Source organism: Ascaphus truei, chromosome 5 (assembly GCF_040206685.1).
Source record: "Ascaphus truei isolate aAscTru1 chromosome 5, aAscTru1.hap1, whole genome shotgun sequence".
NCBI lineage: Eukaryota > Metazoa > Chordata > Amphibia > Anura > Ascaphidae > Ascaphus > Ascaphus truei.
In genome coordinates, this window is record NC_134487.1 from 286,149,203 (window position 1) to 286,290,287 (window position 141,085).

The 141,085-nt window shown below is 47.3% G+C and overlaps 3 protein-coding genes and 1 pseudogene across 6 annotated transcripts in view; 3 read left to right on the forward strand and 1 right to left on the reverse strand.

The window, feature by feature from the left end:
- The first annotated feature begins 8,940 nt into the window (after nucleotides 1–8,940).
- LOC142496091 (protein mono-ADP-ribosyltransferase PARP12-like) lies at nucleotides 8,941–28,405 on the forward strand. 2 transcript variants are annotated; one of them, XM_075602482.1, is made up of 13 exons: nucleotides 8,941–9,184; nucleotides 9,255–10,374; nucleotides 13,201–13,336; nucleotides 14,264–14,555; nucleotides 15,859–15,945; nucleotides 16,948–17,074; nucleotides 20,738–20,906; nucleotides 21,484–21,601; nucleotides 22,904–23,000; nucleotides 23,678–23,759; nucleotides 25,102–25,232; nucleotides 25,435–25,586; nucleotides 26,184–28,405. In XM_075602482.1, the coding sequence occupies exons 2-13, from the start codon at nucleotides 10,064–10,066 to the stop codon at nucleotides 26,453–26,455; spliced, it is 1,974 nt and encodes a 657-aa protein (XP_075458597.1). In that variant the 5' UTR covers nucleotides 8,941–9,184; nucleotides 9,255–10,063; the 3' UTR covers nucleotides 26,456–28,405. The 2 variants fall into 2 exon arrangements, with proteins under 2 accessions (XP_075458597.1, XP_075458598.1); XM_075602483.1 differs by having other exon boundaries at nucleotides 8,964–9,050; nucleotides 9,117–10,374.
- Nucleotides 28,406–37,611: 9,206 nt separating this feature from the next.
- LOC142496092 (thromboxane-A synthase-like) lies at nucleotides 37,612–121,173 on the reverse strand. The gene is given in 16 exon segments (XM_075602486.1): nucleotides 37,612–37,986; nucleotides 40,078–40,240; nucleotides 41,613–41,750; nucleotides 43,210–43,298; nucleotides 45,033–45,244; nucleotides 45,247–45,358; nucleotides 57,587–57,717; nucleotides 59,481–59,632; nucleotides 63,925–64,013; nucleotides 65,922–66,038; nucleotides 66,589–66,685; nucleotides 68,190–68,242; nucleotides 69,339–69,432; nucleotides 78,172–78,300; nucleotides 79,825–80,036; nucleotides 121,109–121,173. Coding segments are annotated over 14 exon segments (1,605 nt in total). The 5' UTR covers nucleotides 78,255–78,300; nucleotides 79,825–80,036; nucleotides 121,109–121,173; the 3' UTR covers nucleotides 37,612–37,911.
- Nucleotides 78,994–79,106, forward strand: LOC142496357 (U2 spliceosomal RNA; annotated as a pseudogene).
- Nucleotides 121,174–139,879: 18,706 nt separating the features above from the next.
- LOC142496093 (homeodomain-interacting protein kinase 2-like) overlaps nucleotides 139,880–141,085 on the forward strand; it is a 57,326-nt gene continuing 56,120 nt past the window's right edge. For all 3 annotated transcript variants that reach the window (XM_075602487.1, XM_075602489.1, XM_075602488.1), the window contains exon 1: nucleotides 139,880–140,464. The gene's annotated coding sequence lies outside the window, so the exon portion shown is untranslated. The remainder of the gene's footprint in view (nucleotides 140,465–141,085) is intronic.

Genomic DNA, 141,085 nt, shown 5'->3' on the forward strand with positions numbered 1-141,085 from the left:
CTTAGCAAACCGACCTATCATGTCTAGGCGGTTTCTAAGGTCTATGACATACTGAAGGATATTCTTGGAGGGGGAAGGCTCCTCCTCCCAGGATTCCTTCAGTAGGTCGAGAATACCCCGAGGTTGGCGTCCATATAGGAGCTCAAATGGGGAGAAGCCTGTGGATGATTGGGGAACTTCTCGTACCGCAAACAACAGGAAAGGGAGAAGTTCATCCCAAGCTCGCTTTTCAGTGTCCACAAACTTCCTAAGCATGGTTTTTAAAGTACGGTTAAACCTCTCTACCAATCCATCAGTCTGAGGATGGTAGACTGAGGTCCGGACGGATTTTACCTCCAATAACTTCAGGACATCCTGCATTAACTTTGCCATGAAATTTGTTCCCTGGTCAGTTAACATTACTTGGGAAGTCCTACCCTAGAGAACAGTTCTAACAGCCTGTGAGCAACCTGTTTAGCAGTGGCTGATCTCAGAGGGAAGGCCTCAGGATATCTGGTGGCATAATCTACAACAACGAGTATAAATTTATGTCCCTTCGCAGAGGGTTCTAAAGGTCCGACCAGATCTACCCCAATTCTCTCGAATGGGACGGCTACCAAGGGCAGAGGAACCAAGGGAGCCAGCTTCTGTCCTTTTTGGCTAGTTAACTGGCATTCAGGACATGTCTCACATAGTTTCATGATATCACCATGTATGCCTGGCCAGTAAAACCGGGACGAGATGTGGTCCATGGTTTTATCTCTGCCCAAATGACCACCCCATGGGAGAGTATGGGCTAGGGTGAACACCGTTTTAATCAACCCTTTAAGGACTAGCATCTGTCGAATGACCTCCCCTGTTTGTGTAACCTTATTCACACGATATAGAATGTCATTTAACAGTTCAAAATGTGGAAACACTCTTACACCTTGTTCGTCCATTATCTTGTTGTTGACCTGTACCACCTTCTCATATTGTCTAGCCAGAGCTGGGTCCTCCCTCTGCCTCTGACGGAAGTCAGGAAGATCCAGGTCTGGCAAAATTCCCGTATCTATCTGTTCCCCACCCTGGTCACCCCCGGCCATGACCGGCAGTCCTTTGGGCTGACTAATGTTACCAAGAGTCCCAGCCTTTCTTAACCAGTCCTCTTTTTCCGCACGTCTCTGTTTACGTGTCTTTGGGACATGGTGTCTACGGGGAAAAATCTCTGGGGAAAAAGGGAACAAGTCTCCGGGCTTCTCCGGTACCAGAGAAGTAGGCTCCGTAGGAGTAGGGGCCAACAATGTTTCGAGGTAGGGCCAGTCTCGGCCAAGTAGAACAGGAGCAGGTAGCCAGGGAGCAACTCCCACTAGTAGGCTAGCCTCTTGATCCTGGATACGCAGTAGAACGTTCGCCGTTGGGTATCTCTTTGTGTCCCCATGGATACACTCGATATTCCAAGGAGAGTCATAAGATAGTCTATTGCTTGGAATTAGGCCCTCTTGGATCAGGGTTTTTCCAGAGCCCGAGTCCAGCATGGCGTTTAATTTTGTCCCCTCCAGAGATGCTGGGACTAACCACGGATTGTGGTCCCCTCGGAGACAAGCTGTGGCAGTGGTTCTGCCATATGAACAGTCCATCTCATCATCTCCTGAATCCGCAACCTCAGTCGTCAGCGGAAGCTCTCGACGGGGCTCGGTGTTTGGACCTCTCCGCTGTTGGATGGGGTCCTCCCTTCTGGTTGGTGGGGTTATCCTCTCCACCGGGTGGGTGATAGGAGTCCAGGTTCTCGGGGAATACTGTGGGTGGCGGCCTCCCTTGAGTGATCCAATGGCCTCGGACCCAGGATGGGCGTCTCTGCGGGAGTTTGTACCAGGAACCCTCCGAGATGGGAAAGGGTCTTCCGATCGGGTTGACTGGATCTCCCGAGCTGGCGGGTTGTAGACCCCTCGATTGTCTGCTCTCCTGCCTCTAGCATCACCGGAAGCAACTAGTGTTTGCACCGGCCGTTCCCAGCTATCCTGTTGAGTGTCGTCGCCCAGGAAGTTTTCCACCAAGCGGACAGCTGAATTCAGGGAAAATGCAGCGTGTCTTTTTACCCAGGAGTGAGAGGAGGGGGGCAGTATCTGTATGAACTGCTCGAGCACAAACTGTTCAAGGATCTCTGCCTTGTCATGTTTTTCAGGTTGTATCCACCTGGTACATAAGTCTACTAAGCGGTGGGCTACGACCCGGGGTCTGTCTCTGTTTGTATATTTGACTGTCCGGAACTGCTGTCGGTAGGTCTCTGGAGTGAGGCCTAGGCGATCCAGAATAGCAGCCTTTAGTTGCTGATAGTCCATGGCCTCGTCTGCTGGAAGAGCCTGGTAGGCTGCCTGAGCTTCCCCTATGAGGAGTGGAGCCAGAGTCGTTACCCAGCGATCAACTGTCCAGCCGTGGGCCGTGGCTACCCTTTCAAAAGTGAGGAGAAATGCCTCTGGGTCTTCGTTTGGCTTCATTTTATGCAGCATCACCGGTGGGTTATTTGGAATCCCTGTGTAAGGAATCCGCTCCTCGGTTTACTGTTTGCCTTACCTTGCAGACAAGTGCAGTCCTGGAACATTCCCCTGATATTTACTGCAGCCTGGATTCACTCACCAAAGCAATACTGCCACACGCCCCTTCTGCCATTGGTACTCTGACCTTTAAGTACTGCTTTCCCACAATGCTCCCTGCCGAGCATAGTCCTTCCTGGATGTCTCTGTGTTCTGCCATAAGCCTTGTCTTGTCTGTCGCCTAGGTTCCTGAGACCGGCTGCTAGTGTCACGCAGCGGTCTGTTCCTGTGCTGAAGCTGAGTACTCTCCTTGTTACTTCAGCTCCTTGTTTCCTGTGACCGGCTGCTATATTCACGCAGCGGTCTGTTCCTGTCGCCTGTGCTGAAGCGGAGGTTTCCCCTGTGTCTTCAGCCTCCTGGTTTCCTGCACTGAAGCGGAGGTTTCCCTGTGTATCTTCAGCTTCCTGGTTCCTGGGGCCTACTCTTTCCCTAATCTAGAGAGGCCGTGTCCTGGTTCCTGCGCTGAAACGGAGGATTCCCCAGCCCGCTCAGGACTCTTGCGCTGAAGCACTGGTTTACCAGTGCAGATAGGCGGTGTGCTACTCTGGTCTGTCTACCACCTCCTGAGACCAGTACCATGGGCCATGGTCGCCGCATGCGCAGAAGCCACTCCCGCGCTCCTAAGCTGAAGCGGGGCTCTCCTGACTACCTGTTGCCGAACTCCTGCTTGAACAACGTTTACCCTGATATCTCCAGTCCTGACCCTGGCGTGTCCACCGACGATGCTGTCTTCTCCTATCCTGATCCTGCTACGTACGACTACGAACTGCGCAATCCGGATCAGCCTGCGCGGTCTAAGGTCGGTGCTTTTACAACCCCACTTCAGCCACGCGGTCCGACCCAGGTTTGTGGCGAGCACAGCCGTGACACCCTGGTCTGCCTGGGGCTGGGCCTTCGGCCAGGAATTGGAGTAGCTTTTCCTCTCGCCGGGCCTGTAGCTCATCTTGCTGGGCATGTCGCTCATCTTGCTGGGCCTGTTGCTCAGCTTGCTGGGCCTGTTGCTCAGCTTGTTTCTCTGCTAGCTGGAGCTGTTGCTCAAGGAACTGAGAAAAAATTGTCCCCATTTTTTTTATTTTTTTTCCGTCTGTGTGTGTGTGTGGCCCTTCAGATACAGGGCCCGTCCAACATCCCACTTCTGACACCACCTGTGGCAGGACGGCCTGTAGCCGAGGTCAGGGAACAGTCCACACGTGTAGTTTCAGGATAAATGAAAACGTTCAGTGGCTTTATTTCTCCACAGCAACATAACATGCGGGTACACTGTCCCTTTAAGCAAATAAATCCTGCTCCACGTTGGGAGAAAACTGACTAACACAGCAGTCCTAGCTAGCAGGCTGGCTGGCTAAACCATACCCAAACCGTAAGAGTCTTTTTAAGCAGTCATGCAAACAAATGAAAGAAATCTTACTTTGGCTGTAGTAAGTAGTGTATTGTATCCTTCTGGCTAGCAGCACATCTATCCATGTGCTCTCATCTGACACAGGCAGCTACTGCTGGTAACAAGATCCTTTATGTACCTTGCTGGCTCTCAGGTGTCAGCTTACATCATGATTAGCCTGCTTCCACCTGAGTTAACCCTTATGAGTGCTGGATGAAGCACTCAGACATATGTTTCCCAGGCATAACTGATAGGGGTTGACTTCACCCTGTCACAGTCGGGATACCCATTGTCACTACACATACAGACAAGCCAAGTTGACACAGCTCCAGTCTCCATACTCGTCACTTCCACAAAAAGGGTTACAGGATTGATTTTTTGCCTTGTGTGGGAATCAGACTTTAGGTCACTTAAAGTCCTGTAGACTGAAAGTAGCAGATCCACAGCATCTGCGGCTTCTGGGTTGGAATATCAATGTAACAGCAATTGGAAGTTTTCCTATCCTGGTCATGTAATCTGGGGGCCCAATAATGTTGGTGCACCAGTATCCCTGTTCTTTACCAACTGCCAAAACCAGTCAGGAGATGCAAAGACATCTGCAGTGAGATGTCGCAATCCATGGGGTCCACGGTCCTCACCAACACATTCCAGTACTGAGGTGTACTCAGACCGATGGTCAGGAACCCAGATACAGTTGAGCTTGTACCGGGTTTGACTTCAGGTTCACTGGAATGTATGCAAATAGCATGCAGCCGCCTCCAGCTCCATGCTGCCCTCCTGGGGGTCGCCATCGTACTGCCTGCAGTCACATCACGTGGTCTTCTGTAGCCAAAAATGGTTTGTAGCACGTTTGTGTATTTCTTTTGTTTTGCAAACAAATAGGCAAATCAAATAACATTGGCATAACAGTACAATAGATTACACATGCCAATAAACCCGTTGATTGTTACTGTGGTAAATCATGCCCACAATATGGGCATGGATTGCCACAATGGCAATGAATGGACAACCTAAAAAACACAAGCACCAAATAAAATACATCACAATGAAATAAAAACAAGCATTTGACATTAAATCCATTAATTGTCACTGTGGCAAACCATGCCCACAATATGGGCATGGATTGCCACAATGGCATTGTTGGCAACCTAAAAAAAACACACAAAAAATACAACACATTACAATGAAATAAAAACAAGCATTTGCCAAAAAACGCATTGCTTGTCACTGTGCGTATCTATACCCTGAAATGGGAATAGATAAGAACAATGGCAGTCAATGGGGATCCTAAAACAAAAATACACAATTAAATAAAATACAATCAATGTGTTTCTTACCTTCACCTTTGTATCAAAAAGGGAAGAAATATAGCCAATCAGGTAGCATGCCTCCCTTTTTGATGATGTCACTCCACAAAAGGAAAGGCATCACATGCTTTATCTACAAATCCGATTGGTGGGTATACAATGTGATGGCTTCCATTTTGTTTTTTTGTTTTTTTTGCTGAAGTGACGTCATCTTAAAGGAAGAGATGCATATGCTACCTGATTGGCTCCCTTTAAGATGACGTCACATCCTTAAAAAAAATGGAAGCTGTCACATGGTACACCAACCAATACTGTAGGATTGGGGTGTACCATGTGGCATTCAAATGTGACATCATAGAACTTATATAAGGCCTGTCTGGTCTCAATTGAGCCCTAGAAGCCATCGGAGTAACATCTCCGGGACCTTTTGGATTATACAGAAGAAGAAAGAAGAAAAGAAGGAAGAACTCAATGGAGACTCCGCTTCAATCAACAGAGGATCATGGGCTTCTGCACATTGGCTGTTGAGGAGAATTGCGTCATTGACCAAGGGTTGGTTCCGGAGTACGATGGAGGGGAATACTGCAAAGGTAAGAAACACATTGATTGTATGTTATTTAATTGTTTGTTTGTTTTGTAAGGTTGCCGATTGACTGCCAGTGTGCTTATCTATGCCCCATTCTGGGTATGGATAAGCACAGTGACAAGCAATGCATTTTTAGACAAATGTTTGTTTTTATTTCATTCTAATGTATTGTATTTTTTGTTATGTGTTTTTTTTAGTGATGTACCGGGTACCTGGAAATTACCCGGACCTGGCACCAGGGGGCTGGGACCAGGTGCCGGGTAATTTCCATTCTGCTCTGCTCCCTCGGTCCTCATCTTGGAGAATGGCAGGAGCAGAGCAGCAGCAGATTTACCTGCAGCCGGCGGTGGAGGCTGAGGCGGACCGCTAGGGTGGGGAAGGAGGACCATGGCGACATCGTGGGAGCAGCGGCAGACATCCTAGTGGTGGCTGTGCCAGCAGAGGACGTCATTGTTGAGTCAGTGGGAGCAGCGCAACACATCCTATCACAGCTGATGCCGATGGGAGCCGGGGAGCATGTGACCAGAGCAGGAGCGTTACTATTGGACAGCCAGGGAGGAGCTGGCTGTCCAATAGTAATGCTCCTGCTCCAGTCACATGTTCCCTGGCTCCCACAGGCGTCAGCTGTGATAGAATGTGTTCTATCCCACCGGCTCAACAATGACATCCTCTGCACCACCAGGATGTCTGCCACTGCTCCCACGATGTTGCTGGTCCTCCTCACCCTCCGCAGCGGTCCTCCTCACCATCCGCCAGCGGCTGCATGCAATTGAATGCAGCCCGGCTTGCTCCCCATCCTGGCAAAATTTCTATTATTCCTCTGGTACCCGGTAATTCAGAAGACTCGGTACAATACAATTTTTTTTGAGGTTGCTCATTCTTTGCCATTGTGGCAATCCATGCCCATATTGTTATCATGGTTTACCACAGTCACAACCAATGGCTTTATTGTGAAATGCTTGTATTTATTTAAATGTCATGCATTTTATTTTGTGGCTCTTTTTTTTAGCTTGCCCATTCCTTGCCATAGTGGCAATCCATGCCCATATTGGGGATATGGTTTACCACTGTGACAATCAATTGGTAGAGGGGGTGCGGGTAGTTGCCCCAGAGAGGGTTGTTAGGACTCCCAGGTGGGAAGTGGGGGAGGGGGGTTAACCCCTTAATTACTATAGCGGTTACTAACCGCTAAGGTTATTAAGGGGTTAGTGGCCAGTAGCATGTTTTTTTATTGTAATGTTTCTGCCCACAGAGGGCGAGGAGGATGGAGATGAGGATGAGGTTGACCCTGACACCTTTAATTTACTTTATGCTGGCTGGGTAATGTTTTATTTTTCATGAGCAAATGCGCTATTATTCAGATCTGGAGAATAGGGATTTGGCCCATTACTGTAATTTATGTATTGGGGGGAGGGGGGTGTTAGGACAGGCAGTGGCAGAGTTAGGAAAGGCAGTGGCAAAGTTAGGACAGGCAGTGGCAAAGTTAGGACAGGCAGTGGCAGAGTTAGGACAGGCAATGGTACACACTTGGTCCTCTGGCCTGGTCGAGAAGTGGGATGGAGAGCCCGAGATTTTATTGTGTTCCATGCACCCCCAGCTGGCAAACCAGTGGTACTGGTGCTTACCGTGAAGAGTACCAGGGGGGCAGGTAAAGCCCCCAGCTCTGCGACACACTGGCACCCCAAAACACTCCCAGCATGGACACGTTTAATCCACGGTTTTTATTTCACACACACTCGTCTCTCCCTGGGCCTTCCGGCTAGGAGGGGCACGAAAATTTTTAACCCACCGGCCAATTTTTTGGTTGGGGTGCTTAACTGCACATGACATTCAGCACTTAGTGCCCTACTATGGTTACTGTATCAGGGTGCCCCTTTCTACACAAGCACTTATTTTGTTTTGAATGGGTTGTGTGCGATGTTTTATGATTTTGTGGCACGTTTTGGTGGTTAGTCGCTGTCTCTCCCGGAGAGCAAAAGACCATGGGTGATTAGAATTCGTCCGAAAGCCAAAAGTCTTGGACTTTGTTTTGCCTGGACTTCTGGCCGAAGAGAGGATAAAAGGTGGACGTCCGGATTTTTCGGATGAAGGCGTCAAAGACCCTGAGAACCTTCCTGGCCTTTTGGCTGAAGAGAATCGTGGGAGAGTAACAGGACTTGCCGGACTCCGGAAAGGCGGTCGTGAGAACAGGAGCACACTCAGGCTCTCAAAATAAAATAAATCTAAGACTTTTTTTAGCCATGTGAAATATCTCACAAATATTCCTCTGGGAGATTACGCTATTACAGGTATGTGCTGGTTATCTGCTGGTTCACAGAAGCTCTGAGGTTCCGACGTTGTTAGTGGGGAAGACAAGACAGGCTTTTGGGGTGATGGTTGTTCATTTCTCACTGGTGCGGTGCCTCCATCTCTTGCAGGCTCCAGGAGTGCTGAAGACAATCCCTGCAGGAGAACCCTCTGATACTCCCCCTGATAGATTGCAGTCTCAGGCAGGAGTATATAAAAGAACTGGAACTTTATTTCCAACAGCACACAGAATACAGTCTTGAACTGATTCCCTGGTCTCTTCCTTCCGGGGAATCAACCCAGGGGCTTGAGGCCTCCAGAGCTTATCCTCTATTTTTCCCTCACCCCCTGGTGGGTTGAGGGGTAGCTGTCCCACTCCCCTAAGGGAGGGGGTGGAATGTCATCAGAGCCCTGATTCCACACTCCCAGCAATCACTCTCTCTCATGGGACAGAACTCACTACATTTGGCTGTGCAGCCCCTTAAGTACCCCGGGGGAGGGTCCCAGGTTTGATTCCCCTGATTGGGCAGAACACAGACCCTAGGCCCACCTCTCCCCGTCACTCAAGGGAGCTGCTTACTGCAGGGGAAAACCCGGATTGGGCCTAACACTGCCTGCACTGTTGCCAGGATTTAAATGTTAGGGAGGGTAGATTAGCTAAAACAAATACCTGGCTACGTATATATAAATAATCACAAAGAATGTGCACACAGTTAGGACGGTGGGACACGTCTGTAACAGTGACACAGGGCAGGGCATGTAGCGGAGATCTCTCTCTCCTCCCCCACCTCTCTCATCCCTTCCTTATTATCCCTTTCAGTTTCGTTTCTCTGGCTCTTTAACTTTCTGGGGAAGGGAGACAAAGAGGAAGAAATAAATCATTTCCTGGAGGTAGGAGAGAGTGCAGGTTATACAGAGAGAGACAGGAGGATAGAGGGCAGGTTATATAGAGAGAGAGAAAGAGGGAGAGTGCAGGTTATACAGAGAGAGACGGGGATAGAGGGCAGGTTATATATAGAGAGAGAAAGAGGGAGAGTGCGGGTTATACAGAGAGAGACAGGGGGATAGAGGGCAGGTTATATATATAGAGAGAGAGAAAGAGGGAGAGTGCAGGTTATACAGAGAGACAGGGGGATAGAGTGCAGGTTATACAGAGAGGGGCAGGAGGATAGAGTGCAGGTTATATATAGAGAAAGAAAGAGGGAGAGTGCAGGTTATACAGAGAGAGAGACAGAGGAAGAGAGCGCAGGGTATACAGAGGGAAACAGAGGGAGAGAGTGCAGGTTATATATAGAGAGAGAAAGAGGGAGCGTGCAGGTTATATATATAGAGAGAGAAAGAGGGAGAGAGTGCAGGTTATACAGAGAGACAGGTAGAGAGTGCAGGTTATACAGAGAGACAGGTAGAGAGTGCAGGCTATACAGAGAGACAGGGAGAGAGTGCAGGCTATACAGAGAGAGACATAGGGGGGAGAGAGTGCAGGGTATACCAAGAGAAAGGGAGAGAGAGAGTGCAAGGTATACAGAAAGAGAAAGAGGGAGATAGGGAGTGCAGGGTATACCGAGAGAGACATAGGGGGAGAGAGTGCAGGGTATACAGAGAGAGACATAGGGGCAGAGAGTGCAGGGTATACCGAGAGAGACATAGGGGGAGAGAGTGCAGGGTATACAGAGAGACATAGGGGCAGAGAGTGCAGGGTATACAGAGAGAGACATAGGGGCAGAGAGTGCAGGGTATACACAGAGAAATAAACAGAAAGAAGACGGATTAAAAGAGAGAGAATTAGGGGGAGAAAAAGGGTAAACAAATGGTGAGAGAGACCAAGAGATACAGCCCGAGAGACAACTAAAAACAATACAGGGAGAAGAAAAAGAGAGGGCGAGAACAGGAGGAAGAGAAAAAGTCAGAGAGTGCAGAGCCTAAACACCATTCCAGAGACAGGCGCATCATTTACATGGGGTCGGAGCTTGGGGTCATGTCCGACAACTCAGCACTCTCTCTGCGGGCGAGGCGGCTGCTCTGCTCCTCCGGGGGCAGCATGGAGCTGGGGCAGCTGGGCCGCTCCCTGGGGCTGAATGCGCAGCAGGTGGAGCAGTTGGTGGAGGAGGAGAATGGCCGCAGCCTGATGCTCCATGTACAGGAGGAGGCGCGTGTGGCCGTGTCCCGCAGCGCTGTGCGCGTGTGCACTGACCGGGAACAGAAGTGCGGGGGAACCTGCGAGAAACTCCACCTGTGCCGCTACCACGTGCTGGGGAGCTGCAGCAGGTAACTGGGGGGATGTGATGCAGTGCGGGCCCCGCTGGCAGCGGAGAGGGTTAAAAGGGCTGCCTATCAGTCTCCCGGCTGCAAAAACCGCACAGGATTTTATTTCATTTGATCAATCTGGTGGTGTTTTTTGCCGCCATTTTATGGCAGGATGGATAAAGGGCTTCAATGCTCAGAAAAAAACGGCACCAGAGTTATCAACGACAAAAAAAAATGCTTTTAATTGGAGTGTTAATAAAGATATGTCTATTTACCCAACTCTATAACCTCCTCCCTTTCCCTTATTTATCTCTCAGATCATTAGGGTCAGGCGGTATTCTCTAACCCGGCGGGGCGCGACCTCCAGGGGGGGCATGAGACTGACTGCGGGGGGGGGGGGCGCGGGGTTCACAGAGGCCCTGCGCGCTTCCCAAAAGCATTTAAATGAAGTGCCGGGGGTGCGGCGAAGGCGTCTATAAACCTCACTTACCTTGGCTCCGGCGGCTTCTTAGATGCGTCGCCATGGCAACGCAGCGTCAAATGACGCCGCGAGGTCATGCGACATCACGTTGCTATGGCAACGTGATGCCATGACGCTGGAGCAGACGCCGGAACCGACGTAAGCGGGGGGGGGGGGGAGGGGTGGTTGGGGGGAGGGGCATGGAGAGAGGGGAACATTCCGGCAGGGGGGCGCAGGGAAAAAAGTTTGCGCCCCCCTGCTCTAACTCAGGAGCGCTCCACTCCAGTCCTCAAGACCCCCCAACAATTCAGGTTTTAAGGATATCCCTGCTTCAGCACAGGTGGCTCAGTCTTTGACACTTGTCCCGGCTTTTACCCCCTATTGACAGTCCTGCCAACAGGAGCCCCATAAACGTGGGGGCCCCCAGGCCCTTGCTCTCTGGTGCAGGGACTCCCTTTCCAATTGTCTTACTTTGTTATACTCGTTTTATAATTCCCTGTACTGTTTTTTTGTCTCTTTTGTAAAGTACTGAGTACACTGTGTGCGCTATATAAATAAAGATACACAGGCAGTCCTCGTTTTACAACGCTTCGCTTTACAACGAATGGCTTATCCAACGCTATGCAATGCATACCTATGTTCATTTTTACAACGCCAAAACGGCTTATGCAACACTCTTACAACGCTTGGCAAAATTGTTTATATGTATATAATATATATATTATATAATATTAAAATATAATATATTATATAGTATATGTTATATTATATATATAATACAGTATATACACTATATAATTTATGTGTGTGCTGCATATCTTATTGCCTGCATGAAATATTTGGTGTATTTTAGTGTTAAAAATGCCTTCAGGAACGGAACCTTTCATTTAAACAGTGTTCCTATGGGTAAACGTGTTTCGCTTTAAGACGTTTCGCTTTACAACGCCATTTTGAGTAACGCATTGTGTCGGATAACCGAGGACTGCCTGTACATATAACTGTTGGCAGCAAAGGGTTTAAACTGAGTGCCTTCTGTTTATCACAAGTCCAGCTTGTGGAGCTAAGTGGTACTGCACCGTTATATGGCTCCTCCCAGTTAATATAGGTTTAGTGCAGGAGTGACAAACTTCATTCCTCAAAGGCCACCAACAGGACAGGTTTTAAGTATATCCCAGCTTCAGCACAGGAGGCTCGATTAGTCTCTGCTTCAGCACAGGTGGCTCAATCGACTGAGCCACTGATTGAGCCACCTGTGCTGAAGCATATCCTTAAAACCTGACCTGTTGGTGGCCCTTGAGCACTGGAGTTGGCCACCACTGGCATAGTGTGTTTGGTTACAAAGGAGCCGGTGGCACGGCGTCTGCAGGAGCAAAGGTAACGTAGACACGCTCCCCAAACACACGATCCCGGGAAAACCACTCAAAGCTGCCCCATAGCACCAGAAATTCCCCTCCGCTGCCTGGTAGATGGATCTGCCTGTGGCACATACAGGGGAGTGACTGTTTGCCAGCATTGTAAGGATCTGCAGCTTGGATACTGCCAACTTATTTCTCACAGGCTCCAGGGCAAAAACAGACAAACAAACGCCTTGTTTTCTTAAAGAGAAGGTATCCCATTAAAAGCAGTGGGGGGTTTTTCTGTGTTAAATCTGGTGCCAGTTTTTTTTTGCACTGATTTCCCCCCTGGTTTGAAGCAGGGAGACTGTGATAAGTAGCCACCGAGAGTCCAACATCACCACATATTCAAAAGTATATTGATGTTTTAATGATGAAGAACATATGATCACAGTCACATGTCTCAGACAGGTCCCCACACTTGCTTTACCCCATAATCAGTCAGCATATATAATGCTTCTGCTGCAGCCAGGGATTCTGGGTAATGATATGTAAATGAGCAACCCCTCAAAGTGTGTCACTTTTTGCTTCTTATCCATTTTAACATGGATCCCTATAAACTTATGAGCGGTTACATGGAGCAAAATGGTGAGTTATAGGGAGGGGTTATATGGGGTAATAGGAGGAGTTGTGTGGGGTAATAGGAGGAGTTTAGGGAGCGGATATATATGGGGTAATAGGAGGAGTTATAGGGAGCGGTTATATTGGGCAATAGGAGGAGTTATAGGGAGCGGAATAGGGGGCAATAGGAGTGTTATAGGGTGAGGTTATATGGGACAATAGGAGGTGTTATAGGGTGAGGTTATATGGGACAATAGGAGGTGTTATAGGGAGGGATATATGGGACAATAGGAGGTGTTATATGGAGCTGGTGTAAGAACTCATTTAAACGTGAGACATGTCTAAGTACGGGAATCAGTCCGATTTATCGGTGGAATGTCACTATCGCGGCAGGTTCTGTGTAGAGTTACTTTGCCGTTATTTGACCCCCAGGTCGCCGTGTAAATTTAATCACGAGATCAGCACGCCTCAGAACGTCCGTGTGTTACGGGAGCAGCAGCTGGACGGGCTCAGTATCGGGGAGCTGCGGCAGCTGCTGCTGCAGAACAACCCCGGATTCCTGCCCGAGGTGAGACATGTGGGGCGATAACGCCGCTCTGCGCCCCCAGGAAGGTGGGGGCGTCCCGCACACAGACGGCAAAACTCAGGCAAATGGGTTGCGATTTGGCTCTTCGCTCTCAGAAGATTTTCCTGTCATCGTTAAGATCAGATTGTGCGCATCTGCGGCATATTAATTGTATGCAAATTAGGCAAAAGGGGCGAGTTTTATGTAAGTTTGATGATCCTCCCCCGGCACAACAATGAGGAGCAAAGTGTAATAAAAACATTTGGCACAACAGAATAGTTACAAATTGCGATAACATATTTAATAATACTTACCGTATTTATCTGATCTTTTATTTAAAAAGGCAATCCAAGTGGCACGTAAAAAAAAATCTTTTTTTTGTTTTAATATATGCAGCCTTTGATTACCTTTATGGAAAACTAATTACCTAAGTTCCCGATCGATTAGTTCTCCTGTGAACGATCAGCAAAATCCTGCTTCCCTGGGTTCACCTAATGGCCGCCTTTCAATCAATCCTTCAGCCAGTGTAACTCAGCAGCTACAATGTATCTTTGTAACATTATCTATTGTTACAGTTTGCAGCTCACACTGCTGGGAACATTTGGGCAAATTTGCAAGTGTTGCAAAGATCTTGCACTGCTGGGAAAGTGTGCTAACCCTGCTATAGAAATCAAAGGATGCTCAGTCTATTAAAAATGTCAGTAAGAGTTGAATAATAATAAAAACGAAAATGCAGTAAGTATTATCTAATAATACAGAACTGATTTATTAAAAAAAAAACACATGTAGGATATTGCTTGGATTGCTCCTTTAAATGGTGCCAATCATCTTTACCTTCAATACATTTAACTGTTGAACATGCAAAGGCCATTGGTTCATTTTGATCCTAGGTGGAACTGCATCTTTAATATTTGCTCTCCCCCTTGCAAGGTTTGTCTGCATTATAACCGGGGGGACGGTCCCCATGGATCCTGCACCTTTAAGAACAGCTGCAGCAAGCTGCACATCTGCCAGCATTTCCTGCAGGGGGACTGCAGGTTTGGGAGCAAGTGCAAGAGGTCGCATGACCTCAATGACGGGGAGACCGTGAAGAAGCTGAAGAAGTGGGGACTAAGTGACACCCTCTTGCCCCAGCTGCTGGGCACCTACATTAATGCCAGTGTCCTCAGGGACAACAAGGTCCCCTCCCCCAGGAAAGAGGAACATCCTCCCTTAAAGCAGGGCAAGTATAAGCAGGGAGATAGAAGAGGAACGGTCAGGGAGTGTGCCCCTGCCACGGCCGACACAGTGACGGGCGCCTAGAGTCCCTTACGCTGCAGGGTGACAGTGGCACGTGCTGACGGTCCCTAGAGCCGTGTCCACAACAAAGTGACGTGGTCGAAACCAATGAGTCATTGAGTGTGCCCCTCCCTGGCCAGCGTGACAATGTGACACAAAGACAAATAGTATCCAGTAAACAGAGGAACCAGGGCACTTCGGATTTGTATTTGTGCCACAATAAAGCTTAAAGCTGCAGCTCAAGTTCCCGCTTTTTATTTTTTTACTTCAATAGTTTTATTTGGGCAATCTCTAATTACCTAAAGAACTGTACAGCTGCCGGTCAATTCGTTCTCCGTCTATTGATAGGCGAAGTTTGGCGACATCTTTAAATATGGGGAATGTAAATGGTTGCTATAGGAACAAGCATCCTTGTTATAATAGAATACAAGAAAATTGGTTTTTCAAAGTTTGTTTGTTTTTTAAAACAGAAAATGCTAAAATTATTTATTCTTACTTAAAAAACACACATGCAGGATATTGACTGAACTGCAGCTTTAAATTTGTTTAAAACTCTGAAGTGCCCGGGTTCATCAGTTTGCGGGATACATTTAATTATTTACAGGTCACATTGGATTATTTACAGGTCTTCCCCGGGAGCAGGAGCTGTATATGTAGCTGTATCTTCTTTTTCTACTCTTTGTTCCTGTGCAGCATATATCCTCAATTTACAAAGACAAATAGGACACAATGTTTCTAACTGCTCAACCGTATGGTAATAAGACACTGAGTTTGCCTGTCCCATTGCACGGTGATACAGGGAGAGATTCATTAAGTGCAGCTAAACCGGCGTTAACGGCCATTTAGGGCAATAAAACAAAATGTTTTAAACAAGTTATTGGGGTCATCGACTTCCTAAAACAGATTCAATCCCTCTTAAAGTGGCTGGTTCTACTATTTGTGTTTTGCTGGGGGAATACTGTATTCAAGTGTGCCGCTACGTCCCTTTATCTGTTTGACTAATGGCAGCTTGATAATTAACAGAGGACAAAACCAAAATAATAGTTTACCTGTGGCTTTGAGGGCTGCCAAACAGTGTTATCATTGGAAGATAGTGGATCAAGCTCTTGTCAGTCTGAGGACATTTGTTTCAGGGAGATAATGCTGTATTTAGAATACTGTGTGTTTGTGGTTGCAGACTAACAAGGATTGCACCGTACAGTCCCATCCAGTGTGAGCAAACTCTGACCTCTGCTCTTCCCTCACAGGGCCGTCCCAAAGTCAGAGACCCAGCTCCTCGGAGCACACGGAGGAGATCTGCTTGTACTTTATACGCAACAGCTGCAGCTTCAAAGGTGTGCACAGGGTGTGGGACCTCTCTGCGGTTGTATGTGTCTGTAGGATGCGCCCTTCACTGGGCCCTTCCTGTATCAGAGCGTATATATGTCACCGATAAAGAATAAGCCATTTTCATAGTACATACTGGGTCATATTTACTAAGTGGCCTTAGGCCGACCCTGAGTCATAAGACAACCTCCCAGCACTGCCTTTATATCTTATTCACGGCCATGGGCTTCCTGCATGGAAGGTGTGTTATAATAGAAGATTGCTAGGTAAATATGGGAATGTGTGTTTTGCATAATGCTCATTGTGTATACAGTATGTGGAAACAGCACATACTTTTTGATGATACAATTGTAATTTGACCAAAATCAACTGAGAATCCAGGGAGAAATCTGATGGCCATTATTTGGGTCAAGGAATTTATTTAACTCTTATGAGACATCATTTTCTGATGATATTTCACTGGGGTTTTTTTGTTTGCCTTCCTCTGGATCAATATACTGTAAATATAATTACAGGCCAAGTATCTGTCGTCTAAATTTAGCATAGGTTGAACTTGATGGACTTTGTGTCTTTTTTCAACCTCATCTACTATGTCAGGGTGCGGAAAAAGGGGGGTGCGGCTGTTACAGCGGCCCCCACGCTTCCCCAAAAGGCATTTCAAATAAATGCTGGGGATCGCGCGAGGCCTCTGTAACTTTTTACTTACGTTGGTTCCAGCGATGCGTCTCCATGGCAACCGGCGTCAAATGATGTTGCCATGGCAGCGTGATGTCACATGACCCCACAACGTCATTTGACACCGGAGCTGTGCAGGGGGGGGGGGCGGCGCGAGCCGGAGGGGAGAGGAGACATGGGGGTGCATTAAGGTAAATTTGCGCACCCCTGTACTATATAACGGAACAAGGTTCCCCCACAAGGTTCCCCACTCCCAGAAGCCTTTTCAGTAGTTGAATGTATGTTGTTCATTTCAGGGTTAATAGCGATGATATTTCCTATCCTTGCTTCTGTAGATCGGTGCGTGCGAAATCATTACCATCTCCCCTACAAATGGCAGATGTATGTCAGTAACAACTGGAAGGACTTTAGCGACATACAGGTAGAAGCTATTGAACAGGCATACTGCGACCCCAACAGCAGGTACAGTAACAGCACTGCTAACCGTATACACAGGCATGTTAGCGCATGCATGCCCATCCTTCTGCTATATGGGGAACGGTGAACTCTACAGCAGGGGCGCTCAACCCTAGTCCTCAAGCCCCCCCAACAGGTCAGGTTTTCAGGATATCCCTGCTTCAGGGGGTTTGGGGACTGGAGTTGCGCACCCCTGCTCTACAGAGTGTTTATCTTAAATCTTAATTCTTGTCGAAAAAGGTGAGCGCATGGAAAAAGAGATAAATAAAATGTATGAACACTAAGTGAACCCACTAAGTGAAACGAGCATACACACAGGGAATAGGTGGTGAGAATATAAAAAGGCTGAAGCCAGATCTTACTCACGCGGACAAGTGTGAGCCGGTCTTGTCAAAGTTTCTTTCAAGTGATCCACTTCAAAGGGTAGTACCCAGGGTGATGTGGGGGCTTCCGATATGAGCGGTTCGCTCCCTGTGATGGGCTCCAAACAGGGGCAGAAACGCTCAGTGAGTTTAAAAGTGATTTTATTAAACAACAGGTAAGTATAGGAACTTACAGGTAAATAATACACATCCGGCGTCCGTCTCCTTAGTCTTGGTCCGGGGTGGGAAGGGAGCGATGATTTCAGGAACACACCAAAAAAATAGAAAATAAAAACAATAATAGTGCAGTATATCAATACAATCAGAGTATATTAGATATCTTGGCTCTGTAGAAATTCCTACTTACAACAAGTGGAATATAAACGGGCAATGGTCTGACTCTGTCAGTGTAGGTGAAGTTGTATCTCCAGCAGGGGAATAGATTCAGGATCAAGGAAACTTCAAAACGGAGATCATGCAGGTGTCATGTACTCGAATCCAGATAGGATGTGGTGTGTATGGAAGATAAAAACGGACCAATGGTATAGATCGCAAAAACTCAGGTGCTCCTGAGGAAGCTGTCTATGTACAGCGAAACGCGTAGCGCTTGCTAAGTTAGTCTGCTGCAGCTGCCCACGAAGTGAAGACGACTGAGTTTGCTGCCGATCCACCGCTGTCCGTCTCCATTGCCTTCAACCGGATGTCGTCACCCGTTTACCGGAAGTGACGTCAGACGCCATCCATCGGCGGAGAGGTTGGAGCTGTGGGAGGACGGGAGTACTCTTACCATCCAGGATCAGCACTCTACTGTCTCACGATACCCTTATGTGTACAGATATATTGTACTTATTGTAAGTACATTTCCAACTTTCCTTTTCATGTGATAAATAGTGTTTTTGCGATCTATACCATTGGTCCATTTTTATCTTCCATACACACCACATCCTATCTGGATTCGAGTACATGACACCTGCATGATCTCCGTTTTGAAGTTTCCTTGATCCTGAATCTATTCCCCTGCTGGAGATACAACTTCACCTACACTGACAGAGTCAGACCATTGCCCGTTTATATTCCACTTGTTGTAAGTAGGAATTTCTACAGAGCCAAGATATCTAATATACTCTGATTGTATTGATATACTGCACTATTATTGTTTTTATTTTCTATTTTTTTGGTGTGTTCCTGAAATCATCGCTCCCTTCCCACCCCGGACCAAGACTGCTTTTGTAGTGAATCCTTGCATATTCCTTGGAAGGTTGAGAAGTATTGTTTTGGGTTACACATCATCCTATGTAATATTTTTGTTGCATCTTTCATTTGTGTTTTGGGGATTTTAGCGCCGCTTCAAATCACTTGGGTTCGTCCGTCTCCTTAGTGCCAGCTCATGCGGGGGTCTCCCTGGCTGTCGCGTCCGGTCGCAGGGCCTGCAAATGAGCTTCTCCTTCAAAAGATACGGTGGCCTTCAGTGGTCAAAAACAGAGCAGCTATGCCGACACAGGGCTATGCGTTTCGCGAGTATCTCTCGCTTCATCAGGACCTGATGAACCGGACGCGGCAGCCAGGGAGACCCCCGCATGAGCTGGCACTAAGGAGACGGACGCCGGATGTGTATTATTTACATGTAAGTTCCTATACTTACCTGTTGTTTAATAAAATCACTTTTAAACTAACTGGGCGTTTCTGCCCCTGTTTGGAGCCCATCACAGGGAGCGAACCGCTCATATCGGAAGCCCCCACATCACCCTGGGTACTACCCTTTGAAGTGGATCTCTTGAAAGAAACTTTGACAAGACCGGCTCACACTTGTCCGTGTGAGTAAGATCTGGCTTCAGCCTTTTTATATTCTCACCACCTATTCCCTGTGTGTATGCTCGTTTCACTTAGTGTTCATACATTTTATTTATCTCTTTTTTCCATGCTCTCACCTTTTCGACAAGAATTACCACTGGTGGAGATCATGGGAGGATCTCATCAAGGTTGAGCTGCAATTTGAAGGGCCAGTATACCACTTTTTGTGTTTTTTAGGCTCCCACGTGTGTTTATATATGTTCATTCACATTTGTCTCTTGAAGTGTTAAAGGGGAGCGCCGTAGTTTTTCTCCACTTATCTTAAATCTTAAGGCAGCAAAACTGGGCAATATCATCTCTAATAAAAAGCCCCCAATTTATTAAGGGGAAAATTCCTCCGCTTTCAACTGGATTTCTATCTTTGTCGCATCCAATGAGGTGTCCCGGAATTGCGCTGGTTTTGCAGCTGGGAGACTCTGATCAGTAACTTCCATTGTGGGCTATTAATCAAACGGCATTGGTAATGCCGATTTCCGGGTGAGCAGTATTTTAAACATGCTTCGGTGTATTAGAACTACCAAGCCACAAAAAAAACCTTCTCTGTGGAATCGGCTCATTCAGAGATTCACACCCCCCCCCCATAAATTAACAGTTTGTTTGCATGAAAATGTTCCCTTGTCTGGAAGTCTGCTGACTTGACGTATATCAGCTATTTAACGTTTATCTGTAGGACTGATGATGGCTTCGTCATTACTATACAAACAATAACGAAGACAAAGTCCACAATGGTCCTTATCACCATTACATAAAGACTGCAAAGACCCTTCAGCGCTTATGTTTACCATAGAAATATTCACAGTAAAAAAAAAAAAAAAAATACTTAATTGTCGGTTTTTTTTTTTTGGTTTTTTTTAAGTGTCAGTCAGCTTGATATAACCTAATAAAGAGGAAATCCAAGCGGGCGATTGTTTTTGGCAATTTTTTTTTAACATGGGATTGAAGCAGGCGGTCTTTGGCGCTGAACCCATTAATTTCAGCTCCGGGGACCTCCTGCTTCCAGATACCTCGGTAGGGGATGCCGGTAGCCGCTCGGTTCATGCTGGCCGATAGGAAGCCGTGATGTCATCAGGTTCAGCTTCCTATTGGCCTGCGTGACGCGGGCCCTTTAAACTTTGCAGAGATATCGGCGCCCCCCTTTTGAAGGTCCCCAGGGCTGAAATGAATGGGGGTTCTGTTCCGGAGCCCCCCTGCTTCAAACCTGTGTTAAAAAAAAACAATTTAAACAAAAAGCACAAATTGCTCCTTTTATTCTACGAGGGACTGGCTCTTTAAAGCACGCGCTGCTGGTTGTTCTTGGCGTGGGTGTAAGCTTTGTCTAATAAAAATCTTTCCGAAACTGTTCCACACGTACAATTTGTGGCATCTGACACTGGGTTGTACGGGATACTTCCTTTATTGAGTCTGTTTGATAGATCAGTTCTTCCCCCTCCCCCCCCCCTGGGGTTTGTCCCCACAGATCAGACCTGGACTTTGACACCATGACCTACAAATCCAACGCATCCAGCAAGGTCAGGCGTTTCTCCACCCCATCCTCGGCATCCAAACCCCCGCACTTCATCCTCACCACCGACTGGTTGTGGTACTGGAGGGATGAATGTAACAAGTGGATTGAGTATGGGAAGGAGGTAAGAAGAGGCGCCTGGGGAAAAAAGGCAAACCAGCGAAGGCGTCACTGTTGCAGGAAGGGGCTCAAGGTCGGATTTCTTGGTACCTGAAGCATAGCGATGAAAGGGCCCGGGCCATATTTACTAAGCAGTGCTACTCCATACGACACCTTCCACAGTAGCATGGCTTAGAAATATGACCCTTTACAGACCATTTACTTGAACGGAGCTGTAAGGTGTCTTCCAGCATGATAGGTGTCTTGTGGAATAACACTGCTTAGATAATATGCCCCTTTCGGGTATGGCGTCTTACAGTAGCGCGTCTTAGTAAAGATGGGCCTTTAGATCAGTCTCGTCACTCCCCAAGAGGGTGTCAGCCAATATGTAGAGCAGGACTAGCATTGGCTTTAGAAGTGACCTTGATTTGGACCCAAGGGTCGCTGCATGTACCTCCACTGCAAATAACTTTGGGGGGGTCACATAGCAGAGTCTCGCGGCTGCAAGACCGGAAGAAGAAAACCGCTCGATCAGGGACTAGTTCATTGCCACTGACTTGGAAGGGACCCCAAGACTAATCTCCTCCTTTCTTTCCACACAGAACGACTCTCACGTTCCTGCCACAATCAGCAGTGGGGACTTGGAGAACATGTATCTTTCTGACACTACAACAATACAATTTAAGGCAGGGAAACAGGAGTATGAGCTGAATTTTAAAGGTAACTGACAGTGAGGAGCAGAGGGGGGGGGAGGGATTTTTTGATTCCTATATTTGGGTCTTTTATAGGCAGTTTAGATTAAAGTTCAAAGGGGCGGATTTTTTTTGCGAATGTAATTTTTTTAAATACAGGGTTGAAGCAGGGGGGGGGGGGGGGGGGTCTCCGGAGTTGAACCCTGTTAATTTCAGCTCCAGGGACCCCGTGTTTCTGGAGATACTTATCTGAAATTAATGGGGTTCAGCTCCAGAGATCCCCCCCCCTGGTATTGCTCCTATAAATGTGATCTTTCCTTGGGTAGTTACAGTAGATGATCGTACCACAAAGCAATGTAGATATACCATTATTTCTTGGCGTGCGCATTATTTGTACGGGATTGCGTTCTCTATCGCTACTTTGCAGGTGCATTGGCATGTCAGGCACGGTAGTTTTGTATTTTAGATAATTCGGAGATCCGGATGTATAAGTAGTTATACGTGTTGGTAATACCCTCTGTTGCTCTACTGCTAAAACTCTGACACCTCATTTTCTTATTCCCATTATGTGTTATATTATGTCACATGTATTACTGCTGTAAAGATGCAAATACGTGCATACCTAAATCTTATAGCATCATACAGAATCTCACTTATCAGGACTCGCGCTGCCCTCCTTGATTCTAGGAATCTCTTTCCACCTGTGAGATACACTACTATTGTTTCTATTTCTACTGGCTGCCCTGGCTCACAGTGCCCACGAAGAAGAGACCTGTGAGGTTTGGAAAGCTCTATTCCAGGGGTTCTCAATTGCAATCCTCAAAACACCCCAACAGGTCAGATTGTCAGGATATCCCTGCTTTAGCACAGGGGGCCAATCAGTAGCTCAGTCTTCAACAGCCACCTGTGCTGAAGCAGGCTCTTCGACTGAGCCACTGATTGAGCCACCTGTGCTGAAGCAGGGATATCCTGAAAACCTGACCTGTTTGGTGGGGGTGGGGGGGGGGTTGTCTTGAGGACTGGAGAACCCCTGCTCTATACACTTATCTATGAGAATGATCATGTTGGTACCTTAATTGGTATTTACAACCAGAGGTAAACATACGAATAATACACATAATGTTTTATGTCATAATTCTTTAATGTATTCAGTGCTCTCAGAGAGGAACTACCTGCACAGTGAGTGACTTCCTGGCCCAAAGAGCTTGTAATCTAACGTATGCTTGGTATCTGAGGCACAGGGAGAGTTCCATAAGGTCGCAAGAAGCTGACCCAGAGATTCGAAGCCGATTCACTGTAACAGATCGCACTCTGCTCCTTGTTATTGCAGATATGGTCCAGAAAAACCTGCGCTATGGCACAGAGAGGAAGGTGTGCAGGAGACCCAAGTTTGTGTCTGCCAAAGATGTGGGGAAGAGGAAATCCAGGTGAGATGAGAGGAACAGAGAGCAGAGAGAGAGAGCAGAGAGAGGGCAGAAAAGAAGACGAGAAAACATGAAGGAAAAGGAGAGAGTGAAAAATAAAGGGGAATGATAAAGGATGAAATGAAATAGAAAAAGGAGGGAGAGAGGGAGAGGGGGTGGGAGAGGGAGAGAGAGACAGAGATGATGGGTGAGCATGAGTGATAGAGAGGGAAGACGGGATCAGAGATTTGGCTGCGTGGCCATTTTGCTGCGACCAAGTTGACCGTGGCGTTTGGCCACCGAGGGACCCTTCGCCGCAGCCGCTTCGCCACTGGACACTTAGCTGCCGGACGGTTTGCCAGTAAGGTAAGTTAACTTCTAGGGAATGGGTTAGCTTTTTAGGGTAGGGGCTTAGATAAGGGGTTAAGGTTTTTAGGGTAGGGGATAGCATTGGTATTAGGGTTACGATTAGGGTTTTTTAGCTTAAGGGGTAAGGTTACCGGCTTAACTTGGCAGCGAGATGTCCCTGTGGCGAGGTAAGTGGCACTAAAACGCGGGCAGCAAAATGGCTGAGATCAAATTTCCTAGAATGGAGGCGGTAACAAAAGACTGTAAGAGAGAAGGTGAGTTATTGAGGGAGAACGAAAGAGAAATATCCAGATAGAGGAACAGAAATTAATCCAGAATTTTCGATATTTCAGGAAGTCAGAGACATCAAAGGAGGAGGACAAATCCACCCCCACGTATTGGGACAAAGGGCAGATACCAGAGACGGGATACAAGGTACGGGGAGACGGGATACAAGGTACGGGGAGACGGGATACAAGGTACGGGGAGACGGGATACAAGGTTCGGGGAGACGGGATATAAGGTACGGGGAGACGGGATACAAGGTACGGGGAGACGGGACACAAGGTACGGGGAGACGGGACACAAGGTACGGGGAGACGGGACACAAGGTACGGGGAGACGGGATACAAGGTACGGGGAGACGGGATACAAGGTACGGGGAGACGGGATACAAGGTACGGGGAGACGGGATACAAGGTACGGGGAGATGGGATACAAGGTACGGGGAGACGGGATACAAGGTGTGGGGAGACGGGATACAAGGTACGGAGAGACGGGATACAAGGTACGGGGAGACGGGATACAAGGTACGGAGAGACGGGATACAAGGTATGGGGAGACGGGAGACGGGATACAAGGTACGGGGAGACGGGATACAAGGTACGGGGAGACGGGATACAAGGTACGGGGAGACGGGATACAAGGTACGGGGAGACGGGATACAAGGTACGGGGAGACGGGATACAAGGTACGGGGAGACGGGATACAAGGTACGGGGAGACGGGATACAAGGTACGGGGAGACGGGATACAAGGTACGGGGAGACGGGATACAAGGTACGGGGAGACGGGATACAAGGTACGGGGAGACCGGATACAAGGTGTGGGGAGACGGGATACAAGGTGTGGGGAGATGTATATAGAAGTGACAATCGTGGTTACATATATTAACTTGTAACATGTGCTATGGTAAACACTCACCCGATATAAACAGTACTGTACTTACAATTTTCATTTATTGTTCGTAAAAAAAATATCATTAAAAATAGTTGTGGATGTGCGGGCCTTTATGACATAAGAAATGATTAATGCTGATGAAATGTTGGGTTTTAGTGAATTTTGAGTGTGCATCGATCTCGTCTTTTTTGCTAGAATACTGTATTAACTTGAACATAATAAACATTTTACTGTAGTAACCCGGACACAATGTAACAAAGTGACACACAGTTACTGTATAATGTTGACATTATGATGAGTAGAAGCTCATTTACAACCAGCTCCTACCTGTCTGTAAAAGACAAAGATACGAAAGTCTTGGCACTACCTGTGCATTCTTTCGTCTTCTCTCCATTTCATTATCACACCGGGGTAAGATCTCAAACATTTGCCTTATTCACGCTTATTGTGTATAATGTACATACATATTACATGCCTGCAGAGCCGTGTCTCACTGTACATGCAGTTGCTTGTGATGTCCTGCTAATCACCCTACTTTTTCTGCCAGTGCCTTTGTCTCTATCTAGCTGCTCATTGTGTGTCTGCTGGATATTTTGCAGCTGGTACCCGTGGCCGCGTCATCGGAGGAGTATAAGAAAGTGGAGGCCTTATTCCAACGCACGCTACCCTCTAACCGCATCCACAGCCTCCAGCGCATTCAGAACCCGGCTCTGTGGGAGGTGTACCAGTGGTAAGAGGGAGTCGGGGTTCCCCTAGGAGTGGCACATGCCAGGGGTGTTGGTAATGAATCTCTACGTGCTGCAGCCTTCCCATGACATAAATGACATCATAAATCCATGATGTCAGCCTCCAGAAACAAAATACAGATTGTAAATGTATAGAACTGCTGCTCCTGTGGAGGAGAGGACTTAGGGTACGAGACCTCTCCACAGGCAGAAGGAGCAGATGAAGAAGCAGAATGGGGGGAAAGAGGTGGATGAGCGTCAGCTTTTCCATGGCACCAATGACCAACTGACCGATGCCATCTGTCAGCAGAACTTTGACTGGCGCATCTGTGGAGCCCACGGTACCGCATATGGGAAAGGTGAGGTGTCTGTATGTATGAGATGGGGAGATATAGGTGTCTGTATGTATGAGATGGGGAGATATAGGTGTCTGTATGGGAAAGGAAAATGAAACAAATCAATGGTTTGATACCTTTTTATTGGACCAACAATGGGTTACAGCAGGGTTTCCCAACTCCAGTCTTCTACTACCCCTAACAGTCCATGTTTTGAGAATAGCCTCACATTAGCACAGGTGGCTCAATAGTTTTGACCAAACCACATGTGCTCAAGCAGTATGGGCATCATCTCTCTGCTGCAGCCATCTTGTGAAAGTTGGTTGGAATAGAGTGGACAAGCTACAGTTTGGGTGTCTGAGCCCAGCTCCGCTGTAATAGTGACTGGAATTAGAGAGAATATTACTAGGAAGGTTGTTGTGAACAGTTGTCTAGTTAAACAGTTAAGAAATTACCCTGCCTGTTATGGGGCATATTATGAATGAGTCCAATAGAACCTGTTAACCTTACACGGAGTATTAACCACCAAGGGTGACACTAACTCATGCTGATCAGACTGCATGTCTTCTTCTCCCCTCTCCTTTCATCCTCTCTCATTGCCATGTTCTTCCCATCCTGCAGGCAGCTACTTTGCCAGAGACTCGTCTTATTCCCACAACTACAGCTCCCGCACAGTCTCTCGCACCCGCATCATGTTCGTGGCACGTGTGCTGGTGGGCGATTTCACAAATGGTAGTTCTTCCTACCTGCGCCCGCCTGCCAAAACGGCCTTGTCATCATCCTCCACCAACTTCTATGACAGCTGTGTAGACCGCATGTCCAAGCCATCAATATTTGTTGTCTTCGAGAAGCACCAGATCTACCCAGAATACCTGATCAAGTACTCAAGTTAGCACTAAACCTGGATGACAGGCGGTTTGTGTTACGGAGGGGCAGAATCTGAGGAGTGTGGTGTAGTAGTTAAGGTGTTGACCTTGAGTATACAAACTTGTGGATTCAGTTCCACACCTGGCCACTTATACTCAGTGTGTGTATATTGGAGACATTCAGACCAGAACATCAGGGATTTCACCACAAGGAATGGCTTCATGAACAAAGTGCTGCCTTAATACAATACATTTTTATGGGGGGTGGTCATGTTTACCAGCCACACAGAATGATTGCAAATTTTTTCCAGACTTTACTGAAAAATAGTCATTTTACAAGTGCACCTTAATTGTGAATCATGTTTACCTTTTAATTTGCAGGGTTACTGCTGTGATTCCCAATAGGGGGTTCATTAGGTGTCTCCAAGGGGTTCACCCTGCCCCCCCCCCCAGTTTATTCTTACAATGTTACTTACAGATGAAAGTTCAATCAATGATGAAAACATGTGCTCGGATGGTAATGCTAGGACAAAGAAACCATTATCTCTCACATGCTGCTGGTCGTACATGCAGAGAGTGTTCTTGTAGAGAGGTCCAGGAGAAAGAGAGTGACCCAAACGCAACTGTAGTTATTGATCACCAACTCTGCCCCTTTCTCCTCGTGGCTGCTTTAGACAAAGAAAGATTCCAAACTACTTCAGGCTCACATTCCATACAAGGCCTTGAAATCCTATCCTAAGCCAACCTCTAGCATCTGGTATGCATTAAAGCTTCACTAGAATTCAGAATCCTTTTGGCTACACATGAATTCTAAATCCTACACCTTATATTAAGACAATGGTATGAGAATACGTTCTCATTCATACATTTTAATATAATAAATGCAAGTCTAACAGGCCCCAAACTGGACCTTAATGTGAGGGGTATAGCTGTCAATTACTAGAGCTTCCACAGTTGCTCCCCCAATTAGGGTGACCATATTTGTCCCGGCAAAAAACAGGAGAAATGTCGCACATGCACGGCCAGCAGCAAATAAAACCGGGACAGCACCCCAAAAATTCGGGACAGAGGCCTAAAAACCGGGACGTCTGGTCACTCTACCGCCAATGCCTTGCTTCCACAGCGGCACAGCATTGTGGGGTGTGGCTTTGGAAGCTCTTGCAGTGATTGACAGCAATATCCCTCCCTGACATGTGGGCAGGCCGTTTGGGGGCTTATTAAGTGTGTGTTCCCCCCTGAGGACACTATACTACCTGGGATCGGTCACATGTTAGCAATAGTCTGATGAGCCAGCAATAAGATTTATTAATTAGGGGTTTGCGGAACAAGTAATATCTAACATGGGGGTGCACAGTGCAAAAAGGGTTGGGAACCGCTGGGTTAGTGAAACTGGACTTGTGTCATAATATCTCAGCTTCACTCCACCCTCCATGCTTCCTGGAATCCCATTACTGGTACGGCTTGCTGCTTGTACTGGCTTGTGTGACTGCAATTGTAATATGGCCCATAGGCAATTATCTGGTCTGCAAGAATGTCAATGATCAGAGCAGCTCAGTGGTTGTAGTGCGCTGGTGCAGGGGGTACAGGGTACCACGGCTTTATTTACACACCCATAGTACCACTGCTTCCTTATTTATACTTTAGTTCCACTGGTTTTTTTTTCTATTTACAAACTCACAATTCCACATTTTATTTAAAGGGGGAAAAAATGTAGGTGTCTTAGAAAATCTCTCCCCCTTTTTAATTTTTACAGCATAATATTTGCTTACCTCTTTCTAAAATACAGCTCAAATAGCTCTGCCCAATCAGCATTAAAAAGGTAGTGTTTTGGTAAATCAGGGACAGTGTCACTGAAAGCACCTCTCCTATTACTTCCCTGTAAATGAGCTTCCTGGTTAGAGAGGGTAATTAGACAATAATAATTCAGTGCTATGTTTAGTGTTTTTAAATTCTGTTAATAAATGCAATTTAAAATATTCACTTTGTCTTGTAATTTAATGTATTATCTGCCTTTTAAAAATGAAATGATTGAATTCTTATTTGTAACGCCCCCCCTGGTGCCGGTGGGGCCTGCAACGCATTGTGGAGCAAATGGTTTAAAGAGACAAGCACAATGAAAAAAAGTTTGGGGAAAAAAACAAAAAAAATATTGAATTTTTTTTCTCTCACCAGAAATCAACAAATAATAAGCTCTCCATATACACATTAAAGAAAGAAAGGGGGGAAAAGACATTGATCAGAAAACATCAAACTGTACAAAAGTCCTCAGAATACAACTGATATAAAGTCTTTATTAAAGAGAGACTGATATTTAAGGCTTTCTTTACTCGAGTCCTGCGCGCTGCATACAGCATGACTCAGAATATCATGACATGAAGCCTGAGGTCACTTAACCCGAGCGACTACATTAAATATATTTCCTCCTATCCAAGGCCGCGTTTACAGGCATACCCCGCATTAACGTACGCAATGGGACCGGAGCATGTATGTAAAGCGAAAATGTACCTAAAGTGAAGCACTACCTTTTCCCCACTTATCGATGCATGTACTGTACGGCAATCGTCATGTACGTGCATAACTGATGTAAATAACGCATGTGTAACAGGCTCTATAGTCTCCCCGCTTGCGCACAGCTTCGGTACAGGTAGGGAGCCGGTATTGCTGTTCAGGACGTGCTGACAGGCGCATGCGCGAGCTGCCGTTTGCCTCTTGGGCGATATGTCCTTACTTGCGAGTGTACTTAAAGTGAGTGTCCTTAAACCGGGGTATGCCTGTATAGTGCCGGCGACGCGACCGATGACGTCACCCGTCGCCACTGGCGAAAGTTGCACTTCAGTTCGGAGCGACGTCGCTGGTAACAAGGCCAGTGACGTCACGAAGGGGGGCGGGCAGAGTGCAGTAGGCGCTCTGTGATTGGTGTAGAGACAGTCACATGTGGCGACTGTCTCTCCCAAAATCAAATTTCAATGGCTTAAAAATTGTTCGTAGGTCCGTCGCCGCCGCGCTTACTATAAGCGCATGCAACAGATCCAATGTATTTGTTTTGGCGCGACGTCGCATCGCCGGGCACTATATGCGCAGCCTTAGGAAGGCAAGTAATACAGCTGTGAAAACTCGCTCATAAGGGGGTTCTCCCTTCATGCTGGCTATTAAAAAAAAATCTTCACCACCGACAAAGGCCCCAGTTCCGTAAAATCAGGGCTCATACCGTGATGTTCCCTAAAATAGCAATGGACAGCAGGGTCGCCAACAGATTTCCTGGGGCCCAGGAGTAGAGCTTTCTCCCCTCCTCCCCCCGCGTTGGAGCCACGTGCTCTCCCCTTCTTTCACACCAGAAGCAACGGCGGATTCAAGATCCTCCACCCCTAGTCGCTTACACGTGGCGCCCACCTCCTTACTGCCGTCCCACCCCCCTTCCTCCTTCCGAAGCGCAGCGTCAAATGATGCCGCGGACCAACGTGATGCGGCGTCGCGTTGCAAGGGTAACGCGAAGTCATGGCGCCATTTGACGGCCCAATGTCACGTTGCCACGACCAGACGCCGTTGGTGACGTCCGGCGTGTCATTTGACTCTGCGATTCGGAAGGAGGAGGGCGGTAGGAAGGATGCGGCCGCCCCGTGCCCTGTGCCTTCCCATCAGGCCCGAGAGCGCAGCTTCTGTATATGGGGGCGACCTATCGGGCCTAATGGGACATCCGCCACTTCACACCAGTATTTCTCCCCTCCCCCCCCGCTGTCTCTTCCCCCACCTTGCCCTAAGGCTCTGATGTGTATAGCAAAGAAGGGTTGTGTTGGTCCTTTCTTCCATGCAGTAACAAAGGAGGGAGAGTACGTAGGGGGTATGATACCTTTTATTGGACCAACAAGTAGTTGAATTGTTACAAGCTTTCCAACCTCTCGGGGTTCTTCATCAGAAATGGAGTCGGGACCCTCCCAACCCGTGATGAACCCGCCAAGCGGTTGCAGAGACCCCGCGCTCTTCCACATCGCAATTAAACTGGTTGCCGGGGTACAGAGCAGGGTCTCTAAGAGAGCGGCCCTCCTCCATCAACGTCGCCATGACAATGCTCCATCACGCAACGCAGTGACGTCACATGACAAACCGCCGTCACGTGACGCAGCGCCGTCATGATGAAGAGGGCCGGCAGGTAATTTAAACGCCCCGGGGGGGCCCTTTACCATCGTCATCGTGTAACTGTATAATGAGATACGAGAAACACATTTCCCCCTTGAGGAGTTACATTAGAAAACAATGTTACAGGTAGGAAAACAGTTTGTGAACATTTGGCATTGAAAGTCAAAAGCATTAGAAAAGAGAGGGGAAAAAGGGGCGACAAGTAGAACAGACCCCTTCCAACGACAGCCTATATAGAGCATGTACAGGACATATAGGCAGATGACATATGTTGCAGATTGTGGAAGCGGTGCCTGTTACTATCCATCAGGGTGAAGAAGTAAGAGTAACCGGAGGCTGTTACTGTACAATGTGACACTCGGGAGCTAGGCTACAGCCCCGGTGCATGCCAAATTTTCCCGGTCTGCAGTGAGCTGCAGGGGGAAAGACGGGGGGAAAAGACGGGGGGGGGGGGCGTGACGGGGGCACGGCCATGACATCACCTGGCAGCTTCGCCCTCATTGACTGAACCACGCGGGGGGTGTGGCCTAGCGCTCCGTCGCTAGGTCTAATCACAATTTTAATGCGAGTCTAAAAACGCACCGCGCAGTGCGGCGACCGCCCCTCGCAGCGGGCCCAGCCCCATTGAGGGGCAGCTCTTGACCCCACAGCGCCCGGTAGCCAGTGGTGACCAAGCCTTATATGTCACCTCGGAGAGGACATCTGGGATTATAATAGATGACTACGCGCCCAATTTCTGAGTGCCTCATTACTTTACAATAAGCCCTTAACAGATGTCAAATATATAAACTAGACCAGGGGTGGCGGACTCCAGTTCTCAAGGGCTGGCAACAGGGGAGGTTTTAAGGATATCCCTGCTTCAGCACAGGTGGTTCAATTAGAGGCTCAGTCAACAATGACTGAGCCACCTGTGCTGAAGCAGGGATATCCTTAAAACCTCACCTGTTGGTCCTCCTAGAGAACTGGAGTTCACCACCCCTGGTCTAGACCCTAGACCCGTACCAGGGCTGCCATGTTGGCTGAGGGGTCACTTTCCATGCTGCCCTCTTCCACACAAGAAAAAAAATGTCCTGACCCCACAGAACAGGTGGGTGGTGACAGACCTGTAATTATTGAAGTTTTTAATATGGTTTCTGATACAAGGCCTGATCGGGTTTAACCTCCTCACTGCCAGACACATCAGCACATTGACTTTGCCTCATACGGGTTAATGCTGCTTAATATGGCAGCATGCTCATTTTAATGGATAAAAAGCTGTTTCGCAAACACCTCCCTTCCCCCGACACCTCCCACGCTGCCCCAGCTATTTCAGGGTTTTAGGCCATAACAAACATCACAGCGAACAGGCGGCCCATTCTCATACAGCACACTGGGCTGTACTTACAGGTGGCACGCCCATTCTCATACAGCACACCGGGATGTACTTACAGGCGGCACGCCCATTCTCATACAGCATGCTGGGCTGTACTTACAGGCGGCACGCCCATTCTCATACAGCACACCGGGCTGTACTTACAGGCGGCACGCCCATTCTCATACAGCACACTGGGCTGTACATACAGGCGGCACGCCCATTCTCATACAGCATGCTGGGCTGTACTTACAGGCGGCACGCCCATTCTCATACAGCATGCTGGGCTGTACTTACAGGCGGCACGCCCATTCTCATACAGCACACTGGGCTGTACATACAGGCCCATTCTCATACAGCACACCGGGCTGTACTTACAGGTGGCACGCCTATTCTCATACAGCACACCGGGCTGTACTTACAGGCGGCACGCCCATTCTCATACAGCACACAGGGCTGTACTTACAGGCGGCACAACCATTCTCATACAGCACACTGGGCTGTACTTACAGGCGGCACGCCCATTCTCATACAGCATGCTGGGCTGTACTTACAGGTGGCACACCCATTCTCATACACACACTGGGCTGTACTTACAGGCGGCACACCCATTCTCATACATCACACAGGGCTGTACTTACAGGCGGCACGCCCATTCTCATACAGCACACCGGGCTGTACTTACAGGCGGCACGCCCATTCTCATACAGCACACCGGGCTGCACTTACAGGCGGCACGCCCATTCTCATACAGCACACTGGGCTGTACTTACAGGCGGCATGCCCATTCTCATACAGCACACTGGGCTGTACTTACAGGCGGCACGCCCATTCTCATACAGCACACAGGGCTGTACTTACAGGCGGCACGCCCATTCTCATACAGCACACAGGGCTGTACTTACAGGCAGCACGCCCATTCTCATACAGCACACAGGGCTGTACTTACAGGCGGCACGCCCATTCTCATACAGCACACTGGGCTGTACTTACAGGCGGCATGCCCATTCTCATACACACACTGGGCTGTACTTACAGGCGGCACACCCATTCTCATACACACACTGGGCTGTACTTACAGGCGGCACACCCATTCTCATACATCACACAGGGCTGTACTTACAGGCGGCACACCCATTCTCATACAGCACACCGGGCTGTACTTACAGGCGGCACGCCCATTCTCATACAGCACACCGGGCTGTACTTACAGGCGGCACGCCCATTCTCATACAGCACACCGGGCTGTACTTACAGGCGGCACGCCCATTCTCATACAGCACACCGGGCTGTACTTACAGGCGGCACGCCCATTCTCATACAGCACACTGGGCTGTACTTGCAGGCGGCACGCCCATTCTCATACAGCATGCTGGGCTGTACTTACAGGCGGCACGCCCATTCTCATACAGCACACCGGGCTGTACTTGCAGGCGGCACGCCCATTCTCATACAGCACACCAGGCTGTACTTACAGGCGGCACGCCCATTCTCATACAGCACACCGGGCTGTACTTACAGGCGGCACGCCCATTCTCATACAGCACACTGGGCTGTACTTACAGGCGGCATGCCCATTCTCATACAGCACACCGGGCTGTACTTACAGGCGGCACGCCCATTCTCATACAGCACACTGGGTGTACTTGCAGGCGGCACGCCCATTCTCATACAGCACACTGGGCTGTACTTACAGGCGGCACGCCCATTCTCATACAGCACACCGGGCTGTACTTACAGGCGGCACGCCCATTCTCATACAGCACACCGGGCTGTACTTACAGGCGGCACGCCCATTCTCATACAGCACACTGGGCTGTACTTACAGGCGGCACGCCCATTCTCATACAGCACACTGGGCTGTACTTGCAGGCGGCACGCCCATTCTCATACAGCACACTGGGCTGTACTTACAGGCGGCATGCCCATTCTCATACAGCACACTGGGCTGTATTTACAGGCGGCACGCCCATTCTCATACAGCACACTGGGCTGTACTTACAGGCAGCACGCCCATTCTCATACAGCACACCGGGCTGTACTTACAGGCACCACACCCATTCTCATACAGCACACTGGGCTGTACTTACAGGCACCACACCCATCTCATACAGCACACCGGGCTGTACTTACAGGCGGCACGCCCATTCTCATACAGCATGCTGGGCTGTACTTACAGGCGGCACGCCCATTCTCATACAGCACACTGGGCTGAACTTACAGGCGGCATGCCCATTCTCATACAGCACACCGGGCTGTACTTGCAGGCAGCACGCCCATTCTCATACAGCACACTGGGCTGTACTTACAGGCAGCACGCCCATTCTCATACAGCACACCGGGCTGTACTTGCAGGCGGCATGCCCATTCTCATACAGCACACCGGGCTGTACTTACAGGCGGCACGCCCATTCTCATACAGCACACCGGGCTGTACTTACAGGCGGCACGCCCATTCTCATACAGCACACTGGGCTGTACTTACAGGCGGCATGCCCATTCTCATATAGCACACCGGGCTGTACTTACAGGCGGCACGCCCATTCTCATACAGCACACTGGGTGTACTTGCAGGCGGCACGCCCATTCTCATACAGCACACTGGGCTGTACTTACAGGCGGCACGCCCATTCTCATACAGCACACCGGGCTGTACTTACAGGCGGCACGCCCATTCTCATACAGCACACTGGGCTGTACTTACAGGTGGCACACCCATTCTCATACAGCACACCGGGCTGTACTTACAGGCAGCACGCCCATTCTCATACAGCACACCGGGCTGTACTTACAGGCAGCACGCCCATTCTCATACAGCACACCGGGCTGTACTTACAGGCGGCACGCCCATTCTCATACAGCACACCGGGCTGTACTTACAGGCGGCACGCCCATTCTCATACAGCACACCGGGCTGTACTTACAGGCACCACACCCATTCTCATACAGCACACTGGGCTGTACTTACAGGCACCACACCCATTCTCATACAGCACACTGGGCTGTACTTACAGGCAGCACGCCCATTCTCATACAGCACACCGGGCTGTACTTACAGGCGGCACGCCCATTCTCATACAGCATGCTGGGCTGTACTTACAGGCGGCACGCCCATTCTCATACAGCATGCTGGGCTGTACTTACAGGCGGCACGCCCATTCTCATACAGCATGCTGGGCTGTACTTACAGGCGGCACGCCCATTCTCATACAGCATGCTGGGCTGTACTTGCAGGCGGCACGCCCATTCTCATACAGCACACTGGGCTGTACTTACAGGCGGCACGCCCATTCTCATACAGCACACTGGGCTGTACTTACAGGCGGCACGCCCATTCTCATACAGCACACTGGGCTGTACTGACATGCGACACGCCCATTCTCATACAGCACACCGGGCTGTACTTACAGGCGGCACGCCCATTCTCATACAGCACACCGGGCTGTACTTGCAGGCGGCACGCCCATTCTCATACAGCATGCTGGGCTGTACTTACAGGCGGCACGCCCATTCTCATACAGCATGCTGGGCTGTACTTACAGGCGGCACGCCCATTCTCATACAGCATGCTGGGCTGTACTTACAGGCGGCACGCCCATTCTCATACAGCATGCTGGGCTGTACTTACAGGCGGCACGCCCATTCTCATACAGCATGCTGGGCTGTACTTGCAGGCGGCACGCCCATTCTCATACAGCACACCGGGCTGTACTTACAGGCGGCATGCCCATTCTCATACAGCACACCGGGCTGTACTTACAGGTGGCACGCCCATTCTCATACAGCACACCGGGCTGTACTTACAGGCGGCACACCCATTCTCATACAGCACGCTGGGCTGTACTTACAGGCGGCACGCCCATTCTCATACAGCACACAGGGCTGTACTTACAGGCGGCACGCCCATTCTCATACAGCACACAGGGCTGTACTTACAGGCGGCACACCCATTCTCATACAGCACACTGGGCTGTACTTACAGGCGGCATGCCCATTCTCATACAGCACACTGGGCTGTACTTACAGGCACCACACCCATTCTCATACACACACTGGGCTGTACTTACAGGCGGCACGCCCATTCTCATACAGCACACTGGGTGTACTTACAGGCGGCACACCCATTCTCATACAGCACACTGGGCTGTACTTACAGGCACCACACCCATTCTCATACAGCACACTGGGTGTACTTACAGGCGGCATGCCCATTCTCATACATCACACAGGGCTGTACTTACAGGCGGCATGCCCATTCTCATACAGCACACTGGGCTATACTTGCAGGCGGCACGCCTATTCTCATACAGCACACTGGGCTGTACTTACAGGCGGCACATTCTCACACAGCACACTGGGCTGTACTTACAGGCGGCACATTCTCATACACACTGGGCTGTACTTACAGGCGGCACATCCATTCTCATACACACACTGGGCTGTACTTACAGGCGGCACATTCCCATACACACACTGGGCTGTACTTACAGACGGAACCGGACATTTGGTCGTGGCCATCTCGCGGTGACCAAGTCTCTGCCGGCATTTGGCCACAGAGTGACCCTCTGCCGCAGCTGCTGGACGCTCAGCCACTGCCAACTTCACAGAGAGTTAATTTACGGGTTAATTTAGCAGTTAGGGTAGGGAGTTAAGGACAGGGGTTTAGGGTAAGGGGCTAAGGCTTTTAGAGGGTAAGAGGGTTAGGCTTTTAGGGTAAGGGGGTTAGGCTTTTAGGGTAAAGCTTTTAGGGTAAGGCTTTTAGGCTAAAGCTTTTAGGGTAAGGGGGTTAGGCTTTTAGAGAAAAGCTCCTAGGGTAAGGGGGTAAGGCTTTTAGGGTAAAGCTTTTAGGGTAAGGGGGTCAGGCTTTTAGGGTAAAGCTTTTAGTGTAAGGGGGTCAGGCTTTTAGGGCTAAGATTATGGGGTTTTAGGATAATGGGTACGGTTAGGGACTGCCCCTGCCAGCGAGGTGACAAGCGGATAAACGCTGGCGGAGATTTGGTCGCGGCAAAACGGCAGCAACCAGATGTCCCTGACCGCTTCCGGGGGCTATTTGTTTGGGGAAACTCCCTGACACCAGCTGCGCGACTTTCTTCCGCCTGGGAGCGTAGAAATGCGCAAACACATTTCTTTAACCCTTTGATTGCCGGAGGGACGGCAGTACCCGCGCGTTCCCCCGGTCTCTTGGCACTCGCCCACGTGATGGCGTGGTGTAGAGATGGCGTGGCCGCGTGCGGTCTTTTTATGAGACGTTAACAGATTCATCATCACTAAACATGCAGCGTCACTTAGCAACACGCGGGTTCTGTAAACGCACTCACGGGTTCTGTAAACGCACTCGCGGGTTCTGTAAACGCACTCGCGCTTTAAGGTTTAATAGGCTGCCAGGTTTAGTCAAAAAGAAAAAAAAATTACATCTAAAAAAACACCACAGCAAATTGTGTTCGTTAGAGGCCAGGATTAGTGCTAAACTGGGTAAGAACGCTGCAGGGATTCTAATGTTGCAGTGATTTGGGCTGAGTTATAAGGCATTGCTTGGGAAACTCACAAGGCAGCCATATTTAAGAACCCCTGGAACAAAAAAAAAATACTTATTTGACATTAATAGTTTCTAGATGTTGGAATCAAGTGGATCTGGCAGTGGAAGGGGTGATTAGGGTGAAAAGAAAAATTGAAAGAATAATAAACAAAAACAATTAAATATATGTATATATTTATATATATATACAGTTCAAATATATATAAAAAATGTTTTAAATATTTTTATGTGCATATGTTGCTGGGCTTTAAAGATGTGGGTTTAGAAGGTGTTCTCAGACAACATTATAAAAAGAAATGATTTCAGTACGGATTATTATCGGCATGTACAGTGCTATGCAAACCAATCACTGCCTCTGAGTACCATGTATATCATTACTGTCCCGGATAACTCTGGGGTTTTTGATGCATATAAGCTGCATTGTTGTCAGCACCGTGGTTTCCTTGTGACCCGCAGGAAGTGCTAGCGAGATATTATGTTTACATACACGCCGTCTTTAGCCCTCAGTGTGGACATTGCGTTGACCTGGAGCGGGATCTGGAATGGAAACAAGACGCATTAGAGTTCCCAGCCCCTTCTGCGTAGCCGTAATATTAATGAACGGCCATGGCCTGATCTGTTATCACTATGAAGTCACATCACAAGCCTTTGTTGCAGGGGTGGCCTAGAAGTAAAGCCATGGTCGTTGAAGTGGGGGAATTAGAAATACGCAATCTTAGGCAGAGTCCATGGCCAGCGCTTAGGAGCTGACCCGTGCTGAGGTGCGCTGACGCTTGTCAGTGAGCCCCTGCAGCCGCAATGAGAGCGGCTTTAGCAGGGGCTCGCGCACGCGTCCGCAGGCGTGCGAAGGCTTTGCACTTCATTTTTTTACGTTTTGGCGCTCACGGGAGCGCTGGGCCGGTCACGTGTGCGGTTCGCCCAATGAGGACGAACCAGCTTTGTGACGTCACTGACCCGCCCCCCCCAACAAGCCCCCGGACGGTGCGCTAACCAAGGCCAGGGAAAGCACCCGCTTTCACTCAGCCTCAGAGCGTCTCCGCACGGCTGCAGTCACCATGGACTCAGCCTTAGCGAGCTCAAAACCCAAGCCCACGGTGTTATTTATTAAATATATTTCATTGTGCAAATCGGAGTGCTACTGGGAAAGTGACCAAGTATATGATGAGAAACAAAGAAGCCCCAATGCTCGTCCAATATGACAATTTATTTAGTTTGTTTCTATATGTGTCTTCTTCTCATACAGTCAGTATAGGTCAATTAGTGTTATGCCACAGTCACCCAATCTCACCACTATTTAATCAGTACAAGTACACATGTAATTTTTGTTAAGAGATTCTTCATCTAGGAGGAAGCTGGTGATCACCTTTCCTGCAGCAATAAGGTGTGTGTGTGTGTGTATGCGTGTGTATGTGTATTTATATGTGTGTGTATTTATATGTGTGTGTATGTATATATATATCATTTTTTGTTCTTGCACTTTTTTTTGTAGATTTCTTTCACTATTTCTTGGGCATTTCTGGCTTTTTAGCTAGTTTGAACTGCACTATGGCTCACCCTTCGCACATATAGTGCGCCTAAATTGTAACTGCATACATGTCACGCATCCCATGCTAATGACCACATCATTGTTATGTCGCCCTTTCTCCGTGCAGCGGAGGAAATACACAGGACACAGTAAAACACTGGCACTGTAGGAACCGGCTGAAAAGGTCCAACCTTAACATGGCTGCAGCTTAACAGGTCTTGGCCAAAACAAATTGAACTAAATGACAAGAAGAAACATATAGGAATTAACGCAATAATTGGTCATATTGGATGTGCAATATGGATTGCATGGGGGCTTCTTTGTTTACTTTTTTGAAGTGGAGAAGCCAGTGCAAGTCCTATTGCCATCTTCCTGTCCCACCTCGCGAGTCCTGGAGCAGGTATTCATGAGAACCCATCCGACCCCCCACAGGGACACAATCAGGCATAAACTATGGTCTACACCGGGGGTGCGCAAACTGGGGGGGGGGGCGTGCAAGATTTTTCAGGGGGGCGTGGCGGTTGCAGAGGCCCCACGCTCTTCCACCAAGGCATTTAAATTAATGCCGGGGGATCGTGTGAGGCCTCTGCAACTTCACTTACCTTGTCTCCGGCGACTCTTCGCCATGGCAACGCGACGTCAAGTGACGGCGCAGGGTCACGTGACCCCCGGAGACAAGGTAAGGGGGTGGGGGGTGAGAGCAGGGAGGGAAAGCAGGCAGTTGGGGGGGGGGGGGGAGCAGCTGGGAAAGATAGTGCAACTCTGGTCTACACTGCAGTGTCTGTCCTTTCCACCTCTAGGTAACACAGTGACAAGAAGAAGAAGGGAACGGTGGCCAATCGAGTGACATAATGCGATGCACAGAAGGAACCTCAGCCCATCCGTACACTGTCTGGGTCACTACAATGTAACAGTGATAGAAGGAATCTTTGGCCCAATTGCAGGGTAACACTGTAACTGGGACTTTATAGCCCTTTCAATCTTTACACTGCACAGTAACCCATCATGACTGTCCCTCAAACAGCAAGGTGACATTGACAAAGACAGGAGGGGGCCTATGGCTATCTGTATACAAACGCAGGGCAGTGATCTGTAGGTCTCACCTGAGTAAGGGGACAGGTCTGGAAGCTGAACTTCTGCAGCACACGATACATGGTTATCTTGGTTTCCAGGAGCGCAAGTCTCATCCCGATGCAGCTACGAGGTCCGGCCCCGAACGGGAGGTACACGAAGGGATGACGCTTATGCTTCTCCTCCGGCGTGAACCTGCAGGGGGCAAAGCCGATCGTAGTCACTTCGTGGGCAACCAAGTGGTCACGTGCGCACTATTTACACAGGTCAGGGAGAAGCAGCAGTAACCCTAAAGGTAATTCATTGCCCTGGTAATGGGAGAGCCGGGGTTTTAAGGGAGCCGTTCCGCCTAGGTATTTGTTTGCTTTTTAAAGCATGGGTTGGAAGTAAAGGGTCTCCAGAAATGAACCTAGTTAATTTCAGTTCCAGGGGACCCCCTGCTTCCCAAGACACTTACCACCGAAGGTACCCCCAGTACTGTCTCCTTCAGGGTAAACAATATGAAGGTTTAAAGGCCCCGCGTCACATGGGCCAATGTAATCCGTGGAAGCTTCCTCTTCTCCAGCATGATGCAGGAGTTTTATACCTCCATGACATATAGGCAGCACCTTCGGAGGTAAGTATTTCAGGAAGCAGGGGGTCCCCAGAGCTGAAATCAACGTGGTTCAGCTCAAGAGACCCCCTGCTTACCACCTTGAGGGGACATTTTTTGGGAATGCTCCTTTAATCCCAGTACCCGCTCTTTGTTCCCCTCACTTTAAGATGCATATACCGGTCAGTGCTTGCTCAGAGTACATACAGTATTTAGACAGGTTTATTTTAGTATATTGCCTCATGTTGGGTAATTACAGTATAATACGGGGAGATTAAAATGTAAAATTATGGTATTAATAAGCAGGTAAGGTAGATGTCCCATAGGGTCCAAAAAACGGAGCACAGCAGTGTCAGAGATGGGGGCCACAAACCAGCAAAAACTGTATTTTTGGACCCTATGGGACATCTACCTTACCTGCTATGCTGGCGTGATGCACGCACCACCTAAGGATGAGCTGCTACATTAGTGAGTACTTACCTGTTTACTCCAATGTGTCATGTTATTTATGCAGGTTGTTTCAATGAGAGGGTAGGCATGACCGTTATGATATATATATATAGGTCTGTCACCACCTCGGAGATACTTATGTACTGCCTTACTTACATATTGACAGGAGTTAAAGACATACAGGTGTTCATTAAGTCTCACGTAGCTTTGATTATAGCTCAGTTCCATCATGTGTGATTTCTATCAATGGATCACATATTTATACATTTCATGGTTGTGACTGAGCCCTGATTTTGGGACTAGTTCCCTTGAACTTTATTAGTATTAATAAGCAGGATCAGGAGAATAGAGACATTGGTATTACGAGTAGAAGTAGAGAGCTGGGAGTCTGGGACACCAGTTAATAGAAGGTTACAGTAGTCACGGCGGGAGAGGATAGGGGAATGCTTAGAGTGACAAGAGAGACACAGGAAAAAGGTTGACTCTAGCAATGAACATTTAGGGCTACGGTATGTTTCCCTTTACCTCTCAGGTTTGAATTTCTCTGGCTCGGGCCAGAACCGGGGGTCATTCTGCAGACACCCAACGGGGATTTCCAGCACAGCACCAGCCGGGATCCGCTGACCCATCACTGTGCAATCCTGTGCCACCTCCCGTGCAAACCTGTGCATCATACAGGGGATGACAAACATGGGGTATATAATGTGCTGTGCATAGCCCTGGGATATTCATGCTTTACACTGTAACAAGGCTGTGCTGTGTATACACTGCCCTGCTATGAGGTGAGGCGATTTAGAATGTACATTATTATAACAGAGTAGTGAATACACAACATTCTTAAATGTGCTTCAGTGGTTGAAGTGTGATGGTGCTGGAAGGTAACACTACTTTTGCATTTATTGACCTTAAGTATCACTATTTTTTTTAAATTATTATTATTATATTATTAAAGAATTAAAGAAATGAATGTATTTATTTTGGAAATATTCTCCCCCTTTATGGTTTTATAGCAAATTATATAATTTTTTTCTATAAAATAAGATCCAAAACTGTTTTGCCCCAATATTTAGCAGATTGTTTTTTTTTTTAATTAGACAAATTACCACAACTATTTTAGAAAAAGAAACACATATAAGACTGAAAACCTCCAGGATTAGCTGCAACTAATCTGCAATCAAATCTCCACTTTCTCCAGGATCAAAACGTCTACTAGAACTAAGGAACTATACTGCCTTATATACAGCGGGCACCTGGGGGCAGTGCCCGGTTATACAGTGGGCACCTGGGCACAGTGCCCAGTTATACAGCGGGCACCTGGGCACAGTGCCCGGTTATACAGCAGGCACCTGGGTTATACAGCGGGGATTTGGGTACAGTGCCCGGTTATACAGCAGGCACCTGGTTGCAGTGCCTGGTTATACAGCGGGCACCTGGGTGCAGTGTCCGGTTACACAGCGGGCACCTGGGCGCAGTGCCCGGTTATACAGCAGGCACCTGGGCGCTGTGCCCGGTTACACAGCGGGCACCTGGGCGCAGTGCCCGGTTACACAGCGGGCACCTGGGCGCAGCGCCCGGTTATACAGCGGGCACCTGGGTTATACAGCGGGGATTTGGGTGCAGTGCCCGGTTACACAGCGGACACCTGGGCGCAGTGTCCGGTTACACAGCGGGCACCTGGGCGCAGTGCCCGGTTACACAGCGGGCACCTGGGCGCTGTGCCCGGTTACACAGCGGGCACCTGGGCGCAGTGCCCGGTTACACAGCGGGCACCTGGGCGCAGTGCCCGGTTACACAGCGGGCACCTGGGCGCAGTGCCCGGTTACACAGCGGGCACCTGGGCGCTGTGCCCGGTTACACAGCGGGCACCTGGGCGCAGTGCCCGGTTACACAGCGGGCACCTGGGCGCAGTGCCCGGTTACACAGCGGGCACCTGGGCGCAGTGCCTGGTTACACAGCGGGCACCTGGGCGCAGTGTCCGGTTACACAGCGGGCACCTGGGCGCAGTGCCCGGGTATACAGCGGGCACCTGGGTTATACAGCGGGGATTTGGGTGCAGTGCCCGGTTATACAACTGTACTCTGCACATTACCCTGTAATAAGGCTGTGCTCTATATACTGATACCTGAATGCAGGGGGATACATGCGCAGGGTCTCAGATATCACCAGGTCCATATAGGGCAGGTCGTGCACTGTGTTATAGTCTGCTACACCCTGAAGGGGAAAAAACACCAGGGTTGTTATGTTACTGACCTGCCAGTAACCAGTGGGATGCAGTGAACTGTTCTGAAATGGGTTTAAACTGCTATACATTGTTATGAATACATTTTTATCTGAACTACAAAGACACACACACACACACACCTACACACACACAGACTGACACACCATCTGTACTCACTGCAGGCAGCAGGGGCAGCAAACCCACATAAATACACTGTTTTCTGCCTTTTCTAATCGCCAGTTACCAACATAGACTGGATTTCCAACACAGTAAAAGCTTGCAGGCTCGCGACACCCGCATTCCCGATATCCGCTACAACAAGCACAAATATACCCAATGGCATTTAAAATATACAACACTAGTTAGGGGGTGAACTCCATAAGACACATCCCATCGGCAGGAGATACCTTACGTCCCTTTCACCCCGATGGGTCGTAAAGGTGACTTCCGCAACCGGAATGTGCCTAGTGGAATATACCCCCTCAGTGAATATGGGCCTATATCCGCAGAAGGGAAGAGTGCTGTAGATCAGGGGTACTCAACTGCAGTTCTCCAGCCCCCCCCCCCCCCAACAGGTCAGGTTTTCAGGATATCCCAGCTTCAGCACAGGTGGCTCAATCAGAGGCTCAGTCGAAGGGACTGATTGAGCCACCTGTGCTGAAGCTGGGATATCCTGAAAACCTGACCTGTTGGGGAGGGGGGGGGGGGGGCTTGAGGACTAAAGTTGAGTCCCCCTGCTGTAGATAATTGTAAAGATGATGTGATTTGAGCTGATAAGACTTTTCCTAGAAATGTTGTCAGGAACAGGTTCTTGAAAAAAGCAGCAAGGCCCCGTGCCATTTTTGCTCCCGATTTCTAGGCGAGATCATTCTCACCGCACTCCAGGAGCAATAAACGCTACCTGCCCCATCCTCTTCCAATCGCTCCATCAACGGACTCATCCCGACCACATGCTCACAGCCCAGCTGGTCCTGCGGTGGTGATCATGGAAGACCAGTGCCTCCGTGCCACCGCCAGCCTTCCAGCAGTGAAGCAATTAAAAGGGTTGGGAGACCCCCCCCCCCCAAAATATATCTTTGTACATCAACATATCTGAAAGATGGAAAACCGGTTTGGAATTGACATAATTTCCTGAACAAAATGCAGGGGTTTTTTTTAGGTTTAGGTTTAGGTGACTGTGGCTCTTACACTGCATTGTCGGCCTCTCTGGCAGTGAAGAGGTTAGAACGAGCAGTAAAAAAAAAAAAAAAAAAAAAGAAGATGTATATACATTTTGCTTAGTTTTAATTTTTTTATTTTTTAACCCCTGCCTTCCACTTTGGAGCACACATGTTCTATAATAATATCACGTCAAAACAGCTCTGCCCAATTGTGAGCAGCACTGGAGCTCAGCTCTCCCTGATTTTCTGTGCGTCTCACTGTTTGGGAGTCACACTGACCCATCTTTAGTGTGAGCAGCCTCATAAACTGCAATGGAGTCTCACTATTGAATTTTTTTTTTTTTTTTTTTAACTTCCCCCTTAAAATCTCCATTTGTCGCCCAGAACTCCCAAAACCCTCTCATTTGTGTCTTTGGAGACGGACAGCTCTAGGAGTGACTTGGAATTGAGCAGAGTACCACTACTTCTTGAAGGCGCATCAACCACTGGTTGGGACCCCAGATAGCTGAAGCAGTCAGGGTGCTTGTTAGCTGGGGGCAGCCTCTGGGCACTTGTTAGACTCACGTGTCTTTGGGTAAACTCGTCCACTTCTCTCAGCAGCTTCTCCTGACACTCTGGGTGCGTGGCCAGTAGGTAAGTGGCGAAGGAGAGAAGGCTGCTGGTCGTCTCGTACCCAGCAAAGAGGAAGAGGAAGGCTTGGCCCAGTATCTCCTCCTCGTTCAACTTTTTGGCTGCTTTCTTAGGGGGTTCTGGACCCTCGGCCTGCGTCTCCGGGCCCCCCTCTGTGGGGCCAAGAGGTCGGCTTGGTTCACAATGTCAAAATGATCCACTGTGATGTGGCTGACGGAGCTACGAGCGTCCAGCATGAGTTGCAGGAAATCGCGGCGTCTCTGGGGGGGGGGGGGGGGGGGGGGGGGGGGAGTAAGAGATGAATAAACAGAGATGCAATAATGTCAAAACACTTACAGGGTTATTTACTTAAGTCTCCTGGCTGCAGAACCAGAGCATAGGAATGTCAGGAGATTTAGCCAAAGAAAAATGCCTATTACCGTCCCTGGGATTTCTCTTCTTTAATGCGCACAATGCTGATTTTTGCACTGGGTTTGCAGCAGATTTGCAGCCGGGAGACTTGAGTAAATAGACCACTTAGATTAGGGGGTGGCCAACCCCAGTCCTCAAAGGCCACCACCAGGTCAGGTTTTCAGGATACCCCTGCTTCAGCACAGGGGGTTCAATCAGCAGCCCCGTCAATGACTGAGCCACGTGTGCTGAAGCAGGGATATCCTGAAAACCTGACCTGTTGGTAGCCCTTGAGAACTTGAGTTAGCCCCTCCTGCCTTAGATGAAAATAACGTTCTCTAACACATAATTCCTTAGGGACATTACCTACAAATCTGGGACAGGAGGCAGTCTGTGAGTTATCCTTATTTTAAACACACACTTTCTCTAGTGAGACATTAGATGGAAGGATGTGTAAAGAGATACTCTGGAGCATCATACACTACAGAAAGTTCACCTTTGGTGAGAAAGGGTAGTTTTCAACACAAACACTTCACAGAATCCAGAGAAAGGCGGCAGAGGGCTGTCTCAGAATAAAATGACTCTCTCCCTTCCCATTCAAATCTTTTCCTTTCCCTGTATTTCCGCCCCCCCCCACCTCCATTCTCTCTCCTTTCTCTTTCCCTCTTCTGCCCCCTCCCTTCTCTCTCCTTTCTCTTTCCCACTTCCTCCCCCTCCTTTCTCTCTCTCCTTTCTCTTTCCCTCTTCCTCCCCCTCCTCTCTCCTCTCTCCCTCTTCCTCCTCCTCCCTTCTCTCTCTCCTTTCTCTTTCCCTCTTCCTCCCCTTCCCTTCTCTCTCTCCTTTTTCTTTCCCTCTTCCTCCCCCCTCCGTTCTCTCCCTCTTCCTCCCCCTCCCTTCTCTTCCCCTCTTCCTCCCCCTCCCCTTTCTCTTTCCCTCTTCCTCCCCCCACCCTTCTCTATCCTTTCTCTTTCCCTCTTCCTCCCCCCACCCTTCTCTCTCTCTCCTTTCTCTTTCCCTCTTCCTCCCCACTTCCTTCTCTCTCCTTTCTCTTTCCCTTCCACTTCTCTCGCTCTCCCTTTTCTCTTTCCCTCTCCCCGCCTCCTCTCTCTCTCTCTGCCCCCCTTGCCTCCCTTCTCTCTCTCCTTTCTATCCCCCTCTCCTCCTGGCACTTCTCTTGTATTCACTGAGCAGTTCATAATGGCCTGTGACATGAAGCCATCCGTCAGAGCAGCACGGTAATTAAAAGCAAAGGCTATCGGCTTTCTTCAAATGAGAAGCTGCTGCCCCCTTCAGCAGCCTCGTTAGGCCCCATTAATGAAATCACAGGTTTTATGTTCTGGAAGCCAAAACAGCTTGTGCTGTAAAATTAATTTAAAACAGTTCTCTAAAGCATAGAAATGTGCTTGTATATATCCATGTGTGCGAGTATGAAATGTATAGGTTTGCGTGTGTAAATCTATGTTTGTGTAAATGTGTATTTTATATATATATATATATATATATAAATTTTTTGCATTACATAATTTATGCATGTAATATATATATATATATATATATATATATATATATATATATATTACATGCATAAATTATATACAGTCATGTAAAAAAGAAAGTACACACTTTGAATTCTATGGTTTTACATATCAGGACATAACAATCATCTGTTCCTTAGCAGGTCTAAAAATTAGGTAAATACAACCTTAGATGAACAACAACACATGCCATATTACTGTACACCGTGTCATGATTTATTTAACAAAAATAAAGCCAAAATGGAGAAGCTATGTGAGAAATTGATCATCAGCAAGTGTGACCACCTCTATAAAAGCCGAAGTTTTAGCAGTTTGCTGGTCTGGAGCATTCAGGTGTGTGTTAACACAATGCCAAGGAGGAAAGACATCAGCAATGATCTTAGAGAAGCAATTGTTGCTGCCCATCAATCCGGGAAGGGTTATAAGGCCATTTCCAAACAATTTCAACAATTTTATGTCCCAGGACATACTTGAAAACGAGAGGTAACTCTCAATGTATTACTTCCTGGTAAAATATTTTATAAATAAATAAATAAATAAATTTAAAGTCCATCATTCTACAGTGAGAAAGATTATTCAAAAGTGGAAAACATTCAAGACAGTTGCCAATCTTCCAAGGAGTGGACGTCCCAGCAAATTCACCCCAAGGTCAGAACGTGCAATGCTCAGAGAAATTGCAAAAAACCCAAGAGTTACATCTCAGACTCTACAGGCCTCAGCTAGCATGTTAAATGTTAAAGTTCATGACAGTACAATTAGAAAAAGACTGAACAAGAATGGTTTGTTTGGAAGGGTTGCAAAATGTATCCGTGTGTGTGCGTGTGTAACGGAATGTATCTGTGTGTGTGCGTGTGTAACGGAATGTATCTGTGTGTGTGCGTGTGTAACGGAATGTATCTGTGTGTAACTAAATGTATCTGTGTGTAACTAAATGTATCCGTTTGTGTGCGTGTGTAACTAAATGTATCTGTGTGTGTGCGTGTGTAACTAAATGTATCCGTGCGTGTGCGTGTGTAATTAAATGTATCCGCGTGTGTGCGTGTGTAACTAAATATATCTGTGTGTAACTAAATGTATTCGTGTGTGTGTGTAACTAAATGTATCCGTGTGTGTGCGTGTGTAATTAAATGTATCCGCGTGTGTGCGTGTGTAACTAAATATATCTGTGTGTAACTAAATGTATTTGTGTGTGTGCGTAACTAAATGTATCTGTGTGTGTGCATGTGCGTGTGTAACTAAATGTATCTGTGTGTGTGCGTGTGTAACTAAATGTATCTGTGTGTGTGTGTGTAACTAAATGTATGTGTGTGTGTGTGTGTGTGTGTGTGTGTGTGTGTGTGTGTGTGTGTGTGTGTGTGTGTGTGTGTGTGTGTGTGTGTGTGTGTGTGTGTGTGTGTGTGTGTGTGTAACTAAATGTATCTGTGTGTGTAACTAAATGTATCCGTGTGTGTGTGTAACTAAATGTATCCGTGTGTGTGCGTGTGTAACTAAATGTATCCGTGTGTGTGCGTGTGTAATTAAATGTATCCGCGTGTGTGCGTGTGTAACTAAATATATCTGTGTGTAACTAAATGTATTCGTGTGTGTGTGTAACTAAATGTATTTGTGTGTGTGCGTAACTAAATGTATCCGTGTGTGTGCGTGTGTAATTAAATGTATCCGCGTGTGTGCGTGTGTAACTAAATATATCTGTGTGTAACTAAATGTATCCGTGTGTGTGTGTAACTAAATGTATCCGTGTGTGTGTGTGTAACTAAATATGTATCCGTGTGTGTGCGTGTGTAATTAAATGTATCCGCGTGTGTGCGTGTGTAACTAAATATATCTGTGTGTAACTAAATGTATTTGTGTGTGTGTGTAACTAAATGTATTTGTGTGTGTGTGTAACTAAATGTATTCGTGTGTGTGCGTAACTAAATGTATCTGTGTGTGTGCATGTGCGTGTGTAACTAAATGTATCTGTGTGTGTGCGTGTGTGTAACTAAATGTATCTGTGTGTGTGTGTGTGTGTGTGTGTGTGTGTGTGTGTGTGTGTGTGTGTGTGTGTGTGTAACTAAATGTATCTGTGTGTGTAACTAAATGTATCCGTGTGTGTGTGTGTGTGTAACTAAATGTATCCGTGTGTGTGCGTGTGTAACTAAATGTATCTGTGTGTGTGCGTGTGTAACTAAATGTATCTGTGTGTAACTAAATGTATCTGTGTGTGTGCATGTGTAACTAAATGTATCTGTGTGTGTGTGTAATTAAATGTATCCGCGTGTGTAACTAAATATATCTGTGTGTAACTAAATGTATTTGTGTGTGTGCGTGTGTAACGAAATGTATCTGTGTGTAACTAAATGTATCCGTGTGTGTGCGTGTGTAAGTAAATGTATCCGTGTGTGTGTGAGTGTGTAACTAAATGTATCTGTGTGTGTGTGTAACTAAATGTATCCGCGTGTGTGCGTGTGTAATTAAATGTATCCGCGTGTGCGCGCGCGTGTGTAACTAAATGTATCTGTGTGTGTGTGCGTGTGTAACTAATTTTATCCGTGTGTGTGCGTGTGTAACTAAATGTATCCGAGTGTGTGCGTGTGTAACTAAATGTATCCGAGTGTGTGTGTGTGTTTGTAACTAAATGTATCCGTGTGTGTGTGTGTAACTAAATGTATCTGTGTGTGTGCGTGTGTAAGTAAATGTATCCGTGTGTGTGTGTAACGAAATGTACATGTGTGTGTGCGCGCATGTAACTAAATGTATCCGTGTGTGTGCGTGTGTAACTAAATGTATGAGTGTGTGCGTGTGTAAGTAAATGTATCCGTGTGTGTGCGTGTGTAACTAAATGTATCCGTGTGTGTGCGTGTGTAACTAAATGTATCCGTGTGTGTGCGTGTGTAACTAAATGTATCCGTGTGTAACTAAATGTATCTGTGTGTGTGCATGTGCGTGTGTAAGTAAATGTATCCGTGTGTGTGCGTGTGTAACTAAATGTATCCGTGTGTGTGCGTGTGCAACTAAATGTATCCGTGTGTGTGCGTGTGTAACTAAATGTATCCGTGTGTAACTAAATGTATCTGTGTGTGTGTAACTAAATGTATCCGCGTGTGTGCGCGCGTGTGTAACTAAATGTATCCGTGTGTGTGCGTGTGTAACTAAATGTATTCGTGTGTAACTAAATGTATCTGTGTGTGTGTAACTAAATGTATCCGCGTGTGTGCATGTGTAATTAAATGTATCCGCATGTGTGCGTGCGTGTGTAACTAATTGTATCCGTGTGTGCGTGTGTAACTAAATGTATCCGTGTGTGCGTGTGTAAGTAAATGTATCTGTGTGTGCGTGTGTAAGTAAATGTATCTGTGTGTGTGTGTGTAACTAAATGTATCTGTGTGTGTGCATGTGCGTGTGTAACTAAATGTATCTGTGTGTGCGTGTGTAAGTAAATGTATCCGTGTGTGTGTGTGTAACTAAATGTGTGTGTGTGTGTGTGTGTGTGTGTGTGTGTGTGTGTGTGTGTGTGTGTGTGTGTGTGTGTGTGTGTGTGTGTGTGTGTGTGTGTGTGTTGTGACAGAAACCAGGGGATGGTAATAAATTCCGTATATAGGGCTCCCAGGATACTAGACAGTTTCTATCCTGTTTGGCCTGGGAGTGCAGCCTTATAATACATGCACTCCATCCCACAGTTTGGCAAGCGCTGGAACTGAGGGATGAGAGATCCAGACCAGAGTTTGTCTGCTGCCTGATTTCTGTCACCTGTCATGCTAATTAGGAATCAGGTATGAAAGACTGATTTCCTGTTTGCTCTGGGCTCCCCACAAGAGCCAGGAGGCTGGAAGGCTGCTGAACTACAGAGGGGAGAAGCCTCTTCCCCAAACAGGTTCAATCTTTCTGTTCATTTGTGTAAGACTGCAAAAGTACCGTGTTTTGATGTTGGAAGTGGACAAGCCACTTCCAACCCTGAGTCAGGGATATCTAAGTTAAGTTATCGCTCAGGTGAGCAGCTTTTGTTTTGATCTGTTTTCTGTTGTATGCACTGTGGCAGTCTCAGTGCCTGGGACTGAATAAACCAGGCATAGCCTGTTTAAAGGAACAGTACGTGACGCCTCATCATTTAACCTACCCTAAAAGACCGTGTTCTAAACAGTCCCGGACAAACGACGGAGCCCCGGAGTAAGCCGTTTGTCACATATGGTGGAGAATGCGGGCAGAGCACTAGGGGGTCTGCGGGTTGAAGAACTTTGAAAAAAAAAAAAAAAAAAAAGTTTTTTTCATCCTCTGCAAACAAGATGGAAGACGTGGTGGGTGCGCTGGTACGCAATGTCGCTGCCCAGAAAGACGCGAATGAAACCCAGCAACAGCTGTTAATAGCCCAGCAAGAAACTAATGCAAACCAGCAGCAGACGAATGCAGCCCAGCAACAGCTGCTAATAGCCCAGCAAGAGATTAATGCCAACCAGCAACAGGCGAATGCCAACCAGCAACAGGCGAATGCAAACCAGCAACAGACGAATGAAGCCCTGCAAAACGCGAATGCAAACCAGCAAGAGACAAACCGCTTGCTGAGAGAGGAGCAACAGCGGTTCGCTCAGGGCTTACAGCAGGAACTCGAGATCCTGAGGGGGACTATCAGTAACCTTCCACTGGCAGCGGCAGCCCCAGTACCGAAAATGACCAGGGCAAGCCACTACCTTCAGAAGATGGGACCCTCGGATGATGTGGAAGCCTATCTTCTCACGTTTGAACGCCCGGCACAGAGAGAGGGATGGCCAGAAGCTGAGTGGGCTGGTCTAATCGCACCCTTCCTAAGCGGCGAACCCCAGAAGGCTTACTTTGATCTAGAGCCAGCCGAAGCTAACGTCTATGCAAAATTGAAGTTCGAGATCCTCGCCCGCCTCGGCGTAACCACGGCTGTTCGCGCCCAAAGGTTTCACGCATGGTCCTTCACGATGGATAAAGCCACCCGAAGCCAGATGTATGACCTCATCCACCTCGCCCGGAAGTGGCTACAACCCGAGATCAACTCAGCCAGCCACATCGTGGAACGGTTGGTCATGGACCAGTTCTTGAGGAAACTTCCCTCTGCCTTACGCCGTTGGGTCAGTCGGAGTGACCCCCACAATGCGGATGAGCTTGTGGCCCTCGTAGAAAGGTACAATGCAGCAGAAGAGCACCCGCAACCCACAGTCGTGGAGCAACCCCACTACCCGAGGTTCCAGGACTCTTCCAGAGACGGTAAAAGGGTACCGGGGTTAAGGGGCGCTGAAGAGCGGCGACCACCTTCACGCAGCACCAGCAACAGTGGTTCGCACACTAAGGGCAATAGCCAACATGGGGAGCCGGGAAAAGGCTCTAAGTGGGACACAGACTATGTACCTAAATGTGTAAATTGTCATGAGAGGGGCCACACAGCAAAAATCTGCCCACTAAATGATGAGCCCATGCAATGCAACAGCGTGGAACCTTATTCGCTGTTGTCCCAATGTATGGGCCCTAGCCCAGAGGACCCCTTGAATAACCATCTGTGGGCATTTGTAAAGGTTAATGGTAAGAGGGTTCGGGCACTTCTTGACTCTGGGAGCATGGTCACACTAGTGTCCGAATACCTCTTGCCCATTAAGAAGAAACAGGGAAACAGTTCACAAAGAGTGGCAATTTGTTGTATACATGGGGATAATCATGAATATTCCACTGTTGATGTTTTTTTTGAAACAGAGTTTGGTTCTTTAGATTTCAAGGTGGGTATTGTACCCAAACTGGCACATGATGTGTTAATAGGGACCGACTTTCCCCATTTTCTAAAAATGTGGTCCCCCGCTCAGAATAGCGCCCAGAGTTCAATAGCGGACCATAACGAAGTATTAGAAGAAACAAATCCTTTCCCTTTTTCAGAAATGGAGGTTGACGAGGGCCCAAATAAGAAGGGGGAAAAGGAGGAGTGCTGTAAAATTCCCTTCCCCATCACTACTTTGGTAGGGAATACCCCAAATCAAGATGTTGAGCAGACACTTACCACCCCAGAACCGGATAAGACCCTCGCTGACCTAGAGGTCAGTCCTGGGAGTTTTAAGAAGGCCCAGTGGGAGGACCCCACATTAGCGGTAGCAAGGGGAAATATACGGGACCAGAATAGTACTCCTGGCCAACCAGATAGGTCACTTGCTTACCCCTACTTCGAGGTAGAGAACGACCTAGTATATCGGGTTGATAAAAGGAAATCAGTTACAACTAAACAATTGTTGGTACCACGGACATTCCGTAACGTAGTATTACACCTCGCACATAGTCATCCATTGGGGGGACACCTAGGGGTGGAAAAGACAAAAGAAAAGGTTCTCCGAAGCTTCTATTGGCCTGGGGTTCTGGCAGAAATTACGAATTATTGTTCCTCATGCCCAGAATGTCAGATCACCGCCCCATTCAAGGCGTACCGCAGCCCATTGGTACCCCTTCCCATAATAGAGGTACCATTTGACCGGATTGCTATGGATCTAGTAGGACCCCTAATAAAGTCTGCTAGGGGACATCAGCATATATTGGTAATATTAGATTATGCCACCCGATATCCGGAGGCAGTTCCCCTACGTAGCACCTCAGCTAAAAACATAGCAAAAGAGTTAGTAGTTCTGTTTTCCCGGGTCGGGATTCCTAAAGAGATTCTATCTGACCAGGGAACACCATTTATGTCCCAAGTAACGAAAGAGCTATGTAAACTCCTAAAAATCAAGCATCTCAGAACCTCAGTCTATCATCCACAAACAGATGGTTTAGTGGAAAGGTTCAATAAAACCTTAAAGAGCATGTTACGGCGGGCGGTTGATAAAGATGGGAAAAACTGGGATTGTTTGTTACCGTACCTGTTATTTGCCATTAGGGAAGTTCCCCAATCATCCACTGGCTTCTCCCCGTTTGAACTATTGTATGGCCGACACCCAAGGGGCTTACTGGATATAGCCAAAGAGACTTGGGAACACGAGGTTACCCCTTACAGAAGTGTAATAGAGCATGTTGCCCAGATGCAGGACCGCATTGCTGCAGTCCTACCCATAGTGAGGGAACACATGGAGAAAGCTCAAGAAGCACAGAGGAATACATATAATAAGGGTGCTAGGGTCAGAATTTTTTCTCCAGGTGATAGGGTACTAGTTCTGGTTCCCACCGTGGAGAGTAAATTCCTTGCTAAATGGCATGGGCCATATGAGGTCTTGGAAAGAGTGGGAGAAGTAAATTATAAGGTAAGACAGCCAGGTAGGAGGAAACCTGAGCAAATTTACCATATAAACCTACTCAAGCCCTGGAAAGATAGAGAAGTCTTGTTAACCCTAGTACCCCCAGGTCCGTCAGAGAATCAAGAAACTGACCCAGAGGTTAGCATAGCTGAAACCCTGTCTGTTCATCAGAAACGAGAGGTTCAGAATTTAGTGAAAAGAAACAAAGAAATCTTCTCTATACGGCCAGGTAGAACTAGCGTAATTGAACATGACCTAGTCTCTGAACCGGGGGTCCGAGTTAACCTTAAACCGTACCGAATCCCAGAGGCCAAAAGAAAGGCTATAAGTTTAGAGGTTAAAAAAATGCTAAAACTAGGTGTAATTGAGGAATCCCAAAGTGGGTGGAACAGCCCTATAGTCTTAGTCCCAAAGCCAGATGGTACAACAAGGTTTTGTAATGACTACCGGAAACTAAACGCGGTGTCAAAATTTGATACTTATCCTATGCCCAGGGTAGATGAACTTGTAGAGAGACTGGGCAAAGCCCGATATCTCACAACCCTAGACCTAACAAAAGGGTACTGGCAGGTTCCCCTCACAGAAAGGGCAAAAGAAAAGACAGCCTTCTCAACCCCAGACGGCCTCTTTCAGTATAAGGTGTTGCCTTTTGGCTTACATGGAGCTCCCGCCACATTCCAAAGAATGATGGATAAAATTTTAAAACCACATGCTCGGTATGCTGCCGCCTACCTGGATGATGTGGTAATCCATAGTGAAGATTGGCAATCCCACCTTCCAAAGGTCCAAGCTGTGCTTGACGCAGTCCGGTCTGCTGGACTAACTGCTAACCCCGCTAAATGCACTATTGGTCTGGAGGAGGCCAAGTATCTGGGATATTCTATTGGCAGAGGTTTACTCAAACCCCAAACACTCAAAGTGGAGGCGATACAAAATTGGCCAAGGCCAGTTACAAAAAAACAAGTAAGGACCTTTTTGGGGTTAATTGGGTACTATAGAAGGTTTATTCCCAATTTTGCAACTAAGGCAACCCCACTAACTGACCTCACAAAAGCAAGAGGACCGCTAATGGTAAAGTGGTCCCCCGAAACCGAACAGGCCTTTAGAAGCCTGAAAGAAGCTCTCTGTGCCCAACCAGTGTTGGTCACACCTGACTTCTCCAAAGAGTTCGTAGTCCAAACCGACGCATCTGAGGTAGGGCTGGGGGCGGTACTCTCCCAGGAGTCTCAAGGTGAGGAGCACCCCATCCTTTATTTAAGTAGGAAACTAAATCCCCAGGAGAAAAATTACTCCATAGTAGAGAAAGAGTGTCTCGCAATAAAGTGGGCTGTAGAGACGCTCAAATACTACCTGTTGGGGAGAAAATTCCGGTTGGTCACAGATCATGCACCCCTTACCTGGATGTGTCAAAACAGGGAAAAGAATGCTAGAGTGACCAGGTGGTTCCTAAGCCTACAACCCTTTAAATTTTCTGTGGAACACAGGTCAGGGCACAAACATGGCAATGCTGACGGGTTGTCAAGGATGCACTCCCTAATATCCATGGTCGCTCATCCCTCGAGGTCTGAGCTGGGGGGGAGGATATGTGACAGAAACCAGGGGATGGTAATAAATTCCGTATATAGGGCTCCCAGGATACTAGACAGTTTCTATCCTGTTTGGCCTGGGAGTGCAGCCTTATAATACATACACTCCATCCCACAGTTTGGCAAGCGCTGGAACTGAGGGATGAGAGATCCAGACCAGAGTTTGTCTGCTGCCTGATTTCTGTCACCTGTCATGCTAATTAGGAATCAGGTATGAAAGACTGATTTCCTGTTTGCTCTGGGCTCCCCACAAGAGCCAGGAGGCTGGAAGGCTGCTGAACTACAGAGGGGAGAAGCCTCTTCCCCAAACAGGTTCAATCTTTCTGTTCATTTGTGTAAGACTGCAAAAGTACCGTGTTTTGATGTTGGAAGTGGACAAGCCACTTCCAACCCTGAGTCAGGGATATCTAAGTTAAGTTATCGCTCAGGTGAGCAGCTTTTGTTTTGATCTGTTTTCTGATGTATGCACTGTGGCAGTCTCAGTGCCTGGGACTGAATAAACCAGGCATAGCCTGTTTAAAGGAACAGTACGTGACGCCTCATCATTTAACCTACCCTAAAAGACCGTGTTCTAAACAGTCCCGGACAAACGACGGAGCCCCGGAGTAAGCCGTTTGTCACAGTGTGTAACTAAATGTATCCGTGTGTGTGCGTGTGTAACTAAATGTATCCGTGTGTGTGCGTGTGTAACTAAATGTATCTGTGTGTGTGTGTGTGTGTGTGTGTGTGTGTGTGTGTGTGTGTGTGTGTGTGTGTGTGTGTGTGTGTGTGTGTGTGTAACTAAATGTATCTGTGTGTGTGCGTGTGTAACTAAATGTATCCGTGTGTGCGCGTGTGTAACTAAATGTATCCGTGTGTGTGCGTGTGTAACTAAATGTATCCGTGTGTGTGCGTGTGTAACTAAATGTATCTGTGTGTGTGTGTGTGTGTAACTAAATGTATCTGTGTGTGTGCGTGTGTAACTAAATGTATCTGTGTGTGTGCGTGTGTAACTAAATGTAGCCGTGTGTGTCCGTGTGTAACTAAATGTATCTGTGTGTGCATGTGTAACTAAATGTATCTGTGTGTGTGCGCGTGTGTAAGTAAATGTATCCGTGTGTGCGCGTGTAAGTAAATGTATCTGTGTGCATATGTACGTACGTATACGTGTGTGTGTGTATGTGTAAATGTATGTGTGCGTGTGTAAATGCACCTATCGTGTGTGTGTGGTTCCAAATGTTCTGCACATGTTCCAAATGTTCTGTATACACATTGATACATTACATGAACATTACATGAACATTAAAAATACATGTTGCAGGTTTTACAAAGATTTGACATTGCTCTCCAAATTGATATTGCTGTGCGCATCCTCTGCATAATTACATTGCTGTGCGCACACATCCAGATGTTCACTGCTCAGTATTTCAGGTCTCTGCAGAAGTAATGAGGTTGATGCATCTTAGTCATCTGTACTATTTCGCTTTGCAACAACGGCCTCTCTGGCAGAAAAGGGGCAATTTCACAACAATCAACTGTTCTAGTAAACAGGCGAGTTTACGGGGGATAGTATGGCTAGCTTTGAAGTGGGAGATTTATAGGACTCCAACTGCGTCAGGCACAGAAAGAAAATTAGACTAAGTATTGTGGGGCAAGAATTCGGTGTGCCTATGAAATAGCGAGTACACATCTCTGTATATTATTAATGCCATTAAACTAAATTATTGTTACTGTAGCAGCACAAAGACACACAAAAGAGCAGAGTGCTGTGCAGTGAGCAATGAGATTCCTGGTACCTCGTTAGCTGATTGGCGATCTCTCAAAGCAATCATGTCCCTGAAGACCTTGAGGAAGAAGCGGTTTATCTGGTCCCGGTTCTTATTGGGCAGCCAGCGAGCGATGGGAATCATGATGGAGGGAAACGCCACTGCCTCGGGAAGAAGGGAAGTTCAATTAGTGGGAGAAAGGACGGGGAAAATCAGTGTACAAACTGTGCAGAGAGGGGATGGGGCCAAATATAAAATGGATCAACCTTAGAATTGGAGATTATTATTATTATTATTAAACTCGCTTAGATTGTAAGCTCTTTGGGGCAGGGACTCATTTTCCGAAATGTCACTTTTATGTCTGAAGCGCTTCTTCCCATTATGTGTTATTTTATATTATTATGTCACGTGTGTTACTGCTGTGAAGCGCTATGTACAATAATGGCACTATATAAAAAGAGACATACATACAGTATATGCATACGGTACATACATACAACCCCTTCTCTGCCAAAGGACTCGGTTCATGAAAATACAAACACCAAAAATATAGGATAAAGTATCTGTTGTCTAAATTTGGCACAGGTTGAACTTGATGGACGTATGTTCTTTTTCAACCTCATCGACTATGTAACTATGTAAAAACTCCCAATGGTTTAATGACAAACTCTGTATTGCCATATGCCACAGCATGTTACTGGCCCCCTGTGGCAGTAAAGGGGTTAAAAAGCTTTAAACTGTAGTCCTGTTGGTGATAGAGAGGCCTGCCATGTATTTCTGTGCCAGCTGAAAGGGGTCATAAGGGTTTGTCACATTTATTTTCACAAGGACTCCCCCGTATATAGGAGGAATGAGTTTCTGAAACATCCCCATCAGTTCATCAACAGTTCAACATCATTAATATCCCTCTGAACCTGGTTAGAAATGGGAATCCAATCATTGGTACGTCATTGCACATTTACAGTATTACAATAAGGTGTGCGTTAATGTACAGGTCAATTCCTATTTTAATTGCAGTGCTAAATCTTCCACCAAGACGACGATCCAACATCTCGCCAGAATTACTTTGGCCATGGGAAACTGCTCCGCTTTGTCCGAGGCGTCCATGGGTGACAGAGCACCCTGCCGCCGAGGCCCTGGGCAAGTTAGGCGAAGCAGTGGGTAGTCGGATGTGTGCACGCTGCACGGTGATACCTCATTACACTAGGATTCCTAGCCCACTGTTTCTCCAGCTTTTTGGTAACACATTTGTATTTATTTATATGATCCAGGTTCAAAAGGCATCCAAACAAATGGTCAATAGTTAAGGGGGAAGTCCCGTTTAGGACCAAAGTGCACGGATAGCAGGAACATGTCTAGGACGTTACATATTGGTGATGGGTTTCGGTTAAAACACCTATAAGTCTTTGATTTCATCTGACTGCTCCCTTTTTTCTGATGACACTGTGTGTTTAACAAGAGATTCTACATCTTTATTGGCTCTCTGATTAAGACCGGGTGGATGGGATGAGGATAAAGAAAACACTTGATTAAATTAAAAGGCAGACACAGATTTGCTTTTAGTTAAGATGTGTTCAAGGACTCAAATAGATTGTTAGAATGTTTACAAAAAGTCCTTTTTTTTGGCCGGCTTGGAGGTATTGCACTATGTTATTAAAAAGCCCAACACATCTTGTTAGAGATTAAAATTGAATACTTTTACTTCTAAGCTTTACATTTATAAATTACAGAGTTATTATAACAGGGTGTAAAGGCAAATTGGTATGTCAATGAGTTTAATTCTAATGCGAAAACTTTCACCACCACCCTTTAATGACATGATTTGCCGTTCCATGGTTAACCATTTAGGTTATTTAGGATCAGGCGCCCAAGCACCTCTCTCTCCCCCCCCCCCCAGCCCCTCTCCCCCCCACCGCACACTTACACGACATCAGCACAAGAGGTTTGAATGGGGTGAAAAGTTCCAGGAACCTCTTGCTGTTCTGCACTAAGGGATGGTCCGGGTCTTTCTGAGAGTCAACCTGGGTCCCGAATGCCACACTCGCTACCGCATCCATGGTGAAACAGGCGTAACACCTGCAAGGGAAAGAAAAGAGCGGGTGTAACCCCTTCCCCGCCGAGTGAAAATCCTACGTGCCGTTATTCTGCTTTTCCATGCTGAATCCCCCTTTGTTCTGTATTAACACAGAAATCAGGGCAACTTAATGCTGAATTCTTAACCTTCGCTGCTAAAGGCAAGAATCACTTTGTTTTGCATGGTATTGTGAAAGGGTTAAGATCGTATGTGGCTAGTTTGACACTGAAATGGTAACCATGATTCGAGTACACTATCCAGCCCATGCCAGATTGATTATTCTGTTGAAAAAAAATTGAAAATTGATAGCCAATTTACCGTATTTTTTTTTCCCTTGGAGAGTCCATCCATGACAGTGCTCCCCAATGGATTAAGTTCCACCCTCCAGCTGAGATAGCACTGAAATTTCTACCTGTGGGAGGACCTATAAATAGCCCCTCCTTTCCTCCCCAGGTAGTCTCAGGTCAAAAGCTGAAATATATCAATAGAAACATTAATATAATTTTAGACATAACTTTGGGAGGGGATTGGTGAGCACTGCCATGGACGGACTCTCCAGGAAAATAAAATTACGGTAAGTTGGGTATCAATTTTCTATTTTGCTGGTTGTCCCCATGGCAGTGGCCACCAATGGGACTTGCCAAAGCAGTACCCACATACAAAAGGGGGGGGGGGGGGTGTCCTAGAACAAACACTACACTCCTTGTCACTCAAATATAATCTTTTATTTAAGTTGTGATAATTATCTGCAGGACCCTCCTGCCAAAGCATGCATCTACAGAGAGACATGTACAGCCACAGAATAGTACTTAATAAAACGTACGAATTCTATATTAACGCCCTGCAGAAATCTGTGCAGGAAGCCTGCACCTTTGCTGTGCTGAATGTAGCCCTGTCTCTCGCAGAATGGGCTTTTACCAGCACTGGGCTCGAATTTTCTGAATAGTATAGGCCTCCTTGATAGCCATTAAGATCTAGTGACTTATCGTAGACTGAGGCTGCTTGCCCCTTCATTCATCTCTTTGGAAGGATGAACAGCCGCTCTGACCTCCAAAATCCTTCTGTTCTGGAAAGGTAGAGTTTTAAACACCTTACCATGTCTAAAGTATGTAGAATTCGTTTTTTGTCATTTGTTTCGGGCAAAATTAGAGTAATATTACCTCCTGGTTGGGATGGGATTTTGAAACGTCCTTGGCTAATTAGAATTGAATTGGCCTCAAGACGACCTTGTCTTGATGGAAGATCAGAGAAAGTTCCTTTACCGACAATGCCTGTAATTCACCAATCCTACTTGCCAACGTCACTGTTGTCAACAGGACCGTCTTTAACGTTAGGTCCGTATCTGAAGCTTGAGAAGCTTCTCAATGGGGCATGTGTTTAGAGCCCGTAATACTAATGGTAAATCCCAAAAATGAACTGGATCCTTATTGTGGTCTGATTTTTTTCAAAGCTTGAGAATCGACCTATGAGATCTATGGCAGCAAAGTGCTTTCCTAGCAGTGCTGATAGTGTGGACACTGGTACCATCAGTGAGCTAGTGCTGAATCCCAGCTCTAGACCCTCTTACAGGAGCTCCAGAATTGTGAGAGGAAGAGGTTCCAAGAAGCTTACATTTTTGTGTTGACACCACAGAGGGAATCACTGTCAGAATCTATGGTACACTGTAGAAGTCGTTTTCTTCCTTGCCACCATCAAGGATTGTACCACCTTGTGTGACAGCTCTCTGGATCTGAGCAGTTCCAGTTCAACCTCCATGCCTCTGGATTGTGGTGCTGCACTGTACCCTGGGATAGCAGGCCTTTAAAACACTGGCAGTTGCCATGGTTTATCTGCCAAGAGTTGGATAATGTGTGGGAACCAGACTCTGCATGGCCAATTTCAGGAGTATTGCAACCACCTCTGCCAACACTTGGTATCAGGGGAATTGGTCGAGGTAGTGGAATATTTGTATTCCCTCCTTCCTTAACTCGGCGATGAGTTTTATTAACACCCTTGTGAATGTTCTCAGCAAAGTCGAGAGGCAAAAGGGAAGCGTTTTGAATTTATTAGTGCTTTATCCCTATCGCAAATTTTAGATACCTTTTGTATCCTAGATACCTTTTGTGTCCAACATATGGGCATGCAGAAGTACTGTAGGTATCATTCAGATCTACTGCCCTGGTCCTCTACTGAAGTAATGGTCTTGCAGGACTCCATCTTGAACTGTCTTACTTTGACACGTTTGTTTACTCCCCTTAGGTCTAGATGGACCTGAATTTTCCATTTGCCTTCTTTTCGGGGAACATTGGCGAGTAGATACCTCGATATTTCTCTTGTGGCGAAACCGGATGGATCACTCGGTCGTTCAACAGCTGTTAGACAATGTTGGTTAGGCCTCCCTGGCCAGCTTGTTTCCTGGCCATCAGAATCTTATAAACTTCTGTCTTCCAGATAACGTCTTGAACTCCAGACAACATCCCCTACCGACAACGTTGAGCATCCAGGAAACTAATAGTTTGTGCCCAAACGTTCTGAAATTGCTAGAGTCTTCATCCTACAGTACATGGGATGTTTGAGCTCTCCACAGCTCATGTGAACTTTCCCAGTTGCTCTATATTGGGGTCCACATTCCCTCGGCCCACAAATGAGAGCTCTGGCCTCTGCGCCACGATGTTGCTATTGAGGAACCCCTTTTGGACCTATAAGTTCACATGCCTCGGCCGTTAGACCTCTCACTCTTGAGGTCGAAAAAAACCCAAGACTTACCTCTGGAGGTTCTCTCAATGATGGAATCTAGTTTCCTGCCATTTGCAGCATGGCCTCCCAATGGCCCCCAGAACAGCAAACTCCTCGGAGTGAGGACGTCTGGTCTTCAGCGGGAGAGAGAGGCAGACAACTTCTGTGGATCGACTACTAGGTAATCAGGTAAGCCCCCTTCTATATTATAGAAAACACCTAACAGCTACCTCAGGTACGGTAGGACAGAAAGTAAGACTACCTGTGGAGGGAAGGAGGGGCTATTTATAGGTCCTCCCACAGGTAAATATTCCTGTCTTATCTCAGCTGGAGGGTGGAACTTAACGCATTGTTGACCACTGTCATGGAAACAGCCAGGAAATACATTGAGTTTCTTCTTTCTCCTGGATATAATATCCCTTCATGTGAATAGAATATTAAAGGTGCAGACCCATGTAGGAACAAATGTAACAAATTGACAGTGAAGTTTTACATTGTCAAAAACAGGGCAATTGATGCTGTGATCAGACAAGTATAAGACTTTTTACATCATTCATCCTGGAAATGTTTGGAAACATTGAAACCCGAGAGGCTTCTGCTTCCTACGCTGATCTTTTCTGAAAGGTATTAAGTACCAGGATTGAGACTATTCAACAGATAAATCTCAATAATTCAGGTGTAAGTGGTTAAAGTGATGCACTAAAACATTTATTTTATTTTATTTTCACACCCGAAGTAATGCTACTTCCCCCCTCCCCCCCCCCTTCAACGCAATTCTAATTCCACATTCTTTAGAAAGAAAACAGATTTGTGTCACATACACGATTGGTCACGGGGAACGTATGTGAAAGGGGTTAGCGAGACTAGCGACAACGTGGACATCACAATTGTTTCGCACTTTCCCGCGAGGCACTAAAATGAGCGCGCACACCCCAAAAATGTTCACCCCAATTACGCTGCCACCGCCAGGATTTATCAAAAGGTCTTAAAATCTAAGGCACCCTCGGTCCCCGTTGCCATCAGAAATATTCATACATTTAACAAGCACAATTAGGCAAATCAGGGTGGTATAAAGTGTCCAGAAATGAGAACACTCCCTTAAAAAAAAAAGTAGAGACGTTTAATTAGAGCTCAAAGACTTTTCTTATTAAGGGACCGTTCCAAGGATAATTCCCCCTTTTTTTCAGCATAGGTGAGAAGCAGGGGGCCCCCCCAAGTTATAAAAGAGACCCATGCAGAACTGCCATCTTGGTCCCCTAAAGGTGGTCACAACGGACAGGGAGTTTAAACACTGTAACATGAGCGTTCCTGTCCTTATCTCACCCGTATCCTGCCTCCCAGCTAAATTGGCTATTTAATGAGTAAAAGAAGTTGCGTAAATCAAATTACCTTATCATAAGGTAAAGCAAAAGAGATTAGCAATCACTCACTTTCCCTGCAGATTTCCCATTGTAAATAAAAAGAATATTTTCATTTTTCAGACCAGGAGTTACAGTCGCCAGTGGCAGCAAAGTGACTTAGATTCTAATGCCGCAGTTATTAGCAGCAGAGTCCGCGGTCAGAGGTCGGGGGCAGTTACCTTTGCACATTACACGGCTCTCCGGAGTCTGCAAATCCCCGTAGGTTACTCACCAACACGTCACAAGCATCGTTTATTAGGGGGCACATCTAGGGGATGAAGGAGGAAGGGAGCTTAGTGTGTGAGGCAGGGATGGGGGAGGGCGAGAGAGCGAGATGGTAGAGGGAGCGAGAGGGAGCGAGAGCGAGAGAGAGCGAGAGAGAGCGAGATGGGAGAGGGAGATGGGAGAGAGAAAGCGAGAGAGCGCGAGATGGGAGAGGAAGAGCGCGCGAGATGGGAGAGGAAGAGCGCGCGAGATGGGAGAAGAAGAGCGCGCGAGATGGGAGAGGAAGAGCGCGCGAGATGGGAGAGGAAGAGCGCGCGAGATGGGAGAAGAAGAGCGCGCGAGATGGGAGAGGAAGAGCGCGCGAGGTGGGAGAGGAAGAGCGCGCGAGATGGGAGAGGAAGAGCGCGCGAGATTGGAGAGGAAGAGCGCGCGAGATGGGAGAGGAAGAGCGCGAGATGGGAGAGAGAGAGAGCGCGAGATGGGAGAGAGAGAGCGCGCGAGATGGGAGAGGAAGAGCGCGCGAGATGGGAGAGGAAGAGCGCGAGATGGGAGAGAGAGAGAGAGCGCGAGATGGGAGAGAGAGAGCGCGCGAGATGGGAGAGGAAGAGCGCGCGAGATGGGAGAGGAAGAGCGCGAGATGGGAGAGAGAGAGCGCGCGAGATGGGAGAGGAAGAGCGCGCGAGATGGGAGAGGCAGAACGCGCGAGATTGGAGAGGAAGAGCGCGCGAGATGGGAGAGGAAGAGCGCGAGATGGGAGAGAGAGAGCGCGCGAGATGGGAGAGGAAGAGCGCGTGAGATGGGAGAGGAAGAGCGCGAGATGGGAGAGAGAGAGCGCGCGAGATGGGAGAGGAAGAGTGCGCGAGATGGGAGAGGAAGAGAGCGCGAGATGGGAGAGGAAGAGAGCGCGAGATGGGAGAGGGAGAGAGAGCGCGAGATGGGAGAGAGAGCGCGAGATGGGAGAGAGAGCGCAAGATGGGAGAGAGAGCGCGAGGAGAGAGAGCGCAAGATGGGAGAGAGAGCGCGAGATGGGAGAGAGAGCGCGAGATGGGAGAGAGAGCGCGAGATGGGAGAGGGAGCGCGAGATGGGAGAGGGAGAGCGAGATGGGAGAGGGAGAGAGCGCGAGATGGGCGAGGAATAGAGAGAGAGAGCACGAGATGGGAGAGAGTGAGAGATGTGAGAGAGAGCAAGAGATGGGAGAGAGAGCGAGAGATGGGAGAGAGAGAGAGCAAGAGATGGGAGAGAGAGAGAGCAAGAGATGGGAGAGAGAGAGCGATATGGGAGAGAGAGAGGGAGAGTGAGAGGGAGTCTGGATGAAGGATGAGAGAGAGAGGGATGTGCAGGATGGAGGGATATTGGGAGTGAGATGGAGACAGGTAGAGTGAGAGAGATTTATTTATAAAATGTGCTACCAGGAAGTAATACATTGAGAGTAAGGCCAGGTCCCCGCTGGCTACTGCAGTGCCCGCTGTGGTGGACACTGCAGGGACAAGAGCTGCCCCACAATGGGGCCAGGCCCGCTGCGAGGGGGGACTACCGCGCTGCGCCAACAGAAACTCCTGCTCTCAAGAAAATTGAGAGCAGGAGTCACGACGGAGCGCTAGGCCACGCACCCCGGCGGTTCAGCCAATGAGGGCAAACCTGCTGGGTGACATCATGGTCGCTCCCCCGTCACGCCACCCCCCTGTCTTTCCTCCTGCAGCTCTCTGCAGACCGGGGGACTCGGCTGCACGCGCCGCCTGCCTCGCAGGCGCGCGTGCTGCGCAGGCAGCGGGCCGCGGCCTTTAGCAGGGCAGTCACACTGGCCCAGGGTTAGGGATATGCCAAGGACAGGACAGAGTAGCACCGATATCTTACTCTCGTGGGTAGCGGCCATGGTGGTTGTCTGGGCAATGGTCACCCTTTCTTGGGATGAGCGTCTGTTCATGCCCTGGTATGACACAGTTATCTCACCTCTTTCATGCGGGCGGCGCTGAAGGACGGTGTCAGCACACTGCGCACGCGCTTCCACTGGTCGTCTCGCAGGCACAGGAGACTGTCACTCATTGGCTTGGTCACCATGTTCAGCTTCTGCGAGCAGACAGCAGAGGGGGGCAGGTTAAGCAGAGACACGAACCCCTTGTCCCATCAGCCCTCCCCGATATTCAGGGATGTATCTTTTCCATTATCATAAGAATAACCCACTCACCCATTAATAAATGTATATAGCAACAACCCCTTTAATTTACCAATACTACTTTACTCTGATATGCTTTGCAATGTGTTTCATACCCCTCTAGCACCAAGAAGTTATTTTTCTAAGGCCAAAGAGTGCAGCTCCCTTTTACTTGCTGCCAGGTTTTATGTTACATTGTTACAGATATAAATATATTAATATTTTGTCATCTCTCTTTTTTTTGTTTTTTTTTACTTATTTAGAATAAAGAATATTGCAGTCAGTTTGGTCCCTGCCCTGAAGAGCTTACAATTAAATGTTCTTAGGCACAGGCAAAGTGGCTTGCTTATGGTGACGAGTGGGTGCTGCAGTAAAATCGGTTTAGCTGTACAAAGCCAGTGCAGTTACTTTTAAACCGCTCCTGCGCCTCCCATCAGAGAGAGCTCCCCCCGTCCCCCAACTCACCATCCTATTTCTGAAGTTGCCGAAATCCTTTTGCAGAACCTGTTTGATGGCCTCGGGTTCACATAACAGAATCATAGCACGCCGCCCCATGTAATATCTGCAGGAGAGGAGACAGAACCGCTGGTCAGCGTTTGATGTACTAATGCAGGAGTGGCCAACTCCAGTCCTCAAGGGCCACCAACTGGCAAGGTTTTAAGGAAATCCCTACTTCAGCACAGGCAGCTCAATCAGTGGGTCAGTCATTGATTGAGCCGCCTGTGCTGAAGCAGGAATATCCTTACAATCGGACCTGTTGGTGGCCCTTGAGGAAGGGAGTTGCCCACTCCTGTAATAATGGGTAAACAGTACCACTACTTTCTCAATTACAAAGCATCACTTTCACGTAGTCTACAGAATACGCTAGTCTGACAAATTGCATCGTAATATAAAACTGGCTTCCTACAACACATTGTATCATCTATCAAGCAAACCCAGTTTACGATCTTGTTGACAGTGGTTGAGCTAACGTTTAAAGAGTACCAGTGCTGTGTGTTAATGCAGGAGATCCAATCCTTTTATTAAATGGGTGTTACTTTTGAATGCCATTTTTAAAAGGCTTAAGCCATATAAATTGACAAGAAGGGAGAGGAAATGTCTTTTCTTTTTTTCAATTGTATCCAGCGGGCCTCCTGGGGCTGAACTATGTTTTTTGTTTAATTTCGTGGTGCCCCCGTTTCTTAGATATTTACCTTTTCATGTGCTGGTGTATCCGGTCACTGGAAATTAATATGGCTGTCATCTAAGCCTCATTCTCCAAGCCAATAGGAAGCTTGACTAAGCATGCCACAGCTAGCTGGTCTCAGTTGATTTTGGGAGGGTAGTGACCCCTCCCCCCCCCCCCAAGGTTTAAGCTTGCCCCTCCCCACTCTCCAAGTTGACAGGTCAGTTTTTATTTTGCCAGGTTACGACAGATCCAATGTGATCATTCTTCCTGTAATTATACAGGTTAATAAGAATTTTTACCCAGGGAGTGTTAGGACCTGCTACGGTCATGCCTTGAAAGTGGCAGCAGGCTTAAGACGCTTTGGCCAAAGGGTTAAACTAAATGACCATTTTTTCAAGAGAATATATAAGTATTGCACTGTGTATTTTTGTCACATTGGAAGTAGCTTTGGGCATCTTTGTCAGTTTTTTGTTGTATAAATGAATATGGCTGCCATCTAAGCCCCACTCTCCAAGCCAATAGGAAGCTTGACCAAGCATGCCATAGCTAGCTTCCTATTGGATGGCACGAGCAGCCACCTACGATTTTACTTTCATTTTACCACGCACATAAAATAGGTAAATATCTTGGGAACCGGGAAGGTCCCCAGAGTTAGGAATAGTGCAGTTAATCTCCAGGAAAATCCCCCACACCCCCAGATCCGATAAAAATTCCCAAAATGGCGGCATTGCTGCTTTAAAACCTAATAGGCGCACGCTTCAAGCACGGCTTCCCGACTTTTTATTAAACCATTATGCAGGTTTGTCGTGTGCTCTATGAAAGTGATGTGCAGTGTGTACTAGTGTAGGCGAACGCTGCTCTCCAGACACACACACACACGCGGTGCAAAGTGGCTCACCCACAGATTGGCCCATACTTCTGTATTAGTTGCTTGTCTCCCTCCCAAAATCCCTGGGGAAAGAAATACACGTCATAGCCGTATCATGGATATTACCCCACTTCACGGAGCGCAAATGCAGCGGCATATAGTTACACAAAGTGGAAATGCCTACACTTCCAGAAATATGATGGTAAAAGGCCAGTGGTGAATAGGTTTGAGTTACTGGCTCCCTTGTAAATCAATTTCTTCTTAATGAAGCAAGGGGTCGCTTCCAGAAAAACAAATGTATTCGAGTTCTCCAGTAATTACAAAGTTCATAAGCAAGGGGCTGGGAGTGTATGTACAGAGATATTAAAGCTGCAGTTCAGTCTTTTTTTACATTTATTTTTTTACTTCAATAGTTTCATGTGTGCAATCTCTAATTAGCTAAAGAACTGTATAGCTGCAGGTCAATTCGTTCTCCATGTATTGATAGGTCGAAATTTGGTGACATATTAAAAGCTGGCATTTGTTTATAATCTGCTTGACTGGCAGTGGAAGCTCATGAATATTCATGAGCATTCCTGCACTTACAAGTGCTAGAGGAAGGGCAGGGCTGACAAAGGGGTGTGCCAGGGCTTGTGACAGGACATGAAGGGGCAGTGCCTTAGCAAATGGCTGTTAAAATAGAATACAAGAAAATTGGTCTTTCAAAGTTGGTTTTTTAAAAACAGAAAATGCTAAAAGTATTTTTTCTTACTACAGAACTGATTTATTAAAAAAAACCACACATGCAGGATATTGACTGAACTGCAGCTTTAAGCATGATCATTTTATGGGGGATGGAAGTGTAGCGAGATAATCATCACCAGGTTACCATGTTATTAGTTCTATAGAGATACTAAGTAGCAGTGTATAGAGATATTCATTACACAGAGCTGCACGCTCATATTCTGTCAGCCTGAAGTATACAGAGCTAATTGGCATAATTATATAGTGAAATGTGATCATATTCACAGGGGTTGAAGTGTATTGAGATGCTCATCTTATAGTCCATGTAGTATAGTTTGTCATTGCATGGAGGTGGAATTAGAGCAGATAAAATCCTTCTGATAGTCCTACCCCCAGCATTGCCCTGTAGGCCCCTCTGACAGTGGAGCAGCTCATGAAAGATGGCTCATGTCTTACCTTATGGAAGAGCAGCACGTTTCCAATGAATGGAAGAGGCTTTGGGTGCTTTATCCCAACACGCTCTAGCTGTGAGAATGCAGACACAGAATACCTGCAGGGAGAGGGGCAGAGGGAGTATTAATAAGGCACCTCAGGAGAGTGGTTACCATGAGCGTGATGCTCAGGATGAGAGATCCCCTGTTGAATTGTTCAGTGTGTAGTTAGGCTTATTATGTACACAGCTCGGAGCACATTGTTCCTGTTCTTACTAAACATTCTATAAGAAATAAATACTCTTCTCCACCTTACATAGTTACATACATAGTAGATGAGGTTGAAAAAAGACATAGGTCCATCAAGTTCAACCTATGCTAAATTTAGACAACAGATACTTTATCCTATATCTATACTTATTGATCCAGAGGAAGGCAAACAAAAACCCCATTAAGGGGAAAAAAGAATTCCTTCCTGACTCCAAGAATTGACATTCGGATTAATCCCTGGATCAACATCCTTCCCATGTATACTTATTTGGTATATACCTGTATACCTTTCCCATCTAAAAAGATGTCCAACCTTTTTTTGAACAAATCTATTGTATCTGCCATCACAGTCTCCATGGGTAATGAATTCCACATTTTAACTGCCCTTACTGTAAAGAACCCTTTTCTTTGTTGCTGGTGAAATTTCCTTTCCTCCAACCTTAAGGGATGGCCCGAGTCCTTTGTACTGCCCGTGGGATGAATAGTTCTTTTGAAAGCTCCTTGTATTGTCCCCGAATATATTTGTATATAGTTATCATATCCCCTCTTAGACGCCTCTTTTCTATTGTAAATAAATCTAATTTAGCTAGCCTCTCCTCATAAATTAGATTGTCCATCCGCTTTATTAATTTGGTGGCTCTTCTCTGCACTCTCTCTAGTTTCATAATGTCTTTTCTTAGGATTGGTGCCCAAAATTGTACTCCATATTCAAGGTGTGGTCTTACTAGTGCTTTGTAAAGGAGCATAATTATGTTTACTTCCCTTCCATCCATTGCCTGTTTGATGCAAGATAAGATCTTGTTTGCCTTTTCAGCTAATGCATGACATTGGGCACTATTGCTAAGCCTGCTGTCTACAAGCACTCCTAAATCCTTCTCCATCAAGGATTCCCCCAATACATCTCCATTTAATTTGTAAGTCGCCTTTTTATTCTTGCATCCCAAATGCATAACCTTACATTTATCTGTATTAAACCTCATTTGCCATTTACCTGCCCACGTTTCCAGTCTCTCCAAGTCCTTCTGAAGAGAAATTACATCCTGCTCTGATTCTATTACCTTACACAATTTAGTATCATCAGCAAAGATGTAGACTTTTCTCTCGATCCCAACCTCAAGGTCATTAATAAACAAGTTAAAAAGCAGGGGTCCCAGTACCGATCCCTGAGGTACTCCACTCACGACTTTAGCCCAACCTGAAAAAGTTCCATTTATGACAACCCTCTGTTGTCTGTCCTTTAACCAGTTTTCAATCCAGGTGCATATATTATTACTGAGTCCAATTGTCTTTATTTTGTACACCAACCTCTTGTGTGAAACCGTATCAAAAGCCTTTGCAAAATCTAAGTAGACCACATCAACTGCATTACCCTGGTCTAAATTCCTACTTACCTCCTCAAAGAAACAAATAAGGTTAGTTTGGCAAGATCTATCCTTCATAAATCCATGCTGACTATTACTAATAATTTTGTTTTCCATTAGGTATTCCTGAATATTATCCCATATGCAAACCTTCAAGTAGTTTCCCTACTATTGAAGTCAGGCTTACAGGTCTGTAATTTCCCGGTTGTGATCTAGCTCCCTTTTTAAATATAGGCACCACATCTGCTTTACGCCAATCTTGTGGAACTGAGCCTGTGGAAATGGAGTCCTTGAATATTAAATATAATGGTTTGGCTATTACTGAGCTTAACTCCTTGAGAACTCTTGGATGTATGCCATCGGGGCCAGGTGCCTTATTTACTTTAATTTTTTCAAGTCGCTTATGAACTTCTTCCTCAGTTAACCAATTGTTCATTAATATGGAGGTTGTGGCTTCCTCCTGCAGCATTACTATGGAACTTGATTCTTCCCTGGTAAACACAGAGGCAAAGAATGTGTTCAATACCTCAGCTTTTTCCTTATCTCCAATAATAACCTGCCTACCCATCTCACACTGAAAGGGTCCTATATTTTCTTTTCTCATTTTTTTGTTATTAAGGTACTTAAAGAACTTTTTAGGGTTGACCTTACTTTCTATTGCAATCCTTTTTTCATTATCCATTTTTGCTAATTTGATTGCCCTTTTGCAATTTTTGTTACATTCCTTATAATTCTGATACAATGTCTCCGTCCCTTCTGACTTAAAGAATCTAAACGCCTTCCTCTTCTTGTCCATTTCCTCCCCTACCTGTTTATTTAGCCACATTGGTTTTGACTTATTTCTTTTATACTTATTACCCAAGGGTATACACTGATAAGTGTGCTTTTCTAACAATGTTTTAAAGACTGCCAATTTATCTTCTACATTTTTCCCTGCAAAAACATCATCCCATTGTATTACTACTAGATTAGACCTCCGTTTATTAAAATCTGCCTTTCTAAAGTTTAAGGTCTTTGTTGAACCCAAGAAATCTATTTATTGATAATTTATTTCAAATGAGACCATGCTATGATCACTGTTACCCAAATGTTCCAGGACTTGAATATTTGTTATTGCTTCTACATTGTTTGATATGACCAAATCCAGTATTGCCCCTCTCCTGGTTGGTTCCTCAATAATTTGGGTCATATAATTGTCTTTAAGCAACCCCAAAAACCTGTTTCCTTTTGTTGTAACGCTAATCTCAACGCTAACCTTCCCTACGGAAACATCACCCTCACTGAGTGAGGAACAAACTGGTATAAGGAAATGCATGAAGCTAAACAGTAGCAGGTACAAGTAACAAGAGCTTGGCTTCTGCCCAGAGCTTCTAGAGCTTGGTAGTTGGCCAGTAGCCGACAAACACCGAATGAGACAGGAGATAAGAATCTCTTGGCCCCCCTCGTCTGCCCATTATCCTACCTGCTGTAAAACTGCAGGCCCCATTTGATCCTTGTCTTTGTTTCGTATTTGGGATTTAGCCTTAGGTCTATCCCAAGCACATTTGAATTCTCTTACGGCACCAGCCCCTACCACCTCGGTTGGGAGGCCAGATCAGAAAGCCATCACCCTTACTATAAAGAAGTCCATGCTCACATTTTCCCTCTGTCTGCCACCCCCCCGGCTTCAGAGACTAACCTCGTGTTCTAGCTCTTCTCTTTCTGAAATAGTCTTCCCTCCTTTACCTTGTTGAAACCATTTATGTATTTGAACATTTGAATCATACCCCTCCCCCATCTCTCCTCTAAGCTGTACATATTAAGGTCCTGTAGCCTTTCCTGATCAGTCTTTTGCTGGAGATCATGCACCATCTTTAAATCAGCCCTTTTTGCACGATCTGCTATTTATTTACATTGAACTGGTCTCCAGAATTGAACACTGTACTCTAGCCGAGGTCTTACAAATGATCTATACAGAGGCATTACTACTCCTCTCTCTGCATCGAATACCTCTCCCTATACTACCTAAATAGTCATCCTACCTGTATCCTATCATAAAAAAAAGCAAGAATTAAAGGGTTAAAACACCAATACACAAGTCCTGTTATTGTGCCGGATCTGAAAACTTTTAAACAATGGAGCTTGTTCCCTTGATAACTTTGTCTTTCTTTGTTCTTGAGTGTTTAAGAATTACATTAGTTTGTCTCAATATAAAAATCCTTATACTGCATTTATTCTCGAACAAAATAAGTCTAAAATAAAATATTGTTTTTTAAAAGGGGAATTGAAAAAGGGTACTGTAACAGGGACTTATCCCTGTTTAAATAAAGCTGCCTCAGAGCTCTGAGAATCCAGCAGAGATAGTTAATGGCAGCCACTAAATTAACCGGTCTCCACCTGGACTAATGAGAGCTCTGTAAAAAGCCTCATGTGAGACACGGGAGAGAGATTCCTTAGCTCACATTTGGGCTGACATAAGGAGAAGGAGGACTGCAGAGATTTTCCTCAGCACACAAGGTGCTGCAATGAGGAGAGAGTCTTGAAGCACACAGGACAGTGTGTTGACAGCAGGACACAAGGGCACAAGACCTCTATACCTGGACACAAACATTTCCACAAGGGTGCTGAGCCAAGAGAGCAGAGAGACCTTCCCCTACAGCTACAACAACAAAAACAGATAAGAGACTTTCTTGTTGGACGTGTGTGTGTGTGTTTATGTGTGTATATATATATATATATATATATATATATATATATATATATATATATATACACATACATACATACATACATACACATATACAGTATATATATATATATATATATATATATATATATATATATATATATATATACATACATACACTAGCTGATATACCCGGCGTTGCCCTGGATTGCAGGGGGGGGGGGGCGAAGGGCAGGGAGGGCGAAGGGCAGTGCGATGGGCAGGGAGGGGTGGGGGGGGGGGCGAAGGGCAGGGAGGGGTGGGGGGGGCAAAGGGCAGGGAGGGGCAAAGGGCAGGGAGGGGTGGGGGGGCGAAGGGCAGGGAGGGTTGGGGGGGCCCCAAGGGCAGGGATGGGTGGGGGGGGGGGGGCCCAAGGGCAGCGACGGGTGGGGGGGGGCCCTAAGGGCAGGGAGGGGTGGGCCCCAAGGGCAGTGAAGGGTGGGGGGCCCCAAGGGCAGGGAGGGGTGGGGGGGGCCCAAGGACAAGGAGGGCTGGGGGGGCCCCAAGGGCAGGGAGGGGTGAGGGTGGGGGCCCCAAGGCAGGGGGGGGGCGAGAGCCGGGGAAGGGTGACAGCTGGGGAAGGGTGACAGCCGGGGAAGGGAGCGGCCTGTGGGAGGTGAGAGCCGGGGAAGGGTGAGAGCCGAGGGAAGGGAGCAGCCTGTGGGAGGAGAGAGCAGGAGAGAGCGTGCTCTGGGGGACCAATGAGAGCCATGGGGAGGCAGACACACCGGCCAATGAGAGCCGTGGGAGGGTGGGCGGACCGATGGACCAATCAAATGGTCTCCAGACAGTATTAGGTGATACCTTTTTTATTGGACTAACAATTTATGTCATAGGACAAGCTTTTGAGAGTTCTCCTCTCTTCTTCAGGTCAAGCAATACTGATATACAAAGGATTCAATGGCTAAAACAGTGTAGAGAGAGGAAGAAAAAAACAAAAAAACAACAGATATGTACTGTAGATAAGGTAGGGTGTTAAAAGTGTTTGAAGCCAGGGGACAGTGACAAAGAAAGGTGGGGAGGGGGAGGGATGCTGGGGGGGGGGGGGGAGAGAAAGTGTGGATAAGAATTGAGGCAAGCAGGATAATTACAAACAATTTTGATAGGGTGTGAGAAAACCCATGTCCGCATTAAGTCCTTTGGTTTTGGTGTCTAAGAGTCTTATAATTCTGAGTTCAACATTTATACATTTGTCCCCTGGCTTCAAACACTTTTAACACCCTGCCTTATCTACAGTACATATCTGTTGGTTTTTTTTTTCTCTTCCTCTCTCTACACTGTTTTAGCCATTGAATCCTTTGTATATCAGTATTGATTGACCTGAAGAAGAGAGGAGAACTCTCGAAAGCTTGTCCTATGACATAAATTGTTAGTCCAATAAAAAAGGTAGCACCTAATACTGAAGAATTCATTTATTCTGCACTATCGCAACTGGACTAACACGGCTATTTTCTGCTTTATATATATATATATATATATATATTGGGGGGGACTGGGAACTGGCTTAAAAGCCACAGATAGATAGGGCATTTACAGTGTTTAACGGAACAGGCAATAAAGCCTTATATTAATTTCACCCTAAAACGGTCTTCATTTGCATACCTCTGCACACATCTCTTACAGATACACTTATTTTTAAAAAGAGAATCAAACAAAGTGACACTCTGTGCCCTTGGGTGTACCGGTCATAACCACAAATGTATTTTTATTTACTATATATAGGGCCAACAATGTACATAGCACTGTACAGGGATGATATACAATACATAATACATGGATGAATACTACGGATAAAGTGCATAATACATCAAAGTAACCCTTGGGGAATAGGCGTTTCTGCGCTGAAGAGCTTACAGTCTGAGATTATAGTGCGCGCGTGGCGAGAACAGACATCTTCCCTATGAGGCGTCCATAATGCGTGTGACCAATGCAGAGCGACAACGTGGAAGATTTGTTGAAAAGACAAATGATTTCAACTTTCCGCACAATGGCCGCGTCACGGCCGTGTCACGTGAGCGGTTCAGCCAATGAGGGCAAACCGGCCTTGTGACGCGTCCGCCACGCCTCCCTATCGCCTCAGACCTCAGTGCAGGGATGGCTCGAGCGATAGGCGCGCGCGACACCAACGCTCCGTCGCGCGCCCACTATAAAAGAGCCCTAACTGGGAAACTTCTAGAGACAAAAAGTACAGGGGCCGCGCAAAGTTAATACAGCAGGGTCAGGATGGGGCGTATGCAGTGGCTCATCAGATCATGTTACAGCGCTATGCAAATGCTTCACTGCTTAAGTGACTTCAGCTTGGAAAAGCATGAGCTTGGTCAATCCCCCCTGACTCCCCCATATCCACAGCTGGTTCCTAGAGAGCACGGGAGCTTATGACGCTGCCTTCACACAGCGACTCTGCGGGGTGTGTTTCTCGCTTGTCCTGCTGCGTTAGAGTCATCCTGCGGCATTGACAGCATGAGGCCTGGCCCAGGGACCGGGGCAGCCTCCCAGAATGCTTTGCATGCTTCCCAGCCGCAAGGTAAGGGTTAACAATGTGTGCTGGAGACCCAATATGCTCCTCTATTGCAATAATAATGTTAATAATATATTCATTTATTTTCTCTCTAGAGTTTCTGGGTCAACATTTTGAATTAAATAGAAGTAGCTGTGTTAGTCCAGTTGCGATAGTGGAAGAAAGTGGTGTTCTGTACCATGGAGAAACGCTTTCATTTTGCATTCGGTGATTATACAACCAGAGGCATCATGATTGTGGAGAAATTTAAGTTAAAAAGAGGCATTTGCCCTCTTTCAAAATGGCCACTGGGCAGCGTCCTGCCTTTGGGCCAATAGATAACTTCTACTGATAGGTAACAGCCTCAGAGATAGTCTTCAGCCATTTTAAATTCCCCAAGCTGCTGGCACATCAAAGTTACTTATTCTCTGTAAAGTGTGGTTCTGATCGTTATAACCTCAAAACCAAAAAGCAAAGTAGGCTGACACCCAGGTGCAAATGTAAGGCTATATATAACAATAGATTAATACATTTAGTGGTAAAAATATATTTCAAATAAATAAAGTGACATTTAGGTGTCTGCCCAGAGGAAATGGTCAAATTCATGAAAAAGTGCTTTAAAAAAACCAAATGTATGTTTTATTATACTTGTTTTAAATAAAGCTATTTATGGTTTACCATTTTGAGAAATATGTCCCAAAAATATTGGCCTATGTACAGTATGAATACAAAAATGTGTGTTTAGACGCCCCGCTCGGTTTTCGGTGCAGAACAGTTTCTTACATCTGATGCAGGATATTAGACTTACGCCACTTCAGATGTAGAGGATTTTGGGGGGCAACGGTGTCTGTAACATTCCTATGTGCTGCGTACCCCACGCTATGCTGTAATTGTGAAGCGCTTTGAGTCCCATTGGGAGAAAAGCGCTAAATGAAATAAAGTTATTATTATTATCAGGGCTCAACAAATTGTAAAAATACGGCACTTGTCCGAAAAAAAGTCACTCTGATAGTAACCTCCCTCTCTCACCCCCCTCACTTTACCCGCTGGTGAGTCTTACTCGTGGCGGAGTAGTGCAGCATCTCCCGGCATTCTCCCGTGTCTCCCCCTGCACCTCCCGTGTCTCCCCCTGCACCTCCCGTGAAAATGGCTGCGCGGCGTCAGATGATGCCGCATTGCCATGACAACGAGACGCTTCATAACATCGTGATGTCCCGTAGCATTCCATTGTCATGGCAAAGTGGTTGTCATTTGACGCCGCGCCGCCATTTTTATGGGCAGTGCAAGGGGAGACACGGGAATTACATGGGGAGACGCAGGAGAATGCCGGTAGACACCGCACCAACCCCGCCGCCGGTAAGACTCGCAAGCGGGTATAATGCACTCGCCCAGGGTGAGTGCATTTGTCGAGACCTGATAATTATTATTATTAATAACTAAAAGGCAAAACGTGATAGATCTCATCATATGTGCACCATGTAACTCCTCCAAAGTTGGAGCAAAATACTTTGGCCGGATCTCGCCCTATCTTCCGGTAACTGCCATTCAAGTCAATGCATCATCACTCGGCCTTAGATACCAAGCGCGAGGAGTTACGGTTTTGATCCAAAATGACCTTGGTACATAGACCCCCATTGGTCTTTTGCAGAAGACTGCAGAATGTAGGGATTTAATGGGTTGTGAACAAGCGATAACTGCGGCTAAACCTCACCCCCGGCCGTAAAGTTTCCAAACATTCCTGGGACAAGCTTCCAAAAAACAAAAATGGGAAAAAACTTCCATTTACAAACAAAAACGGCGACACTAACCTGGTGTTAACCTCGAAAATGTGATGGGTTCGCTTGGGTCCTACAGAGAACTGGACTTTTAAAGCCCCTTCAGTGCCAGAAGAGCCAGCAACACTTTCCCCCTTAACCCCTTCAGTACCAGCAGGGCAAGAAAAAGAATGCGAAATACGGGTGGCTTCACCCATCCCGATAAGACTAGTGCCACTTGGTGCCTGAAACCCTGTGATGTTTGTACTCACCAGTACAGCAGAACCAGGGACCCAACAACAAGAGTCAAGGTCACTATGGTGCCATCCAGTCCCCAAGCCCAGGGACCCTCCATGACTCTGCTCTCTTCTTCCAGAGGCCAGCTGGAGTCTTCCTGTGAACTGAGAAAAGCAGAAGGTAACAAGCTTTAACCAAGGGAATGGGGAAGCAAGGGAGGGGGCAAGCACAGCCCCCGCAGTGACACAGGATGAAGTTGCAGTTTGGGTGAGTGCTCTCTCCGTAAATATTTATGTGGTTTGTCCAGGGTCTGGGTGGCTGAGTGGAGTGTGGTGCGTGTGATACAGAGAGGAGCAAGTAAACAGCATGTGCAATCACTGAGGTTTTTTGTTATCTTTAACCATTCTGTTTCCCAGTAAAGTCTCACTTCCTCCAACACTACTATATATAAGACGACTGGTATTTCGTCACTGCGTGTCATGGTATAGGAAGATACCGAGCATCACTACTTTCTTCACTTTCGAACCCAGCGTGGTTTGAATAAATAAATGTTTCGCGTTAAAAAAATATCGCCACTCCCAGAGATCCCCAACCTTTTACGGCTGAGGGTTTGGGGGGTTTTGCACCAAAAAAAATAAATGACATTGTAATGCAAAGTACCGATTCTTATCCGTGAGGCTTCACTGAAGTCTAGGAGACTGCTTATGCTAAAACAGGAGTGACACGGACAGTAAATTGATGAGAGATCTCCCGCGCTCTTTATTACCATAAATCGTCATCTTATAATGGAGGACCAAATATGTGGCCTTCCGATTTCACCAGCTGTCTCTTTCCTGAAACTTGCACACAGAACGACTTTCACGTCTCGGCCTTTTGGCTAAGATCAGGTGTAGTATCTGTTCTTGAAGTGGTAGCGACAAAGGAGATGGTGAGCCACACTTGGTCCTCTGGCCATAGCCGAGAAAGCATTGGGAAGCCCAAGGCCCTTCAGCATAGCACACTCCGGCTCTTCTCCACCAGGGAGACGCATTTACAATGCACCATGGGAGGTCATGTGCTTTTGCATTAGCACATCACGATTGGTTGCACTGGTTAAGCACCGAGCACTGGAACGTTTTTACCACAACCTTTTCCTTTGCACCGACAGCTCTCTCCGCCTCTGCCTTGGCTACGGCCCCAGTGTGAGCGCAGCGCGTGCGCGACAGAGGGCAAGCTGAGTGATCTGATGGACTTCAGATCACTGGCGACTGGGGGGGGGGCATGACGGGGATGCGCCCATGCCATCACGTGGCTGGTTTGCCCTCATTGGCTGAACCGCCGCCGTGACATGGCCTTCGCTCGGCTGCCGCGCCAAAAGACACATTTCTTGTCTTTTGGCAAAGGCGGTCACGCATCGCGTATTATGTACGCACGCACAGGCAGCTACCGGGGCCGACCCCATAGAAGGCCATACCTTGTATGCGCTGCGCACACCATCATGCGCACACCACCATGCGCGCAGCTGCGACCACCGGTGACTCGGCCTTCGTGTCAGCGACAGGAGTAGGCTCTGAGTTTTTTCAACTACCCTGTCCATGGGTCGATTTTTTAAAAACGCCCCTTGCACAGAGCACTGTTCCCAGCGCACTGGACACGGCTGATTTCGCAGAGGCGTCACAGCGAGAGAGCATAGGAATCCTTGGACTGACCTTGGAGGGCGACCTCCAACAGACCGGGACTGCCGGAGAGCCTTCCGGCTGAAGATGGACCCACAAGAGCGGCGGAGCACAGGAGGACACCGAGCGCTTATCTGATGGACTTTTTCCTGGCCTTCTGCTTGAAGTCCAAAGTTGCACCTGCGCACAGTTCACAAGTAGCGACACTATCACCCTGACATGGCGGAGCACATATACCTTGGGCTCTGCAAAGAAACAAAATACTACTTTTAATGCCAATTTCAACACTGAATCAATAACATTTATGTCTGAATGCTCATTGGAAACCTTAAATGTATTTCCATAACCGTATAATGTCATTCAAATTATGTTGCTTCAATTATATTTTTCATTTCCATAAAAGCTCTACTAAAAATAGAAACAGAGCAAAGCTCTGCCACAAATAAATCCGGGGGCGGCTCACATTGGCAAAATTAAAAAGTTTATTGGATCATAACAGACCCCTGAGATACTGTACTAAAAGCCCACCTACGCGTTTCGGGCCGAACGCCCTTTATCAAGGTGTAAGAAACAATGATTAAAACCGGCATATAAATACCTTATTCGTTCGCACCAACGAATGATGTCACGAGTCGCTGCTGGCGCAAACGAATAAGGTATTTATATGCCGTTTTAATCATTGTTTGTTACACCTTGATAAAGGGCATTCGTCCCGAAACGCGTAGGTGCGCTTTTAGTACAGTATCTCAGGGGTCTGTTATGATCTAATACATTTTTCCAATGTGAGCCTCCTCCGGGTTTATTTGTGGCCACGCTCTGCCCCGTTCCTATTTTTGTTTGCTTATCTTCTATGGCAGATTTGGCACGCCGTTTGATCTTCATGATGGACTCCAATGACGAACAGGAGACATGGATACCCACCGAGTGAGTCTTTTCAGCCCTGTTTCCATATTCAGGTTGGGGACATATATTGTACTGTTATTATTGTGCGTGTGCCATTGGCAGCACTGGGTACTAGCTCCTAACTCCCTGGCTATGGGATATAAAAGCTGACATTCTCTACAATTAACATGGAGTTCAACTATGGTGTTTTTATGTCGTTATATGAATACAACTAATCTTTGAAGCTCTGGTTTCTTCAGCTCTATCATAAAAGCTCGGCTACCTGTACCACAAATTCGCCCCAACAATTAGATTGTACGTTCTCTGGGACAGTGACTGACTGTACAATACACAGCACACTTTACCAGTTCCACCCATAACCCTATTGCTATTGTAAAACAGTTATTTCTCTTGCTTTTAAAAAAACAGTCAGTGTTGTTTTTCCTGTGTTATTTAGGTTTTTTGCGAAAACCAAATTAATGGTGCAAATCACATGGAAATAATTTTGGGAAGTACATATATTTTGTTGACTTTTTAACCTCTATACACTAACCCTTAAAAGTGTTGTTTTTTTTATTTTTATTAAAACGCGCAAATTATGTTAAGAATTGAAATATAACCATTATTTCCCCAAATTAAATTTTAATAAGCGCTAAAGAGACATTTAAAAAAAATATGTGTGCATATAAACTTGACACGTGATAGCCGCCACAAATCCTATTATAAAGTGTAGTGAATAACTAATAACTGGACAATGTTCCTCTAAAATATATAGGGTAACTGTGAAAAGAAGGTATAAACATGCAGTGCAAGTGAAAACACTGTGGAACCAAATAACAGTGCAATCCTATATGGGGGATTAAAGGATGAATATAGTTTTTTTTGTGTGTGGGATCAATACTTCTCTCATCTTTAATGCAATTCTGCAGTCCACATGGAACGTGAGGGGGGTGTGGGGAGGAAGGGAGGGGAAGTGTCACAGAAACGCAGCCAACATGTCAAGAGCACAAAGATTTAAGGATTGAACCCAGCAGGATGAAGTCGGCAGCTATCAGGGAAGGAATGGTTGGTGTATAAGACGAAAACAAAAAACAAAGGGGGACACTTTCAAGCCGTCTGCTGTTGGCGATTACGACCTTTTTGCTGGTCTTGCCATTCTGGGAGTTGTAAACCTCTATCTTTTTGACAATATCCACGCCCTCTAAGGATGAATATAGTACACAATTCAAAGACTCAACAAGCAGTGAATAAAATACAATATTTAAGAGCATTAAAAAGAATGGAATGTGAATAAAAGATGTAGGGTCTTGCAAATATCCAAAGTGAAAGATAGTAAAAAAAAAAGTTGAATATTGACCCAATGGTTGACACTTCTGGGAGCTCGTTATAGGATGCACCGCATCCAAAGAGAGATCTATAGAAAAGGGGATAAAAGCGCACGCTCCATGGTGTAATAACGTTTAAAAAAGTTATTTAATACATCTAGAAGTGTTGCGATATTCACCCCCGCAGGTAGATGGGTATAAAGCCTTTGAGAGACCAATATAATCACAACCCAGGAACCAGGAAGCACAAGGATTAATAACCAAAAACAGTGTCCCGGGAGAGAGGCACCCACACGGGCCGATCACCAAATCAGTGAAAGCCTACCAACAGCTACCTGGCATAATCCAGACAAAGTCCTGGATTACACTCATACGACGGCGCATGTGCGGCGCGATTTAAGATGGACGCTTGAAGCGGGAACTCGTGAGGCAGCGGGACCGTCTTTTAAAGTAGCAAAAAAATGGAGACACAAGACCCCCCAAATAGCGGGACACATACTGGAGCTCCCAGAGATGGATCCGAAACAGCCGAAGTGGCTCACACAGCACGGAACCCAAGATTGTCAGGAATAGAGACAAGCCCAGTCAGCCTGATAGCCAAGCGACATCCCCAGGAGTTCACTCGGAATAAGAGTCTGAACAGGAGGTATGCAGACAAGTGTCTGAAAAAGACGACAGGATCAATACAGCAACTTAAAGCCGCAGTTCAGTCTTTTTTTTTTTTTTATTTATTTTTTTTACTTCAATAGTTTCATGTGTGCAATCTCTAATTACCTAAAGAACTGTATAGCTGCAGCTCAATTCGTTCTCCATGTATTGATAGGCGAAATTTGGTGAAATAATTAGAGCTGGCATGTTTTTATTTGCTTCTGTCAGTCAGTGGAAGCTCATGAATATTCATGAGCACTCCTGCACTGACATGTGCTAGAGCAGCGGTGCGCAAACTGTGGGGCGCGACCCCCAGGGGGGGCGCGAGACTGCCGACGGGGGGCGCGGGGTTTACAGAGGCCCCGCGCGCTTCCCGAAGGCACTTAAATTAAGTGCCGGGGGAGCTGCAGGGCCTCTGTAAACCATACTTACCCGTGGCTCCGGCGGCTTCCTCCCGGCGTCGCCATGGCAACGCGGCATCAAAATGACGCTGCGAGGTCATGTGACGTCACGTTGCTATGGCAACGTGACGTCATTACGCCGGAGCGAGGGTAAGTTGGGGTTGGGGGGGGCGTGGTAGTGAGGGGACAGCCGGCAGGGGGGCGCAGGGAAAAAAGTTTGCGCCCCCCTGTGCTAGAGGGAGGGCAGGGCTGACAAAGGGGTGTGCCAGGGCTTGTGACAGGACATGAAGGGGCAGTGCCTTAGCAAATGGCTGTTAAAATAGAATACAAGAAAATTGGTCTTTCAACGTTGTTTTTTTAAAAACAGAAAATGCTAAAAGTATTTTTTCTTACTACAGAACTGATTTATTAAAAAAAACACACATGCAGGATATTGACTGAACTGCAGCTTTAAAGACCCTGCTTCATCAGGAGTTATAAAGTGCACTAAAAGACATAAGGGCCGATGTAAATTTTTTAGGTCAATGCACAGACGCTTGAATATAAAGTAGATGAGGTCATCAACAACCAGACAGCTATAGACACTGAGATCCTAGCCCTAAAATCTAAAATGGCCGGCCTAGAGGACAAACATGAGGTTCAGGAGAACAGAGCGTGAAGAAACAACCTAAGTTTCAAAAATATACCAAAGACATTAAACAGACTTAGATGCCGCCACAGCAGACTGGCTACAGACGCTGCACCCAGAGATGCCCCCTTCTACGTTGGCCCTTGACAGAGCTCATAGAACACCCAGGCCAAGACCACAGGCAGGAGAAAAGATGTAGGTGTGGTGTGATTCCACTACTTTAAAACTAAAGAAGTGGTCTTAGTCCTTAATTGCTAGGGCTAAATGGGGGGAGACCAGATAGACATCTACGACAGCTTAGCACCATCAACCCTAATGCAACGGATGGCCCTGACCCAGATCACACACCTGAGAGAAAACGGGGTGAGATACAAATGGGGATTCCCATTCTTCCTAATCACTACTAAAAATGGAGTGAAAACCTACATGAGGAACCCTGAAGAAGGAGCTGATGTCTCGTACTGATGAGGACCGAAGCCCCCAGTCTACAACCCCCAGGAGAACCAGATCGCTACCTGTCAAGTTTGTGTGGAAGGGAGTAGAAGGAACTACAAGCGAGAACCAGGAAACCGGAGGTTGTCCATGGAGAAAATGAGAAGACCAGCAACGAAGGTCCAACAGCCTTGGAGTGTGTGAAAAGGGACACAAAGCTACCAACAGGACAGACAGATAAACAGACTACACTGTTTGTTGCTATTACTATGTTGAGGAAGCGGGAAAGGAGGAAAAAAATGGGAGAATCACTGCCCAAACCCGCTGAATAGTTCAACTAGACTAGCATGTGTCAGAATGGCACCACTGTGCACCTCCAAACAATTATGGTTCACGGGAAGTGAACAAGTTAATCCAGGTTATGTTAGAGTCTGGATTATTCCCATTTATTTAGCCTTACCACCCTTAATGGTTAATGATTATTTTTGTAAATGTGTACACGTGGGTGTTACTCCCATAAAATCATGGGGTCAGAGACCAGAGGCTAGACAGGGAAAGTGAGAGAAAGAGAAATCACCACTTGGACCATAGGAGAAGACAACTCAAAACCAGATCAGTAAATATGACAAAGGAATAATAATATCACACAACACCAAAAGGTTTGAATAATCCAACCAATAGAAAGATAGCAATGTCAGAATATAAAATTCTATTGGGAGATGTAGTATTTCTGCAGGAGAAACACGTCACTGCAAAATTTACACCAACATTTTTCAATAAACAATATCCCCGGGTATTCACAGTGAGTAATGACACTGACTATCACTGTGTTTGAAGCAGGGGATCCTGGTTCAATTCCCGGTGTCGGCTCCTTATGACCTTGTGCAAGTCACTTTATCTCCCAGTGCCTCAGGCACCTAAAACATAGATTGTAAGCTCCATGGGCCAGGGACCTTTGCCTGCAAATGTCTCTGTAAAGCGCTACATAGTTACATAGTAGATGAGGCTGAAAAAAGACATACGTCCATCAAGTTCAACCTATGCTAAATTTAGACAACAGATACTTTATCCTATATCTATACCTACTTAAAGCCGCAGTTCAGTCTTTTTTTTTTTTTAATTAATTATTTTACTTCAATAGTTTCATGTGGGCAATCTTTAATTACCTAAAGAACTGTATAGCTGCCAGTCAATTCATTCTCCATGTATTGATCGGCGAAATTTGGTGATATCATTAGAGAAGGGATATGTTTTTCTTCTGCTTCTGTCACTCAGTGGAAGCTCATGAATATTCATGAGCACTCCTGCACTGACATGTGCTAGAGGGAGGGCAGGGCTAACAAAGGGGTGTGCCAGGGCTTGTGACAGGACATGAAGGGGCAGTGCCTTAGCAAATGGTTGTTAAAATAGAATACAAGAAAATTGGTCTTTCAAAGTTGTTTTTTTTAAAACAGAAAATGCTAAAAGTATTTTTTCTTACTACAGAACTGATTTATTTAAAAAAACACACATGCAGGATATTGACTGAACTGCAGCTTTAATGATCCAGAGGAAGGCAAACAAAAAACCCTAGATATCCAATGATATCTCATAAGGGGAAAATAAATTCCTTCTTGACTCCAAGAATTGGCAATCAGATTACTCCCTGGATCAATGTATCTACGTAAAACTAGCAGTGCTATACTATATATTTATTTATTATCCAAGAACATGCTTTAAAAAAAAATTGAGTTTCCCCCTCAAAATAGAAAAGATTAAGAAAGATCAGGAAGGGAGAGATATCCAATATTCATAGGTACCATAGATGGGGCTGCAGGTGACAGTAGTAAATGTCTGTGTCCCAAATAAGAACAGGAAATCTTTGTTCACAAGACTATTTAGGATGGGGGGTAAGAAGGCCTCAGGCCACATACTTATGGAGGGAGATTTCAACATCACACAAAATGGAAAAAACTGATTAGTTCAAAACTAGTACAGAGAATATGCTCAACAATTAGCAACGGTGAAAGAAAGGCCCGAATGGAGGCCTTAAGGCAGGGGTTCTCAACTCCAGTCCTCAAGCCCCACCAACAGGTCCGGTTTTCAGGATATCACAGCTTCAGCACAGGTGGCTCAGAGACTCAATCTTCACCTGTGCTGAATCAGGGACATCCTGAAAACCTGCCCTGTTGAGGGGCTTGAGGACTGGAGTTCAGAACCCCTGCCTTAAGGAATTTGATCTAAAAAAGAGGTCTGGATCCACAGAGGAGAGATTTCTCTTCATTCGGCACCCCACAAATTATACACTAGGATCGACTACATATTTGTGGACTCCCTCCTTCTAGCAAAAATATTGAAGTCTATAACCCACCCAATAACCTGGTCAGACTGCGCTCCAGAGGAAATTAGGCTTCACCATATGCACACCAAGGCTTGTAGAAGTACTTGGAGACTGAACGAGTCACTACAGTAATAAAAAAAAACAAGAGATCTTATCAGTGGTAGCCAGTGAAACAAGTAACTATTATCCGAGCAACAAAGGCAGCGCAAGGCCTCGTCCCCACTGCTTGCGGCTGCGCGCGAACAAGATACGGCCCTTATGGGGCCGCCCGGCCGCAGTCACTGCCTGCGTGCGCCTGTAGAAAGTGCGATGCGAGACCACCTTTGCCGAGAGTTTTATCTTTTGGTGCAACAGCCGAGCGATGGCCACGTCACGGCAGCGGTTCAGCCAATGAGAGCGAACCAGCCGCATGACATCATGGCCGCGCCCCCGCCGTGAGTGATCTGAAGTCCTTCAGATTGCTGGGGCGGAGGGAACGAGCACCGGCAGGCGCACCATGGCGCCCGTACTCGGGCCGTAGCCTAACATAACCCTTCGCGCTATGGGAGGCCCACAAGGCCATGATTCCGAGCAAACTCATAAGCATCGCAACACATGGAAAAAAGGACACACAACAGACGTTGAGCCTCCAAGAGAAAATGGCAAAATTGGAGGGAGTGCATAAAGTTATACGGCAGCAATCGCAAAGGAACGATCAGATCTCAGAGGAACGAAATATCTGTCTATCTGACAAAGCTGAACAGGCGATGGCACGGACACAACAAATTTATTTAGAAAAAGACAATAAGGCTGACCCAATATGGTCGCTAGACTGCGTATGAGTCGGCTACAATCAAGGATATGAAGCATTAGAAAAGGAAACAGGGATTGCACAGCTAAGGCTTGTTATATAGTAGGCGCTAGTGTGCGCGCGGGCGTGCGCCCGGCGTTGCGCGTGCACGTTTAGTTGGTAGGCTGTACGCGATGACGCCCGCGGTTCGGGAGCGTGACTCTGACGTCACAGCGTTAGGCGGCGCTGTGATCGGTTTGCAGCGTGGCAGCAGCACGTAAATACAATTTTACTTTAATTTCCCTGGTTTGGCGCCACTGCTCACGGCCATGCGCGCGCGAGCGTCCCTTGTATAGAAAGGTCTGGCTAACACAGCCAATTCTAATTGACGCGCGCACGGTAGCGCACACTATATTACAGGCCTAATCCACAGATAACAGCAAAACTGATTTACCAATTTCTACTGAGAATTATACAATGGTAATAAAGGGGCCAAAGGAAAAGATCTCCGGGCAAGACAGCAAAATGACCTGAAGAAAACAGAGTTACCTAGACTGTCCCCGCAGGAGATAACACAATCCCGCCCAATAACACAGGAAGACATTCCAGAAACTATTAGACTTAAAAAAGCTCCCGGCCCAGACTGTTTATCTAACCTATATTATAAAAAATTTAAAAAACTATTCCACGTGCTATTACCATAATTATTACAAGGAGAATCAATCAAATAAGCTTTATTGGCATGACGGAAGAACATTTCAGTACTGCCAAAGTGTGAAGAACAGGGGTAGGGTATAATGATTACACAGTACATGAATAACAGGGGTTGGGTACAATGATTACACAGTACAGGAATAACATGGGGCAGGGTATAATGATTACAGGCATACCCCGCTTTAAGGACACTCACTTTAAGTACACTCGCGAGTAAGTACATATCGCCCAATAGGCAAACAGCAGCCCACGCATGCGCCTGTCAGCACGTCCTGAACAGCAATACCGGCTCCCTACCTGTACCGAAGCTGTGCGCAAGCAGGGAGACTATAGAGCCTGTTACACATGCGTTATTTACATCAGTTATGCACGTATATAACGATTGCAGTACAGTCCATGCATCGATAAGTGGGAAAAGGTAGTGCTTCACTTTAAGTACATTTTCGCTTTACATACATGCTCCGGTCCCATTTCGTACGTTAATGCGGGGTATGCCTGTACACAGTACATGAATAACAGGGGTTGGTACAATGATTACACAGTACATGAATAACATGGGTCAGGGTATAATGATTACACAGTACATGAATAACACAGGGAAGGGTATAATGATTACACAGTACAGGAATAACATGGGGCAGGGTATAATGATTACACAGTACAGGAATAACAGGGGTAGGGTATAATGATTACACAGTACAGGAATAACAAGGGGTAGGGTATAATGATTACACAGTACAGGAATAACGGGGTAGGGTATAATGATTACACAGTACAGGAATAACAGGGTAGAGTATAATGATTATACAGTACATGAATAACAGGGGGTGGGTATAATGGTTACACAGTACATGAATAACGGGGTAGGGTATAATGATTACACAGTACATGAATAACGGGGTGGGGTATAATGGTTACACAGTACATGTATAACAGGGGGTAGGGTACAATGATTACACAGTACATAAATAACAGGGGGAAGGGTATAATGGTTACACAGTACGTGAATAACAGGGGGTAGGGTATAATGGTTACACAGTACATGAATAACAGGGGGTAGGGTATAATGATTACACAGTACATGAATAACGGGGTAGGGTATAATGATTACACAGTACATAAATAACAGGGGGTAGGGTATAATGATTACACAGTACATGAATAACGGGGTAGGGTATAATGATTATACAGTACATGAATAACGGGGTTGGGTATAATGATTACACAGTACAATGAATAACAGGGGGTAGGGTATAATGATTGCACGGTACATGGGTAACAGTTACACACGGGGATGTGGGGTTTAGTGGGCGTCTTTCAGCCTGTGACAGGTGCTGATATCTTTCCCACAGTCCATGTTAGAATAAAAATAATTCCGCTTTGGAAGGAAGGTAAGGACCCCACACACTGTAAAAGCTACAGACCAATTTCACTCATCAATAATGAGCTTCATTTTTTTCTCTCAAAATAACAGCTACCAGACTCAATATATATCTCCCCCGATTGATAGATGCAGATCAGGTGGGGTTCATACTACAGTGTAAAGCAGCGGATAACACAAGGAGGGCAATAAACCTGATCGAGACAGCTAAACAAAACCATATACAGTATACCATCCATGCTGCGATCCCTAGATGCAGAAAAGGCCTTCGATTGTATTGATCAGAGCTATATGTTTGAGGCACTGAGCATTTGTAATTAGAGGCAAATTTATGATGGCTATATCTTCCTTGTACCAGAACCCCATAGCTAAGGTATGTTACCTTAATGTGCAGAGGGATACAATACCAATCACAAATGGCACAAGACAGGGATGCCCTCTCTCGCCCCTCTTGTTCGCTTTAGTGATCGAACCGCTGTGCGGCCCAAATTAGATTGAATAAGGATATCAGAAGGGTTAAAAGTTGAAACTAAAGACATACAAACTATCGTTATTCGCAGACGGTATCGAGCCTTTTGACAACCCTGCCAAATGTATTTAGCAGGAACAGGTAGAAAAATTTGGCAGTGCACTGCCAGAAGGAACAGAAGGAGGCTCACGGTATGCAGAAGCAACAATTATTTATTACATAAAAAAGTGGACCAAATGTCCCCCCTAATCCACAGCAAAGGTCCACCAACGCGTTTCGGGCAGTATGCCCTTTCTCAAGGTGTACATAACACCATAAGAAGCCGACATTTATACCCTGGCGCCGATTGCGCTATCGGGTGACGTCACGGACAGTCCAACCAATCACTCTTTGATAAAGTCCCATGTCGGGATGAAATGCGCCAGAGTGTTCCTGTCGGTGATGTTCAGCATTTTGTTCTAATAAAGCTGATTTTATCCACCAAATTTGGTTGAGTTCAAGGGAGCAGTGACCGCCTACCACTTTGTTCTTTACCTAAGCAGAGTCCTAGCCTTTCTGCACTTAATGCAAGATTATAAAGCAGCTCACCTTAGTCTGATGAGCCATTGGCATTCCCCCCAAAATACAAAGAAATGGATGGAAATAGAATTTGCCATCATGTCACACTCAAGTACAGGCATACCCCACATTAACGTATGCAATAGGACCGGAGCATGTATGTAAAGCGAAAATGTACTTAAAGTGAAGCACTACCTTTTCCCACTTACTGATGCATGTACTGTAGTGCAATCGTCACATACGTGCATAACTGATGTAAATAACGCATTTGTAACAGGCTCTATAGACTCCCCGCTTGCGCACAGCTTCGGTACAGGTAGGGAGCCGGTGTTGCTGTTCAGGACATGATGACAGGCGCATGCGTGAACTGCCGTTTGCCTATTGGGCGGTATGTACTTACTCGCGAGTGTACTTAAAGTGTGTACTTAAAGCGGGGTATGCCTGTATAGAAATGCTATTATGGCTGCATAAACAGGATATACTCACGTTCCTGGACACCATCGCCCATTTCTATAAAAATATGGGGACTAATTGAAATATGAAGCATGGACTGAAAGTATATGGTATTAACAGCACCTCAATAGAAATAATTAATTAATGTTGGTGTGGTGCACGGGAACAGAAGAGGGACCCTGATTCCCTCTGTATTAACAATAAGAAGCAAAGAAAGTGTTCCCAGCTCTCAATAGAAAAATGCGTAAACAAGACACTAAATGGTATGCAAAAATAAATACAGATATGGCAAACAATATGCAATGGACAATGATGCTATTCTAGTCTATATAGTCAAACCACAAATGGTATCCAGATAACATACTGCGTGTAATAGGCAAAAGAGGAAGGAAGGGAGGTAAGGGAAAACAAGGAGGGGAGGTGGATAAACAGGGGAATAAGGGGGGGCAACGTAACGTTTCGGGGCTCCTAGCTCCTTCTTCTGGCCCGTTCCCAGAGACCAAAATGATCCTGGTACTTCCATTACCTCTATAGAGCAAGAACTCCCTTGAAAAAAACAATGACAAATCTGAAAGAACCCTGCAATGTATATAACAATCTATCTACTAGTAATGTTTCAGCCACAATGTAGCAAATGTATCCAAATGACAAAGCTGAAGAAATCCCGCAACACGTGCAACAATATCTATTGGTAATGTTTCAGCCACAAGGTAGCAAACTTAGCACACCCCGATTCTAAACAACACTAATCTAGATACGCAAGGGTTAATAATGTCACTAATGTCCAGGTAAAGAACAGCCCTGACAACACTTAAAGTTAGATGACCACACACCGAGACCCAAAAGTAAAGTAACATGTTACTGAGAGCAGGCAGCGACATTTCTGGAAGTGCTGGGCATGAAGTATGGACTAACCAACTCAAATGTACAGATGTTACCCCTATTGGAGACTCCTGATTTTGCCCCAGGCATGGAGCTTGCAGCTTTCAAAGACTGGAGCAGGAGGGCCTGGGGGTGGGATAAAAAGAGTTAAAAGACCTATGGAAAGATAAATAGGGATTAAAAGCTTTGAAACAGTAGCAAGGGAAATCAGGTTACACAGCTTTCTTTAGGTACCTCCACATAAGAGACCTCATACGTACCTAAAGCTCCTTATGCAGATTACACAATATTCAAAGATATGTCTCATTAAAGAGACCCAAAAAGTATAGACCGATATCAGATACAGAATCCGCAATGAAACCCAAATTTATGCGGAGATGGGAAGAGGATCTAGGGGAAGAGCTAGACCAAGACGAGAGGGAGCGGCTCAGTGAGTAAAGACACAGACTTGCGCAGAGTTTGAAGCAGAACCTGGTTCAATTCCCGGTGTCGGCTCCTTGTGACCTTGGGCAAGTCACTTTATCTCCCTGTGCCTCAGGCTCCAAAAAATAGATTGTAAGCTCCACGGGGCAGAGACCTGTGCCTGCAAAATGTCTCTGTAAAGCGCTACGTAAAACTAGCAGCACTATACAAGAACATGCTATTATTATTATTAAGAGGGAAGGGAGGACATATTTCAAGGGGAACGCAAAGAGCTCCAACGGTGTACTGATTAAAGAGAATGCTTATAAAATGCCCCATCAGTGGTATTATGCCTACCTTTTTTTAAAACACCTCACCATTATGCTCAAGAGGATGTGGTGAGCAAAGCTCCTTTATGCATATATGGTGGAAATGCCCTAAGGTCACACAACTATGGAAAGCCAGCCACAACATGACACAAGCAGCTCCTGGGATTACCTTCCCCAATGGCATCCCTACCGTGCAGACCAGTAGAAAATCTGGGAAAATTAGAAAATAAACTAGTGACACATATATTCGGCTGCCAGGTGTGAAATAGCAAAGACCCGGAAACAAGAACAGCAGTGCTCCCTACATCAGGTAAAGGCAAGACTATGGAAGGTTTGCCTCATGGAAACACTGACAGGCAGACAGAATGGCACAGTGCAGAAATTCCTGACGGATTGGGAACCAGGGAGGAACTATTTGGGGGACCTGAACCTACCCAAAGTAATCCTCCGAATTTAGATAGGTAAAGATTACAGGGAACATAGTTGGTCAGTATAAAAAATAAAAACATAAGTTTAGACACAACAATATGTCAGGCTAATAATTAGAATGAAAAGTACAAGTATGCTGAAAGTATGGCAATAAGTCTGCAATAATGCAAAAAGTACATCCGGCACTATCTATCTATATATTTCTCAAACCGTCGTATGTGTCTGTGTCTGTATGTGTCTGTATGTGTCTCCCTGTGTCCCTAGAGGAAATCGCATTGGACCTTTGGCCTGTCACTCCGCCTCAGGCCAATGAGATGGCTCCCTTGGCCCGCCCGCCCCCGCACACCTCTCATTGGCCTGAGGTGGAGTGACGAGCCCCAGGTAAGTCACACCACTGCGCGTCCCGCCTCAACTGATGACCTCAGTTACTCACCTATTTCAGGTGCGCAGCCTCGCGCCTCAGGCCAGGCCCACACAGGCCCCACACAGGCCCCACACAGGGCGCTTCCTGCCGCTGCCTGCACGCGCCTCCGGCAGCCGGGCGGCACATCGGGGGACCAAGTGGTCGCAACGGAGGGGGGGGGGGGGAAGAGTCACGGGGAACGGGGGGGGGGAAGAGTCACGGGGAACGGGGGAGCGAGCCCCAAGTCACGGGGAAGGGGGGGGGGCGAAGAGCGAGCCCTGAATCACGGGGGGGGGGGGGCGAAGAGCAAGCCCCGAGCCATCGGGGAACCAAGAAGGGGGAGCGGCCAGCCGCCGAGCCAGCGGGGGGACGGACGCCCGGACGGGGGGGCATGCGGATACATAAATTATGACAATACATATGCCCCCACTCCCCTTTCCCCCCCCGCTCCCCTTTCCCCCCCCCGCTCCCCTTTCCCCCCCCCGCTCCCCTTCCCCCCCCCCCCGCACCCCTTTCCCCCCCGCTCCCTTTCCCCCCCCCCCGCTCCCTATTCCCCCCCCACTCCCCTTTCTCCCCCCCCCACCACTCCCCTTTCCCCCCACCACTCCCCTTTCTCCCCCCCCACCACTCCCCTTTCCCCCCACCACTCCCCTTTCTCCCCCCCCACCACTCCCCTTTCTCCCCCCCCACCACTCCCCTTTCCCCCCCACCACTCCCCTTTCTCCCCCCCCCACCACTCCCCTTTCCCCCCACCACTCCCCTTTCTCCCCCCCCACCACTCCCCTTTCTCCCCCCCCACCACTCCCCTTTCTCCCCCCCCCCACTCCCCTTTCTCCCCCCCCCCCACTCCCCTTTCTCCCCCCCCCCACTCCCCTTTCTCCCCCCCCCACCACTCCCCTTTCTCCCCCCCCCACCACTCCCCTTTCTCCCCCCCCACCACTCCCCTTTCTCCCCCCCCACCACTCCCCTTTCTCCCCCCCCCACCACTCCCCCCCCACCACTCCCCTTTCTCCCCCCCCCACCACTCCCCCCCCACCACTCCCCTTTCTCCCCCCCCCACCACTCCCCTTTCTCCCCCCCCCACCACTCCCCTTTCTCCCCCCCCCACCACTCCCCTTTCTCCCCCCCCCACCACTCCCCTTTCTCCCCCCCCACCACTCCCCTTTCTCCCCCCCCACCACTCCCCTTTCTCCCCCCCCCACCACTCCCCTTTCTCCGCCCCACCACTCCCCTTTCTCCCCCCCACCACTCCCCTTTCTCCCCCCCCACCACTCCCCTTTCTCCCCCCCCACCACTCCCCTTTCCTCCACCCCACCACTCCCCTTTCCTCCACCCCACCACTCCCCTTTCCTCCCCCCCACTCCCCTTTCCTCCCCCCCCACTCCCCTTTCCCCCCCCCCCACTCCCCTTTCCCCCCCCCCACTCCCCTTTCCCCCCCCACTCCCCTTTCCCCCCGCCACTCCCCTTCCCCCCCGCCACTCCCCTTCCCCCCCGCCACTCCCCTTCCCCCCCGCCACTCCCCACGTGCCGCCTCACACCCTAGCAGGACACACGCCTCACATTTTTACATCTGTTATGTCACCAAAATATACATTGTACTGTGGTGTGTTTACAATAAACCATTTTTAAACAACATCGTATTACATTTTATTCCATCTTTCTTTTCAACATTATTATCCAACCTTTACAACAAATACTCACCTATTGTTCCACGATTTATAAATAATACTACCTATTACGCATTTACATCCCGGGCAACGCCGGGTCTCTCAGCTAGTGTATGTATATAATTTAATCATATCTATGATTACATACAGTACAAGCTGTCTCAGAAATGCCTTACATGTATATATATGTACATATGTATGTACGTACGTACATAAACACATGATTATTTTTCCTTAACCCATCCTGTTTTGATTGCTGTACCTCTACCCTTAACCAATCAAATGATTACTGAAAATACAATAAAAAAAGAGATTAAAAAAAAAATACAATGGGTATGACATATTTTTTCAATGCTTTGCTTTTGTTCCGTACAATCGTTTTGATTGGCACTGTACAAAATGTTAAGAACCCCATAGGTTTAAACATGTGCATGATAAAGATTCCACATAGCTGCAACATTTAGCACCCTGCACGCACTCAGATTAATATCACGTACAAAAGACAAAGTAGCAGTATTTTCATACGAATATGACAAAATAAAAGATTGAAAAGATTTATTTCCATTGTGTGCTTTGAGTCAGGTTGTAAAAATGTAGGCAATTGTAATCCCTTCAGAACGCTTACAAGACAAAAGACTTTAAAAATAGTTATTTTATTTGTCCCGAGACAAATAGTAGGGTGTGTAAATGAGTTCAAGCAGCAAAACATGTTAAATCTTATGTTTTTGTATTTTTATATAAAACTTAATGCCATTTTGTATGAGTTTTAATGCATCCATTGATTTCTATAGCAGGCGTTAGCCAACGTACCAAGCAGTGCGAGATCTTTGCAACACTTTCCTGTTTGTGACAAGTGGTTGGCAAATTTCCCAGCAGTGTGTGCTGCAAACTTTAACAATAGTAATGTTACGTTAGCAGTACAAGGATACATTGTAGCTGCTGAGTTAGGCTGCGCTTATAGTGCCTTGCGACGGCAACGTGACGGCGCTCCGAAACAAATACATTGACTCCGTCACAAGCGCTTATAGTGCTTTGCGACGGCGACGCGACATTGCTCCGAAACAAATACATTGACTCCGACGCAAGAGCTTATAGCAAGCGCGACGGCGACAGAGCGACCAAAAATTTTGAAGCCGGGTAAATTAGATTTTTTAGAGACAGTCGCCACTTGTGACTGTCTCTATTAAACCAATCAAATTGCACGGGCCGCCCCTTTAGGCTGCGGTCCCAGTGATCACTGTGACACGTGCGCCCGGCGGGGGGGGCGGGGGGGGGGGGGCGGCGCGTGCACAGCGCTACCCGCGATCTGCGGTCTTTAGGGAGAGAGGGAGATTGCGACGGGAGGGGGCGTGGTCGGGGTTTTGCGGGGGCGTGGCCATGACCTCATTGGGTGAACCGCCGGCGGGGGCTTGGCCACGCCTCTGTCGCCAGTTCTGAACTTAATTCCATTGAGTTAAAAAAAACTGCGAGTACGGCGCGGCTGCACCTTCAGCGGGAAGGTGAGTACTCGGCCCAGCCCAATTGAGGGGCGGTGCTTACACGCACAGCGCACGCCGAGGTGTGCCCTGTAGCAGTGACTGGGACCGCAGCCTTAGTGACGTCACTGGCCTTGTCGCAGCGACGTCGCTAAAAACCTCATTACAACTTTCACCAATGGCGACAGCATCGGTCGTGTCTTCAGCACTATAAGCGCGGCCTTAGGCCGTGCTTATAGTGCCGGCAACGGCGATGCAACGTCGCCCGAAAACAAATGCATTGTCGATGGTGCAAGCGCTTATAGTAAGCGCGAAGGCGACAAAGCGACGCAGTTTTTGGAAGCCGGGAATATTTGATTTTTCAGGGATTGTCGCCTCATGTGACAGCCCCTGAACCAATCAGTAGCCTGGTCGCCCGCGACGCTGCTGCAAAGCGAAATACAACTTTCGCTTGCGGCGACAGGCGACATCACGCGTCGCCGGCACTATAAGCGCGGCGTTACACTTAAACTGAAGCAGATATTATGTGTTAGTAACACCATAAGGAATTAGAGAGATTTATAACAGGTGCACCAAATGATTGCCAGCTTAGGGAACAATGTAGCATTATACATTGTTGCATGCTTTACATATACACAAATAAGAAAAATAAAGGGGGGGGGGTGTTGTATTGCTGCTTTAACTCAATGTGTCAACATATATAAATCTCTCTCTATAATGCTAAGAACTGTTTTATTATTTAACTTGGGTTTAAGGTTTTAAGTTTATTTGTTATAATAGTATAAACAAAAAATATACATAATTTATATTGAAGCTTAGGGAATCACATACAGGTATGAATGAGCATTGCAACCAGATATCCCACTGTATATTCATTTTGTTTCTGTATTTGTGCCACACCTGATGAAGGACCCAGGGAGGTTCGAAAGCTTGTAACATATCAACTACTTGTTGGTCCAATAAAAAGGTATCATATCACCTTCTCCCTCTCCCTACTGTGTTGCTACATACAGGTACGAGGAACCACTGATCCCGATGACCTGGCAGTGCAGGGGTTAATGCTTTCAGATAACATGTCATGTGATGCTGGGGCGCAGCGCTTGTATATGCTGCCGTCTGTCAGACTGTCATAATATTTGGTATTAAAAGCATCTCCTGCAGGAAAGTGAGGGGGCGGATGGATCATTCAGACATTTCTTGGAATCACACACGTTATGCTGCTTTGTGAAGCCCTGCGGTTTCTGCAGGGCTGCTTCTCCGTGCATCTCAGCGAGCTGGATTTTATTTTAGTACAGAGAGCGGGGCAGAAAGGCTCTCCAGCTCGGGGCAACAGCATCACAGCGCGTTTACATCCTGCAATAACATACTTTGCACATATTTCAGCCCTGGAAGGGATGAAGCAAAAAACACATTGTATAAACTGCTTTACCCTTTTTAAAAAAACACTGCCAGGTGTTGGCGGGAATAAACCTGAAAACAAACTGGACTGGTCTGCACCAGAGAAAACATTTTATACCCCACTGAATATTGATTTCCACGGGAGGTCCCTTTGGCACAGAAAGGGCCAAATAAAAATCCTGGAAATGCATGATTAGAGGCCAAAGAATGTGATCCCGCCTATTAGTGATCTGTAAATGGTGCTGAGAATTATCATCCACTTCCAACTCCCAGGATCCATGTTTATCAGTAATCCTTTTAAATCACTGACTTGTCATTCCCACACTTTTTACACTGACCCCACAAAAGCTATTGTTTTGCCTTTGACATCCCCATTCTTCCAGGGTTTTGGCCCCTGAAAATCCCATTTGAAAGACTAGGGGTTGTTATTTACTTAGTACAGCAAATTAAAATAGCACCTGTGAGCACGTTCACATGTCTCAGCCAGGTCTGCAAACCTGCTTCCACTCATGATCTCCCCGCATACAGTGCTTCCACTGCAGCCAGGGATTCTGGGAAATAACATGCACATGAGCAGTGTCACCTATTATATACTTGGTGGAATATATCAATGGGTTAATGATGCAGTGAGGCTGCCTAGATCTGTCACTATGGCTCATATTTACTGAGCAGTCTCTCCATAAGACACCTTACAGCTCATTCAATTGAATTGGCCGAACAGGAGCCTTAATTACTAGAAACCGCTGCACTACTATTAGATAAAACTGGCTCCATGACAGTGTGGTCTGCCAATTATCATCCTATTATTTTTTTTTGTGTGTCATTGCTCTGGCACTTTACTAAATGAAATAAAATATTGGCTAAAAGGATAGTCCCACGTAGTAGGCAACAATAAATAAAATCGGTGCAAGAAAGATTCAATCCCTTTAAAATAACAGTTTTGCTTAATCGACATCCTGGTCAAAATTCATGTGTTCTGCTTTTCCGCCCCAGGTCGACTGAATTCAAGGTCACTCATCCTAGGACGGACTGACCCTTTAAAGAAGCATCACTGCCCCAGAGACACTACAGGCAGTCCTCGTTTTACAACGCTTCGTTTTACAACGAATGGCTTATCCAACGCTATGCAATGCATACCTATGTTCATTTTTACAACGCCAAAACGGCTTATCCAACGCTCTTACGACACTTTGCAAAGTTGTTTATGTGTATGTGTGTCAACGTTGCAAAGCGTCATAAGAGCGTATATATTATATTATACTATATAATATTATATTATACTATATAATATATTATTTATTATGTTTTATTATATATATAATACAGTATATACACTATATAATTTATGTGTGTGCTGCATATCTTATTGCCTGCATAAAATATTTGGTGTATTTTAGTGTTAAAAATTGACCTCAGGAACGGAACCTTTCATTTAAACAGTGTTCCTATGGGAAAACATGTTTCGCTTTACAACGTTTCGCTTTACAATGCCATTTTGAGTAACGCATTGTGTCGGATAACCGAGGACCGCCTGTACAATCCAAATCATTCTACTGGAAGGGGGAGAGAGGAGGAGAGGGGGAAAGGGGGTGGGAGAGGGAGAGAAGAGATGATGAGTGAGCATGAGTGATAGAGAGGGAAGGCGGAATCGGAGATTTGGCCGTGCGGCCATTTTGCTGCGAGAGAGAGGGGGGAGAGAGACGGGGAAGGAGGGAGAGGGAGGAGAAAGTGGGAGGGGGAGAGTGCAAGGTGTGTGAGCGGGGGAGGCGAAATGTGTAACAGAAAAAGTGGGGGAGCTGGCGATGTCGCCGACACGAGGGGTCCTGGCGGTGGCCCCCGGCTAGCATGTACTGTATAAATGTCTCATCAGAAGTGAACTACTTCCAGAGACGTGTTTAGGTGTCTCATCTGCGTAATTGTTGCCTTTTTTTTTACCCAAATCTGACACCTATAAGTAGTTTTAATGTATTTATTAAAGTGAGACTTGGGAGGGGTTGGATTTCCTGTGCCTGCTCCTTTGTGTGATCAGCAAGTGCCGTATAGCCAGAGTCGTCCCCCTCCCCCCCCAACCCACCTCTTTATTGTCTCTCTGATAACGACAGGGCGGGATAACGTTAAGAAAACACTTGATTGGCAAACACTGCCCCATTCAGTGGTCCCCTAACAAATTCAACTGTCCGACTCTGTGGGATTGCAGCTTATAAAAAGCAATATATTGCAAATTCCACTGGTAGCAGAGGGGTTACAAAAATGTCTCTCCCGCTCACAGCATAAATATGGTGCAATCCTTTATATTACGTGGTTCGCACCGCACGTTTGGACTTCATAGAAATAAGGCATAATGCCACTACTTGTGTAAGCCCTCGCCTACCAGAGAAGCCTGCCATGCCACTTCCGTTACTGTGTATATGCAGAGAGGGAGCCAGTAGGGGGGTAGACTTTAAATTAAGGGTTGATGGAGCAGCTCAGTGGTAAACAGGTGACCCGTGTACAATTCCCGCGTCAGCGCCTTGTGACTTTTGGCAAGTCACTTTATCTCCTTTGGCTTGTCGAGGCAGGAGCTCGTTGTGCTTGTATACAGTGTCAGCGCTATATATTAGAAAAAAAAGATATTAGATTCGAGTGTAAGCGAGTAAATGGGATAAACTGTGGAGAGGGAGGGTCAGCATTGGTAGAAGTGTTACCGAGGAAGAGGGTTTACGATTCTTAGTGAGGTTTCGATGGCAGCGGGATGTGGTCCAGAGAAAGTGGCGTGAGGATCATGCAAGCCGGTGAGAGGAGACATAACAAGGCCTTAAACTGGCAAGTGCATAGTGATACACAGTCCCACTGTATAATGCAAAGTGTTCATTTAGGAGGCAGGGGACCTAGAACCCGAGTGTTGGGAGATCTGTGAGCACAGTTAAATCTTCAGCTTTCACAGAACAGACCCTTCTGCAAACCAACTAACCCTTTTGCTGCCAGAGGGGCCAGCCACACATTGCAGGCACCTCTGTCAATGAAAGGGTGAAAGCCCCGTTTGTCCCTCCTGGGGAGGGGGGGGGGGGGGGGGGATAAAAAGTCTGCGGATGCTGAAATCCTGCCGACCCTGTTCTGTTGCATTCTGCGTGGAAATGTCTTATTGCTCAGCAGGTTCTCAGACAATGCACACTCACCCCTAAAACAAACAGGAGTCAGTGTGAGCGGCACCATGAATCCCGTCAAACACTGAACAAAATAAAAACGTTGGCCGCTGGCATTGTGCCAGGGCCAGTCCAAACTATTTGAGAGGAAAATGTATTCTTTAGACGCAGTAACTTAAACTTTCTGTGCATCACTTTGCAATGTGTTCCTGGCCTCTCCAGCGGTGAAAGTGTTTAAACCTTCAATTGTAAGAGGCCCTCAACCCTGTTACAATTAACCCCTTTATCCAGCAGTAGGCAACATGATATACTATAGGGGTCACATGTGCAGAACTTGAGTCGTCAAAAGGGCCCCACACATACAAAGATGGCATCTTGCTTTGTCGGGCGGTGCTGCCCAACAAGCAAAATGGGAATCCTTCACCATCCCGATTTCTATCGGCATAAATGTTTAGTTGGTTGCACTCAAAAATGAATGAGATGTCGTCATTAAAAGGACATTTAAAATGTTTATCATTTTATTTTTGCAGAGAAAGCGCGCGCGCACGCACGCACGCACGCACACACACTGCGGCCGTGGGTAGGAGCTTCTTCCCGACCCCTCCAGTTAGGTTCTTAATGCCAACACCCTGATGAAAACTGTCCCACTCATCTCCGTACAGCACGGTTATTAGTCAGCTGAGGAAGAAGCTGCTATCCGCACCAACAACATCTCCTCTGCACTGGGAGGAGAATCAGAGGGGGCTGCAGGTGTGGCCAGTGGTTGGGGGGGTCCCTGGTAAAGCCCCGGGCAGCCTGCTAAACCTGCCTCAGTTTAACCCCTGGGAGGCTGTTTCAATAAATATCTCACCCTGTTGCCCTGACTTTTAGTCATATGAATAAGTCCTGCGTATAACAGAAAGACATACCCATCTATAAGTATTGGAGACACAACTGTGCATTCCCAAACATGGGATACCACATCAGATAATGCTTTTGACTTTATATTTAAATATTAAGTGTATGCATACATTCTTTTCAGTACGGAGGTGTTGGGGGGGGGGGTCATTCACCAACCTCTGGCACGTGGGTATTGCGTGCCGACACCTCATGAACGGTTATTCAAGTCACCGGCAGTCAACCAGGATTGCAATGCGCGATCCTGAGACACAGAATTTGACAGCTGATGAGGACAACTTGGCTCCCCTAATCTGTACATTTTCCTATCTGCTGTAACACCTCAGACCCCAAATACGAATGAGCCAAGGATCAAATAATAGGATTTAGCCTTAGGTCTATCCCAAGCATGTTTGCATTGCCATATTGCAAGGGGGGCTCAACCAGTCCTCAAGCCCCCCCCCCCACTTCCACCACCCCTCTCCCTCACAGGTCAGATTTTCAGGATATCCAAGCTTTAGCACAGATTGAGCTACCTGTGTTGAAACAGGGACTGATTGAACCATCTGTGCTGAAGCTGGGTGTTATCCTGAAAACCTGACCTGTTGGGGGCAGGGGCTTGAGCACTGGAGTTGAGCACCCCTGCTGCAGATCAGGCCCCATAGTAGCCCATCTCCGAATTATTCATATCCTCCTGGAGATATGATCTTCACCAGAGTCAAACACTAGGTCAGGTCTCACCGATTATCTATGAAGTGACGCCCCCCTCCTCTCTTTCTGCTGCCAATACCTCTCCCCTACACAACCTGCTACCAATACCTCTCCCCTACACAACCTGCTGACTTTCGCATCGCTTTGTTACATAGCTTTGTTACATCGCTTTGTTACATAGCTTTGTTACATCGCTTTGTTACATAGCTTTGTTACATCGCTTTGTTACATAGCTTTGTTACATTGCTTTGTTACATTGCTCGTCTATAATTTGTATTTTTTTGTTATTACAGGATTGAAGCAAGGGGGTCTCCGGACATGAACTGTGTTAATATCAGCTCCGGGGACCCCCTGCTTCCAGATATACTTGCCTCTGTAGGGTGGGGGGGGGCGGCACCTGCAGCCAGTGAGCTTGTTTGCCTAACCAAATGGCGGCGTTTAAATGCAGGAAGCAGTGATGTCATCCCTTGTGGCTTCCTATTGGCCCACGTGAACGGGGCTTTAAAAACTTAAGACAGATACCGACACCCACTACGTAGATAAGTATATCTGGAAGCAGGGGGATCCCAGAGCTGAAATGAAAACCGTTCAGCTCCAGAGACCCTCGCCATTTCTTCTATAGTAGTTGACATTATATAGTGTCATTAATTCTGTATTCTGTCTTTGGATTTTTGAGACCCAACTGTATTATTTTGCACTGTCGGCATTAATTCGTAGTTGCCACACTATTGAACGTTTGTGCGATCTACCTTAATCATTAATCATTTTATTTACCCTTCGTAAATGGTTAACCCTGCTGCAGATCATTGTGTCGTCTGGAAAAGACATCCTTTCACCTGCAGACCATTTGTAATGTCACTTATAAAAGGTATGGAAGTGTACCGGTCCCAGTACAGACCCCGAGGTATCCCACTGGTCACCTTCCCCTTCCTCCAAATGTTCTCCCTTTACAACAACTCCCGGTCGCGTATCCTTCAAACAATGTCTAATACAGTGTTTTTCAACGGGGGTTCCTAGGAACGCATGAGTTCCCCGGGTATCCCTAAAGGGTTCCCTGCAATTTTCATGTGATTTGAAAATTGTACCAAATAGAGAAGACTTTACAATACATCAGATCTCAGACACGTTATTAGAGAGGGTTGGGGTTCCTTACAATGCATCTGATCTCAGATGCGTAATTAGAGAGGGTTGGAGTTCCTTACAATACATCTGATCTCAGACACGTTATTAGAGAGGGTTGGAGTTCCTTACAATGCATCTGATCTTAGACTTGCTATTAGAGAGGGTTGGGGTTCATTATGTAACAGACTTTCTAACCTGGCTGACCCCCCCAATCTCACATTGGCCCCTGTGGTCTAACCAGTCCCCATTACATGGTTGTGTCTGGTGGTGCTCCTGTTGGGAACAGGACTCCTGAGTCTCCCGCATGATGTTGTGTGGGGAAGGTCAACCCAGACAGGCAGCTGAGGTAGTGTGCTAGAGTCCTACCTACATACAGTGCAGCGCCTCCACCTCATCAAGATCTCTGCGTCCGCAAGGAGATGGTTCTGATGAGGAACTCCTTCTTGGTGGTGCCTTCCGCTGTGGAGTAACTTTACACTCACACATTGGGGTTCTTGTGAACAAGGGCATCTTTATTGATGATGGTATAGGCAGACTGCCCCTCGCAGCAAACAGCTTAGCCGCTCATCTTCTTCTGTGCTCTCCGTTCAGAAGATCTGCCCTCTCAATGGAGTTGGATCACCTCTCCCCTCAGGGAGATCACCACCTGTGCCAGGTCCCTGGACACAGTGTAGGCCCTGCCAGCCTTACTGCTGCAGGTCAGACTAATTGCTGTAGAATCACACTTGACCTTCAACTTAACCAATACCAGTTGACACACTAACTTTGGGCAGTGCTGTGTCTTATATACCAAGGAAATGGCTCCACCTCCTGTGTCACTAACAATGGACACAGGGTCTGTTACCACTCCCCTCATGTACATATGACACCTCACCAGGGTGTGAGGGCAAACCTCCATGATTGATGCTGGCAATCCTGTATACTTACCAGGCTTACTGCCAGCATGAGAGAGAACTGTATACCATTTTTAACACATGGCTACATTTACAATGCATCTGATCTCAGACATCCTATTAGAGATGACTGGGGTTTCTTACAATGCATCTGATCTCAGACATTCTATTAGAGATGACTGGGGTTTCTTTCAATGCATCTGATCTCAGGTGCGCTATTAGAGGGTTGGGGTTGCTCAGAATTCCACAATGTCATTATAGGGCTCCTTAACCAAAAAAAAGTTTAAAAAAAACACTGATCTTATCCATTCAACCAGCTTAGAGTCCAATCCAAAGCATGGTAACATGTTTATCAGTCATTTATGTGGGACAGTGTCAAATGCCTTACTAAAATCTAGGTAAGCTGCATCAACTGCCCCACCCTGATCTATTACCTTGGTCGCCCAGTCAATCAGGTTTGTTTGACATGATCTACCCCCAGAAAACCCATGCTGCCTGGGATCTTGTAAGTTGCTGGACTTCAGATAGTGACTATCTCTCAGCAATGTTTCTATTCATTTAGCCACAACTGATATCAGACTCACTGGCCTGGAATTACCTGCCTCTTCCCTACTTCCACTTTTGTGAAGTGAGACTAGGGTGAGAGTTAGCTATGGATCCTCCCGAACAGGCTGATCCGGCTGTGTCCTGAGGCTCCATATTGGGGAACCCTTTCTAGCCACAGGCTTAATTTATGTGAATCCAGGGAGTTGTATTGAGTAATTGCTAGGGTTGCTATCTTATACTGACCCCATCTATAAACTTGAAACTATATACACGGTGAGGTCCCTCCGCTTTGTCTCCTCCTGGGACCTGGCCTTCTAGAAACCTCTCCACCCTCTATATAATCACCCCACGACATCCCTATCACAGGGCAGAGCAGGGAGGAGCTATGATCCTGCCTTTTCACCTTACACCATGTGATGGGGAAGGGGCGTTACTCCTAGAGGCCATAGTAATCCCTAAGGGGGGTTACACACAGTAAGGCCGAGTCCATGGTACAGGCGCCTGCGACGGAGCGAATGGCATCACGTGCGCCTGTCAGCTGAGCGATCTGTGGACCACAGATCCTCGCGACGGGGGAAAACATTTCGGAGGCATGGCCGATGACGTCATTGAGTTGCTTCACCCTCATTGGGCCAACTGCTCACGTGACCCGGCCGTCACGCGACAAAAATCAAATTGTTTTGTCGAGCAAAAATAAAAAAAAAACGTCTGATCCATCCCGCACGCGCCGTCGCGCACTATGGCCGCCCTCATTGAGGAACGGCCTTTTGTTCGCGCCGGTGACGCTCAGCTTGGACGCGGCCTAAGAATGCAGGAGTGAGATATAGATATCACGCACATACATACACAACATAACAAATATTCTGTGCCAAGAAATAACGACTTGTTCTAACCTGCCAAAGTTTACATGTTTGGGAAGGACACACAAAAAAAAAATGTGATTTACGAAACGATTACATCTCTCAGTTATAGAAAACAATCTTATCCCCGTTATCAGAAGAGAATCTTCCAAACATCATAATTAGACTGTAAGTTCCTCAGGGCAGGGACTCCTTTTCCTTAATGTTACTTTTATGTCTGATGCACTTATTCCCATGACCTGTTTATATTATCTGTTATTTATTTGATTACCACGTGTATTACTACTGTGAAGTGCTATGTACATTAATGGCGCTATATAAATAAAGACATACAATACATTTGATTACTATAATTAATTTGATTAATTAATGGCGCTATATAATGGCGCTATATAAATAAAGACATACAATACAATACAATACATTTGATTACTATAATTAATTTGATTAATTATTTATTTGATTACCACGTGTATTACTACTGTGAAGTGCTATGTACATTAATGGCGCTATATAAATAAAGACATACAATACAATACAATACATCATACAGTAACTGCAACAAGGAAACGCTCCGATCATGTTTCAGAGCTTTGAGATTTTCTTCACCATAAAAGACACCCGTTTTATTTATGTATAAGATATAGCACCAGGAAAGATACATTAAGGCAGAAATCTCGTGATCACGCGCGTCATGTATATTCTCTGGATGTCACCCTCATTTGACATTTTCGGGTTGTTGGCTCACCTGTCTCTTGGAGTAATGACCCCCTTCTTGGGGTATCTGCCATTCTGCGCTCTCTCGTTAGCACTTGCATGAAGCGGTTAACCCCTGCACTGCCAGTGCTCGAAATTGAATCATCTCATACGGTCACAAATTAAAAACAGAACTGTGACCCACACCATAAACGTATTAAATGCATCCAACCCACGATCAAAGTCACAGCCCGTGAATAATAACAGAGGCTGTAGAAAAATACGCAGAGTGTTCAAGTGGCGGCTGTTTTGTGAATGCGCTTATCTTTTTAAGTAGGATAAATGACTTCCAGATCAATAAAAGATACTATGTGAACTTGGGCTTCACTTCATCTGCCTGTGCTCTCTCATCAATAAATTAGACAAGATTATAAATACAGTTAATCCCCACTATCCGACAGTCCGTTATCCGAACGGCTTATCCGACGCCGCCTAATGCAGCCGGCTGGACGCGTTATCCGCCGTCGGAACGGTTTATCCGATGCTCACCGTCGCAGATTAACATGGACCCGCAATCAGACAGCGGTTTGCGGGACGCATTCCGGCGGATAAGCGAGGACCACATGTACAGTATTGAGTACACGCCCAGTGCTTTGTAATGCCATTGTATTTAAATGACACCTTTAAATACCAAACTCTAAGGAAATACATTTTTGGAACACTGCAGCTTCCAAAATGCAAAGTAGTTATGATTTTACAATCTAATTACAGCTAGATAATTGAGGTACAGAGTAGCAGCATGTAGAGGCTTTGGGCGCAAAATGCTATGAACACGGACTGAACAAGACCGAAAAAGGTCAATAAAAGGGCGAGTGCTACCGATAAACAGAAACATTGTAAGAGCCAGTCCCTTCGCAGAAGAGCTTACAATCTAAGCAATGCAGTGGGGCAAACAGATACAGTATGATAATACAGATGTGCAATTGGTATAAGTGTAAGTACTGGTGTAGGAGGGGTTAATAAGTGTCAATGGTAGAAGATGAACGGAGACTTGGAAGAATGTGGCTCACATTGAAGGAAGTACTAGTGAATAATAGAACGTTTCCATGGTAAACAAAAACTCGGGAGGGTTTCTTTACAATCTTTACCTAATGTCTTCAAAGTGAAAGTCCCAGGTAAATTGTTCTCAATGCAATTATGATGCCACTATGAGTCAGACAAACAGAAGTGATTGATATGATATAGACTTCAGTGTGTCCAGACAAAAGGGAAATCACAAGACACAAATGAGTAAGAGTTACTTCATCATTTATTTGAATAGTGCTTACGCGCTTTACACCTCTTATCTCTACAGCCCTCTAACGTCTTAAAAAGGAGCACTCCAAGCCGACAAATTTGTTTGCAAATGTTTTTATATAGCATTGAAGCAGGGGGTCCCCGGAGCTGACCCCCATTAATTTCTGCTCCAGGGACCCCCTACTTCCCTCCGTAGTAGGTGCCGGTAGCCGCTCCGACTGAGCTAGCTTGGGTTTTAAAGTTTAAAGCTCCCGCATCACGTGGGCCAATAGGAAGCTGCCCCGATGCTGTACCGGCTCCCTATTGGCTCGTAGGATTTTTAAATAGCAGCCATTACGTGATCCCTGGCAGCCGAGGAGAGCTGCTAACGGCACCCTATATGGAGGCACGTATCTCCGGAAGCAGGTGTTCACCATATGGAGGCATGTATCTCCGGAAGCAGGTGTTCCCCATATGGAGGCACTTATCTCCGGAAGCAGGTGTTCCCCATATGGAGGCACGTATCTCCGGAAGCAGGTGTTCCCCATATGGAGGCACGTATCTCCGGAAGCAGGTGTTCCCCATATGGAGGCACGTATCTCCGGAAGCAGGTGTTCCCCATATGGAGGCACGTATCTCCGGAAGCAGGTGTTCCCCATATGGAGGCACGTATCTCCGGAAGCAGGTGTTCCCCATATGGAGGCACGTATTTCCGGAAGCAGGTGTTCCCCATATGGAGGCACGTAACTCCGGAAGCAGGTGTTCCCCATATGGAGGCACGTATCTCCGGAAGCAGGTGTTCCCCATATGGAGGCACGTATCTCCGGAAGCAGGTGTTCCCCATATGGAGGCACGTATCTCCGGAAGCAGGTGTTCCCCATATGGAGGCACGTATCTCCGGAAGCAGGTGTTCCCCATATGGAGGCACGTATCTCCGGAAGCAGGTGTTCCCCATATGGAGGCACGTATCTCCGGAAGCAGGTGTTCCGCATATGGAGGCACGTATCTCCGGATGCAGGTGTTCCCCATATGGAGGCACGTATCTCCGGAAGCAGGTGTTCCCCATATGGAGGCACGTATCTCCGGAAGCAGGTGTTCCCCATATGGAGGCACGTATCTCCGGAAGCAGGTGTTCCCCATAGGGAGGCACGTATCTCCGGAAGCAGGTGTTCCCCATATGGAGGCACGTATCTCCGGATGCAGGTGTTCCCCATATGGAGGCACGTATCTCCGGAAGCAGGTGTTCCCCATATGGAGGCACGTATTTCCGGAAGCAGGTGTTCCCCATATGGAGGCACGTATCTCCGGAAGCAGGTGTTCCCCATATGGAGGCACGTATTTCCGGAAGCAGGTGTTCCCCATATGGAGGCACGTATCTCCGGAAGCAGGTGTTCCCCATATGGAGGCACGTATCTCCGGAAGCAGGTGTTCCCCATATGGAGGCACGTATCTCTGGAAGCAGGTGTTCCCCATATGGAGGCACGTATCTCCGGAAGCAGGTGTTCCCCATATGGAGGCACGTATCTCCGGAAGCAGGTGTTCCCCATATGGAGGCACGTATCTCCGGAAGCAGGTGTTCCCCATATGGAGGCACGTATCTCCGGAAGCAGGTGTTCCCCATATGGAGGCACGTATCTCCGGAAGCAGGTGTTCCCCATAGGGAGGCACGTATCTCCGGAAGCAGGTGTTCCCCATATGGAGGCACGTATCTCCGGAAGCAGGTGTTCCCCATAGGGAGGCACGTATCTCCGGAAGCAGGTGTTCCCCATATGGAGGCACGTATCTCCGGAAGCAGGTGTTCCCCATAGGGAGGCACGTATCTCCGGAAGCAGGTGTTCCCCATATGGAGGCACGTATCTCCGGAAGCAGGTGTTCCCCATATGGAGGCACGTATCTCCGGAAGCAGGTGTTCCCCATATGGAGGCACGTATCTCCGGAAGCAGGTGTTCCCCATATGGAGGCACGTATCTCCGGAAGCAGGTGTTCCCCATATGGAGGCACGTATCTCCGGAAGCAGGTGTTCCCCATATGGAGGCATGTATCTCCGGAAGCAGGTGTTCCCCATAGGGAGGCACGTATCTCCGGAAGCAGGTGTTCCCCATAGGGAGGCACGTATCTCCGGAAGCAGGTGTTCCCCATATGGAGGCACGTATCTCCGGAAGCAGGTGTTCCCCATATGGAGGCACGTATCTCCGGAAGCAGGTGTTCCCCATATGGAGGCACGTATCTCCGGAAGCAGGTGTTCCCCATAGGGAGGCACGTATCTCCGGAAGCAGATGTTCCCCATATGGAGGCACGTATCTCCGGAAGCAGGTGTTCCCCATATGGAGGCACGTATCTCCGGATGCAGGTGTTCCCCATATGGAGGCACGTATCTCCGGAAGCAGGTGTTCCCCATATGGAGGCACGTATTTCCGGAAGCAGGTGTTCCCCATATGGAGGCACGTATCTCCGGAAGCAGGTGTTCCCCATATGGAGGCACGTATTTCCGGAAGCAGGTGTTCCCCATATGGAGGCACGTATCTCCGGAAGCAGGTGTTCCCCATATGGAGGCACGTATCTCCGGAAGCAGGTGTTCCCCATATGGAGGCACGTATCTCCGGAAGCAGGTGTTCCCCATATGGAGGCACGTATCTCCTGAAGCAGGTGTTCCCCATATGGAGGCACGTATCTCCGGAAGCAGGTGTTCCCCATATGGAGGCACGTATCTCCGGAAGCAGGTGTTCCCCATATGGAGGCATGTATCTCCGGAAGCAGGTGTTCCCCATAGCGGAAATTAACGAGGTTCAGGTCCAGATCATATGTAAAAACACATTCAAACATTTGCCAGCTTGGATTGCTGCTTTAAACCCCTCAATAATCTCTCCCAACCAATATACCTCAAGCTCCTTCACTTTCCAAGTTCAAATCCCAGCTGCAAATCCACCTCATTAAATGTTCTCCGTCTCCACTACGGACTCCAGATACCCTCCCCCGACTGCACTTCTACGCCTACTGTGTTTGCCAGCCTCCCAGCATACCACTTAGATTGTAAGCTCTTCGGGGCAGGTTCTCACTTTGCCTTATGTTGTCATGTACCTGTTGCCCTTCTGTCCTTCTCCCCTCCCCCCCACCACCCCATTGTTTCTAATGTTTTACCTCGTATTGTAGTTCTGTAAAGCACTGTGTACATTGTTGGCGCTATATAAATACACCTTTCCCACGACACCACGTTGTTTCATATGAGGAAATCACATTTTGCACCTGCATAGTGGGATATTGCATTGGTTGCAGTGCATTGTGGGTCAGAAATGTGCTCCGAAGGCGTCATATTTGCCTATGTCAACCCAACTCCTATTGTGCCTGCCATAAAACTGCAGGATAAAGGTAGGGAAATATTACGTGATGCTGCACAAGAATACTAATACCCACAGTGTCACTAATACTCCCAAGTGCTCTGCAGTCCCTCAATGTAAAGATGCAGTTCCACTTTGCAACAGGAACGTGCTTCTTTAGCAAGCATAGACAACGAGACATTACACACGCATGAACTGATCCCGCCCCGATTCCCAGGTCCAGGAGGTCAGGAGTTACAGAGCGCAATGTCCGTCAGTTCTATAACCGCTTCACTGCCTCCGGGGGGGGGGGGTCTGCAAAGCAAAATGTGGCTCACCTGTGTATCAACAAAAACGTGAACCCAAAATCAGCTGTATAATCAATATTTCTTCAAAGTTGATTTAAAAAAAAACAAAAAAAACTCCTGGAGCCTTTCATAACATAGCATGGGACAAGGACATGGGCGGCAAACACCATTCTTCAAGGGCCACCAACCGGTCTGGTTTTCAGGATATCCCTGCTTCAGCGCAGGTGGCTCAATCAGTGGCTCAGTCAAAGACTGAGCCACCTGTGCTGAAGCAGAGACCGGTTGAGCCACCTGTTCTTAAGCAGGGATATCCTGAAAACCTGACCTGTTGGTGGCTCTTGAGGACTGGAGTTGGCCGCCCCATGTCCTAGGGTGACAAATAAAAAGACCTATTATGCCGAATATTATTTTGCACGATGGAAAAAAAGGTTTCTAAATGTAGTCGTTGATTTTGCTCATCACCAACATCATCAATAATGCTCCAACATATGCTATAGCACAGTACAAGAGGGTTGGAGGATGAAAACAATAAGATAACAAACATTACCACACAATGTTACAGTAGGGAACGAGGATCCTGCCCCAAGGAGCTTACACTCTATAAAGTAAGGGTAAGCGGAGACAATATGGCTAAATATCTGTGATGACTCCAACAACAAAGAAGACTTTAAAGAAATATCACTTCCAAATAAATTTTCCAATAAGTTATTTAGGACAATCAATGCACAGAGATCCCTGAAGACAAGGGAACAGGATATGGTCTGCTTCCTAGGACACCTGCAAACAAGATATATATCTCAAATATAACAGGTTTACATTTAAAACTACACATAGGTTGAACTTGATGGATATATGTCTTTTTTCGATCTCATCTACGATATCATTTTGTATTCTGATTGCATGCGGAGCAGGACAGATCCTAATAGTTAAACACACAGACCTGGAGTATATTTAACTAGGTAATATTACTTTGCAGGGTGAGCAACTGAGCAGAATTCAAGGAATGTGTCCTTCATTTGTGTGTCAACAACTGATTTATCTGGTTCGTATTTCTGTGCTGTGAAAATGTCCCACCCACCCAATATCATGTAAAAATATAGGTGACAGTGCACTGGCACGTGGAACGTCACAGGTAAAAATAATAAACATATCAAAATTGGGCTAAAAAAAATAAACACAGACATTTTTAAATGGCCCTATTTTACTTACATTTCTTAACATTCAAAATGAAAACACCTTGGAGGCGTATGCGGAGAGCCGAGTAAGGTGGCCGCTTGAAGGAAGACCTCCCGAGCAGAACGGACGAAATAAGGAGATTGTACAACATGACTAAGAGATAAATACATATCTGAGTAGCTCAAAACACAGAGACAGCTACGAAAATATCCCATAAGTCAAAAGGATAAAGTCCCAGAATTGGGAGCATAGGACATGGAGACGTCGCCACGTGTGAATTCAGCCTTCCAAAACGGAGCCTGACTTCAGGACACAAGTGTACACAGAGCAAGATATAAATGAATGGTGCATGGTCTTGATATTGTCAAATAGATCTGAGATGCAGCTGGCCCTAGCAGTGGTCAATCGGGACATGTCGACTCTTGGAGTGCGCACAGACCACCTGGAACACAGAATGGACGTCACAGCGGACGCGCTGAATGATACAGATCAAAAAGTGGCTCAGCTACAAAAGTCGTATCAGGCCAAGATATATGGAGGAGCTAGTGGAATTCCTACTGGACTGGTTCGGCTCACTAAGTTCCAATAGGTCAGCAGAGGGATTCTTGATGGACCGCTGCCACAGGGCACTACTCCCAAGGTTGGTGTCAGAAGAAAGACTCGGGGACATGATCCTGCGCCTACACTATTTCAAGATGAGGGAGGCCATGAGGAAAGTGCTTAGAGCCAAACCAGACGCACGGAGGATGGGTGCGCTTGCAGGTCTTCAAGGATTTAGCACCAGTCACACTTGCCAAATGACAGAGTCTGCGTCCGATAATGGAGATCCTAACGGAGAAGGGAATAAGGTACCGCTGGGGATTCCAATTCAAGCTCCAGGTATCCCATAAAGGAATGTTGGCCTCCCTTAAGTCCATCGAGGAATGAGGGGGGGATTCCTGGAGAGCCTGGGAGTCATGCCGCTACTACAAATGAAGACCCCAAAGCCCCAGCGTAACCCAGGACTGGAGTGGAAACAGGTATAGACTAGATGACGTCTAGCGGAGGTACAGGATGATGGAGCTTTTGGCAGAACGGCTTGGTAATTGGATGGCCTGGTGGTGGGTGTACACCACTCATGGTGAGTCCTTCTCAGGCCGAGTCCAGTGCGCGGCCTACCATGAGGTTGCTAAACTCAAAGTCAGACAACAGACTTACATGCAAGTACCTTTGCACACACACAAATCAAAGGATGAGAAAACGCAGACATCTGTATATAGTTTAATCGAAGGAATATCTCAGAACTTTTGAATAGAATAATATATCGTTACAGAATCTCTATCTTGGTAGGGAGGCTCGTGCCTGCATGTGGAGCCCCTTATATAAAACACGAAAGACATAGGTGTGCAAACATGACTAAAATCACAAGAAGATTTGAATTTACTGTCCTTTGCTCTCTCTCAAGGCGTAGCAACTCGATTGATGTTCTAAAGCAGTGTTTTTCAACCAGACATCCTAAGAACCCCTGGGTTCCCCGGGCATCCCTAAAAGGTTCCATGCAATTTTCTGGTCATTTGAAAATTGTATCACATACAGATGAATTTACAGTGCAACTTATCAGAGTTGTGATTAGAGAGGGTTGGGGGTTCCTCAAAATTTCACTTAGGGTTCCTTAACCAAAAAAAAAAAAAAAAAAAAAAAAGAAGGTTGGAAATTACTGTTCTAGAGAAATGTTAAATGTTAAAACATGTGCATTTGAATGTTATTGGTTATATGAATGTTCCGATCACCCATTAGGGAGATGATTCTCATCCTTCCCCCCCCCCCCACCCCCCTCTCCCTTTGCTTTTCCTCAGGTGGATATCCGTTAACTCAGGAGATGTCTCAAAAGATACGGCTTCCGCTACGTTGACCCTAAACACCAAGCCCTCAGTACTTCCCCAGCCCCAGGGTGAGAGGGCTAAATTTTCTGGGCCCTATGCCCTGCCCAGAAATCAATCCCCTATTTCCCTTGTAAGGCGGATACTGGCGATCCGCAAGCCTCTCCCATCCTAAACAACCCCCCCCCCTCAATTTTTCTCCTACATAAAAATCTGAGGATCCACATATTGCCCCCAGGAGAACATGTAGAATGCTTTAATTACAAATTTACTGGCTCTGCATATTAACCCAGGCTATGCTGAAAAGTTGTGTTAATGCGGCAAGCATAACCTTATAGGGGTCCATGTTAAAATGGATTTGATGCAAAAAGTGACACTGTGTGCTCATTTGCATGTCATTTCCCAGAATCCCTTGCTGCAGTGGAAGCACTGTATGCTAGAAGATAATGGCGAAAAGCAGATTGCAGACCTGTCTGAGATATGTGAATGTGCTCACAAGTGATATTTTCATTGGCTGTTTGCTATATGGTGGACGTTTTTTTGTCATTTTTTTTTACCTACCATAACTTATGTTAGGAAGAGCTTTGACCCTAAACAACTTGGTGGATAGCTCAAAGCCATTAATGGAGGGCTCACATTCCCGGGGATGCAAGGACTCCTAGAGATTTTTGGAGCAGATGAGATCCTTAGGTCTGGTAGATGTATGGAGGGAATTACACCCGGCGGAGAGGGATTACACATTTTTCTCAGCACCACGCCAGGTCTATACAAGACTAGATTATCTCCTGGTCGATGAGTGACAGCGGCAAATATTCAGGTTAATGTGGGGAAATTTACTGACGCGCCTCCTTTCTACACCTGGAGGATTAACGAGGCCCTCCTAAAGTCCCCGAAGGTGGTAGAAAAGCTCGCCTTAGAGATCCGAGACTATTTTGAATTAAACACAGGCCGTGTCACTTGGCAGTCCTCCCCTTCGGAGGCACATGAAGCGCTGGTGAGGAGTTAAATTATCAGCACCGCCTCAGCAAAGCCAAGTCAAAATAAGTCTGTTAGAAACAGAAAATGTTGTACCTAGAACGATTACAGAAGGAAAAGGCCTCAGACGTCATTCTACAAGAGCTTAGCTCCCGAAGGAGAGAATTAAATACCTGCCTAACACAGGCTTCAGACAAGACCCTGTTATTGCCAAAGAGAAACTTTTTCGAAAAATCCAATAAACCTGACTCGGTGTTGGCCAATAGGTTGAGAAATAGACGACCCTTACATAGAGTACACACGATCCGCACAGAATCTAATCCAAAGCGGATCGCTCAAGAGTTTCAGTACACCAAATTATATGATGGAATAAGAACAGAGGGAGGAACGGAGGGGGGGGGGCATTAAAGATTAATAACTTTTTGCGCGGAGCAAACCTTCCCAAATTAAGCAAGGATAATATACAGGCCCTAAATGCCCCTCTCTCCCCAGAGGAGATTTATGAGGTAATCAAGAACTCTTTACCATCTAAACCTCCAGGCCTGGATAGTTTTACGAACCTATACTATTAAAACAAATTGCCGGCTTGCTATTCCCACAGCTATTAAAACTATATAAGTCAATACTCAAGGGAGCCCAGTTCCCGCCTAATATGCTGCAGCCCCACATTTCCCGCCTCCCCCAAAAAAGGAAAGGAACCGAAGATACGTACTAGTTACCGCCCAAGATCGTTAATTAATGTGAACGTTAAACTTTTCTTTAAAATTCTGACAGTACGTCTAAATGAATATCTCCCCTCGCTGGTGCATACAGACCAGGTGGGGTTTGTCCTGGGCAAGCAGGCATCTGACAACACCAGTAGAGCAATTGATTTAATAGCACATGCAAAAAAGTTGGGAGTCCAGGCTCCTCTCCTGTCGTTGGACTCTGAAAAGACATTCAACAGGCTGAACTGAGTTTACATGAATGCAGTGCTAGATAGGTTTGGATTCACGGGTAGCTTCTTACAAGGAATCATGTCACTCTACTCATCACCAACAGAAAAATTGTTGTGTACAGGAACATGCTCTGATAGATTCCCTATTAAAGGGGGAACCAGACAGGGTTGCCCCCTGTCTCCTGTCCTGTTTGCGCCGTCTCTTTTACCCCGGACTTCCCATATTTGGGCCAACCAAGATATTGGAGTGAAAATAAGGGAGTCAATGTAAAAATGTTTGCTTTTCGCGGACGACATTTTGTTGTCTATCACCAAACCCTTTACTTCACGCACTAATCTATTTCAGGAATTGGAAAGATTCAGAAAGCTCCCTGGTTTCAAAATTAAAAACGATAAAAACGACGCCCTGAACATAAACCTAGCCAAGGAAGATATTAAACTGATTTCACTAAATTTTAAATGTTGCTTTAGAGCTGTTAAATACCAAGGTGTTAATATCCCGGCACACTATAAAGATTTATTTAAATGTACCTATCCCACCTTGACTGACATACTTAAAAAGGGCTTAAAACAGTGGGCCAAATACAATATCTTGTGGGGAGGTAGGATTAACAATGTGATGATGAATCTACTCCCCAGGATTCTCTATTTCAGCGGTGCGCAAACTGTAGCGCGCGACCCCCAGGGGGGGCGCGAGACTGCCGACGGGGGGGTGCGGGGTTTACAGAGGCCCCGCGCGCTTCCCGAAGGCACTTAAATTAAGTGCCGGGGGAGCTGCAGCGCCTCTGTAAACCTAACTTACCGTGGCTCCGGCGGCTTCCTCCCTGCGTCGCCATGGCAACGCGGCGTCAACATTTGACGGCACGTTGCTATGGCAACGTGACGTCATTACGCCGGAGCGCGGGTAAGTTGGGGTTGGGGGGGGGGGCACGGGAGTGAGGGGACAGCCAGCAGGGGGGTGCAGGGAAAAAAAGTTTGCGCCCCCCTGCTCTATTTCATACCCCAGCAGTGCAAGTCCCATTAAGGGTCATTCAGGATCTGCAGTCCCACATTGGAAAATGTATTTGGGCTAATAAAAAGCCATGAACAAGTAAAAGGATCCCGAGACAGCTGGTAGATACGGTGGAACTAGGCTTGCTGTGTTTGTTGGCTTACTATAGAGGTAAATGAGAATGTTAATCCTAGTATAGGTGTATTAGTATTTTATCTGGTAGTGTTAGGACCTGTGAGCAGGGTCTGCCTTGTCGTGGCTCACAGGCTTACGACGCTTTGGCCAAAGGGTTATAGTAAATTACCCTTTTTCAAGAGAATATATAAGTATTTTACTGTGTATGTTTGTCATATTGGAGGTGGCATTGGGCTTTTTTGTTCTTTGTTTTATGCATCCGCCACGCTCAGTAGCACTCCTTTATGACACATATCTTTTTGTGGGGGCTCAGGGGTTCCCAAAATGAGCTTCTTGGGGTTCTGTGTGTTGTTTTACTATAGGGTGGCCCTGTCAGGAAGTAGTCCTGACATATTTTCCTAGATCTCCCTCTCTCCCAGTTCCTTTCTCTGTCCACCGGGTGTGTTGCTGCTTTCTGTCTGCTCTGGGGTTCCGTCTGTCTGTCTCCTTGTTGCTCCTGTCCTTATAGTTTCCTGCTTCTCCCTTGACTTACTTTTGTGTCCAGACTCCTTATGCCAATGCTTCTATTCCTGTTTCTGTTCCATGTGGAGTCCTGTGCTTATTAAAGGCCCTCGCTAGTTATCTGGCTTGTCCCCGTTTGTTCCCTGATCCCTGCTCCCTAGTCTGTTCCTGCTCCCCTGCCCTCCTCCTGCCTTCCTGTTACCAAACCCTGCTTGTAACCCCTACGATCCTGCTGCCTGCCACCGAACCCTGCTTGTGACCTCGACGATCCTGCTTGCTGCCTGCCTCCGACCTCAGCTTGTGACCCCAACAATCCTTGCCTGCTCCCCGCTGTTCCAGCCACCAAGGTCCTACCCGCTCCAGGAGTCTCCCATTGACAGACCCAACTGGGGCAGATAATTGCTTGGCATGCGGATCCCAAACTCAAGAGATGGGTTGAAATGGAGTCTGACGTTATTTATCCTTATAGCTTAGATGGAGTGTAACGGGAGACCAGGACTTTTAACACTTTTATAACGGGATCATTCACTAGGCAAATACCCTGACCGGGAAATCCACCCGGATCTCCTGATCCTCTTTTCGTCTAAAAGTCTTAGCCCCGACCGCTACGTTCTAAAATGAGAACTTGGACCTCACATCTTACTTAGCCTCAGCTTGGCAGGCTTTCTTAGCTCCAAAAATTTAAGCCGGTTGCTCTGCTATTTGCAACAGAGCAACTTTGAAAAGCCCGCCTTTGCATCACCGGCCCAAGACACAAGATCGTCTGGTTCTCTGACTGGGTCTTCTCCTTACATACCTTCCGCTGTTCTATGATCAGCATGGAAGTAGGAAGAGCGACCAGAGCGTGGGAATTCCTCCCCGCCAGCCAATAGGAATAGGGGCTCATCCATTGGCTGATGTCAGAGGTGGGGGCGTGCCAACCCGGCTCGGGATGCCCTGTGGGCGGGACATTCCAATTGACCAATGGGAAACGCGCCAACATTCTGCTGCTTCCCCCCGTCAACCCATTGCCACCTACTGGGCAGACTCCACTGAGTCTGGCAGACCAGAGGGTCCTCCATGCATGGGGTCTCTGTTCTCCGGACTCAGTACTCCGCCTTGCCCAGGTCACTTAACACCCCGACACCTCTCAACATCCTGTCTCCTCTTTGAACTACGAGGTCTATCCAGACTCCGCAGCACCTATATGGATGCCTGGGCTGACTGAATAGACATTTATAGTAAAAGCACAAAACATTATAAAACCTATTTTAATAAAGTATGTCCATACTTTATACTCATAAGGGAACTTCATACTCATAAGGGAAACGGATCTGGGCTTGAAAACTAGGAGTCTGGGGTACACTGGGCAGCCCCAGTGTAATTCAACCCGTGTACCGGTAAATGGTGCCTGCACGTCGGGGAGAATTAGGAGGCTACCGGTAACTTTGGCCACCGAACTCCTGCAAACAACCCAAATATCCCACATAAAACTTACACACAAGAAGTTTCACGTTTCTAGGGCAAAGGGAACATGTAAACAGGAAAAGCAGGGGTCACTTTATTTTTACATGTATAATCCCTGACCCCTGGTTTATGGTTCTAGGTAGCTGCCAGGGACACCACGGGTTCAGGGGTAACCAGATGGGCTTTACCTTTATTGTATAGCCTGGTTACCCCCTCCCGTCACATGGAGTATTGTGGCAACCAAGGCAAGATAAGAAATGCTGTACATTCTTGCCTGCCTACATTGGAACAAACCTTTGTATTGTGGGAGGTCTGTATGGAGAAGTTTCGCCTGACTAGAAGGGACTCCCTTATGACACCCCTATTCTTTAATCCCGATTTTGCCCCCAGGTCTAAATAGACAGGTTTTTAGAAACTGGTAATCCAAGGGAGTGTCTAAAATTGTTGATCTAATGGATAAAGCAGAATGTAGCTTGTTTGAATCCCTGAAACTGAATAGAGGGATTGAACAACGTGAATTAGATTTCTCCAATTGGGGGGGGGGGGGGTGTTTCACACAACAATTCACAACACATACAACTTACATCATTTGAGGAAATCTGCCATGGGGACCGGACGCAACAACAACAGCAACAACCACATCCAGGTTATACAGAACCATAGGTTTAGATGTGTAACAGGAAAAGAAGAAATATATGTATCAATGGGAGGTGGACCTCGGCGGAACCTTGGAAGAAGGCGAGTGAGAGGACATTTTTCGAGGCTGTATCTAAAAGTTCTATTTGTACCACAATTAAAGAGAATGTAATGCATATAATAGCCTGCACAGGTGGTATTTGACATCTAAGCAGCTCTCAAGGATGTTTCCTGGACCTCTCCTCTTTGCCCGAGGGGGATGTGGTCAGCAGGCAGAGCTGCTGCATATGTGGTGGTCTTGCCCTCAGGTGGCCCGGGTTTGGTCTAGAGCAGGGCTGCGTCAACTGGGGGGTGCAAGATTTTCCAGGGGGGGGGGGGGGTTGCGGGCGGTTACAGAGGCCACGCGCTCTTCCCAAAGGCATTTAAATTAAATGTCTTGTCACACCATGTTATTTTCCTCATTGTACTGTGCTGCGGCATAGGTCGGCACCATACAAATAAGATAATCTCTCCTCTATCTCTGTCTGGGTTAACCCCTTCGGTGCTGGGCCCTATGCTTATAACCTCACCCACCCATTACCTCCTTCAGTGGTGCTTAGCAAGGCATTGCATATCCCTTTACAAAATACAATAAAAAAGGTCTTAAAATACAATGTAGGATCACAACTTTAATTGCATTAGTCTTCATTTGAGCAGATGGGAAAATAAACAACAGGGGTCACTTGGGGTCCTAAGTATTAGCTCCCCCCCCCCCCCCCCCCCAAACCAGCCATTCTAAATCTGGGACACACCTTTGGCACCAGGTACTCATGTGTTTGAGGTCTTTATGAGGGATTGGCTTATCTCACCCCCCCCACCCCTTCCACTGTGAAATCCCACCAGTGGTGTCAGAGAGATAAGTAATGAGCATGAATACCAGCTCCAGAAGCTGCCCCCCTCACCGGCGAGTACCCCCCTATCCACACCCTCTTACCTGTTAGTTCTTGCCCGTCTGTACCTCAGTACCCACAGAATCTGCTGTATGAACCTCAGCCACAGGGAGGAGCCCGCGCATCTCTCGCGTTGGCCGCCGGGATATGTAGTTCAGAAAGAGGGTTTGAGCAGCTGGAGAAATAATAGGTGCGTGTGACAGCGGACTACAACTCACAGGTGCCCCGCGCTTCGCAAAAGCAATAGGGGGAAGGCCAGCGCGAGCGTTGTCGGGTGTTGTAGTTGACTGCACCTCAATGCCCTGGGAGAGTGTTGAAAGCAGAAGATGCAGGTGTGTGATGGAGTAATGCACCCATGGGTGGAACCAGAGGGAACATCTCACTATGAAACTGAATCACTAGTTTCCCCAGTATTCGTTAACCCCTTTAAGGATCTAAATAAGTGAGATTTTGTAAGATTGCAACAACTCTTGCAACATGTTTTAGGACAGTATTTGTAAAGGGAGATCCCTACATCAAACTTACTATAGAGGGGGTGATAGAATGGGGCAGATGGACATAGAATATATCAATGTAAAGTAATACAGTACAGGCAGTCCTCGGTTATCCAACAGAACCCGTGCTGGAAGTAGCGTTGGATAATGAAACCGTTGTAAAGCGAGTCCCATGTTAATCAGTGGCGGTGAGCGTCGGATAACGCATTCCAGCATCGGATAACGCATTCCGGCGTCGGATAACGCATTCAGGGTTTGGATAACGAATTCCGGCGTTGGAAAACGGCCCATAGTGTTGCATTGTAAAGCGTTGGATATGCCATTCGTTGTAAAGTGAAACGTTGGATAGCGAGGACTACCTGTACGTAGATATGACTGTGAAATGTGGAAGAAGTCAAAGATACAATGTAAAGCAACAGTATTATCAGTCACTGTTATTAGGTTACAACAATCTGTTTAAGACGGATAGGAAGCGACAAACACAGTGCTCAGGGTTACATATTAGCACACAGAATCCTCGCCTGCAGTTTAACCACCACTGCGACACTCGTGTGAGAATGGGGGGAATTAGACAGGTTTTGGGGATGTGGAAGACATAAAGATGCCCATATATGGCATTGTAATAGGATCACATTGTATTGAACTCCAAGTAGTCGCTGAAACTGATCCTGGGGTTCACAGAGGGAAGTCCTTACAAAGGTTTTCCAAAAGGGCGAGACCTGTTCCAGATGAGCAGAGCTAATTCTCTCTATCAGAAAAATATAGAGCTGAAAAATATGTAGTTTCTCTCTATTCGCTGAAGTTCCCTTTAAATAAAATACAAAATACTTTATTATATAATATAATGACGTCAGTCATATACATTTCAAAATCCATCAGAAAATGACACAGTGCATGTAATATAACTTTATTCTTACATAACCCATGAGATGCAATGCAAGCAGCGCGATACAAAGCTTAGCTTTTATTATTACCCAGAAAAACACTTGGGAATAGAAAAGGGAGCGGAGCATTATTCAGTACTCCTCCTCAGGAAACTCTCTAATGGAATAGTCTTGTAGCAGCCTGTGGATCAGCCTGTGACAGTCCTGGACTATCATCTCTTCCGTCTAATCAAGCACGTTAGTCGCCAACAATTCTAAATTGCACCTACAGTGTGTGTGCCTGGGAACAGTCCGTAAAAGGCTGAATGGCCCGTTAAGAATTTCCTCGGTATGTGGTCCTTTAGTTCAGTTTCCAGTTCCTTCGGTAAGGACTGGGCAAGGGGGCAGTTTCTGAACAAGTGCAGGGGAGTCTCATCAGCAGTGCAATCCTGGAGCAGAGACCCCTGTATGACAACCCTCACAGGGAGAGCCCCCTGAATGGCCTTCCAAGCATTGTGAGCCGTTTGGATGTCACATTCCTACACACAGTGTCCACTGTGGCAGAAGGGAGGCAGGGCACCATTTCTGTAATGTTGTTGGCCCTGATCATTTTGTATATGACCGTGGCCTCCACAAGTCCAGTTTTACCCCTACCAGGTGGTGTTGCTCTACAAATTTACCCAAGTCCAGGGCAGGTACCAGTTGTAAGGGATGGAACTGTCACTTGTCCCACCGGAATCACCTCCAGAGGGGCAGAAAGAAAATGCAAGACATGGGGTAGTCAGCAAAGTCCCATGTGCTTAACTATGTCTATTTTGAATCCCCAGATAAAGTAGAATGCTGTCCTTGTGGTGGCCCTGCAAACAGTGGCCAAGGGTGGCCATTCCTTGGCTAAGTGCTGAGGAACAGGGAGAATCTCGTTCCGAAGCACCAGTATTTTACCTTCAATGGTAGGATTTCCTAGTCTTCATAGTCCAGTCTTTTGTTTGACTTTACTTAGTGTCTCATTCCAACACTTCAGGGCTGCGCCCTTGCCGGAAAACCAAACACCAAGGATCTTGATGAGGTCAAAATAGGAGGCATCCTGCCCACTGCCTCCATTTCCCTGTAAAATGTGAGCAGATCTTGGCCAATGAGAGCCCACATCTTGGTAGATAATTTATCTCGGAGACCGTCACTGCTCAGAGTCTTACCCGGCTTGCAGGATTTCGCTCCAGCGTTGAGCTATATCAGTGTTAGGAGTGCAGCCATGGCTTCCTTTCCTGCAGGGTCCATGGTCTTTCTAATCCCTGGCAGGAACTTGCCAGCCTGGTCTCTATCTGAAGTCTTCGGGGAGTAGTGGTCCACATAGAAGTCTCTCACGACAATCATGCCTTCCTCCTTCCCCTACTGTATACTGCGTTGTTCAAGTTCCCTTATCCCGGTGTAAGTGTATGGGAAAATAACCAGATCTGACTCAGTATCCTCCAGTTGGATCTCACATAGGTTGGACACTACACAGGTGAGAGAGACTCCACTAGTTTGCTTTAGCCATAGAGGAGATAGCGGACTATCTCAAAAAAAGTGAAGAGATTTAAATCAGACCTGTCAGGCGTCACTCATTTTAATGACTCCCACTCATCTGAATACAGTATTCGTCATCTGAATACAGTATTCGTCAATAGATTGCAGGCCGACTCATCGGAAGGCAGTCCTATTCAATATGAGAGTCTCACTCACTGGAATACAGTCTTACTCACAAACCCTTTGCTTGCACTGAAACACACTAGCAACAGATGTAATAATGCACCACAGGACGTATATAATGGATTTATGAAAGGGTCCTGTTTCCTCTAATCCCATATTACAGAAAATACGGTAGAATTACCAGTATATTCAGCTGTCTGCCACTAGAAGGCACACATCCCAAATCCAAACACCAAAGGGACACATATCAATGCAAAATAGTGCAGCAATTCTCAAGCAAAAACCTAGTTCCAGTTTTAACTTGTTACATAAACCCCAATGTTTTTAATAGTTGATGCCCCACTTGGTAACCTACAGTATATTGGAGAATTGGAGATGCAGCAAAGCAAAAACACTTTTTTCCCCCACAATCTATATGATTCTTATAATTTTCTTAATTTAATTGGTATTATTCCTATTAAAGTTTAAGCCAGAAACCTGACTGCAAAAAGTACAAATAACAAACAAGACAGAATAAAATGTATCATTTCTGCTTTTGGTCTAAATAGAAACTTAAACATAGCTGTAAAATACACTGGTCTTTTTATTACGTTGTTAAATTTTTCAAACATATTGTATTAAACATCAAACATTCACAATAAAGTAAAATACAATACAAAAACAGATATACACAGGTATACAGGTAGAAATATTAAATTCTAACATTATACATAGTAGGGCTTGGACCCTACCAATATGCTATGCCCTCATGCCCTACAAGACTATTTTGAGTTTCTTGTCCCCTTGCCCCCATTCCTTGCAGCTTGCGGATTCTTTAAAATACACTGTTTTTATTGTTGGTTTTATTTAATGTAGGTGTTATGGTGTATACGTGTGCATCTTGTTATTACTATTTTGAGCCAAGTTTGAAAGATCATGATGCCCGCCTTACTACTCTGTGTGGGATAAAAAATAAATGAACCCTGTCAATCATTGTGCCATGTACTAAACAATAATCTTATATATATTGTGATACCATCACTCTAGGTGCTGGAATAGGTCAGCTATGGGACTTTCCAGCATATAGAGAGTTAATCTCCCTAGAGCAGCCAGCAGCAGCTGCAAACTAATTGAGCAGGCTGAACTCCTAATTGCACATGGAGTTTTAAAAGTCAGGAAGTGACTACACAGAGAGAGAGAATGCTGTTCCCATAGAAGGGGGACAGAGAAGAGTTCTCCCCAGCTGTAGAAGCTGGCACAGTCCCCTAGAACCGCTGGACGGTGGTCACGGAGTCTGCTGGGACAGCCTGGGTTGTTAATCCCAGGAAGAGTAAGGAAGGATGCGAGAGCTTGCTGAAGCGGGGATGCCCTGTCCTTAACATTGGATTTACAGAGGAGAGATTCTCTGAGCTCTCGTGGGGCTGAGCTCCCCTAGGAAAGAAGGACACGAGACTCTGCTGAAGCAGGGACTTCGGCTCCATAACCTTGGAATAACAGATAAGAGAAATCCTATATTGCTGTGTGCAGAGACTGTATATGTTTAGCTATAATAGTACCTGTTTTGGGGTGTGTAACAGGAACATATCACCGTTGGAGAAATTTGCCTCTAATCCAGCAGTGTGCTGGTTAATTGCACACCAGCAATCAACCAGACTCAACCTGGCTGATTAGGACTGTCAGAAAAAAGCCTGTTCTGAGAAACAGGAAGAGGATTCCGGAGTCCACAACTGTACTGACCTGGAGAACAACAGATGTCTTGAGCTGCATAAGGACTGTAGGCTGACAGCAAGACAAATGGGACAAGACCTCTACACCTGGACACAGACATTGCCATAGCACACAAGGGTGTGGACCCAGGAGGTAACAGATAAGACTTTCTTATGGGGCTGTTGTATATCTGTGTGTGTGTGTTTATATATATATATATATATATATTTGGGGCTGGTAATTAGCTTAGCTATCCACCCAGTTAGAGAGGGCTGGACTACATGTGTATATATTCTCCAAAGCGGAATATTCTTTTCTTTTGCTTATTTTGAATGTTTTGCTGTGTTAAAGGAACAGGCGCAATAAAGCCTAATTTTAGTTTCACTTTAAACTGTCTCCATTGCGTACCTCTGCACACGCCTCTTACAGGGTAGCAACCAGCTTAGCTGTCCATCCAGTTAGTAAGGGTTGAAGCTGCATGTATAGTTAGTCTCCTAAGAGGAGTAGGCGTTTATTTTATGATTTGTTTTGACTTAGAAGGCCCGCTCCCCCCACCTCGCTTCCCCTCCATCGCTTCCCCCCACGCTTCCCCCCGCTCTCTCCCACCCACCCACTCTCCCACCCACGCGCGCCCTCTCCCACCCACCCACGCACGCACTCTCCCACCCACCCACGCACACTGCCACCCACGCACGCACTAACCCACTCACTCACACTCAGTCACCCACCCAGTCACTCAGTCACCCAGTCACCCACCCAGTCACCCACCCAGTCACCCACCCAGTCACTCACTCAGTCATCCAGTCAGTCACCCACCCACCCAGTTACTCAGTCACCCACCCACCCAGTCATCCACCCAGTCACTCACTCAGTCACCCACCCACCCACTCAGTCACCCACCCTCGCCCTCCCCCCGTGCCCACCTCCCACCCCGGGCAGCTGCCACGGGGACATCGGGGGCAGGGGGGAAGTGGCAAGGAAGCAGGAAGCAGCACCCACCCCATCAGGGTAAGTCACCCACTCAACCCACCCCACCCAGTCACTGTCACCCACCACCCAGTCACTGTCACCCACCACCCACTGTCACCCACCGAGTCATTGTCACCCGCCACCCACTCACTGTCACCCGCCACCCAGTCACTGTCACCCCCCACCCAGTCACTGTCACCCACCACCCAGTCACTGTCACCCACCACCCAGTCACTGTCACCCACCACCCACTGTCACCCACCCACTGTAGAGGGAGAGGGGGGTTGGCCCGGTATTAAAGGGGTTGCACCCCATATGGCCACCCCCTGACCTCACCAGGGAGGCAAGGGGATAACTGGACTGCGGTCCAGGAATGTGGCTTACACCTTGTCATGTCAGGAAACTGTATGTTCCCCTGTTCCCATGTTTCATTATAATCCTGTATTTTAATGTTTTTAAGTGCATTTCTGTATCTCCAGTTCTGGAGGTCACAGAGAGTTGATATTTGGCCAATATGTGGAGTCACTGTAGGCATTAAAAACTGGCAAATTTCGACCCACTGAGCCCACCAGAATGGAACTTATTAATATGTGTGAGCCTAAGTACTACTCAACAGACTCTGTTACTCTAATTGTTACCTGGGGGCGGAAAATCATCAAACTGGAATGGTTTGTAAGTGTTATGTCTACACCTACAAACAATGCAGATACTTCATTTGGTAGATTGGTCGTCGCCCCTGATTTAATTATGGGGCTACCCATAGAGTCCCAGTACACATGGGCTAATTAGCTGGGGGGCATGGGTTAATCTATGTCTCCACGTTAGGGATTGGATACAGGTAATTGTTCACCAATAGTCTGTATTCAATGTTAAGAATAGGGTTACACAGGTATATAAACTGTGTCAACCCTACAGTTTTTAGTTCTTCTTCTGATACCATCTTGAATGTCACTGGACTGTTGGAGAATTGCTAGCTGATACTTCTCCATCCCCCAACCCTAAGTAAGTTTTACCTTCTTGTCTGTTAATTGTACTATATTGCTGTGTTCCCCTTTTTAAGGAATAAAAATATTTTATTATATCTAAGCCTCGTTCAGTTCAACCCAGATATTTGGTGTTCATTATATCTTGTCATAAGCTACCCTGACACCCACCCAGTCACTGTCACCCACCCAGTCACTGTCACCCACCACCCAGTCACTGTCACCCACCACCCAGTCACTGTCACCCACCCACCCAGTCACTGTCACCCGCCACCCAGTCACTGTCACCCGCCACCCAGTCACTGTCACCCGCCACCCAGTCACTGTCACCCACCCAGTCACTGTCACCCGCCACCCAGTCAATCTCACCCGCCACCCAGTCACTGTCACTCACCTAGTCACTGTCACCCACCACCCAGTCACTGTCACCCACCACCCAGTCACTGTCACCCACCACCCAGTCACTGTCACCCGCCACCCAGTCACTGTCACCCGCCACCCAGTCACTGTCACCCGCCACCCAGTCACTGTCAACCGCCACCCAGTCACTGTCACCCGCCACCCAGTCACTGTCAACCGCCACCCAGTCACTGTCACCCACCCACCCACTGTCACCCGCCACCCAGTCACTCACCCGCCACCCAGTCACTGTCACCCACCCAGTCATCCACCCAGTCACTGTCTCCCACCCAGTCACTGTCACCCACCACCCAGTCACTGTCACCCACCACCCAGTCACTGTCACCCACCACCCAGTCACTGTCACTCACCACCCTGTCACTGTCACCCACCACCCTGTCACTCACCACCCTGTCACTTTCAGCCACCACCCTGTCACTGTCAGCCACCACCCTGTCACTGTCAGCCACCACCCTGTCACTGTCAGCCACCCTGTCACTGTCAGCCACCCCCCTGTCACTGTCACCCACCCCCCTGTCACTGTCACCCACCCCCCTGTCACCCCCCTGTCACTGTCACCCACCACACTGTCACCCACCAGACTGTCACTGTCACCCACCACCCCGTCACTGTCACCCACCCCCCGTCACTGTCACCCACCACCCCGTCATTGTCACCCACCACCCCGTCATTGTCACCCACCACCCCGTCACTGTCACCCACCACCCAGTCACTGTCACCCACCACCCAGTCACTGTCACCCACCACCCAGTCACTGTCAGCCACCCCCCTGTCACTGTCACCCACCCCCCTGTCACTGTCACCCACCTGTCACCCCCCTGTCACTGTCACCCACCACACTGTCACCCACCACACTGTCACCCACCACCCCGTCACTGTCACCCACCACCCCGTCACTGTCACCCACCACCCCGTCACTGTCACCCACCACCCCGTCACTGTCACCCACCACCCCGTCACTGTCACCCACCACCCAGTCACTGTCACCCACCACCCAGTCACTGTCACCCACCACCCAGTCACTGTCACCCATCACCCAGTCACTGTCACCCATCACCCAGTCACTGTCTCACCCAGTCACTAACCCACTCACTCACTCTCCCACCCACTCACTCTCCCACCCATTCACTCACTCCCACCCACTCACTCTCCCACCCACTCACGCACTCTCCCACCCACGCACGCACTCTCCCACCCACCCACTCACTAACCCACTCACTCACACTCAGTCACCCAGTCACCCATCCAGTCACTCAGTCACCCACTCTCTCACCCACCCACTCACTCTCTCACCCACCCACCCACTCACTTTCTCACCCACCCACTCACTCTCTCACCCACCCAGTCACCCACTCTCGCACCCACTCACTCACTCTCGCACCCACTCACTCACCCACCCAGTCACTCACCCACCCATACAGACATTCACCTGTCTTTTGTTGAAAATATAAAAATAAACAGGTTGCATTGTAATGTTTTTTTCTGTATCACAATAAGAAAACAGTTAAGTAAAAGTTGCGCGTTAATTTTTTTTTTTCGTGGTAGGTGCGCTATGGGTTCGGGGGGGGCACTATGGGTTCGAGGGGGGGGGCTGCTCCTTTAGTTTGTCCCGGTCCCCATGATTTCTGTTGGTGGCCCTGATTATAGGCACTCTTTTCCCCCCTCCTCTTTCTCAGCAGCAAGCATTGGAATACACTGACCGATTAATTGGGCTGAGCATACCTACTGATCCAGCACCACACATCCAGCCAGACGGTCAGTGGGACACAAGCCTCCACAGCAAGTGGATTCTATTTTCACATTTCTGGGGATTTATTTCAATGAACTCAGTACTTTTTTTGGCCTTCATAACTCTGAGTGTAAGGTAATCTTTATGCATTGGTTTCTTTTTGAAACAGAAGATATTGATCTACCATTGATACTCCATACTGACTCTATCTATACTAGTTTATGAGTTTCCATCTATATCACGTGTAGATCTTATTAGATTTGGGGATATTTCATTCGTCTAAGCCCTCTTGTTCCTTTTATCCTACCCTGATGAACTTATATGATGAGGTATAATACTATCTGTTGTGCCGGATGCCATTTCTTGTTTTGACATATTGTGGTTTTTGTGTATAGCCAGCATTGTGGCTGCATAGATATTTACTAGCTTGACTTAGCGTTTCTCCGCACTTGACATAGCAATCTATATCTATATCTATATCAACTGTAAATATTACTGTATGTTCATTTGCATGTCTTAGACAGGTCTACAACCCTGTCTTTCCCCATTATCGCCCAGCATACAGCGCTTCCACTGCAGCAAGGGATTCTGGGAAATGGCATGCAAATGAGCACTCGGTGCCACCTTTTGTCTCAAGCTCGTATTACACAAGCAAATCCTCAAGCCAATGCATGCTGTTTTAAACACAGCTTTTAGACAGAGGCTGTGATGAGATGCAAAGCCATTAAACCCACTCACAGACATGTTTCAACCTTGATGGGTATCATCAGTGTGAGGTTGGTTCTAATGGCTAAACTGGTTTGAGACTAGACTAGGTATTCACCACAATTATTAAGGTTATGGTGGGTAAAAAAAGTGACAAAACCCCTCCACAGTAAAGCATAAAGCAACTGTAAATATTACTGTATGTTCATTTGCATGTCTTACACAGGTCTGCAACCCTGTCTTTCCCCATTATCGCCCAGCATACACTGCTTCCACTGCAGCAAGGGATTCTGGGAAATTACATGCAAATGAGCACTCAGTGCCACCTTTTGTCTCAAGCTCGTATTACACAAGCAAATCCTCAAGCCAATGCATGCTGTTTTAAACACAGCTTTTAGACAGAGTGCTCATTTGCATGTAATTTCCCAGAATCCCTTGCTGCAGTGGAAGCGCTCCTCAGCATATAACTTCCTGTATGGCTGGATGATGGCATGGAAATAAAATGGTGATGTCAATTTAAAGGGTCAGTTCCTCCTAGGACCAAAGTGTACTAATGGCAGTGACATGTTTAAGGGGTCAATCCTTCCGAGGACCAAAGTGTACTAATGGCAGTGACATGTTTAAGGGGTCAGTCCCTCGTAGGACCAAAGTGTACTAATGGCAGTGATGTTAAAATCTGACACCTATAAATATTTTAAAACATTGTTTTAAGTTAGTCTGTAAACACGGTGAGCCTGAGACCTGGGAGGGTTTGCTTTTGTCTGGCTGCTCCCTATTGTGTAATGTCAGTGTGTGTTCAACAACAGTTTGCACAGGAAAAGCCTCCCCTCTCCCTCTCTTACCTTTATTGTCTCTCTGATGAGGACATAGAAGGGATAGGGCTAAACACTTGATTGAAAACCCCTTTCCCAGAGCCTAGGAAGAAAAAAACCTTCAGGAGGAACCTAAGCAGTTACATTTTCTGCTTTAACCACTGTTACATTTGTTTAAAGGAAACTAATTTGTCATATCTTTTACAAAATGTTGTTTTACGTCAGCTGGAAGGGATTGCACCATTAATCTCCTGGAATCCTGAGGGAGGAGGGGGGGCGCATTATCTTTTATATCATTATGAGTAAACTTGGTCACAGCTGTATATATCCAGTTCTCTCTCACACGCCTATTGTCCTGCACTGTGGAATACTTTGGTGCCTTTGAAATAAATGCCAATAATTTGTAATAGAACATCAAAGAGAAGGGAGTGAGGTATGTTGCAGACGTAGGTGGACGAGTCCTACTTGTATGCAGCTCACTACTTTCACTTTGTAATGACATCTTACTGATCTGTTCAGGCCACGGACTCCTCACTACCAATTTTTACTCTAATTTTTCATGTAATCAACCCTCGTTCTGTATTATATTTGCCAACATTGTGTGTTGTTTACGGTGGTTGGAAGTTGAATGTTATGAGGGGAGACAGTACCACTGCTGCTCTACTGTTTAATTTCCATCATAACTTATTTAATGTGTGGTTGAAACCTACCACAGCTTCAAATTGCAAAGCCAGTGTAACCAGCCACACATCCCCGGTAGCACCGGCCTCACCTTTGACGTGGCCCAAGGCGGAATGCCGGCAGCGGGGGCCCTCTTCCTGCAGCGTCATGACATCACGGCGTAACGTGACGTCGCGTTGTCATGGCAACTGCAGAAGGTAGCTCCACATAAGGAAAGACCCCCCCCCATGCGCACGCACACACGCAGATCCCCCAGCTTTACAAACACACACAGAAATCCCTCCAACCTCTTGGGGTGAGCAGCTGTGCGGTGCTGCACCGGTTTGGGGAATCTCCCCACTCCTTCCTTCAGCTATCCCCTCTCCTGTTGGGTGGAATTTGGATCCCGGCGCCAACAGGAGGGAGATCTGGGGGCCCCCACCGAAGGTGCAGGGCCCAAGGCAACCGCCTTACCCTAAGGCCGGCCCTGCGAGACCCAAAAGGTCAACACAGCTGTCTGTGAGTGGGTTAACTGGCTATGCTCTTCTTCAACCCAGGCTGTGCTGGAAAGCTGTGTAATGCGGCAGGCACAAGCTTGGTCAATGTTAAAATGAACATGAAGCAAACCGTGGCACAGTGTGCTCATTTGCATGTCATTTCCCAGAATCCCTAGCTGCAGTAGAAGCACTGTATGCTAGGAGATAATGGTGAGAAGCAGCGTTGCAGACCTGTCTGAGGCGTGAAAGGGCTCGCAAGTAAAAAAGTTTATTTGCTGTATTTCCAAGCCTATAATTACACTATTAATTTGACCTTCTGTCTGCAGTGCTTTGCAAGCCCCTCCTGGCATCAAGAGAGTTAAAAAAAATCCCCTTTCTATTCTTAGAGCAGGGGCTCTCAACTCCAGTCCTCAAAACCCCCTGCCCACCACTGGTTTTCAGGATATCCCTGCTTCAGCACAGGCGGTTCAGTCTTCGATTGCACCACTGATTGAGCCACCTGTGCTGAAGCAGGGATACCCCAATACCTGGTCTGTTGGTGGCCCTTGCTTAGAAAGATTGAATCGCCCTTACAGTAACTGTATCTGCATTGTATCCTGTGAAACACGAAACCGACTCCTTAAACATGTCACTGCCACTAGTTCCCTTTGGTCCTAGGAGGGACTGACCCTCTAAATTGGGAGTGGCCAACTCCAGTCCTCAGGAGTCACCAACAGGTCAGGTTTTTAGGATATCCCTGCTCCAGCACAGGTGGCTCAATTAGTGGCTCACTTGAAGACCTGTTGGTGGCCATTGAGGACAGGAGTTCAGAACCCCTGTGGTAGGGGGATCAGAAGAAACCTTTGTCAAACGAGATCTTTGGTATAATCTCAGACACGGGAACACTATTTATTAAATGGTCATTTCACCGCAGCTTGCACACAATTTCTGTAGCATCTGTGATCGTGTTTTATTTATTCAGCGCCTGCATGTTCAGCGGCGTAGTACAACACAGGGGCACAGACAAGAACAAAACATACAACCAACTTGAAAACTAACGAAGACCTAAAAGTATACGTCGCCACGGAAACGTTCGTGCTCCGAATGTTCGTGCCCCCCTTACGAGGTGCGGGTGGGATGGGAGTGAGTCACTGAATGTAAACTGGTGATTTAACCCTTGTGACGGTGAATCATTAGGTGACACTGGCGCAGTGTCTGATTGGGGAGGGATGGGGGGGTAGGTTCTGTAAGACCCTGTAATCTGAGTCCAGTGGACTCTCTGCAAACCCACTGACGTCAGACGGGGAGCTTTAAAAGCAGCAGACCTGAGCAAGCGATCTCCGAGCTAGCGTCAGCCGGATTCTCTGGTATGCGATGTGCATTTGTTAAGCCGCTCTTAACTCCGTCACTGCTGGACAGCATTGTAATGCATTTGCCCGCAATACCACTGGATCTATGGGGTCGTGCAGTATTGTATTTATTTATTTTTAAAGCTGCTCTTTGCTGAAAATGGAGGATACAGGCATACCCCGCATTAACGTACGCAATGGGTCCAGAGCATGTATGTAAAGCGAAAATGTACTTACAGTGAAGCACTGCCCTTTTCTCACATATCGATGCTTGGGTACAGGTAGGGAGCCGGTATTGCTGTTCAGGACGTGCTGACAGGCGCATGCGCGAGCTGCCGTTTGCCTATTGGGCGAGGGGAATCAGCGCGTCACTACTACGGCGGAGTGTAGGGCAGAATAAGTGTCCGTACTCGCGAAGCGAGCGTACGGACACGGGTATGGGGCTATTGAATATATGTCCTTACTCGCGAGTGTACTTAAAGTGAGTGTCCTTAAACCGGGGTATGTCTGTACTATCTCATTGTCTGGTATAGCGCATACACAGAGCAAACCCTTCTCTTATTAACCCTTGACGTGACCAACAACGCCTAGGTCGTGCCTTGCAGTTAAGGAGTTAAAAGGTGCAATAATATTTCGATTGTCTTATATTTTGGACCTATCGCACCACAGCCCTGCAGCCTCCTCTTCAACTTCTAAATTAAAAGAAATATTTCCTGCCTGGGATAGAACAAGATGGCGGATAGAATCAGATGAAGCTTTAATTCGAGTCTGATGATGTTGCTGCCCCACTTGGAAGGGAGAAGCCAGATATAGAGGATGAGAGAAGCAGACTCTGATAAATCGGGCAATCTTTAAAAATGTAATAGTTTGGGGGGGGGGGGGGGTCCATGCATTTGGAGATATTGTTTAGATTAGTACTTGTAATTATCCACTATTTTATATGGTGTTTATCTGCGAATTGATTTTGGGTGGGATATTAGTTTATTGACTGTATGTCCATCTGCCACTGCTGCTGAAGGGCTGTTTACGTCACCCACTGCCCTATTGTCGATGCATTTGCCCCGCACTCTTCCAGCCTCGTGTGTTAGAAAATCGTTCTCTCTCCAGAGAAGGCAGAGATGATAAAATGGGAAGAACATTATACTTAGATTGCAAGCTCTTCAGGGCAGGGACTCTTTTTCCTAATGTTACTTTTATGTCTGAATCGCTTATTCCCATTATGTGGTATACTATTATGTCACGTGTATTCCTGCTGTGACACGCTATGTACATGCATGGTACTCTATAAATAAAAATATACATACATACATACAGTATGGTAGCTAAGAAGTTATAAGCTTGAATGCAGCTTTAGTGACAAGACACAGTGTTACCCTGTGTGTCAGACCCGCTCCCTCCCCCATCCAATCTGTTATTATGGAAACAGACTGCAGGCCGCGTAGAAAACAGGTGCTCTGTATTTTGCTTTTATTTCTGCAGGAGCAGGTTTTTCTTTCCGGTAAAAACAACCTGCAAATATTTATATTTTCCCTTTTTTTTCTCCAGAGCAAAATAAGGGGGTCTGTGCTGTTCCACAAAAGGAGGAGGGGGGGGGGGGGGGGGGGCAGAGCACATTACATGGCGGGATGTGGCAATGTAAAAATGCTGAATATCTCTATGCATTTTAGGAGCTTATTGACAATGGCCGAAAGCATCCATTCTCCCCTCCCCCCTGTGTTTTGGGGAGCGTTCCCCTAAAGGACAACCAGGCTTGCAATGCATTTTGCTGGCACTCGAAAGGTTAAAGATGCAGTCTCTTCTAGAATCAATATGAACTAAAGCAGGCCTGCACAATTCCAGTCCTCGAGGGCCGCAAACAGGCCAGGTTTTCAGGATATCCCTACTTCAGCACAGCTGGCCCAATATGACTGAGCCACTAATTGAACCAGCTGTGCTGAAGTAGGGATATCCTGAAAACCTGGCCTGTTTGTGACCCTCGAGGACTGGAGTTGTGCAGGCCGGAACTAAAACAGGGACACCAACAGGTCAGGTTTTCAGTATATCTCTGCTTCAGCACGGAAAGGGACATTTGGCCGCAGACATTGAGCTGCAACCAAATCGCCAACGGTGCTCCATCGTCATAACTACTGACCGCAGGTCATCTCGCCGTCAGCGTCCCCTCCCAGCTGCAGGTCACCTCCCCCGAAGCATGTACTCAGCACCTCTCCCAGCCGCAGGGCACCGCCACATGTCCTGAGCGCCTCTCCCAGCCGCAGGGCACCTCACCCGCATAATGTTCTCAGCACCTCTCCCAGCCGCAGGGCACCGCCACATGTCCTGAGCGCCTCTCCCAGCTGGGCACCTCACCCGCAGCATGTCCTTAGCGCCTCTCCCAGCCGGGCACCTCACCCGCAGCATGTCCTGAGCGCCTCTCCCAGCCGGGCACCTCCCCCGCAGCATGTCCTCAGCACCTCTCCCAGCCGCAGGACACCTCCACCGCAGCATGTCCTCAGCACCTCTCCCAGCCGCAGGGCATCTCCACCGCAGCATGTCCTGAGCGCCTCTCCCACCCGGGCACCTCCACCGCAGCATGTCCTCAGCACCTCTCCCAGCTGCAGGGCACCTCCACCGCAGCGTGTCCTCAGCGCCTCTCCCAGCCACAGGGCACCTCCCCCGCAGTAAGTCCTCAGCGCCTCTCCCAGCCGCAGGGCACCTCCACCGCAGCATGTCCTCAGCGCCTCTCCCAGCCGCAGGGCACCTCACCCGCAGCATGTCCTCAGCGCCTCTCCCAGCCGCAGGGCACCTTCACCGCAGCATGTCCTCAGCGCCTCTCCCAGCCGCAGGACACCTTCACCGCAGCATGTCCTCAGCACCTCTCCCACCCGGGGCACCTCCACCGCAGCATGTCCTCAGCGCCTCTCCCAAGGCGGGCACCTCCACCGCAGCATGTCCTCAGCACCTCTCCCACCCGGGCACCTCCACCGCAGCATGTCCTCAGCACCTCTCCCACCCGGGCACCTCCACTGCAGCATGTCCTCAGCACCTCTCCCACCCGGGCACCTCCACCGCAGCATGTCCTCAGCACCTCTCCCACCCGGGCACCTCCACCGCAGCATGTCCTCAGCGCCTCTCCCACCCGGGCACCTCCCCCGCAGTAAATCCTCAGCGCCTCTCCCACCCGCGCACCTCCACCGCAGCATGTCCTCAGCACATCTCCCACCCGGGCACCTCCACCGCAACATGTCCTCAGCACCTCTCCCACCCGGGCACCTCCACCGCAGCATGTCCTCAGCGCTTCTCCCAGCCGCAGGGCACCTTCACCGCAGCATGTCCTCAGCGCCTCTCCCAGCCGCAGGGCACCTCCACCGCAGCATGTCCTCAGCGCCTCTCCCAGCCGCAGGGCACCTCCACCGCAGCATGTCCTCAGCGCCTCTCCCAGCCGCAGGGCACCTTCACCGCAGCATGTCCTCAGCGCCTCTCCCAGCCGCAGGGCACCTCACCCGCAGCATGTCCTCAGCACCTCTCCCAGCCGCAGGGCACCTCCACCGCAGCATGTCCTCAGCACCTCTCCCAGCCGCAGGGCACCTTCACCGCAGCATGTCCTCAGCGCCTCTCCCAGCCGCAGGGCACCTTCACCACAGCGTGTCCTCAGCGCCTCTCCCAGCCGCAGGGCACCTTCGCCGCAGCGTGTCCTCAGCGCCTCTCCCAGCCGCAGGGCACCTTCACCGCAGCGTGTCCTCAGCGCCTCTCCCAGCCGCAGGGCACCTTCACCGCAGCGTGTCCTCAGCGCCTCTCCCAGCCGCAGGGCACCTTCACCGCAGCATGTCCTCAGCGCCTCTCCCAGCCGCAGGGCACCTTCACCACAGCGTGTCCTCAGCGCCTCTCCCAGCCGCAGGGCACCTTCACCGCAGCATGTCCTCAGCACCTCTCCCAGCCGCAGGGCACCTCCACCGCAGCATGTCCTCAGCACCTCTCCCACCCGGGCACCTCCACCACAGCGTGTCCTCAGCGCCTCTCCCAGCCGCAGGGCACCTTCACCGCAGCATGTCCTCAGCACCTCTCCCAAATCTGTTTAAAAAAAAATAATTGCATGAATTGCTCCTTTAACCAATTGAGTGCGGCAGGGGCCGCGCACATCGCGATCGTGGCATCACTGATTACGGATATGAGAGGGGAGGAGACCCCCTCTTCTGTTTCACCCGTGTACCAGAGCGCGGTCTCGCCCAAAAAAAAACAAGCCCATGAAGCAGCTACTACGCCAGGGATGACCAACTCCAGTGACCAAAGGGTCAGATTGAAGACTGAGCCACCAGTGCTGAAGTAGGGATATCCTGAAAACCTGACCTGTTGACGACTGGAGTTGGCCACCCCTGTTCTGCGCCAAGGCTGCGGGTGTGCCAAACCCCATGAAGTACTGGCTGCGACATGCATCACTCAAAAGGGTTAAGGGGTAGTCAAACCTGGGACTAATGGGAGTGACATGTTAAGTTAAATTCGGGTGACCGACGCCTCACACCACTTACAAAAATATATATTTTCAAATCATTTTCTAACATTGGTCTTTCTACTAGCCAAATGCTTTGGAGCATTTTTGGGATCTTTACCTAATGTTTTGTGGTGTTTGTAAAGCTCTGTTCTATACAGGAAAATTGTTCATGGTGCGGTGGGTTTTTGTTTTTGCGGAAGAGATAAAAGGGAAGGACAGCAATTACTAAATAAGATTAGAATTACGCGGACCCGCAGAAAACAAAAACCTATTCATTTCTTTTATTTATTTATTTATTACAGGATCCGCACTATGGAAACAGACGCTTTATGGACTGTTACGTGTTTCTTAGGAAGCTGGCGGCACCGATACATTGTGTAAAGATAGCGGCTTTCCCGGCACTGCGGGCTGCGTTTGGAAAGATGGCGTAGTAGCCTCAGGAATTGTGACTTAAAGGGACTCAATCCAACCTCACATACTCACCGGCCCTGGACTCCGGCATTGGACTGGGCCCATTGAGAAGAGCGGGGTCACCTTACCTGACCGGGAGCATCAGCGGGATCGCGTCCCCCCCCCCTCTTCCACGGTTGGCTGGATCATCTGTTGATGACCCTGCATACTCGCCCACTGTGCCAGGCTCTTGTGAATCCCTCTGCACTACTTAGATTGTAAGCTCTTAAGGCAAAGTCATTGTTTACTTTTATGCCAGTGTCTGTTCTACTGTATTGTATTTATTTCCCTGTGTGTTACATTGTACACATTATATAAAGCACTGATCTGCATTGTATTAAAGGACAATCACACAACAATCACTATTTAACCTGTTCACTGCCAGACATGTCTGCGCCCCCCCCCCCCCCTTTGATGAAAAGGAAAGCCAGGAATCACTGCGGAAAGCATAAAGATGTAAAAAAAAAAAGCAAATTTACCCCTGCACATTGCATTGCCAGCACCGTTGGCAGCGAAGGGGTTAAAAGGGGTGCAGTGCCTCCTGATACATATATATTATTTTTTCACCCCCTTCAGCACTGAAGTAGTTAATACAGGAGTGGCTAACTCCAGTCCTCAAGCGCCACCAATAGGTCAGGTTTTCAAGATATGCCTGCCTCAGCACAGGTAGCACAATCAGTTTCACTACTGAGCCACTTGTGCTGAAGCAGGGATATCCTGAAAACCTGACCTGTTGGTTGGTGGCCCTCGAGGACTGGAGTTGGCCACTCCTGTATTAACTACTTCAGTGCTGCGCCACCTATGCTGAAGCAGGGATATCCTGAAAACCTGACCTGCTGGTGGCCCTTGAGGACTGGAGTTGGCTGCCCTGATTAATAGAAGAGGGGCACTGCTGCCCCCCTTCCTAACTTCCCTCCTGATTGAAATGTGTTGCTTAAACAAAAATCCCACACAATCTCTCCAGCAGGGGAGTCTCTGTAGCATTTGTCATGACACTTCAGCGCTGAGCACTGCCCCTCCCGCTTGTCATCCATGAGATGGGCGTTTGACTGCTTCACCAGGAGAAAGAAAGACTCCCCCTCCTCCTCCCAAACACACACAGGGCGCCCCCTCCTCCCTCTGCCTTTTTCTCTCTCCTAAATGCAACTTTTTGCAGCTGGCAGGCAGGGTGCAGGGGGTGCCTGGGTGGGATGCTGTGGGGGGAGCTCAGAGGGTGCTGGACAGCGACCCTGGGGTGTGCTTTTCTGCCTTGCAGCTTGACTAAATAGGGCTGTGGGTCACTCTCCAAATCTCCTGCACTGGGCAGGCCCTGCTCCCCCCCCCCCCCCCCAACACTCTGTCTGCCCCCAGCTTTGGGGTGCAGTGGGAGGATGTGCCATCAGTGGGGGTGCAGTTGGAGGTGTCTGGTGTCTGACTGACTGCTCAATGCAGGAGGCTGCAAGAGGACTCCAGGTTCCAGGGCTGATCCCCTTCTACTTCCCCCCTGAGCTCAGGAGGCAGCTGGAAGCCCCCTCACAGCACAGCCAGCCCCCCAACATGGCAGCACAGAGGCTGTGAGCCCCGCACTGCAGAAAGGATCCCCGGCTGCTTCTTCCTCTGCTATTCTGCCATGAAGCTCAGCATTGCCTGCACTTCTGGCCCCTGTCTGTGGAGGTAAGAGAGGAGAGGGCTCCTATTTCATACCCTGCCCCCATCCCTAAAATGCAGCAAGCCCCATTAACCCTTTCCCAACCCCCCTCCCCCATAGTTATAATTGTGAGGATTTGTTATATTGGGGGAGGGGTGAGAGATTGTATCTCTCTATATGTGTATATATATATATCTCCTAAATTCCATGTATAACAGGGATCTGAACTTCCCTAAAATTCAAGGAATTCCTACTTTGTAATTTACAGATAAATTAATATATGATATATATATATATATATATATTTTATGTAGATATATTATCAGATGGCAATTCACTGTTATGGAATGGATCTAACCCTATAGGTTGGTGTCTGCAATATTATATACAGTACAGTAATTTCACATCTCAAGTATTACATTCTTTTTACCTGCACCAGAGGAGACAAATTGATTTTAATATGTGTATGTGTTTTCCAGCTCAAATACTATTACCCCCTGTATTTTCTGTGTCCTGGGGGTGGCTGTGGGGGTTATTATGACCTGTGCCTGACTTTTCTCTGGGTTAGGAAGGAAGGATGGGAGTGTGTATTATATTAGTAAGAAATAGAATTTCCCCTGCAAAGCCTGTGCTGGCACATTATTTCC

Excerpts from the sequence above, each read along its gene's own strand:
- LOC142496091 (XM_075602482.1), top strand. The coding sequence starts at position 10,064 with ATGGGGTCGGAGCTTGGGGTCATGTCCGACAACTCAGCACTCTCTCTG. Across the intron at positions 23,001-23,677 it reads GTGGGGAAGAGGAAATCCAG|GAAGTCAGAGACATCAAAGG; the intron begins GTGAGATGAGAG and ends TCGATATTTCAG. Across the intron at positions 25,233-25,434 it reads CTGTGGGAGGTGTACCAGTG|GCAGAAGGAGCAGATGAAGA; the intron begins GTAAGAGGGAGT and ends ACCTCTCCACAG.